This window comes from Amblyomma americanum, chromosome 1, assembly GCF_052857255.1.
Source record: "Amblyomma americanum isolate KBUSLIRL-KWMA chromosome 1, ASM5285725v1, whole genome shotgun sequence".
Classification (NCBI taxonomy): domain Eukaryota; kingdom Metazoa; phylum Arthropoda; class Arachnida; order Ixodida; family Ixodidae; genus Amblyomma; species Amblyomma americanum.
The window spans coordinates 161,981,073-162,125,251 of record NC_135497.1 but is presented as its reverse complement, the minus strand read 5'-3'; the positions used below and the strand labels follow the sequence as shown (position 1 = coordinate 162,125,251).

General features: G+C 47.0%; 3 protein-coding genes across 3 annotated transcripts in view; 1 reads left to right on the top strand and 2 right to left on the bottom strand.

Annotated features, from left to right (window-relative positions):
* The window catches only part of LOC144114572 (glutamate carboxypeptidase 2-like), a 51,096-nt gene extending 18,008 nt beyond the window's left edge, over window positions 1-33,088 (bottom strand). Inside the window, exons 1-11 of the mRNA XM_077648409.1 lie at window positions 33,007-33,088; window positions 26,883-27,213; window positions 16,669-16,807; window positions 11,626-11,748; window positions 9,549-9,671; window positions 8,074-8,260; window positions 7,773-7,863; window positions 7,615-7,698; window positions 6,152-6,234; window positions 4,043-4,312; window positions 1-51 (exon numbers count right to left, since the gene is read on the bottom strand). The exon at window positions 1-51 is cut by the window's left edge and continues 14 nt beyond it. Coding sequence (XP_077504535.1) covers window positions 1-51; window positions 4,043-4,312; window positions 6,152-6,234; window positions 7,615-7,698; window positions 7,773-7,863; window positions 8,074-8,260; window positions 9,549-9,671; window positions 11,626-11,748; window positions 16,669-16,807; window positions 26,883-27,213; window positions 33,007-33,088 — 1,564 coding nt within the window. The remainder of the gene's footprint in view (window positions 52-4,042; window positions 4,313-6,151; window positions 6,235-7,614; window positions 7,699-7,772; window positions 7,864-8,073; window positions 8,261-9,548; window positions 9,672-11,625; window positions 11,749-16,668; window positions 16,808-26,882; window positions 27,214-33,006) is intronic.
* Window positions 33,089-44,874: 11,786 nt separating this feature from the next.
* Window positions 44,875-124,600, top strand: LOC144114074 (MAM and LDL-receptor class A domain-containing protein 2-like). Its single transcript, XM_077647532.1, has 42 exons — window positions 44,875-45,023; window positions 54,405-54,542; window positions 55,233-55,510; window positions 58,207-58,288; window positions 59,736-59,891; window positions 61,850-62,047; window positions 63,534-63,631; window positions 64,658-64,751; window positions 65,355-65,510; window positions 67,218-67,356; window positions 68,665-68,776; window positions 73,142-73,229; window positions 76,051-76,203; window positions 78,060-78,205; window positions 80,083-80,208; window positions 80,860-80,980; window positions 81,850-81,996; window positions 91,155-91,444; window positions 93,958-94,060; window positions 94,164-94,283; window positions 97,089-97,348; window positions 99,517-99,745; window positions 100,605-100,751; window positions 101,619-101,863; window positions 103,180-103,339; window positions 104,228-104,366; window positions 105,658-105,778; window positions 106,365-106,446; window positions 106,929-107,054; window positions 107,853-108,003; window positions 109,438-109,546; window positions 110,531-110,627; window positions 110,764-110,817; window positions 111,276-111,356; window positions 114,985-115,196; window positions 117,315-117,405; window positions 118,231-118,791; window positions 118,952-119,077; window positions 121,378-121,518; window positions 122,284-122,395; window positions 122,867-122,924; window positions 124,027-124,600. Exons 1-42 carry the CDS (start codon window positions 44,960-44,962, stop codon window positions 124,123-124,125), a joined length of 6,210 nt encoding a protein of 2,069 aa, XP_077503658.1. The 5' UTR covers window positions 44,875-44,959; the 3' UTR covers window positions 124,126-124,600.
* Window positions 124,601-129,558: 4,958 nt separating this feature from the next.
* Window positions 129,559-138,558, bottom strand: LOC144114073 (uncharacterized). Its single transcript, XM_077647531.1, has 2 exons — window positions 138,299-138,558; window positions 129,559-130,481 (listed from the first exon to the last, which is right to left on the bottom strand). The coding sequence occupies exons 1-2, from the start codon at window positions 138,420-138,422 to the stop codon at window positions 130,141-130,143; spliced, it is 465 nt and encodes a 154-aa protein (XP_077503657.1). The 5' UTR covers window positions 138,423-138,558; the 3' UTR covers window positions 129,559-130,140.
* Between the last annotated feature and the right edge of the window lie 5,621 nt (window positions 138,559-144,179).

Sequence of the window (144,179 nt, the reverse complement as noted above, 5' to 3'; positions counted from 1 at the left end):
CTCTTAGTGACGGAGCCAGGCTTGGCGAAGCGTGTGGCTCGAACAGTGCCCCTGGCAACACAGACAGCAGTGCGCTTCATTTAGAATAAGTGGTGGAGTGCAGCCATTCGCTACTCGCAACCGCATGCAGCGGCGTGTGTTTCGGCGTCGCACACTACATAGGAATCCCCTGACGGTATTGTGACGAAGGAGCGTCGCGCTGTTTCTCGTACCTGCAAAAAGGCGCTTTCTCCATTTTCTCAGTTGGCTCGTCTTAAGGGGACTTGTAGTAAGATAAGTCATGTCCATGAAAACGAAGGAGGCCACCCTTGCCCTTCATGATACTAGCTAATGCGAGCCCCAGGTGAGTCAAAGCGGGAGGCGGAGGGTATATCGCTAGTGTCGTGCATCGCTACCCGTTCCATTTCCGGAGAATATAATACTGTGCTCTGCGCACTCGCGACTAACACAGTTTTACTTTGGGATCCCGTGAGAGCGTTGCGCTTACGATAATGACGGCTCGAAAGTTAGAGGCGGTCAGTTGGATTCATGCATGTGGAGGAAGTCCAATAGAATTTTACTTTCATTCGCCATTCTATTCCAATTCTTTTTCTTTTCTGATTCTCTTCCGATTTCATTTATATTTGTAAGCGCCAAATTAATTTTTTTAGTCGTTCTTAGTCCGGTGTATCCCTCGTCTCCCTTACAAGTGCCGCTGGCGGATGTGTGTTCGCGCATGCAATATGCGAGAAACGATGTTCCTTGGTGTTTAGGAACTAGCCGAACGTACTTTGACAAAGGAAGTGCACACGCGGGTGTTGAGTCGTGAGACTTTAAGTGTAGCTTGTGTTCGGGCTAGCTGGTTGTATATGCCAATGGAAGCGTTTGTGGGCGCTGCACGGTTACGACAGGCACAGGTTAAGAAAGGAGAAAAGGAGGAGGAAAAAAAACTTTATCAGGAGAAGGTATTTTGTGCACATGTTGGCGCTGAACGAATACAGTGAAAAGTACGGACGTCGTTGCCAACGGCGCTAGAGATGCGTCACCAGCAGATGGCATTAAAAAAGCCCCTCCTTATTTGTGACCGTGTAGTGGACACACAACAGCACGCGTCGCCGCGCAGCTATGAGACAGTCGTTGAACGAACTTTAACATGCACAGGCCTAATGCCTGTGTTTTCTCGGACATCACATGGTGAGCTGCGTAGTCGGCGGGCTCAGCGGAAGCCAACCTTGTCACTGCGACTGAATGAAGATTTGTGATTCACATTTGTGAACATTTGTCATTCGCCTTTGATGCCATGTATCCTGAGGCCAGGCTGTTGAAATGTAACTTAAAGCGCTGTTCCAGTAGCACGAGAGCACTATTAGTGTAGTGAATGTGGTGTGCTCCTGCAGCCCCCGTTTTCTTGTGAGAGACCTCGCTATGACCTGCGATTCAGGTTGTCTGATACGTTCGCACACGAGGGTTCCCTAATTGACGGGCACTGTCGCGAGCGCCTTAAGTTTTGCCTGTAAAGCAAGCGTCACCACGTTTTATCTTGTCCTGCGGCGAAGCTATTGCGGCGTATCACTTCTTGACTTTCAGTAAGTTTGTGAACACGAAAACTTTGAAACTTATCTTTCTGATTGTGAAGCTTAACAAGGAAGGCATTCTTTTATCACTTCGGAGTAAATATGATGTCTACTCTTCCAAAGAAGGCTGTATCTGTAACGACTGCATCATGCCCGACAGAAATGGTCGCAGTATGACTCAGAGTATGACTGGTTGCGTTTCGAGCCTCCGACTTATGCAGATTCCACGGATTGAATCCGATATAGCGGCCTTCATAGCAACAACATTGCATTAGAGCGTTAAGCTCTACTTACCGCGTTTCGGGTCTCAGCGTTATGCATTATAACGTAAATCGTAACCCAGTGGTTGTCATGATAACCGGGGTGGCAACATAATGGAATAAAGTAATAACAAACGAAGCGTGATGTCCGAGCACCACTATGTCGATCCGGTATATATATATATATATATATATATATATATATATATATATATATATATATATATATATATATATATATATATATATATATATATATATATATATATATATATATATATCCCCTGTCTGGCAGGCGTCAAAGTCGGGCCACTTAGTCCCGACATTCGTGTAAAATTTGTGGGCCAATCGTTTGCCGCAGAATGTTCCGGATGGTATCATACGATTCAGCGTATCGTGCAGCATAAATATACTAATTTAGTTAGAACCTAGCTTGCGCCAGCTATTCGAACCGGCGACCTATGTTCGGTGTGTCAACGCTCGATATTCAATCGCTGCCTTAGCGTCGGCTCATTTTTTTTCCCATAATTTCTCTCACGCTATAAAATAGCTTGAAGAAAATTGCGTTAAGAAAACTTTATGACAAAACTAATCACTCACCATATATTATGCACCCTAATGATTGCTTGCATCCGTGATAGTTTGGTTTTTAACTAGAGGTTAGTAGTTTTGCTGCCGTCTTGATTCACTGAGAAAATTTTTGGGCAGATTTTAGCATCCCATCTCAACTTTTCTCCTTTTGTTCCCAAACGAGATAAGTAGACGCGCTTTGGGTGTACTCTTTCCTCCCGGAACCTTTTATGGCCGCATAGCTCTGACGATTTTATCGTAGTACTATGAAGAAGACATTGCCGCCCTGTTGTCTTGATTGGTTCTGAATTGCTCGTGTCTGTTCTTCTTAACCCAGCTCTGAATTTTTCGTCGTCGATGTCGCGATTAGTTCTGAATATATTAATTTCTCGAAGCTTTCACAAGGCAATTCATAGTTTGCCCCTGCAGACACACCCGGGGTAAACGCTCCTTCCATGCTTGCTTTTCTGCTTGTAACATAGCCCTATACACAGCTTCCAGCTTAAAGGGACACTGGGGATTGACGTTGGCCTGTACCGATAGCCTACCGCATTCTAACGACAAAGGCGCTACTTACGCTGATAACGGAGCTTTTCAAAGCAAGAAAAGGTCACAAAATTACGATCAGTGTCGCCATCACCGGCCGATTTCGATAGTGAACTGGGGTGCGTCGGCACATTTTTCTGGGCGCTTATCCCAGAGGCTATAGGCTACACATCAACAACGGTGATCACGGAGCCCTTTTTCGATGTAGACGTCACGAGTTTGAATCGAATGGCGGGGAAAAAATTTTTAATGCTATTGTTTCAGCAATAAATGCGTGTTTTGTTGCCGGATAGACACCACACACCCAGAAAGAGCCACAGGAACGAGTTTTTACTCAGAACAAAAATGGGATGGAGTCGTCTTCACTGTCTCTCTAGGAAACTGTATCAGTAACAAAAAAAAAATTGGATGCGGTTCAACCCGGCTGAATTATAGTGAGACGAGCGAAATCTCTGTTGATCATGGTTACCTAAGCTGGCGCCTTTCCATGTCGTATATGTCATCAGATTCCGCTTGACGGTGACGACACATCGAAACACTAGTTCCGCCACGTTGCTTATCCATCGCTTTGTGTGAATGTAGACACACGCCACACGCTTTTTTATGGCGAACGGCGCGTCACGCGACTTCCGGCAGTTGCGAGAGTGCCGTCGGCTCCGCATAGACAGCTGTGGCGAGGAGCAGCGAGTCACGTGACTCGATAGTTGCGAGGCAAGCGAGCGCCGTCGGCTCAACGCACACAGCTGTGGCTAGGCGTGGCGAGTCACATGGTATGACGTCAGAGCCAAGCCTCCGCTCCTCCTGGTTTGAATGTCGAATTTCATGTCCACATGACCTTCAGCTTTGTACGGGAGGAGTAGAGCTTTCGCTATAGAAACAACGGCTGCGTACGCAGAAGACATGTAGCGTGTGTCACGTGACACGATAGTTGCGAGGCGCCGTCGACAGTCACACGACGTTGACGAATGGTGCTTGCGACGGTAAGGTGGGGGCTTCTGATGGTTCGGGGCGCGCGCGATGGATTTATTCAAGCACCGGCCGAATGAATAGCCCAAGAGCGGCGCCGAGTCAGTGCAGACCTGCTGCGTGCGCGCCGCACACGCGGTTGCTTGCCTGTGACCGGGTTGTTGTCCACGTAGAGCACGGCCTGCTGCCGCAGCTGACCGGCGTGCTCATCGACCCACTCGGTGGATCCCAGCGCGCTGCTCTGGTCCGTCTGCCAGAGCGCGAACGCGAGGCTGCGCCGCGGACGCCAGCCGATGCGGCGCAGGTGCCGGAAGGCGAGGCTCTGCAGCAGCAGCTGGGTAACGGCCAGCCAGCGGTGCTCGCGGATGGTGGCGGTCGCCGAACCAGTGGTCCGGCTGCCCACCACCACCAGCCGGTCTGCACGAATAAGCGCCACCGTTATTTAATGACCGCCTGGCAGCATCGCTCGTCAAAAGAGGGCCCAAAATTTACGAAGCGTATCTATAAATTGAGTTTAGATTGTAGCCGCGGAGTGGCTAAGTGGTTATGGCGCTCGGCTGCTGGCCCGAAAGACGTGGGTTCGATCCCGGCCGCGGAGGTCGAATTTCGATGGAGGCGAAATTCTAGAGGCCCGTGTACTGTGCGATGTCAGTGCACGTTAAAGAACCCCAGGTGGTCGAAATTTCCGAAGCCCTTCACTACAGCGTCCCTCATAGCATGAGTCGCTTTGGGACATTAAACCCCCATGAACCGTAAACCGAGTTTAGATTGTAAATGGCTTTGTTTGCGGTGTTTGGTACCAACGTGCTGTTGCACACGGTCACTCCATGAGGCTTCATCAAGTCACTGGGCTAGAGCGACAAATTGAGCACCTCCATTCATTTCCAGGCCCTTTGCGCAAGGTGACTGTTGTCTGCTCCTCTCTGTGAACAACAAAAACAAAAAATTCTGGAAAGGCATGATTTCCCCGCACAGCGGGAACTTTACGTGTGCAATGACGCATGCATAGAAAACACCGTCTAACAAGCGAAGCTGCAAAAGCTAGTATTCCGCTGGGACCCCTGCCTAAATTGTAATTCATAGTGACTAAAACTAGCCAGTAAACGAAGTTGGCAGCGAGATACTAACAGTAAATGAAATTTAAATATTTTTTGCTGCCTTATAGGCATGTCTTGTATCATTACCATCGCAGCTGTCTTGAATGCTTCTCACAAGCGCTCTGCCTATGCCCCACTACAGCAGCCAATAGGTCCAATCTATACCTCGGTCTGAGGCGGGCAGCCTCCGTTTTGCTCCCTTGAAAGCGGCCTTCGGAACTAAACACAGCATCGACAGGTCATCGACGGCATCTGTGGTCATGCTAGACTTTCCTACATCTTGACGCTTTCCACGCTGCGCTAGAAGTTATAGCTGAATGGACTAATGCGATCACGTAACTGTTTACACAAAAACAGGATAATGATGTTTTATTTTAGCTACTGATCATTTTTTGTTCACGCATTCGCTGCCCTTTATGACGTCACATTCGTTGATAGGGTCCGGGCTTCTTTTTTCTGCGCTTGAATTTGGTTACGCTTTCAACTAGGGAGATTCTATTTTCTACCATATGGCCGCAGATTACGTCTTGTAGCGGAATACACTGCTGCGTGGGGGCCAGTGTTGGCCCTCAGCACCAGTGTTAGCCAAGGCAGCAGTTTTTTTGGGGGGAACCAAAGATTTCAAAAGCGCTGGTACACGATCAAGAACTTAGGCTTAAGCAGCAGCGCTGGCTGACACCTGAAGCAAGGCGGATTATTTTCTTAACTCATGACGACCTGTTTACTTATTTGAAATAACTAGTGAACTGATATGCCGTTGGATGTGTCGAACAAGTCTCTAATAAAAGTTTGCAAAGCGTGAGCTGAAAATACATATAGAGTCAGTTTCGTAACGGCAACTTAATATGGGTGCAGTTTCCGCGCTGAGAACAAAACGCTCGAAATTTGAAATGTTTGAATGCAGAGCGTTTGCTCAGAAGATTTCGCGTTTGGCGCCACCCCGCCGTTAATTGTTTACGCCTTCAACGCGCAGCTATCTTTGTTGTTAACCCTTGGCACACCTCACGCGAGGCACTGTGTAAGCACCATGTAAAATGCTTATGTGCACAATTTTGTAAGCTGCGCTGTTGTGCTGCCAATGAGGATTGAAAATGCAGTTCCTATAGCGAAAGCGGGTGGCGACAAACTTTCCTAGCAGCGATGGTTCTGCGGTGCTTACCTGGCTCTATACTTCCTTTCCACACGCCGATGACGTCCTGGATAACAGAGATTTTCATCTGGTTGTACGTCGTCAGCTGCAACCTGCCAACCGGGAGGCAAGACATATGCATCGTCTCGGCAGATTGAAAGCGGCGAGCATGTGCTCTGTCGATGAGGCGAAAGAACGTGTGTGGGTAGGTTTTACGGTTTTCTCTTTACAGAATCCTTGCAAGGAACCTCACAAACAACACGCGGCATCAAAAGGAACAAACTCAAATTTCAGGTATACCAACATTGAAACGTGCGCCTTTTCAGGGTGCGCTTCCATGGTTTTCCTTATTTATGCATTAAATGCAGCGATTTTTGGCGCAGGTATGTAACTTTTCACAATCAGTTCAGAATTGCAATAATTTTAACGTAGCTGTTATATTTACTGAGTTCAGACAGTTAACACCTTCATAAAGTCATCACCAGGCTATTAAATAGTTAAGAAAACTGCACGTCTTATTTTATGTCAGCACGTTCACAGCACCTCGTTCTGTGCAGAAAAAGCTATTAGTTCTTTGTTTAAATGGCGAATATCTATGAAAACAAAAGTTAAACTACAGCAGGAAAATTTATTTGAAAACGTTTCTCACAAAAATAAATTTCAAACTTTTGCACGAATACATAGAAAACTAAAGAACTTTTTTTTTGCACTCCACCGCGTCTCAGGACCCATGCTCAAAACAGAATCATTCTGCAGTCATTCGTTACGAATTGAGAAATGGATAAGTGAAAGCGATCGCTAAAAAAGTGAAAGCTAAGAATATCCACCTTAATGATTATTCCCTTTTTTTTGCTTCGTTTATCGCCTCGTTTGCTTTTGCATTCGGCCAGATAAGTGCAGCATTGAAACCAGCGGAACTCTTGATCTCTCCTCTTCACGGTCATATATATAGGGATTGCAACATGGCAGTGTTCCGACGTCGGTAAGCCGCGGAAACCGCAATGCTCCGGGACCATCACAAAAGCGATTCGCTCACAATTTTATACGACCAAAAAAGAAAAAGAAAATGGTGATTTTTTTCCAGTTTATACTGCATATTTCGCTGTAATTCTTGCTATGAGACCGATGAAGACTCGAGGGTCACGAAAAGATTTAATTGAAAAATGGAAAATTATGACCAAATTGGACATCTCATTTTATGTATCGCCATTTAATGTTGTGATTCTCGTTATGTACTGCCAACAAATGTGGGACATCAACAGAAAAAGTTAAACATTTCTGGCTCTAGCCTGGCTTATATGAACCTGAGCCTTCGATGTTTACACGCATGACCATGGAAACAATGACCAATGAATCAAACCTCCGTTGACGATTTGCGTCAGACGACTTTCTTGGTTGACAGATCTAAAAAGCTGAAATTAACCGATATGGTGACGTTGCTATTTCTGGGAGCAGACTATATGGCGGAAGGCTTAAGGTAGTCCAGCGCTTACTTCACATTTGGCTCGGAAACAATGCCGCATGGCACGTTCAAGTGCGGGTCCCACTCCGGAGGGCACGCTACTTCAGTGATGTGCCTGCACGAAAGATGGCGCCTCAGTTTTTGGGGACGGTAGCGGAATCTTCAGCCTCATAAGGAGGGCGGCCTTACTGGAATATGGCTTGGGCGTCCTCCTCGTTGATCGGTTGTGCCGGGACGAAAGGCAAGCCGGCGTCTTGCACGGTCAGCCGATGAAGAGTACCTGCCAGAAGGTTGTGCTCAGTCGGCTACCACGGCTACGTAACTTTCTATCATGTCAACCGAGATCCAAGGTAAGACCACAGCGGTGAAGTCCCTAAACTCAACGATGCGCCATGAGTGATAGCCGTTAGCCCAGTGGGTTAGCGCAGGAGTGCGCGCTCAGCTGAATAAAGAGTTTCCAAAGAGCCTGCATGGACTGCCCTGCTCTCACCTTCGGATGGATAGCCCGGCGTCAGCGGGTCGCCGAGAGCACTGGCCACGGTCCCATGCTGCAAGGCGTTGTCGCCGACCCAAACGTTTTCTGGAAAAGTGACGTTTCGGTCCCTGGCGACTCTGACGTCTTCCATACTCAAGAAGAAAACTACTCCAAGGGCGTGTCGTGCTTGGGCGTTCATTACCTGCGTAACACGGTTGGCGCCAGGCGCAGAAATCGAACATCGCCATTTATTCGCCAGCGCCTCTTTTTTTCTTCCTGGCAGCCAAAACTGAGAGTACGAATTTATTTTCTTTTGTTACGGTCCGCAGGAAAGCAGAAGTTCAGTGACCGCGGCGCCATAATCAGTCAAAGGAAGGTGCCGATTTCACAGCTGGATTAGGCGCGCACGCACGCACGCACGCCACACACAAACACATACACACGCACACCCACACGCACACATGCGCGCGCGCGCACGCAAACAAGCAAACAAACCAGGTGTGATGCAGAATGGCAGGGAATATAAGGTCTTGCGTCATGGACTTTTTTGTTCTCGCAAAACTGCAAAACCGTGTGCTCCGGCAACCTAGGTGGGCCACCTGTAGGTCATGTCACCTTGTGGCTTCATCACAACCTGACCACCGTATTGTGAGCAAACTTAACACCGTGGCAGGTGGCAGTTCAATTAATGATTGGTCACGAGAGGTTGCTAGTGAAGAGCAACCTGGGTGTCAGAAGCTCTACCGGTGGCAGCACCAGCCATCGCAGGGCAGTGGCGCATCGCTTAACCTCTGCACCACTGCGCCAGGAGTGATGTGAGGATTTCCAGCGAGAATGACCGATTCGGCATATATGGTCACTAACCCATTAACGCTCTCGCGTCATACCTGTTAAGGCCGAGCTTAATTGTCCCCCCCCCCCCCCCAGTTTATTTTTTTGTAGCGATAGCTACATTACGGTAGAATTTCGAGCCTTCAGCGTGGCTACGCCGCCACCCTGTGGCTGCGCCATCATGCCGTTGCTGTGCCGCCACGTTGTCACGTGGTTGACCACGTGGTGTGGAGCAGCTGCCGGCGGTGTGGCGCAGTGGCTGATCACGTGCTTCGTCGCGTGGTTGGTCACGTGACCAGTCACGTGTAGCGGAGTAGCTGCTGTTGCCGGAGGCGTGGCGCGCCGGCGAAACCGAACTGCCACAGCTGTGTCGCATGCGCCGTGTCAAGTGGGACGAAGATGAAGAAGGAACGCCCAGCGAAACGGAGCGGCGAAACACTGACTTTGCAATTCAACTGAGCAAGTTACACTCGGCCAGGTGAAGCTATCGCGTCACTCCAGGTTTATCCAGAGCTAAACCACCACCAATTTTTTTTTGTAAACAAGTTAAATAATTATCCTGGTATTTTTTTCCCGAGACAGCCTAATTGGAAACTATGTTTTCGACAACTGAAACATTTTTTTGCTCTGAAAATGGAAGGAAAGAAAACATGACTTACCTGCTGACTCTTGGTGATCTTCCCAACTCGCACTAAGCAGATGCGCCCAGCAACGTCAATGTTGTTTTTCTTCAAAAATTCAAAGTCAGACTCTTCAGCGTAGTTGACGTACACGAAGGTGCCCTATTTGTAGCAAAAAAAAAGAAACCGTAAAGATGGTTGGTATTTTGCGTTACGCTTTCTGCATTAAGCGACTGTTGTTACGATGGAAGGATGGAGGCGCTGGTGTATACATTTATCGCATTGACATGCACAGAGTTGAAGCCTTTTAGCTTTTCACTCTCGTTCCGTAACGCTTAAATTACTTCGTCACGCCTCCGCCTACGTGTTTCAGCATGTTGTAAACTAGGAAGCGCAAAATACCGGACGACGGACAGAGTTTTTTGTGTCCCTTACTCTGTTACCTGTTTTTTGTGTCCCTTACTCTGTCCGTCGTCCGGTATTTTGCGCTTCCTAGTTTACAACATGCATCACCAACTAGCCCGGCAGCTTGCTCTCCTGAACTGTGTTTCAGCAGTCTCTATCACTGAAACATTGGGGCACTTTCCGGATCGGATGCGACCCGCAAGTATGACTGGTTGCTAACGAGAACGCTTAAAAGGGAACACACGTTACAAATTTTGAAATAATACTTTGCTTACGAAGCGGGGGAAGGGGGGAGGGGGTGAACACTACGCTATCAGCATTACCTATAAGAGGTCACAAAAATTTTGTCCCCTCTTGCAGCTGTCGCCACTGCGAAAACCACGGAGCACAGACGAGGAGCAGATTGTTAAAGTAAGGAGTTTCGACATGCCCAAGCCGTGAGGCACGTCGCAGCCGAGGACTCTGGATCAACCTTGAGTGCTTGGGGTTCTTTAGCGTGCACCTAAATCTCAATGCTTGGACGTATCTGCGCGTGTCTTCCATTGAAACGCAGACGCCGAAGCTGGATGTCAATCACGCGACCGCGTGCTCTGCTTCTGACTGCCATGCGTCTCCTCTCACCGACAAATCACTCTGCGGAACAGTTGCAGCGAATCTGCGCGCAATCGGAGAGCACTTCGTAGTTTTCATGCGGAATGTGCTGCCTGCTGCATGCTACGCGCAACCGAAAAGGTTAGCAGATTAAAACGTGCATATCTGCTGCAAATTCATGCCTGGAGTTGTGTGCTGAAAATTTTGTTACCTGCTGCGTTCCCTCTAGATCAGCATTTTTGATGTGACTTATAGTCATTGGGTGCAAAAAGCTTTTACGTATTGGTTGTGATTTTTCACAAAACATGCATAACTGGGGAAGTTCCTATATGGTGTTTTATATGTGAAGTTGAAGCCTGCGTGGAAAGTCAAACATCTGTCGATAAGGAGACTAATCATACTGAATATGAATTTTAAAAGTGCAGTTACCACAAGATTTTTCGAAGAATTCAGAGTAGCTTGCAGCTGTGATTGTTAGGAAAGCAGTGAACACTTGATGTGGCTCAATCGCTCATGTTTGAAGCGTGCACAGCGATACACTTGAACTCTGCGATAACAATATGTGATGAAAATAAATTCTAGGAAGAACGAAATGTTTCTGTGTCCTGTTCACAGTCCATGAGGTTCAGTGCGTTCAATATCCTTCAATAGCAAAATATCGTAATCGTGAAATTCCGCAATAACGAAGGTTTCTGACCTCAAGAACAACGAATTATATCGACGCTTGAGCCTAAGTCCTGAAACCTGATTAGTGTATTTCCTGCTTGGCTCACACGTAACATCCTCGCGAGTTCGCGCAGCCGCTATCTTCAGTTTTTATTGAAGACGTAAGGTGGGAGTGCCGGCAGTAACTTTCATGACTGTGCGCCATCTTGTGTTTAAAAAAAACACATACTCACCTGACAGGGCACACGAAAATGACGAAGTGTCTACATTGAAGTTTCCTTTATGCAAGGCTACATGTCGAGGACGCATCGTCTTATTTTTGCGATATTTTCGTGAAATTTTCCTGATAATTAAAAAAATTGTCCCCCATGACTTTCGTTGTTGTGGACTTCAAGTGTATACTTGGGCAGGCGGGAACAGCCGCGCGCTGGACCCACATTTTTGATTAACTCACATTTACGTCTCGAGGTGGGGAGTAGGCTAGGAAGGCGGGCCGGTAATTTTGTTTTGAGGTGTTCGATGGCGAGTCGGTGCTTTTTGCCTCTACCAGCAAAGAGTCGGACTTGTACATCTTCACCTGCGTAGAGGTCAGTTAATTTTTTTCGCGCGTTAGATGCACATTAGCGCAGGCGGTGGTGTTTTTCCATTACCACGCAAATAGAATGGCCCATGGAGGAATTTTTCGTTGCACGCCTGGAACACAGCAAGCAAGAACACGAAGTCGAGATATATTTCGTGCTCACTAAGTCCTTATGAGATTCTCATATTTCATAATATCGAAATGTTTCCCGGTGTGGGTACTGGAAACCACTGGTTGTGTTCGAAGCGGAAACGATACGCACAGGTGGCGGTAAATCGCAAGTGTTTTGAAATCACGCGTTCAGATGCACCGCAAAGGCACATAAATCAGACCCACAGCGTGTCCTGCCGTAAAATAGAAACCAGTGTCGAGTGCACGCACCATGCGAAAGATACCTACAAACACGGCATGCTTGTAATTGGGCACGTCATACCAGTGCTCACAAAAGCTATGGCGGCCAGGATTCCGTTCCCTGTCACGTGATCCCGCTGCCCCCTACCTTGCCCCCCGTACGTGCCCAACGAGCGCGCTTCGGGGGCTCCGCAGTGCTGGAGAGAATGGCAATGCCTTAAGTCAAAGGTCTGTGTTTTGTTCTGACAGCAAATGATGTAAGTGAACTTTGAGCGTGCTTCGTTCGGTCTCAGTTAAAAACTACTAAAATAAGTGTGACTTGGTAATAGGCGTCGTGTTTGCCAAAGCAGTGGCGCTGAGCTATAAGCTATGAGCTATAAGCATATAAGCTGAGGACGGAAAGTCGTGCGCATCGCAACAATACTATATGAGCCTCCTCACAAAGCTACACGAACTTTCCGATTAAAAGCATATATATGCACATGTAAGTGATCAAAACAAAGCTGACGTCATTGTTATACATGTCAGCCAAAAGGCCTCAAACAATGTGCGTTAGATAATGGGGACAAGTGCGTGCCTGTACTGCGGCGGCGTATTAATAGGACGCTTAAGTAGAAAGTGACAGAAGCAACGAAGGTGATAAAAATACATTAGTACTGACACAAGTGCGGAATATAATTAATCATTTCTCATAAATAAGGTGTGTTGTCCTAATTGCGCGTGCAGCGGTATGCCATTAATATATTTCATGCGCACTCCATAATTGGAGCTGAGATGGAGCCGCAAATTTTTCGCGTGATAGCAGAGTTTGTCGGAATTGAACAATGTAAACAAGACGCAGCTTTTAGTCTTCTTTCAGACACTGCCCTTGAAAGAGCGGTACAAGATGCATTCTTCCTTCACGTACGCATCGTTAACGGAGTATTGTGTTTGCGAGCATTAGCAGACGATCTTGTTTTGCATGCACAAAAATCAAGCTATTTAGTCGGGACATTGTTCAGGCTATCCTCCGGCGAAGAGAAAAAAGAACCCCAGTTATACTTATTACACTTATTTTTACGCAAAACTGTCGACTCCAAATCGAATAGAAATGTTCAGTATACACACGCGCTCGCAAATATGTAACAGTCATCCGTTGCATTCGGTTAACTGCAAATTCCGGGGGTGCACTTAGGTCTGCTTAGGTGCAGTAATGCGAAAGCATTTATCTTACTGCTGCCGCGTATGTTGCTGCGTGTTCGTTTCGTTATGCCTTTGCCGTTTCTAATTCGTATTTTCGCTCTAACTTCGGTTCTAGCGCATCTGAAGACGTGGGTCCCGTTGTTAGACCATCCAGTAAGCACATCATTAGAATTAATTGATTAATTCAAAAATCAAATACTTCCTCAATTCGATTAGGTTACCAGTGAATGTGTGAAATAATTCATTAATTGACCTAAATAATTCAATCAGAGAGTCAATCACCCAATTAATAATTCATTTGGTATTAAGGTAATGTAATTTAATTGAAATGTATTAATTAAATTCCGCAATTAACCAGTTAGGCGACTCGATTAAATTACCGATTAATTTGTGAAGTGATTGACTAACCCCACAATTTAATTACATGGTCAGAATATTTATTACCCATTTGATTAATCATTATGATTACTTAATTACTCATTCATGCTAAGTCCATGATTATTCAAACAGCCATTCTATTAATTACCCTATAATGAATTATTGACAGTTCGTGAGGACACGCTCTGCCGGCAGGTCCTGTAGACGCCACTCATGAGACAAGAAATGCTTTCGCTTTAATAAGTGATTCGTTGGTTTCTACTACTAGGCTTATATTTGGGGTGCCTGACTAGCACTTGAGCAACGTGATGTCCTTTCAACGAAGAAGCGACACATGTCACATAATCTGCTCTCCGAACAAGTACCCACACTGACTCGTAGGACCCACAGTGACATGTTTCGTTTCAACTCCGCCAGGGTACACGTGTATGTAGGACATTTTCGTTTGCTTTTTCTTTTCTCTGGCATGCACTGCAGCAGAGAAGATTTTTCTATTGGCATATGTACAAGGCGCATTTTTCATTTTTCTTCTGATGCTCGCGTCCTCTATACGGTAACGTTGTTGGAACTGAGTGAACAAAAATCACCACCTCGTCGGTGCACCTGCGTTCTCGACGTGAATTTTCTTGTACGCAGCGCATAACTTGCTGTGTGTCAGGTAGGCCTATTTGAGCAGCTGCAACGAACAGGATTATGGCGTGAGCACGGCCAACCGCATTAGCTCTTACCCTTGCTCGCCTTATCAAGCCAAGGACGATATCGGAACTATCACGCCTCCGGCGCCTCATCAGCGGAACGTGTTGCATGCTGCCAGGGGCAGTGAGTCTGATGTCGATGCGTTGTCATTTGATTTAGAACCCATACAGGACGTTTGCGAAGCCCTCCAATAATGGCGAATTTTTATCGGCGCGAAGTACTTTTAGTTTGTTTGCATCTCTAGCAATGCATTATTTTTTTCCTATTCATTCATAGCATCTCTACTTCTCGTAGCTACGAAACTGTGGCAACATTGATGGAAGATAAGTAATGTCGGTCACTGAATTCAGCATCGAGAACGGGGCACATCAATCGGGAAGAACAAAAGTAATTGCTTAAAAGGGAACAGCGCAAACACAGGACGAAGAGAGGAGCGTACAACACAGGCGCTGTGTTGTACGCTGTGTTCAGCGCCTGTGTTGTACGTTCCGCTCTTCATCCTGTGTTTGCGCTGTTCCCTTTTAAGCAATGTTGAACCAACTAGCCCGGAACAACACCCTCGAAAGCCAAAGTAATGAATTCAGAAAAAAAACTATTAAAACAACGGCCTTTGACTTGCTTACTCGTTACTGGAGCATGTTCAGATGTCGCATATACATATATATATGGCAACGTGATGCCTGGCACTTGAAGCACGCCTACATCATATGGACGACACTTGCTACTGCCTGCTAACGTAGAGCAGCGCTGCGCTCAACAAACGTATCCAGCATTCTTCTTTCACACGCACGAGTATATGTAACGAAGACGTGTGCTTCTACACAACGCAGTGGACGTTGGGGACCTCTTTATTAATCAAATAAAATGACAGCACTATTCGCATGGGCACAAATATGAGTACTTGCACATTTCAACCGTTCAACCGGTGACCCATAGATATTGCGCGCTACTTCAATGCTACCAATGAACGTCCGGTAACACTGGTCACCGGACGCCGCCGGCTTTCCACTTCATTGAGGCTCTTATGCTATGGCATAAAAAGGCCGCAAGTGCAATGGCGTGCCGTCCGATGGACTGCTCATTTCCAAGAACGTTGTCGAGTTCCTATGATCCTCTACTCGTGTAATGCCAGCTTGTTTTGTTAATATCCACAAGATATTTTAACGCTCTCTGTGCTTGCAACATTGAGGAAATTTTTCGCACAATAACACGTGAGCCTTGGTTAATGAAGGTTTTCTTTTGCAGTTGTAAATATTATTGGCGTGAAACTGCATGTTTTTATGCGTACACTCTAGTCAGTTGAATTCGAAACACTGTTTCACCAAAGTTTGTAGCAAATACAACTTCACATTACTGCCTAATATTTCTACTTCAAATGCATAGTTTCAAATAGTACGTTTACTCAGCTTCGTTTTGATGCACTGCATGTTGAAGTGCCCAGCACAATTTTTTCGTTAAAAAATAACAAACAAAGCCTACAAAAACAATCAGTTTCTCCCATGGTACGGAAAGAGTTATGGGAGCGGTTATTCTGTCGTACGACAGGCCATCAAAATACGTAAAGTTGGCAGTGACTTTACGTCTATTGAATTATACATTTAAGCTGCCATTCTTGAGCGTACGCAAAGGACCCCATCGCTGCCCGCAGAACCAAGCTTGGTTTCAATATAACGTGGGACTGGGATAGTTGGTTCTTATTGACTGAAAGTATATTTTGCAGCGCGAAACTCTCATTGAGGATTGTTTTACTGCCCTGCCTATCAAATACAAAAGACCAGAGTATGCACAAGTCAAATGTCGTTGCCGGACCCGGAGATATACTGGTGCTTCATTGGAAAAAAATGTTTCACTCAATTGCAAGGCATACATAATAGGAGAAAAAGTTTTTGTCTTTTAAAAATAGCTTTTTCAGCAAGAACCTCATTTCCCACGCTTCCTCTAACCACTGATAAAATGTGTGGTAAATTTATAGGGACTCTTTTATTGTTCTTAAAAGATACAGGTATGTCTTGGCAGTCTTTGCTAAAATCTTCAACGAATCCCTGCATTTACAAATTATGTTTTACGACCTATAATGTATTAATGTTCAAGGCGCTATTTGAAGGCCATGTAATTAGCATTGTATACCTGTATTAAATAAGATTTTCATCTAATTTCTCCAAAATAATCCTCTATATGTTTCGGCCTACCCAAGGACAAAAGTGGTGATAGTTGTGTCAACTGCAGGCTTGATTTGATTATCTTTTCACACTGTGAGGAATATAACATTTTAGCGAGTTGAACCTTTCCCCTTTAGCGTGGCATACATACCGTGTTATTTTTCACCTGGTGAGACCAGCTACGCAGAACTCGGTATTTTTTGACCTTGAGAATGTCCATGCCAATGTTGCTCCAGTAATTGTAGACAGTTTGAAGTGCGTCCACCGGGTTCTTGGCGACCTCAAAAGCCCTGTAAGTCAACGTGGAATAGAATGAGATACACAGAGAGAGAGAGAGAGAGAGAGAGAGAGAGAGAGAGAGAGAGAGAGAGAGAGAGAGATAGAGAGAGAGAGAGAAAAGAAGGAAACTTGCCAAACTTCCGAAATGCACTGCTCCCATGAGACAATTTAAAATGTACATGTCGTTCGTTTATACTATATACACGCCACTGGCCGACCTCTATGAGGCGCCATTTTGCCCGACATTCGTACCAGAATTGTGACGCAACCGTTGGTCGTACAGCGTTCCGGGTGGTGTCATACGATTTCTCGCTGCATATAGCTTACATGTGCTATACAAGTTGGAGGCTAGCTTGCGACGGCGATTTGAACTGACGACATATGCACTTTCAATTGAATGCCTTCCCAGACTTCAACTTGGTTTACATAAGGTACGGAAGACGTGAAGGCACAAGAAATCTCTTCATAAGGATGTAATTTTGTGTTGTGTTGGGTTTTATAGCACATAGGCAGCTAAGGCCATCATGCACCAAGCACAAGGTATAGGAAAGTTTTCTGCAGAATTTTCTGAAGAAGTGAAAAGTGATCGGTGGTGTAGAGGGCCTAAAACATTAGTTTTACTACCTAGTGGTGCCAATGGACATGCATTTTAAAAATGGCCACTAGTAAAAGCTTTAAAGAAAGTCGGATAGCCTTTGCAACCATCCTTGGCTGGGCAAGGATGTCGAGGCTCCCAACCAATCGAATAAAGGCCTAAGCCTTACTCTCAGGAATGAGAGGGTGGCTGAAGTGTGGTTAAAAATTCTACTTGTGGTAATAAACTGACTATATTTTATTAAGTCTACAATTTGTTTAAAACATCTGCTGTCTTTAAGAACTTAAAAACGTGTGAAATGTCAACAAGTGCATGTTCATCTAAGAGCAAAGTTGCATGGAATGGTATGTGTTCATTATAAAAACTGTAAAAATTCTTTTTCCTCGGTGTTGCGAGTTTTCTGCATGAAGATAAAACATGGTTTACTGTTAGCTCATCTTTGCATAATTCACATTAGGCTTGTCTTGTTTTGTCAGTAGGAAATTATGTGTGATGTATGTGTGTCTTATACGAACACGGCGGATGATCACTTCCTTCAAACGTTGCTGGTGGGTGCACGACTTCCATTCGCCTAAAACTGGTTTCACAACGTGTAGTTTATTTACTTCGTTGTTCCACGCAGACTGACATTTTTGTATTATGTTACGATGAACTAAAATATTGCAATCTTTAAACGGTATATTTAAATTTTTTGGTTTGCTTGTCGCGAGCTTGAGCAGCACGAAGTCTGATCTCTTGTTGCTTTTTCTGCCGACATGACTTGATAACCAGCAGAGTCATGTTTTTTTTTCATTGAGCTATAGCTGTTGTTATGTTGTGTGTGATGTCGCCAAACAGCGGAGCGATAGCATATCTAGAGTGAAGGGCGGTAAGCACAATTGGCGAGTCTGTAAATAATGCTGTTTGCGAGATTCTCACTATTTTTTCTACGGCTATACAGATGGTGTAGTATTCGGCAGTGAAGATGGATGCACACTGTGGAAGTCTAGCTATGTTATTTTAATTCCCTTGTACCCACTGCGCTTCCAATGTAAGAATCTGTTTTTGAACCATCCGTATAAAAAGCTGTGAGAGTACTGTAATTTTCCTCAAGTGTAAGAACTTCTTTGATCATAGTTTGTTGTTGAATTGTTTTTGCGTAACTGCGTAAGACTGAAATCACAGATTGCAGAGAAATTATACCATGGTGGCAGTGGATCTCGTCTTCGAGCAATTCTTGGCAATGTGTCTAGTACGACGAGATTTTGGTACATTTTTTTTTCAAGTCGCAAGAGCAGTGGCCGTGTAGATTGCGGTTTTTGTTAAAGAGTGTTCTAGATGCGCACTTTGTGGCAATGAGGTCACATAGATGCTTCTGCAGTGAACGTATTTTTAGAATGTATGAGCATGTGAGCATGGCTCTACTGTCTGTGATGGTTCATTGGTTTCTACATACAGACTGTTTATGGGTGACGTTCTGCGTGCACCAGTGGAAAGACGCACACCTATATTATGTACTGGATCCAGTTGTTTAAGGTACGATGGTGTCGCTGGTTATAAACTATACATCCATAATCTAAGGTAGAGCGTGCTACAGAGCGATAAATTTGTACAAGACATGTCCTATCGGACCCCCAGTGATTTCGTGAGAGTATCTTCAGTGTATTCAGGGATCGAGAAGCTTTCTTTTTGGGGGTGTTTATGTGTGGCATGAATGTTAGCTTTTTTGTCAAAAGTTATTCCTAAAAATCTGTGCTCATCTTTCACTGGTAGTGTGACTTCATTCAGATAAAGGGTGTGATTGGTGTGTAGTCTTCTTCTAAGAACAGAACAGCTACCGACTTTTGCGAGGAAAACTTGAAACAATTTTTATCTGCTAATGTCGTTAGTTTGTTTACTGTCCGTTGTATTTGTGCCTCGCATGTTGCTACGTTTTAGGATGTGCAGGCTATTTGAAGATCATCAACGTAGACTGAATAGAATTGATTTTATAATAAATAGGGAAGTGCTTAATATACACCTTTGAGATACTCCATTTTCCTGAATGAAGTTTCTTAAGAGGGTTCAGCCTTGGCGTACATGAAAAGAACGCTAGGAAAGGTAGTAATTCAGGCAGTTCAACATCCTAACGCTGATACCTAGGCCCCCTAGGTCGCGGAGGGTCCCAAACCTCCAGTTTGCATCATATGCTTTCTCCATATCGAAGAAGACGACAAGACAGTTATGTTTGTGTATAAAAGCCTCTCTGATTTTGTTTTCCAGGTGAACTGGATGGTCAGTTGTTGAGCATGCCTTTTTCAAACGGCATTGATGAATCTCAAGAAGTTCGCGGGATTGAAGGACAAATGTTAAGTCATACTCAGGACACTTTCAAAAGATTTGGCGAGACAGCTTGCAAGGGCTATTGGCCTATAGCTACTAGGGGAAGTTGGCGGTTTTTCTGCTTTCAGGAATGGCACTATGACGGCTCTTTTCCATTCCTTAGGTATTTTCCTTCTATGAATATTTTCTTAAAGAAATTCAACAGTGCCTCTACGGCAGGCTGGGAAAGATGGGCAAGTATTTCAAAGTGTATCTGGTCGGGTCCTGGAGCAGTTTTTTGCCGGCGGACAGTACTATATTGATTTTTCGAAGAGTAATTAAATTGTTGTATTGTTGGTTTGCACCTTTACTTGTTGGAAGTCTTTGTTCTTTGGCTATATTTTTTTATTTTAAAAATGACTGTGTATAATGAGGTGAACTGGAAACTACAGCGAAGTGTTCCCCCTAAATGTCTGCCTCTTCCTTTATAATTTTTTGCGTGCCTGGTGTTGTCAAAACAGGGATTTTGAACGGTGAGAAGCTGCTATTTAATTTTCGAACCTTCTACCACAATTTTTATGATATTTGAATGTTTTATAGATGGAACCTACCTCTGCAACGAGGCTTCCTCGGCCCTGTGACGGAGGTACCGAGCTTTTGCTCTCGCCTTTTTAAAATGTACAAGGTTCTCCGGTGCGAAATTGACTCTAAGCTTTATTTTGTTGCTTTTTTGCTTCCTTGCAATCTTTTGTCTACCGCACTTTGTAATTTTGTCGCACCACTCCTGAAGACTGAGGAATAGCTAAGTGTGCGGCTGTTATGATACAATTCGTGAACTTTTATTTATCTGATTAATGCTGAGATTTTCTAAAACTATTTTTTCTAAACTGGCTTCTGCTCTAAATATTTGTCAGTCTGCTAAATGAAGCTTCCAACGTCGCTGTTTTGTTGTAATGGCTTGTGGTGCAGATATACTGGTTAGTACAGTGGGGTCATCGCTGGTATATGGTTTGTCGATGACATCCTATTTAAAATCGCTAAATACGCACCTTGAACTAAACGATAAATCTAAACATCTCATTTTCCCTGAGGTTTGGGAAGAGTTTGTTGGTTTACCAGAGTTCAACAAACAAATATTACTGTTTAGAGTAAAATCTTCTATAATTTGACCTCTGGTGTCTGTTTTCTCGCTTCTCCAGAAGGAGGAATGTGCGTTAAAATTTCCAACAACCAGATAAAGCTCTGGTAGTCGCTAAAAGGTTCTCTAACTCATTCATATTTACTTTTCAGCGTGGCTCGGGGTACACGAAGGAGCACACTGTAAGAGTTTTACATGTGAGCAGCAGAGTGGCTGCTACAGCTTGTAATCTATAGCTCCAAGTTTCACTTCACGGGCTGCAATAAGACTTTGCACTCTGATGTTTACCCCTCCCGATAGCCTGTTTACATGCTTTCGGTCACTGCGGAATATCATATATCTAGTACATTTGTATGCTGGGGACCTAGGTTAGTTTCCGGTAGGCACAAAGCAACACGAGAAAAAGAGGTTAAGATGTCCTTTATATCACTGAAATTATTTAAGAGTCCATTGGAGTTCCAACGTATTATGCATGCCATCTTATTTTATGTACGTGGGGTAAGAAACTAGGTTTGGGTTGGCCCCGTGATTCGGGGCTTGTCTCTTTTGTGACGATTCAAAGAGTTCCGCCGTACCTGCGACGTCGACGGCACGGAACTACCCTGGCTCCAGTGGCGTAGCCAGAAATTTTGTTCGAGAGGGGGCTCATGTTGCAGCGCGGCCTCCTCCTTATAGAACTTGTAGAGGGATCAATTACATTAATCGTAACTGCATTGCCATTGCCAATGATATTGCGTATTAGATGCAGCAAAAAAAATCTTGAACGCTACGCACTGTCAAGACAAGTAAAATGTGTATTTTTCATAAAAGGATATCTTCGCATGTCTCAAAAACTGTGGCAGAAATAACTGATATCATTGCTTCCATCTTTTTTATCTATTTAGTAAGTAAAGAAAATATCTCAGGAATTTTTGTACTAAATCAGTTGGAAACCAGAAAAGTGGTGCATGTCCCTGATATGAATAATCAAGTTGAGGACAAATATTTTAACAAATCTTTGTCATTGAAGAAACTTGTTTACAATTTTGTACATATGCAATGGGCAGGAAAAAATCTCAGTGACGCGCGTCCTTCGTTCCAATTTATTGCGCGGCTGCAGCTGTCACCGGTCGAGTATTGTAAGTAAATGCACCGAAATTACAGACGCAACAGAGAGCACATATAAAAAGCAGGAGTTCTGCAAAATATAAATTAGAAATGCGAAGATACAGCTAGAGAAAGGGCAAAAAAGCGTCGCTGGAAATAAAGTTCACTGCGTGTATACAAAAAACATGGAAATAAGATATTTAAATATACATATATATTCCCTAATAAATCTAGATACATAAGTTGGAGAAGCCAAATAAACATGTTGCGCAATCACTGATAGTAACTTTTACGCATAGAAAGACGGACTATCCTGCAAAAATAAAACTATGATCGCAGAAATCCTGATATGTATTTGGGCCATGCTGTGGTCGCGACAGTACCATATGGATAGAATTATAGGAGAAGAATTCAGAAATCAATACGAAATATATATTTTCGCAGCCTGCAAAGTAGCAGCAATCATTCTGCACAGAAAATTAATGAAGGTTATTGGTCTGGTTAAAAAAAAAAGAAGTAAAAGCAGGTAGCTAAAAAAAGGAAGGAAAAAGGCAAACGAAAGCCACAGATGATGCGACAAGTAGACAAGTGTTTGTTGGAAAACGCCGTGTGGGTCGGGCTTTCAATGAGCAAGGTCAGTAAGATTGGTCAATGATGTCCTCGTAATCTTCGTATTCGCATGATAACTTTTACCATGATGCTAACTGTTACAATAAATGGCAAAATGTTCTGCGGTTTTAAAGCCTAATGACTAGTCATACGTCTTCCTAATTACGCGTTTATGAACCTGAAGGAATAGAGCGTTTTACTTGAATTGTTTTTGCTGCTTCGCTATGTAAAGGACAATGTTTATAAGAAATTTATATCCATAAAGTTCCTAAATTGAAATCCATGCACTCCGTAGATTCCGGGGCCGCTGCGAGATGCCGCGACGAGCCTGCTCGTCATCGAGACGCCCTTGAAACTTTGTGCTCAGATGGGGCTTCCTTGCATTATGTAACTCCAGGTGCATGGGCCTTAATTCCCACGCAATCCAGCCCGAGTTCACAATGTTCGCGCCGAAATGTATTTTTCGAGCGCGGTAAAGACATTGTAGACAAAACCCAGCATGATTTCCAACGCCGGTGGTTGTTTTGGTAGGCGGTGCATAACAGTATGAAAAAATTTCGAGGGGGGCTGAAGCCCCATAAGCCACCCCCCTGGCTACGTCCCTGCCTGGCTCGTGTCCATCACCTCTTCAGAGGCGCTGGATGAGTTTTTTGTCACACCTCGCCTCGTGGGCAGAGTGAGACCCGCCGACCCGAAGGTCAGCGTGACCTGCTTTGGAGATGGCGGAGTAGCTTCAGCTACTTCCACCAGCTGGGGCGAGGATCGCCCTGCCGCTGCCTCACTGCGTGTGGACTGGGCAAGTGACAGAGGCCGGGGCGATACATCGCCTCATCGCATCACATCGGCGAAGTTGGTTTGTAGACTAAGAGAAAAGTTTCCTGACATTCGGATACGTGTTCTTGCCTCTTTAACTGCTTTTTTTTTGTTTTCAACGTAATTATTTCTTTTTTGGTCTTCCGCGGTGGGCAAGACCTGGAGTAGGCTGGGTGCTCGCCTTCACAGATAGCGTAGCGGAATGCTGCTTGGCCGTTTTCTGAGGCGTGTTCTTTTGAAGCGCATTTCGCGCAGGCTTTGCGGCCTCAGCAACTTTGGGAACCATGGCCAAACCTTTGGCAATCGAAAGAGCGGCTGGGGTTTGGAATGTACGGTCTCACTGCAATCTTTGTGTACCCCACTTCAATGGAGTCAGGGAGTGTGCAGCAAACGAAAGTGCAAGGTGTTTCGTTAAAATTTCTTTGTCATCTTTTGTGTTTATTTATTCCTTCGACTTTTGTTACATGTTAATCGGTGAGGCCGTCGAGCATCTCCTGCTCGGTGAGATCCAGAAAATCAATTTCAAAGATCACGCCGCGGACTTTGTTTAGTGACTTGTGGGGCGTGGCGGAGACATGAATGCTCCCAAATGACAGATTATTTGAAAGCTTAGGTGCCTGAACTTTGTCGCGGATCTCTAGGAGCAAGTCATCGCTAGCTAGTTTGGTGACCTTGTTACCGAGGCCCAATGCTTAAGACATTCAGCAACTATAAAAGGGGATATTTTCCTTGCTGGTTTTTCAGGATCTTGACTGTAGACCACGTATTTCGGAAAGACTTCATTTGTTTTTCTGGAGGAATTGTTTGGTTACATCGGTCCGCCCTCTCTTGAGAGGGCGGTCACTTGACGAAAGAGGGGGAGGCATAGGATATGTATATTATTCGGCTACGGTGCCAGCCGCCCACCACGGAGTCCAACAAGGGGACGGGTCAGGCACTTACAAGCAAGCCCTGTCCACGCCAGCTGCACACCCTAACTATAACCCAGTATGACGAAACACAGGGTAGTTCGCCACGCAAGTTTAACCCTCGCAGCCAGGAAAAAAGGAAGAACCAGTGAGCAGAAGACGGGATAGTTGTGGGAAAGGGATAGGAAAGTGAAAGATAGAGGGGAGGATAGATAAAGGCGATTGCCGATTTGCCCCGGTCGGGCCAGGTCGGAGCTGCCGTCTACAGGAAGCTGGGGCCATAGTGGTGTGCTGCCTCCGTCGAAGGGCCTTAAAGGTACAAACGCTTGGCATCGGCTCAACCACCAGGATCCCCTTTTCCCTGGACACGGCTGAGCCACGCACTGCTAAGCGCGGGTTCTCGGGTCCATGGTAGCGCACGGCTCCATAAGGATGTAATGACACTTAAGTGCAGTACATTTCGCGTTCAGCTTTAATTGCAACCAAATGCTCATTTTTTTTTCTGGTTCAATTTCACTTCTTTCTTCATGTAAAGAGAGAACAGCTGTTTTTATAGTTAAATTTTTGCACACACAAAAAAAAAGAATCCAGAAGGCCATATTCGGGACTAGATGAACGGTAATAAGCTGCGGATTAATTTTGCTTTTCTTGAGCCGCCTAGCTTATATATAACGCAGTAACCGACGACTGGTCTAAACGCCGGCTGCGGTTTTCTCCGCGCATGAGTCGCGTTCTTCATGATGTCCTTTCCCCGCGTCGGTTACAAGATGGGACACTCCGTCGTGGCTCATTTGTTCTTCTATCAGACTACACCCGAAAGCAAATGTTGACACAGTGCAGCATATAGGCTGAACGGGCTATGCGGGCTGCCTGCGTCTCAGCCGGCTGCAGACTCACGGTCGTGGCTCTTCGCTGTTATACAAGATTAGAGCGCCTAGTGCAACGCGATTATGTTGTTCGCGCGCAGTGGGTGCCCGGTCACAGCGGCATCGCGGGCAACGGACGAGCCGACGAACTGGCCGCCGCCACGCATCAGCTGCCTCCCAGAAACCTCCCGCTGACGTTGCAAAAAATGTTCGCGGACATCACGATTACCTCCAACACCTGGACCCACGCGTCGACGCGCTCGTTCGTGCGCCGGCAACGCACAGTGATCCTCTAAGTATGCGTCGATTATTTGTGGTTCGGGAAAAGGCGGATGCGCCACAGACTTGCGGTGCGGATGGGACACTGGAACACTATAGTTTCTTCACTGCGCCATTTTAGACTAGCTGCGTCGCGAGAGGTTCGTGGCCCTGCAGGGCGCTAGGACTCATTCCGGGCGACCTGGCGGAAGTTCTGTGGCCGCACGGACAGAACAAAGGTGAGCCTCTGTGCGTACGGCCGCGCAGTGACACGGCGCGCTACCTATGTACGCAAAGAAGCCGGTCGCCCCACCCTAGGTGTTAGTGTGCAGTGTGCCGCCCTCCTGACATACAGTAACAAGACAAGACACGTGCGCGGCTTATGTGTACATATCCGCGCCGGCGGTGCGAATCTGTCCCATCGTCACAGGCGCGTGAGCTGTGTTACTTTTTCTTAACTATAGTGTGCACGAGTGTGTGTGAATCTGATCGCACTCAGTAACGTTTGTTGCTGGGCTAGTTGGATATACATGTTACACTTCAAGAAAAAAGGCGCTACAAACCACACGAGACAAGACAGGACGCCTGTGTCGTCGTCCTGTCTTGTCTCGTGTGGTTTGTAGCGCCTTGTTTCTGTGCAACTGATCTCACTTGCACTGAGCTCAGGTGCTTAATATAGTAAATATGTTGCCATGGGCCAGCATTCATCTTGTCCTTCGGTTTTTCTTTATTATTACTAATACTACTTCTACTACTACTACTACTACTACTACTACTACCACCACTACTACTACTATTACTACTACTGCTACTACTACTACTACTACAACTACTACTACTACTACTACCACTACTACTACTCTTACTACTACTGCTACTTCTGCTACTACTACTACTACTACTACAACTACTACTACTACTACTACTACTACTACTACCGCTACTACCTCTACTAAAATAATCGTAGAACTACTACCACCTGCCGGCGCGTGCTCGTTGTCGGGCTCAGAGACAGTGCGCATGTACGCGAGCACACTGTACACATGCACATGTCAGTACACGTGCTTTTGCAACCGGGATCAGGCAGCATGCAGAGTCTGCGACGGTAAATACACAGAGTAAATAGCGTACGGTAAATACACGGTGAGTATGGTAGATACACAAAGTACGAATGCCAATCCTTAAAAAGGCCGCGAAGGGTCACTCCATTCTATTCACTCAAATTCAGTCGCAGAGAGGGCGCTATATAACGCTCTGGATCATGGCTCCCGCGGTAGGCATTCCACGAACAGCGTCTACCGGATACCCAGTTGCCCGGATTGCGTATGCTGTGGATCGTAAGACACAACGAGGCCAACCTAACAGACGTTCAAGACATGAGAAAATCTTCAGCCTGCGAGTCAGTAGCTCTCGCTTACGTTTGCGCATGGGCTACCTTTGCTATACGCGCGCATCGAAGTGTTGAGATGGGGGCACACAGCGGTGAGAGCGTACTGGCACACACCCGCCATGCCTTTTTCGGCGGCCGCTCACCGCAGCATGTGGACGACGTCAGGGTCGGTGATCTTGGCCAGGAGGGCGTCGTTGAAGCCGTCTTCGGCGCTGTACGTGTCCGCCGTGATTTTGCCATACAGCTCCGCCAGCTCGCGGCTCCTGGGTCCTAGCAGCGGGCTCTGGTAGACGTTCATGAGCACGAACAGCATGCTCACGGTGGTGACCCCGGCGAACGCGATCAGGCACAGCACCCAGTTGAGCAGCATGCGCTCGGCCGGTGTCCGCGAGTAGCGCGGGTGGAAGGGCGCCATCCGAGGCTTCGACTGGCATTCGGACGAGCTAAAGCTGTCGCTGTCCCTCTTCGCGGTCTCTGCATGTGTCGCGTATTTTTTCTCGGCGGCCGTAGCCTGTCGGATGTTGAGCGGCTCGTTTCTACGCTAACAAGAGGCACAACAAGCTTCTTGGAAAAACCGGAATCGCTCGCCTATCTCGTTGTCCCTTTTGTAACAACTTCAGAATGCAACGTGTCGTGCCGTACTTCTTGTGTCCTCGCCCTTTACGCTACTTTTATCACGAATGGAATCAAACAAGGCCTGATTTCAACCTTACTGTCATACAACAATGATCGAGAGAAATCTTTTTGGGTTATGTTCAAGCAGAATGCGTCGTTGAGAATCTGGAGGACAAACATTTCGCGATGTATCGCTTCAATCGTGCTGAAAGATTATATGTGATTGTTTTAGCCTAAACAATTCCCTTTTTTTAGAAGTTGTACAGAAAAAGAGTTGACAAAGTAAGGTTTTCTTATTGCTTCTGGGGTACTAAAGCTGGCGCTGCTATTGTAAAATTCGACGATCTAACATTATCTTTTCGTTTCGGAGCTGGTTACTCGCAAACAGTTCCAATTTTAGTGCGAACACACTTCTTGCCGCACGGCGTGTGTCTGCATATGTGTGTGAAGCCTATGAGTAGCAAGTTTAACTGGCTCACTGCGTCAGTGGACACCTCAATCGCGCTTTGAGTAGGTGGTGGCATCCACATACAAATTGAGGCAGTTATGCGCCTTTCTTTTTCTCAAAGCCAGCGGAAGGTTTACTCTCCGCTGATTCTAAGGAAAGGAAAGGCGCATAACTGGCTCTCTGGGTCAGTGAACACCTGAATCGTGCTTCGAGGTATGTGGCGGTGGTGTCCACCTGCAAAAAACGAACACTGTTTGGTTTCGAACCCGGGAACTCCGGCTACTGATCCGGAGTTCCCGGGTTCGAACCCGACCGTGGCGGCTGCGTTTTTATGGAGGCAAAACGCTAAGGCGCCCGTCTGTTCTCCGTCAGGTAGTTACACGCAGTGACCGAACGCTCCGCGAGTTCTACCTTGACCGATTAATAACTGGACGCCCCACTCCAGTTGTAACCAACACAGTGCTGTGCGCGTGTGTGATTTAATTCCTCTACAATGAACTAATCACGCGCACAACCTGGACACATTTCTTATTGTGTAAATAGTTTGTACATATTACTTCTCCCCCTGTCCTCTATTCCTGTCCCCTCACCTCTTTCATTTCATTTCTCCATTCTGCCTGCTGTCCTTTATTTCCGCTGCCCCAGCTCAGGTGCTTCAGTATCGATGGCAGATGCCGGGGCTAGCAAAAATCTTTTCCTTCCTTTTTACTATTATTTTTAATAAAACCACTACCACCACCACCACCGTGTGCTCTGCTATGTCAGCGCACGTTAAAGATCCGCAGGTGGTCGAAATTATTCCGGAGCTCTCCACTACGGCACCTCTTTCTTCCTTTCTTCTTTCACTCCCTCCTGTATCCCTTCCCTTAGGGCGCGGTTCAGGTGTCCAACGATATATGAGACAGATACTGCGCCATTTCCTTTCCCCCAAACCAGTTATTATTATTATTATTACTATTATTATTATTATTATTATTATTATTATTATTATTATTATTATTATTATTATTATTATTATTATTATTATTATTATTATTATTATTATTATTATTATTATTATTGGTTTAGATGACTCGGCGCCACCCATACCAGGCTGCGCGCTCCTCTCCCGCGTTCGCTGCTCTTGTCGAGAACGCGTTGAAACGTGCTAGTCTCGTTGTTTCGAGGGGGAACGCTCAAGACACAAAGGCCCGCACATTCAGAGTAGCGCGTGCACGGCAAAAAACAACACTTGCGCACAATATTTCGGGCTTAGCAAAGGTCCAGCCGTTTGTTTTGCGCCTTTGTTAGCGTTGTTTTCACGATGCAGACAGTGTTTCATCTATGTTAAATGATTGTGCATAGCTTTTTTTTACGTGCTCATGTGAGCTAGCTTGAAAAATATGACACTTTCATGTTTATTTGTGCGTCAGTTTTCTGGCGGCTTAGTCGGTAGTTGGCAAGAGTGGTTTTCTGACAAGGTATACACACTGCTTGTAACTGGAATTACGCAATTAAACTACGTATTGTCTTTACAATGCCGTTAAATGCGCTCTAGCTTAACCGGCTGTTTGCTATGACGTTTATTTAAAGTAGCAGAAAGACGATGCTCTCGCGAAAAAACGTTTGTAGAGCTAAGCTTAGCACACTAAAGAGCGAAAGCTATTATAGCTTCGGTTTGGCCATTTAGCGCTGCATTTGGCTGTGGAACCTACGTCATCAGCACAAAGAGAAAGTCTCGTGCTTATGCGCATCAACTAAATACGATATGTCCACCCGCGTCCTTCCATTCGTCGCTTCTCTCTCTCTCATTTCCCTCCTGTCCCCTAAACGTGGAGAAGGGATTCCCCACTCTCCACTTTACCATCCTCCATGGTTTGCAGGTGCAATCTAACTGAATTTAATTGAATTAAAATAAATTTACTCATTAAATAATTTCGCTAACTTAAATTAAGTTGATTCATGAAGTAATCAAGGTCTTGCGACTGACGCTCTAGATTCTTCGGTAGAATGCAGGGCGATATCGCTAAACCAAACCGACATCGCTATAACAAATCCCGCTGTAAAAAATTCATGTATCTTATCTTGCTTCGCCAGTGAACTATGGCGGACATTTCAAGCAAAGAAGCAATTTTTAGTCAGTTGGTGTCACAACCATGCAGAGGCTTGGCGTGACGCTGTGGGAAATATGTGAGGACGTTTTTTTAACGCGCCGCCTCTGGCATACTATAAAAATGAAAGGAAAAAAGTCATATAAACCTAAAAATGAACCACAACGAACTAAACAAGAAGTAGAACAACTATCAGGGCATCTCTCTTCACATGGATATCAGTTCCAGTGCTGCTGTTTTGTTTGTAACGCCGGAAAAACATGAAAAAAATAAGGGGTGGCAACTACACTGATCGTCAGTGTAAGTAGAAGTTGAGATCTGTTGGACTCAATAACTACTCCAATGGTAGCCCTGAAAAATTTTTGCAACCTTTGAAAGACATTCGAGACGTTAAACTGATTCAAAAGTTTTCGCCTTCGTTTTTACTTTCTTAACACCAGGCAGCGGATGGTGTGTCCTATACATGTATAGGCCATAACGGCTCAAGGGTTGGTGTTGAGTGGCAGGTCTTGCACCCGGGCAGGCGATGGTTTATTTTGGCGCCATATTTTTAGGTTTTTTTTAGATGTAAAAATTTCTCATGGACTCCTTTGCTCAACTACACGAATGGCAAGATTTCGATACAATGTTTGCTGTACTCGAAAACTGGGACACATCAAACGTGGACGGAGACAATGAAGACGTGGTGTATGAAGCTCGTGCTCTGATCGAGGTTGGAAACCGCGGGTGGAGCGACTCGTGAGATGAAGACTAGCTAGATGAAGACAGGGCCCGAGAGAATGTGTCTTGGTGCAGAAGCACTGGTTTAGAGTTCAGAACCAGCCGCCCAATTCCAGCCTGTTGCTGATGAGAATGAGATTATCCTTGAAGCGCTCCTCACGCCGTATGAATATTTTATGAAGTATATGTTTTCCAGAGCGTATTTACTTTGTTAGCCGACAGGACAAAGATATTTTCGGCTCAAGGTGGGAAATAACTACAGACGAATGGAGAAGGATTAAGCAAGCTTATACTGTACGCCGCTTGCCGACGGGAGCTGGTTCTGCACATGTACTGGAAGCCCCCTCCGAAGAAAGGCAAAATTTTTTCAAATGTGAACATGTCTTGTGAACATGCCTTCAGTGATAAATAGCAGCAGCAATCAAAGTTCGAAGGATTAAAATGTGAATCTAAGCTAAAATTCCAAAAATGCAATGTGCACCTTTGCTCATCCTCAGTGGAGAATTGTTTTTGAATCTTTTCTACGCAATAGCCTCAGACTTGAATGCGATTGAGCGCAAGACGAGCATTGCGTACTAGAAAACAAACTGCGGGTTGCAACATTTTTGTGTGTGTGCTTGCTGGCAGTCTCCAAGCCTTGCTGTCCTATATATAGGACACGATGTAACTTCAAGTGCTGATGGTACTACAAAGTGATGTTTGGCTGTAATGGGTTTCTTTGGCAGTAACTATAAGGCATACAGGGTGGGGAAAAATGCAAGGCGGAAATGGCTAAGCATGAAATGGCGTTTACTCCTCATTCTCGACAAATGAAGGCGAACGTCGTCCGGAAACTGCGGTAAACCTGAAGCCGAACGCGAAGGCGAACATGAAGCGGAACTTATCCAAGATACTCCGAAACTTTCAATCCGAATGGTATTCAGCAGCAAAAACTATACTACACCATAGTCCCGAGCGCGAATCGAACCAGCGACGGCGCAGACAAAGCAGCCTCGTTTCCCGATGCTTCAGATCACTCGGCCATCGCCGCATCCACTCGAGTTTCGCGCTTGAAATCGTCGTTTTCGTCACCATTAAAATATTTGTTCTGCGCCACAAACGTTTGCTAAGGCTGCTGAATAACGGCGAAGCACTAAGGCGCGTAAAACAGCGAAACCAGCGAGAGACGCTGAGCACGCTTGCGCAGCACTTGAGAAAAAGAAAATGCTGTTTAGCGAGGCGGCACGTAAAACTCCAAAAGCGGCGAATGGAGACGACGGCGCTCTCGGGCTAAGAAAAGCGGCTGACGGGAAACTAGGGCCCACGTGCAGCAACCAAATGACCAAAACTAAAAGCAACCAAAAGTGCGGTTACCGCCATCTATGAGACGTCCTAGAATGCGCCCACGCGTTTCATATACAATGCATTTCATTCTTACACTTACTCTCGATAAGCATTTGGACTGCAAGTTTTTCAGTGGGCCAGCCGGCATATTACCCAAGCTAATGTTGCTCACCCAAACAAAACTGACGTGCCCAGGACATGAAAGTCCCGAAAGCTGTTATCGATAAAATTTAAAAGTGAGGATCCCTTGAAAAGGAAATGAGCCCGTTGAGGAAATCTCATCTCGCAAAAATGGATGCACGAAAGAAGTGTTCGGCATTACACTATAACGTGACTTTAAGCGCCATCCGTATGGAGGAACTTCGCAGCACTCGCTTTTGCCGCTTTCCACGCTCGCGCTGTCTTATACCGGGCACCTCGCATTCTCCCTGTATGTACTTTTGATTTGGCTCCCATTCTTGCTGCCTTCATATTAACGGAGCGAGAAAGCTGAAATCAAATCATAATAATAATGAGAGGCCACCAGTGTGCGCTTTGCAAGCGCTCTTTTCTTTCTTTTTTTTTCCTCCTGGACATTGTAGAACGTTTGTTACTGAAATCCTTTATATTTTTTGTCGCAATCAACACTGCGTCAATTTTCTTCGCTGACCGGAGTTCCTTGTTTTCGGTGCCCCTTCTCGCTAAGAAATGCCCGACAGCCCTTATTCCTGAACCGCTGTGCGCAGTACTTCAGTGCAGTAAGTAAATCAAAGTATGCTAGCTGTTACTGCGAAAGAGGGATCGCGAATACTTCACAGCCTCAGTAAATAAACTTCAACCAGAAGACGATTGAAAGCGCGCTTCTTGATTGTTTCGCTAAACCGGTCCTCTTAATAACCGTAACCTTTTACCATGCGTACATAGCGGCAGGTGTCTTATCTTTTAGCGAGACCGAGCGGAGCAATTGCCGGCAGCCTTAGAAAGGCGTATAGCAATATCGCCGATTTTCAGTGCCCGCGGTACAGTTTGCGAATCAGGATGCATGAGGGGCTAGGACCGCTCAAGCAAGGACAGCTTTTTGCACGCACTTACTTGAAAATTTGACCGTCTGTTGTTCATTTGAACCTTTGCAGTGGCCTACGCTTCTACACTCCTTTGACGCATGGACCGCCATTTCTTCTTCATTCTCGTCGCTTCGTCGGAGAGCGGCGTATAGGCGCGCTGTAAACAGCAAACAGAGGTTTCTCTGCCCACCGCTGCGCCTCTCGATGGGGTGAGCTATGCTCATCGGTGATAATTTATCCACTGTGACTTGAAACACTTCATTAGGAGAACGCGAAACACCGCCTCATTGCCAGCTCTTTTCTCTTCAAGGCAGACATGTGTGGCTCCAATGGCTGCGTCGGCGCATTTTTTGCCCGCACATTTCGAGAAATGTATTTTTGTCCGCGCGGTTAGTTTGTACATATTGCTTCTCCCCCTATCCTCTCTTCCTGTCCCCTCACCTCTTTCATTTCATTTCTCCATTCTGCCTGCTATCCTTTATTTACGCTGCCCCAGCTCAGGTGCTTCAGTATCGATGGCAGATGCCGGGGCTAGCAAAAATCTTTTCCTTCCTTTTTACTAGAGAGAGAGAGAGAGAAAACACTTTATTTGCAGCTTTTATGCTCTTGGAAAGATTGCATTTTGTGATCGTCCTTCGAATAACTCCGGTCAGATAACAGAAGACCTGACAACTGACAACAAAGCCCTTCATACTCGCGACGCCGCGACGCCACCAGAGGCGGCGGCAGTAGCGGCGTCTCCATTTTGTTGCGGGAAAAGGGGGGTCCTTCCACCTTGCCTACAAGCAAAATCAGTGCAGCTCTCACGGTAACACGGAACTGCGACAGTCAGACGGCGCCGGAGAAAAACAAAGCCCTTCATCTTCCCTGTACTGGCCACTGCGGCGTTTAGAGGGAGGAAGCGATCCCTTCCCACGGCGATGCTGCAGATAGAAGACGACCTCCTCGGGGGCAGATGGCCTTCCAAGAAATGACGCTGCAAGTTAACCCTGGTCATTGCCCGGTTCCAGAGGGGCTGCTTGAAATGGTAGAGAACACCGTCACCGCCAGAAGTGCTAGGCGGAACTGCTGCGAGAGTTCACCGGTTACCGCCTCCTGCTGCGGGCGGCCCCTCATGCAGTCACCATGTGCGTCCAGCCGATAGGGTTCTTGTGAAGGAACTGCAGTCGCTTTCTGTGGGCCTAGGGATGAGAGAATTTTTAAAAAGCGCAGTGATGTGTGTGCTAAGTGGTCCCTCTCGTGGCTCTCTCGCCTCCCTCATTTCCCTCCTCTTTTTCCGACTTCAAAGTGTCTATCTTATAAATATTTTAAATAGTTTTTCCATCTCCGACCGTATCGTTCCTTCTCCGTCCCTACCATGCTAGCTGAGATCCGAGCATCGCACGAGAGCCAGCTGGTATTGCATCTGGTCCGAGGTGAGATAAGCACTCCGTGAACTATGGTGCGGCTAGGGGAAATGCGCAGATTGGTTGGCTGATGCGCATTCAAAGAGACGGTGGGAGATGTTGGCGTAGTGTTCTGGGCAGTTCGGACATGAAGATGTGGCCTTATAACAATACAGATATACCCTATCCGGTGTATAAAGGCTGTTAAAGGGGTTGAGACACCAAATTTTGAAGCTACAATAATCTTGTCCCTAAATGCTCTTTCTCACGATATAGACCCATCGCTAGCGTTAATAGTTGGCGACGTAGAACTGTCGAGCAATATCAGTGAATAATAGTGACATCACAGCACGGTAACGTGACGTACTATGAACGGCGACGCGCGGCATTGGCGAGGCACTGCATCGGCGACTCGGCGGTCGGTGTGCTGATCGGCATATACGTCTGCCGTTGCTGACGCACCAGCCGGCACCATATATCGGCGGCTTAGCGAAACCTTCCCTTCGATGAGACGATGACTAGAGTTGATCTTGTGTATACCTTCTACGTACAACGAATAAGCGAAACGAGCGACTACATTTCATATGTTCACCCTTCGGCTCGGCTGCAGTACGAATAGGCTTAGCGAGTCCGCCGGGTTCATACGTGCAATGTCGGCGATTGTGGAAAGCGAATACAAATGGTCATCTAGCGTAGTTTTGACAACAGTGACCTGAAATCGATTATTGCTTACATCTTAGGGCGCAAATACCTCGAGCGGTAAGCGCCGCTGCTTGGCGGTGTGACCCATTCTGTCGACCAATGCTGCAGGCACCAGCGGCGGCAGCTAGCAGTCATCGACGTCGCTTGAGGGCAACAAATTATGCCATTTTATTTATCGCGAATGGGCGCCGAACATACCTGTAGATAAATAGATTTAAATTCAAATACCGCACTCATCGGAAAAAGCAAAAAAGCATGTTACAGCGAGTCAGAAGCGCCGGTCCTACGCGGTGTCAACAACCTGGCACCTGGCTATGAAGCGTTCCCCAGGCTTGGGCTGGCATTCTTCGGTGATTCTTGCAAAGATCGCACTGCGCAAACAAATAAACGTACAAGCGGAGCAAAAGAGAAGAGCTTGGTTAACCTAAGTGGAACGCAGCTTACTCTTCATGCCGAAATAACGCGCAATTACATGTATACAGAAGCAGATACGTAAACATAAGTAGCGCCGAGATGCAGTCGTCGTCATGGGCGCATTCTTGGGGGAGTTACGTACCGGTGCGGTAAATGCTAAATCCTCCACAATTGTCTCGGAGCATTCATTTAGCGAATACATGGACTGTTTGCTCAACAAGCAGCAGATATCGTAATCGGCAGCCACGGGACCCTGAGCAGCCTCGCGCAGCGCGGCTTCTCGGGCGGAGCAAAGTGAAGACAGAGACGGATGCTGGTCGGTAGGAAAAGGGAGGCATCGTGTCGCTGTAATGCGATCAGGGTCAGCTACGGGTCACCGACACAGACGTCGGCCGAGCATCGGCGTCGGCGTGGCAAAGCGAAATACAACGCAGAAACCGTGCTGGCATACGCGGCATACCGACTGAGATCGGCCGAAGCGAACCGCTTCGTTTCAGGACTCGGTGTTGTCCCTCGCTCGCGTGGATTGCCGCAGCATATCGCAGTAACGGCCAAGTTTGCTGCTATGCACAGCACGTGTATACGAAAGCAGACGACGCAGCAATACGCGCGTCACAATTTTTGGGGCCCATGTTAGGGTTCTCTAGGGACCCTACCCATGTGACCAGGGTTGCTGCTCTTCCATGATAGTGACTTCACAACACACCTGGCGCCCAGAAATCGAAACCGATATCGCTCAGTATAAATAATGCAATAATAAGTTATTTACCGCACATATATGGATTAATTGCACAGCGTGCATCCCGCGTACTGGGGCAATACGCAGCGTTTGAAACAAAGAACATGCCAACCAAAAATTTGGTGTCTCCACCCCTTTAAGCTGAATTCGACATAGTAGACGAATGGATGAAGAGGAGAGTGCGGGGTGGGGTGATGGAACGGTCTGTTTATTTTTCCGAAGGTTGTCGTAGTGGCACGTTGATTTGCTTCCGATATTGAAGGACCTCCAGTACGGACCACTAGTATAGCCAGGGGATCACAGGTGCCCGGTGTCAAGTTTCGCAGGCAAGCTGATCTGTCAGCTCGTTACCTTTAATCCTGGCATGTCCAGAAGCCCATGAAAATGAAAATTGGTTTTTGACGAAAGGAAGTAGCGCAGTAACTGTCCCACGTAGCCCGGTGGACACCCAAACCACGCCGTAAACAAGGGATAAAGGAGGGAGTGAAAGAAGAAAGGAAGAAAGAGGTGCCGTAGTGGAGGGCTTCGGAATAATTTAGACCACGTGGGGATCTTTAATGTGCTCTGGCATCGCACAGCACACGGCCGCCTTTTGCGCTTCGCGTCCATCGAAACGCGGCCGCCGCGGTCGGGTTCGAACCCAGGTACTCCGGCTCACTAGTAGAGCGCCCTAACCACTGAGGCGGGTCTAATCCAAATTGGGGTGAGGGAGAGTTCAGTAAGTGCGTCCATCAGCTCTTCGCGAAGGTGAGATGGAAGGTCGCCTGTTTGAATGGCTCTGATAGCTGCTTGTAGTTTGAAGAGTGTACGTGGTGATGAGGAGGCCTATAGCCGAGTTTTTGCTGAATCTGCCTCTCTAGGTTGACCATGGAACCCACTCAACTTGAACTGGCTGTGAGATCTGAGCTGTGAGGCGGTGCATGTTCTGACAGCACAAAACTGCGAGTGACATGTCGAAGTAGGCTTAGGCTCTTAGGAGAATGGCGGCTACAGAGGAAATCGTCTCCTGTATCGCGACCAGTTCAACCCAGAATTCGAGATAAGGTTCTGTAACCTTAGAGCTAGATGTCTGATCAGGGCAGGTTGTCCTGGACAGTATATGACTGTTGTTACTTCCCGAGCCGGGACAAGAGTGGGTATCTCGTTCGACAATGCGCTGACGTAGAGGGGAAGCAGTGTGAGTTTACCGTGGACGGAAAAATTCAGTATGTTTGTTGTCGCCCCGCTGCACAAGATTTTGTGCGGGAAGAGCCACCTGCGTTAAAGATAGTAAGTCGTCGTGTGGCGAAGTACAAGCCACGAGCACACGTATCGCGTGATAAGCTTCGCACCGTTGGTGAAGAAGTTCGTGTAACGTGTTCAGCTCGTGGAAATTCGAAGCACTGCCCGTGCAATTTGTGGTAAACCAGGGGGTAACCCATAAAATCTCCAGACTGACAGATTCAAGGATATCCTATACTGTGTCTTGCCAAGCGCCTGATATACGCAGTTGCAAAACCGCCCTCGCCAATTAAAGGCCGCGCGGCATGTGAGCGGGCTCCGCCTTTTGAAGCAACATGTAGCATATAACCCAGCGTTTAAGAGGCCTGTTGTCTGCCTTGGGTGATCCATGTAATCCGGAATAGCAATAAAGCCTGCGAAACTCTTTCATTAGCCTAAATGAAAATATATTTATTTTAATGCATCGAATGCATTAAACGACCACATTTTAACTCACTTGTCCCCGCTTCCTGCGCGTCCTCACATTTTTGTTCTCCCGTCCTCGGGCGGACATGGCACCTGGATAGCAACAAAGCTCACTTGACAATGGGAATCGAACCCAGGTCCAAGTTCACCTAAATAAGAATAAAGCGCACCCACGTCGTTGTAATTAAGTGTGCATGGCCTTGCAAGGCGCACACTGCATACGTGGTCACGTAGGTGCGGAGAATAGGTTAGCCAATCCATGGTGTCCAGCGCTTGGAAGAAAATGAAGAAGAGGACGAAGAAGAAGAAGAAGAAGAAGAAGAGGAAGAAGAAGAAGAAGAAGAGGAAGAAGAAGAAGAGGAACAAGAAGAAGAAGAAGAAAAATAGCCTCGCTAGAATGCACGCACTTCTATGAGAGCTCTCGCAAGGACAAACGCAACGGAAAGGCTCGGTGATAGCCACGCGTAGCCCCCCCCCCCCCCCCCCCCCCTCCTGTCCTCAATCTGTGCCTGTTGGTGACGCTTGGTGTGCAGACGCGGTAACATTGCGCAGCACAGGGGCCGACCCCCTTCCACCAAGTGATAAATTTTAAATAAGAAAAGCATGCTGAACCTAATGTTTACGACAAAAAGGCCGAAGAAATAGACGGTTCAAAGGGATCCCCCCTTTCTCTCCTACCCCCCCCCCCCCCAAAAAAAAAGAGGGATTCATAGATCCGCCCCAGGCACAGCACGCATGCATTTCATACTGTAGGTTGTACAGCCATCCGATGGCCCTTGCCGGCAAGTTTTTTGCACACTATGCAGTGGAAAAGCACAACAATGGGTGGGGCCGGAGTCGTAGGGGTGAGATTTTAGCATATAGATCTGTACACGTGTATGTGCAGTCGTCAGAGGGCGATTCAGTTCATTCTATCACTTCTATTGCATTCACGCAATCTCTTCATGTTCGATTAATGACGATACCTGGACTGAAAATATATTACCTTAAATATTTCGCTCCATTACGTCAAGCTCTGAGCAATCGAGCCCGCATCTGACTTTTATGAAACACATTAGTTTTGGCGCGTTATCTGTCTGGCATGCGGTAGCGTGCTGTGCTGTTTATGCTCTCTTCTTTTTTCTTACTTTTAAATTAAGATAGCCTGATACCAGAGCTGTGTTCTCCTCATAGTTGTTGTTCATTGATAGAAAGAAACCACGAACACGTGTTATACGAAAGCGGAACTAAGTATGTCCAGCCGTTTTGCAAACGTTGAAGCGGGCACATGATGAACGTTCCATCGGCAACTTCGTGTGCTTCCTCGTAGGGCAGTGGCGTAGCGAGAAATATTTTTCAGGGGGTGTTATACACCATCGGTAAAAAATAAAAAGAAAGAGAGCCTGAGCCCAAGCAATATCGCAGTCATTTTTCTGCTTTAATAAAGCCGGGTGGTTAGTTGTTTCGTTCACTTGTACCTATATGAAAATACGAGTGCACGCAGGACTCTGAGGACTTCATTCGTAAAGAACATTTATTTTCTCCCCCCCCCCAAAAAAAAAAAAACAACAACACTGGTATAAAAAATCGCGGCTATTCACAGTATTTTCACATAATATTAATACAACACAGACGCTTCTGCTCTACAACAAAGTCAGCAACTGCGAACGAATGGCATTTGTTAAAATTTCTACCCCATGCATGTGAACCTGCGCCCAGCCGCAAACAAAAAAAAAACACTTTTATTTTCGCGATAGTTTATGATCATTTGCGGCCAGTGCAAAGGGTGAACAAGTAGGCAGTCGGGAAAAGGTATGATTAATTGGGTGAACTCTGCCTACAATTAAAAGGAGTGCAACATGTCGTGCGATGGCGAAGAAGAGTGAGTCTTTTCTGCAATAACTTGCGCTTCCTATTACAGAGCCGCGATAACGCACATCAATCTTTTCGAGAATAAATTCGACCCTCTTCTTATTTTCGTTTCTACATTTTAATATATCTATGTGGTGTGTAAACAGCATGGGCGAAAAAATCGAGAGAGGGGATGGGAGATGCAGCGCTCACCGACACCTAACCCCCTCCCCTGGCTACTCCCCTGCCGCGGGGTGTGTTTAGAGCACCAAAATGGCCTTAGGAAATATATATACTTTCTTTAATCGCCCTTTCACGTAGGGCAGTCGACTGTCCTGAGCGAGTTCTTTGCAGTGTGAAATTTTTATCGAACGAAGACCAGAATGCAAGAAGAATAAACCCCAAGGATTCGCCGTATCAATGATTACACATAGCCAGAAGATAATTCAAGTAATTAGTTTCCTGTATGTTACATATTATGACACGTTGATATGCTTGGTAGTGAAAGCCATCGTCGTCATATAAATAAAAGAATACATAATTGTATCCGTACAGGCTTGCTTGGCTTGCTTGGTGTATACATCTCGAACTTTTCATACTTCGATTGGAGCTCTATCCGGAGGAAAATGCTGCTGCTAGTAGTTTATTTCTAATCGTCAGGAATCCAATGTCAGGGAATGTAATTTCGCGCGATTTCCTCCTACGTTCAACATCCTGCTACTACACACCTCCCTTGTCGCAGTCCCGCTTTCATCACCTCTTTATACTCGATTGAAACAGATAGTGTGGGCGGCAAGTGTGCACTTCGCGCTTCCCATCAAACATTCGCACTGCTCATTTGAATCGAAATCTGCCTTTGGGGACAGGCTACGTACACAGACAGCGTACTCGGTTCCTACTGTAACGCTTCGTTTCAGTGACCTTTCACGTGGTGAAGCTAATCTGTGGCATCGCTTTACACACAAGACATCGATCATTTTTTTTGTTTCTGCAGAAATGGGTGCTATATTAAGGAACGTAGATGCCCTGGGCGTGAGGGAGGTTAGTGGCGCGTCCTGTAAATATGTAATAATAATAGTAGTCTTTACTGCCAGTTTCCGCATTACCTTATCATTTGCAGGCATGCATACCCAGCCATTCTGGACGAAAGCATTTTTGAGCAGGAAGCCGCTTATGAACGCAATCTTTCATAAAATGTAAGATTTCACTATAGAAATGAATATACCCTCAGCTCACCCAACGGCAGTCCTGTATTTTTTTTTCTGCACACGTTTTTGCTATCGTCAAAAGCGTTCCCCATTGGTTTTCTATGGCAGTCTTAACTGTTCGATGCGTTCGCTGGAAACACTGTAAAGGAAAGATTTTGCTCCATATCACAGTAATGAACCACTACCTTCAGTATTTACATAACAGTTTCTTACAATTTTCTAATTTTATTAAATTTTGCCCGAGAAAGCTGGACGTGAAAAGCCAAAAATGGCTTGAGGGTCTTGGCCTGGCAAAACTGGCGGAACGACATAGAGAAAACCAGAAGTAAAAACACAATTCAAAAATTGCTTTTTAAGAAATCACAGAGAGAAGAATATGAGTAAAAAGTGTTATACGTCAGTTTGGTCACAAGAAATGAATAACAAATGCAGCAAAATGAAAATAGGAATATGCGATGAAAACGTTTTACAGGCCGGACAATGCCTTATTGGGCTTGTATGGCCGAGCTTGGCAGGCCGCGGGAAGTAGAGTATGTTGCATTGTCAAGGTACTGCTAACAAACAATAAAAATAGCAATCATAATAATAATACACACAAAACAAAATATTAAAACTCTATTATAAAGAGATAAGGCCCAGGAAGTACACTACACTGGAGCAAGAATACGCAAGAACTACACAGCGAGTAACGGGACTGTTCATAGGACATCGACATCACGATAGGAGTAATAAACTTAACACAATGTGCGAAACAAGGAACAAGTGGGAGCAATGCCATTGAGAATACTAGAAAAAAATATTCTTTGGAACAACTGTTTCAAACAGCAGAGAATTGAAATTCGGTAACTTTAGAGGTTCAAATCCATCACCATCGGTTGCATGTTCTAGATCATAAGCTATGTTTTTTACAGTCAAGCTTAAGATGGCGTCAAGTCTATTCTGCCAACGCAGTAAACAGTGTTCGTAAACAGTTATTCTATACCTTAAAACACCTTAGTCCAAGGCGTGTAAAATTGTTTTCCTGGAAGAAAGCGGCATACAGTATCTGATATCAAAGAGCAGACAAGAAGTATCTCGTAATTTCTTACAGACATAATTTAGGTGCCAATTTCCAGCCAGACCTCTATCAATGAACAATCCTAGATATTTCAGACGGGGGGCATTGCCTGGTGGTGTGTGCAAGAACAGGGATCACAGTCCTATGTACGCGATATTAAAGAACTCTCGATTGCAAGTTTCTTTAAAGCACTAGAGAAACGTATCAGTTGTGCTTTACATACATTAATATTCAGATTTTGGTCAAACCGATCCACATAGCTTTTCTGAAGAAGCATTCTGAAGATCACTGATGGCATCAGGAAGTGCTTTGCAATAAAAAGGATAACCGCATCATCTGAATATTGAAAAAGGCGAGCCGGTACAGGGTAGGCTGGACCGTTAACAAAAACTTTAAATAGCAAGGGGCTCAAAATGTAACCCTGTTGTACGATAGCTTTGATATCAGCAAGACATTGTAAAATTTCGATGAGAGACTAAATGCGGTCTATTCTATATAAAAAAAAAGTTGTTAGTTACAACAATAAGACCCCTTTAAATCCGGCCAATGAAAGTTTAGTTATAAGAACACTATCGCATATACTATCAACCGCTTTGCTTACACCCAGTAACAGTGCACACGCGAACTGATTAACTTCAAAAGCAGAATTCAAAATATCGGCAAAATCCAGGAGAATAAGTTGGGCACCCCTGCCTCGAACAAATTCATATTGAAAGGCAGGAATGACTGCAGGTCATATACGGCTCTGCTCACAATCTCTCTAAGAATTCAAGTCGTGAAGAGGTTTAATGCTGTGACTTAGCAGTGAAGAGCCGACTCTGTTCCTGGGATGCATGCGTCGGCATGTGAAATGGACGCATCAGCCGCGGAACTGAACTTTGCAGAGCGTCGAGGAATCGCAGGAGCTCTTGTAACTGAGCTGCAAACAGTCAGAAAAGACAGTGCAAATTAGGAAATGAACGAGACAAGTGAGTGTCGGAAGCTTAAGCAGTTACGAAGTTGCGAAAGGTGCGCTTATGTAATCTTATTGCATAGAGCATTCCTGTGTGGAGCTCGATTACCATCCAAACAGTCAAGAGCGCAGGACAAATGGTGCAAAGAGCAGCAGCATTAGCAACCACAGAGTAGGAAGTGCGTTGCATCATTCTTGAGCCAGCTGCATTCAATTGAAAAAAAAAAAAAAATCTGGCATGGCGATGAGCGGACGTTCGAGACTCTTGGGAGCCCCCTGTTTACAGAGCGAATGGTAACGCACGCGTATGTTATCACGTCGCGCCCACACAGTACAAAGCTGCATTCTTTTTTTCTCATCTAGTAGCCGTTTCTACGCGGCCAATAGATACAAGGTGTGTCGCCTAAATTGAGCTTGGGCTTTTGAAATTGTGTTGCGCTTTCTTTAAAAACATACTGTGCTACTGGTGGCAGATACCTACAACGATTAAGGTTATTTTCATTTGTGAATTCATTAATAACTAATTTATCACAAATTTTAACCACTTCAGGTACCTGAAAAGTCTCAATTAAGACGTTGCAGAGCGTCACACGCACGCACGCACGCACACACGCACACGCACACACACACACACACACACTCACACACGCGCACACACACACACACACACACACACACACACACACACACACACACACACACACACACACACACACACACACACACACACACACACACACACACACACACACACACACACACACACACACACACACACACACACACACACACACACACACACACACACACACACACACACACACACACACACACACACACACACACACACACACACACACACACACACACACACACACACACACACACACGGGCGCGCACGCAAGCACGCAAAAATAAAAGAGGCGGATGGTGTAATTTTTGTAACCTCACCTTTATTCTGAAACTATTCTGACGACTTCATGGAACTGATCGAAGATCAAAATGTGTGGGACACGAACACTTGCTTCAAAAACCTCCGATTGTAGCTTATGGCACAATGGCCGTTCCCATGGAGCGCCCCGGGGGCGTAGCCGCAGCCGCTGACCTCCCTCCCCCCCGCGTGCGAGATGCCGCACTCATGAGCACCTTGGATTTCGGGCGTGCCATTCGGAGCGCGCGAAAAAGCAAACGCGGCAAGTGCTGCTAGGTCACTGGAAATGGCGGTTTTGATGCATCTTTCGGCGGTCTCAAGGTTCATAATTGAAATTTTCAGTTTAGTTCAGTAATTAGTAAATAAACGAATGACTTTTTCCGCGTGCACTGGAAGCTACCAGTAATACTGCTTTATTTTATTCCCCCATTATGCACCATTATTTCCAAACCCTTGACGACTCGTATTACGAGAAACATCGTGCGTGTTCATGCAATGGTGCATACACCACTTGGGACTATACCGTCGCTGTCTGGCATTTGTTGAAGCCACTCACATTTTGTGCGTCAGTGCTTCCAGGTCAGCTCAGTGCTTCTCGTGCTGCTCGCGGGATGTGAGGAGGAGAAGTCATTTACTCTTTACGCGAACCACAAACTCCAGTTTGGGAAACCGAATGAAAAGAAAAAAACAAAGATAACCGCCGTCAACAAATACAGGTTATTGATCCGGCCAGACATTGCCTAAACACGAGTGGGCGCAGCAACAGCGGCATAGTCATGGTTTCCTTTCTTTCAGCGGTGGGCCCTCTTATCAGGGGCCAAATTACAATACGAACTGCTAATTAATTTCTCCTTTGTCGGTTTCAGATACGCGATTACAAAAGCGCCTGTTGTGGCTCTGCCCAATATGGCTAGGTGCACTAGATAAGACGCGCAATAATGACTCGACTCATTTCCTGCACACAGCGTGGTTTAAGCGTAAATTGATGAGCGCCCCCCGGAGCAGCACATTCTGACCTCCACGCACCTCTATCACACCCTCGGCTATCGTGCTCAGTGCAACGCGCAGCTGCCCGGGATGGGGCGGCGTTGTCTACTCTGGCGGACCTTCGGGCTGCTCTGTTGGCTGCAGGCCTTTGCTGGTAACGTACACACTTCGCATCGCCGTTCGTATTATCCCAAGTGGCAGTCTAGTACTTAGCGTGGCCCATTATGTGGTCTTGTGTGCTGTTGTTTGCAGGCGCGAAAAGGGTTCGCCGTTCTTTCCGCTGTCGACATTAACAAGGTGTAGCTACTAAATTCGTATATTTCATAAAATCGAAAACAAACGAAGCCAGACGAACTTAACCGCGAAGCTGGCCACGCACGGCAGAGCGCAAAAAGCCGCAAGATGTCGAGGCACGCAAGATATTGCTTTTGTCCGTGTTATCACTTATGCACAAACTTACCTCTGCTCATTGTGGGCACTCTGCACACAGCGTGCATACTGCTCAAATGAACTCTGGAAAGCTTGTGGACGAGAAGAAAAGAAATGCTGTTTCCACGGAGTAGGGATGCCGCTGAATGATGATGTCATTTTGTATAATAACCGAAATTTTCTATTACCAAGTTATAATTCAAGAGGCGAGGCCCACTGTTCCTGAATACAGTGTTAAAGGACCCATGCTATCAAAGTCACCACAAAATTCTAAGCGCTCCTTTTTTTTTTGGCCCTAAGTATACAAACGCGGGCATGTTCCACACTGTATTTTTATTGCGAATCGATATTACAGGTTAATTGTGATCGCCCACTTCAGTCCTGCCTGGCATGGTATGTTTAAAGCTAGGCAAATATTAGTGCCGCAGTTACTAGCGAATAGGTCCGCTTTTTTTTCTCAAGATCACGCTCTCAAAATTCGGAGATCGACGAAAAGCGAATCAAGGCCAGGGCGAGGAGCGAACTTGGCTACGAACACAGAAACTGAATGAAGCGCACGAGGCCAAAGACGTCACTGCGCAAAGACCTGCGTTCTGGCCGTTTTCGAGTCTTCACTAATTAGTGCAGTTGGTGCTACCACTATTGGGTTTCACGCGCCTTTCGTCTTTAAAAGGGCCGCGCAAATGACCCTCGGATATGAATGGTACTGAACTAAACATGTATCTCCCCCGTGCCATTACCGCACCGATGGCGCGTTTTAGAAGCCACGCCGTAAAAAAAAAGAAAAAAAAAACCACGCGTAGGTTACAGCTTACTCTGTAACGCGTTAAAGCGAGCGAAAGCGGATCAGATATTGTTAAGATGACGCTGCTGAGCGGCGGCAGACACTCAGGGATTGGTGAATTTGAGTAACATGTCCCTGCCCTGAATTTGGGCAGGGACATGTGCGGCGCCTTGCCGTTGTGCACAGGGTTATTGCCTCTGCTGCTTTTCTCTTTCTTTTTGCAAATACAGACATGCAAGCACTGCAAAAATTGAGCAAACAAATTTTGCCTAATTTAACGCTTTACGCAGCGATTTCGGAGCCTTCCATTTCGGCGCCTCTATCTCCTCTTTCACTCCCCGCCTTCCTCACTTCCCTCACGGCGTGTTTGAAATGTTCGTCGAGAAGTCAGGCAGACACTGCGCCTTTCCTTTCATCTAAATCCCTCGCATCCTGCTTTTGACTGTCTAAACGAGCGGAGGCGTCAGAAAATTCTGCGGCACCACGCGAGTTCGATGTCGCCGATAAGTTAGCGAGGCGAAAGCTTTGAAAGCGTCTTTTCGCTCAGTGAAATAACAGCGCCAAGCTTTCCGTGCGTCCATGGAGGATTACTAAAGTACGACATCAGTGGCTCTGCGACCGCCCTGTATGCTGAATTTTAATAGAACGAAATGAGGTTGTTTACGCCTGGCGTAGTCTCTCACTCGTTCCTCGGAACAACGCGTTTTCGCGCTTGGCGCTGTGCCCGTCTCCGATGCTTTCTCACGGCGCAACTGCAGCTCCGATATGTGGGGTGCTGCGCCGGCGACTTTAATTGCGTGCTGGCAGCTTGGAGCTTGCGTTGGTCGACCTATAGTACACTGAAAATTTCTTTTTGCTTCTTCCTGTTGCAGAAGGTAGGAGGTCAGCCCACACGACGTATCGGGCAATGTGCGGATAAATACCGTATTATTATGTCAGAATTTAAGGCTAGGATGTAATGCTCGGTGATGTCCGGTTTGTCCCAAATGTTACTCCAACCAGCGGTCCTTTGCACGGCCATTAAGGAAAAGAAAAAAAATGCTCCGTGCCCCGTAGTCACAAAGACACGTGCTTAAAAAGAAAGAAAACTCCCTGATTTTTGGCTCTCCTCTGGGGAGGGGAGAAGGCAACAAAGTTAACCGCGCCCACCGTGACCACACCCCCCACCCCTCCATGCCGCTACTTGTCGCGCCAGCACCACAGGATCAAATATGGTAGCACATAATTTTTAGGCATCAGCCTGACGCGGAAATTGTCATTTACGTAGTACTACGGCACCCAGAAGTGATGTGAAAATTAAAAGAAATTTCCTGCAAGAAAATAAACTACGAATGATTGCTGAATGCCAAGTGCAATGAGGTATGCATATTTCCTCCGTGTGTAGTCGTGCTTAAGAGCTTGAAATATGTGTCGACTGCCGCGTGAAAATGAATTGAGGCTTGCTACCGTGCGATTACTCTCTCGCTTTTCGCCTTTTACATGGAGTGGTACGTGATCGCGTGCCCGGAGCATTTGTTTCATTGATTGTTTATTACCGTTCGTGTGTGAATCTACAAGCTTGAATCACTCCTCGAGGTTTTGGAGAGATCTTGCCTCGGCGAACCTTTCGCGCATTTGGTTCGAAATATGGAGTGATGGCAATAATAACCTTGTAGTGGACGTAGAAGTGTTCAAAGAAGCGCTGGAATTGTACGTACAATGAATGAGATACTGAAACATTAACTGATGTCTAATGATACTAAGTAGTTAGGGTCACTTTGCCAGGATAAGGATAATTTTGTTCAGGTTTCGCTAGCGGCATTTCCCCCTGAACCGGGGAAATATAAAAAAAGAGGAGGAAGCAGCACTTACATTCTTTGACGCAATGTCACTAATTTTTTTTTCCGCCTCGTTCGAATATGGAAGGAAACCTTCCTATCAGATAAGAAAATAAAGCAACATGAGTCCAACAAGCGGTTGAATTAATCTTGATAACACATATCTGTTCCTTGTTAAAAGGAAGCTGTTTATCTTTCTCTGTTCTCCTTCACAACGCGATGCCTCACATCGATGCGGCGCACGTTGTCGAGTGAACAATATAGCTGATAGCGAGCAGGCCTTGCCTAACGTCCTGGGTACTGCGAGCTGAATCCGCCACAAGGGCACATTGGGGCCATTGATGGGATACAAAACACTACTATGGAGAGAACAACAAAGCGCTAGACGCCGAGGCTCTACATTCTAATTCGTTGGCTTAGTGGTTACGGTGCTCAGCTGCTGACCCGAAAGACGCGGGTTCGATTCCGGCCGCGGCGGTCGCATTTCGGTGAAAGCGAATTGCTAGAGGTTCGTGTACTGTGCAATGTCAGTGCACGTTAAAGAACCCCTAGTGGTAGAAATTATCCTGAGCCCTCCACTACGGCGTCCCTCATAGCCTGAGACGCTTTAGGGACGTTAAACCTACTAAACCGTAACATACGTCAGTGCTTTTAAACCGGGATCTGCAGGTTACAGAGCTTTTCTGTTATGTACTAATATTGATTGACAGATTGTGACTGTGTTTCCCGTTCCTTCTCTCTTCCATCTTTAATCCCCACATTCCCTTCCCCAGTGCAGGGTAGCCTACCGGAAGCCTTTCTGGTTAACACCCCTGCCTTTCCCCCTCTTTTCATCTATCTATCTACTAATATTATGTTAATGCATTTTTCTCCTACCTTGCTTAGTGCTTGTTTTGTCTTCCTAGTTGCTGCTGGCAAGTAATCGTTGTCTAGTGTCCTTTTCACAGGGCTCGATTCGTGTAAACGTGGGTAACGGACCAAACTCTGCACAGTATTCGCGAGCCCATGGCATGCCGTATAGCCCAGCTGGTCGGCTGGGTCCATGGGTGCTGAGTGGGGCTGGAATTTTTTCAGAGTTGAGTCTCCGTCTTTTCCTGACAGGCAGCTTACTCTTTGTGGTCTCCCCATTTTTTTAAGCGTCGGGTTGGTAGCGTTATTCCGCACGTGGCGCGGTCATGAATGAGGACTGTCACCTCAATACCTAGCATTAATGAAGGCATTTGAGCGTAAGATTAAAACTGAGCTCTTGTATACCGCTACCAGCTGGTCATGTCATCTTAACAGTCTTGCAGTTGAGGTGGGTGAGCTGAGCTTATAAAAAACATGCTTGATCCGAGGTAATGAAAGAGACAGTTACGAAGTGCGACTTTTTGTAGAAAGTAATTTTTGTCAAAGACGTTGCCAGCGCTCAAGGATAATTTAGATCCTGGGTTCTTTAATGAGCACCGAGTTGTGAGGGAACATAAAATGCTATACTAAAATACTGCCTTAGAGCAAAAATGTCACGCATTGAAGTCCATCTCAGTCTATATTGCGTCCCGCTTGTTACTGGTCATGCGCAGCAACCGCAGAGACAATTAGACGATCTGACTCCTGACATGCATGGTCGTGCATATTCACTCTCAATATTACCGTCAGCGATGCGCCGTAATGCATAGCACAAAAAAAAAAAAAAACGGGGAGAGGGGGCAGGCTTCACTGCGGGCACACAGCCCTATTCTTCTAACTTTTTCAGAAGCACCGGCTCGCTCTGCGCTTCGCGAGGGGAAGTGTATCCTGATTGAACGTGCAGCCGTGCTTCGTACGGGCGTCAGATATCAGGTCGACAGATTACAATACGAAGGCTCGTCTTTTTTCTAGGATCATTTGCAAGAGCCTTTCACAAGTGCCGGTATCTGACATCAGACCCGGGACAATGTTGTTCCATTTGGAAAGTGATAACTGCCCTTGCAGGCTTAGCTGGGAAGGTAAGGTGACAAACTGGCCTCCATTTCAGCCTGGTGATTCTGTCGCGCCAGCGACAGCATAAAACATCAAACTTGTCGGTGTTTGACAAGTGCAGTCGGTGAGTGTTGGGTGCGATTGCACACAGATGAGCACCGCCGACAGGGAACAGGAGACAGTGTTCAAGATGCTGATGATAAATGGTCTACCAGGCTCCCTGCCGCAGCTCGATGAAAATATTGCTACAATACTCACTTTATTTGCCTCTTATCTCTCTCTCCAGGGCGAGGTAAGAGACCAGGTGTTATGTTCCGCTTAGCGTCCATGCATTTTATTTGTTATTGTCGCTTTTAGTCACTCGGATAGAATGCCGGCTAAATGGGTAGGAATACGACGGGTCGCTGTGTCGCTGATCAATGCGTTATTGTTCAGACCATCTAGCAGAGTTTACGCATATTTCCTGTGAACTGATGTACACAATGTACCATTGTTCAGCCCATTAGCAATATTCTGGCATATTGCTTGCTTCTGCGTTGATTTCATAGGATGGACTGTTTATCGAAGCTTTCATCAGCACTGTTGCGGCGTTGTGCAGCGCTCAGGCAGTTTCTAGTCATATTGTATTTTTATCAACAACCATTCACTGTTTCCAATATATGGCCATCGCCCAAACTGATAAGGAAGGGCATTTGTCATCGGGCTTCAAGGACTGTTGCGAGAAAAAGCTCCTCAGATTGAGTTCTTCGTGAGGAAGGCAGGAATCAGATGCGACAGAGACCGGGATCTGACCTTTCATTATACGAGAAAAGACTCAGCACAGCTACAAAAAATAAATTAAGGGGGGACTACTTTTTTTTACTGTGAAGTCCCATAAGCCTGAGTGCCCTTTAATGGTAGCGGTTCATAAAAAAGGAACGTCTCAAAGCACTCTGAGCACGCAGCTTACAGCGCATCTAGAAACAATAACCCTCGAAGGCGTTTTCTTTGTAAGAAACTCCGACAAAGGCGTAAAGAAACCGCAGGCCAGTTTGGAAAAGGAATCATCTGCTTTAACAACTGGAGCAGTAACTCAGGAGCTCGATGTGAAGGCCTTCATAGCATAGTCCGAGAGTGAACCGCTTACTGCGTAGACGCAGGCATCCAGAGCGCGTCAGCCGTCATCATTAACATCTTCCGAGCGCTCCCTGTTGCTTTTAAGCGACGCTAAAGGAAAACGCAAAGTCAGGCTATAGACTGACAGGTTAGGGTCACCTGATAGCTAATATGCCATTTTTAGCGAAAAAAAAATGCTTTTATAAGCCAGAAACTTGCGCTAAAGTGAGGTATACCTGCTGTCAGCTTTCGTGAGCTTTCTGGAGGAATGCTGTTTCGCCGTCTCGATGGGCAATTACTGTCGAAATACGAGGAAAGCAGCGCAGCGAGGGGCACAGCCGACAACGCGAAGAGTCTCGTAATTAAAATAGAGGACGGATGTTAGCCACAAACACGAACGCTGTATCTTTCGCCTCGCATTCTGTGAACTCGGGCTGCGTGTAGCCGTTGCACGCAGCAAGTTCAGAACCGGAAGCTCTCGGCCGCATTCACGCTGTGTGTGATAGCTACGCGGCCGGTCAAGCGGTTTAGTTCTCACTTGAGCCGTCGAATCGGCTACTTTGTGCAGGCTGCGGGCGTTACGAAATTGCAATGTGATTGTTTATTTATTTTTAGTGCATGCTCATGCAGGCACGCGCATATGCATGTCGTCAGCGGGCGAAGCGCTATGGGAGCGCGCGGTCTTCCATGTTTTCTGCGCAGTGAAAAGGCGAATATGCTTTCACATGTGCGGAAAATTTTCTGAGAAGAAGTAAGAAGGCAGGGTTTCCCTTGAGAAAAAAGTTTAGCCAGCTGATGCGTGTTCCTCAAGCTTATGCGTGCATCTGCTGTGGGCAGTTATAGCTGGCAGGCGGCAGACTACATCTGGGCGGAACGTACCCTGATTCGTTTAAGTCTGCAACCCATGAGCGCAAAAATCCCAACGATCGCAGCACAGTCAAGCACAAGGGTTGTCTGCGATCATATTTACTGCGTAGTTAACAAACACGCGATAATCGACAGCACACTGTGCCGTTTGATGAGAAATGAGCGTGCAATTCTTCTCTTAGATGTGGCATTGAATGAAATGCGTTAGAGCGCGACTGCTGCTCGCATGCTTTTGAGGATGTACACTTCACGACAGATCGCAATGCACCGAAGGCCACACGCTCACGTTATTGTCGCCGATGTATACATGCGTGAGTACGATAAGCATCTCGTTCTGCAGTCTGCGGCTGCCCTCGATAACTCCACGTTGTTTTGTTTAGACCCACGGATCCTATTTCTATCGTACGCGCGCGTCGCAACGAGACGCAGACGCAAGCGATGCAGCTGAGCAAGCAGAGAGCCCCCATCGAAATAGGGGAGGTCGGAGGCGGCCTGGCAATTGCACCTTGTCGCCATGATCACTGTCCTGTTTGCTTTCAGTTTTCGGTTTCCGGCTGAGTTTCTGATGTTTGGAAGTGAGTGGCGCCTGTGAGTGGTCGGATTCCAAAGATGTCATGGAAACGACGTCGCGGCAGTTCATTTTTCGCAGGCGCTTTGGAGGTAGAAGGGTTTCGAGGTTTCGATACTTTCGTTTACGGTTTTCTCAGCAACGCAGCCACCTTTCCGCACAGAAAAAATGCCAGTAGTGTTCCTCAGGAATAATCTCTCGGCGTTGCTTAGTTTGATGTTTCCGTTTAGCGTCATTTTAGCACTTTCCAGCTGTATATGGACAGCCATGCGCTTACACTGCTAATTTTCATTCGTAGCCGATAGTCAGCGTCCCCGAAGCACAGCAACTTGATAACATTCTCTTGTCGCCCAGAAATCTCAGCGATGTTCGTGATACCAAGACAATGCTACTGTTTATTTCAGTGCGTTGCAGCTCTTCCATTCGAAGGATTCGTTGAGAACGACCTTTTTTGCTCACATTCGAGAAAAATTTTCGAAAGCAAATGAGTGTATGGTGCCCCAAACTAAGAGCGAAATAGCTATTATAGTGCAATTAGCCCTCAACTGCACTTCAATATTACAGCGGTTAGTGCTCATTTTACTCCTATAGGCAGTTATAGGTGGGGTCGCCTCATGTTTACCGGTTGCAGCTCAGTAGAGCATGAGCCAGCCATCTCTGCTACTTTTTTTGCCCATTTCTGGCAGCAAGAATCTGGAGGTTTTCTAATAATGGTTGAAGAGTGAAAACAGTTTTTGAGCTCTGAACGAAGTTCTCTAGGAACTCCAGCCTTTCGTAAACGAGGCTACCAGAGAGGTGCGAGACACTGCTATTTAAAAACATCAAATACGCTAATTTTCGTACAAATTACCCATGACTGGAGTTTTATAACTCCTCTTCTTATCTCGAAATACCAGATTAGAGTAGCCACACATTTTCTCAATGCAGTAGCGCCGTTAGGTCGCTTTGCGCCCCATTGAATCGAGAGACGATACAAGTAATTTTCCTGATATTGGCTGAATAATTACGCGATTAGTAGCTTTACTGGGCAACAGTATGCCCCACAAATAATCGCTCTATGGTGCGTATCTTGTGTCCTGAGGGGAACACGAGCCCTGCGACGGCAAAGGTAAGCTACCATCCATTACCCAAAGTGGCATGGGAGTGAAACATCCGTGATGCTTATGTTTACTCAACGTCCCCTCCCCCCCCCCCCACCCCCGCCCTCTTCCTTCCATTTTTTCACGATTCCACACCATTTTCCACTCGTACTATGGTAATAGGTTACTTGGTAGGTAATATCAATAGCTCTAAGAATCATAATATCGAGATGAAAAAAATAAAACGCCCTGCGAACTGGGTTTTCCTCATTTTTTTTTCACTTAAAAATGCCTGAAAAAAACTTTCAGTTCCCCAAAGTAAACACTCTTCAGAACACTGCGTGAGCTTTAAGCATAATTAAATATTTTTTTCACTTTGAAGTCAATGTTGCTACCGGTGGAAAAAAAAAAACTGATGAAATACCTGGCACATCATTGGAAGAAAGAAAGAGGTGTGCGTGTGATTCATGGACAGAGCTTTTCTCGCGTATAATATGCACGCTAGGAGGGCTGTCCGCGGGTCGTATATAGAGTGCCTGAAGGAGTGCTGAGCGCCGCATACTCTTCTGAAATTGAACGGCTTTAAAACTGTTTGCAATTATAGCATTCATGTTCTCACGATTATGCGGTACCTCGAGTATGCGAATTTAATCCGTTCAAACTCTCCTTTCGCTCTTTTATTCCTTTCTTTATTTTAATGCTGCGCGTATTGTTGCTCAAGAAATGGAGTTTAGACGGAGTGAAATGAAGGCTTGCGAAGCTGCTTTTCCAGTTGTGTTCCGCAATTCCAACACACGTCTCAAACGTTGAAATCGTGTGTTGAAGTGCTTGGCAGGCAGAGCACAGCGCGATAGCACATTGTTTTTAGTATAGGTGGTATTAACCAGTGTTCGAAGATTTTCATTTTAAACAGGATGTTATCCCCCCCCCCCCCCCCCCCCCCGTTCTAATGCAGGTGCTTCCGATGTAGAGTGCGACTTTGAAACCGGCGTGTGTGAATTCTCGTCAAGTTGCAAGGGTGGCGACTGCTTCGTGCCCGTCCGAGCAAAGTTGGTCGACGAGGGACCCACCATCGATCACACTATCGGCACAGGTCAGTGCTTAACACAGCTAGCCGCAGTCTTTCTTCCGTACTTTTCGTTTCTGATTGACGAGGCTTACTTGTACCAAAGGAGGTTTAAGCATTCTAGGAATAGCAGTATCGGGTATTTTCGCTTATTTGTGCCTCGGAAATTTTTGTTCAGACTGTTTGCATCATTTAATGGGCGTCCCCGTAACTGAACCCATTTTTTTTTTCGCGCGAAGTATCGCGAACAGGTTTGACAGCGTGCTGCGGAGCAAAGATAGTGGAATATTTGCTCAGCTCCTCTGTTACTGCCGCAGTGCTTGTGCCAGTGGAGTTTTTACGTTTTGAGCACGTTCGCTGGAGCTCAAACATTGTGTTAAACGCATTACTTGCTTTATGTTTCGCTTCCTTTGCGCCCCAGAGCAACGCTTGAGCACTCCACACGAGCCTGCTCATGGCTGTGCGTGTACGGGTATCTTCCATCTTGTCTGGGAAGCTGCACTTTTCGCTCTGTTCAACATTAGCAGCCTTCATAACTGTCATATCAGGAGTATTTCGTCAGTATTCACCTCCTGACACATTCGCGAGCACACGCAGTACGCTTCAAAGCGCGAGAGAAATTGAGGCTCGCTGCAATGTGAGCCGAAGCTTCTATACCACGCTACCACCGGCCAATATTAGTCTAGTCATCGCGAGTGTGTCCTCGTGGCGGCGCAGGTGATGGTTGGTACAGCCGAGTGCAGTTCTCGAAGAGCGCCTGGCACGAGTCGGTGGCCAGGCTCGAGCTGTCGACCACGGGGCCCTTCTGCTTTCTGGCATGGGTGCACGCATCGGGCCTCAAGCTGCCCCGCGTCGAGATGGCGTCGCGCCATGAGAATGCCGACTGGCACGTGGACGAGGCCGACAAGGAGCGAGTCTTCTTCAGGGCACAGTCGTCGCACTCAGAGCTCTGGCAGAAGGTGCAATACAACGAGGAGCGCCAAGGTGCCATGAAGGTAGGGATAAGCGCTTTCCTTCATGGGCAGCTGTTAACCCATCGCTTTAATAGAGCCCAGATCAAGACCCCGAGTTTTTGCCCGCTAAGGAAGCGCTATAGTTACTTTTTTCACCCTAGATGTTAAACTAATTGATGTCTACACTAAAGCAGTGATGCTTCACCGCAGGCATCGCTGGTTCAGCAGGCCGCACACTGTTCCACGAGATTGATGGCTTCATATATAGAGTTAGCAGAGTGATGCCCAAGCCCCTCTATACCAATATAATAGTGCTGTGCCTATTTCGTTGCGATGAGGTGTAGCTGTGGTACGCCTTGCACGGACCCTGTCGAGGTCACTGGTTACGGCTACGCCTTCCCACGAATGAAGTAGTAATATACAATACCACGCACGCCTTTTTTTTTATTGCTGCAAGTTCACTGAGCATTCTAAAGCCATTTCCTGAGCAGAAAATCCCTAGTTACCTCCGGGGCAAAAATACCACGCCACTTTTGGCGACCCCTGCCCCTTCTGTTCCGCTCCTGACTACGAGGCGGGCACTAGACGCCTGCTCTGGACCTACTACACTCTTTGCACGCCATGCGGCAGATGCACCTGCTCCGATGAGTGCTGCCCCCAGGTCGACCGCCGGATGTAGACGACTGAATCTCTGGTCCGCATCACTTGCTGGACCTCCTTGGGGAATCCGGCGTGCACCTGTATGTGAAGGCACGCTTTAGCAATAAAAAGAAAACCCCCCAGTTACCTTGCGGCCATGAGGGTTTATAAAATGCATCATGCGACCTACATTCACGCCAGCTAATAGCTAAATTAACTTTTCTGAAGGCTATTTATATCTTTGTGTACGCTGTCACTGCGAGGTTGTGGGGTGTTTTTAATACCAAAACAAAGAGAAAACGCCCTCCTCTGAATAATTCCCACTGTTTCCTTGCTGCTACTGTCATTTTGCAGCAATATAGCCTATCAATCTATATCCTCGAGATTTGTTCTTTGTACTGTTTTGTCACTATACGAATGCCAATCGACACAGGGCGTGTGAAGCTATCGAATGATATTCGCTGACATTTTGCAAAATGGTTTTCCGCTGCTTAATTTCTATCTCACCTCTCAATAAATGGCGACGCGGCTTTAATATCTACAAAAATGGCCAAAAAATTTCGTTTTTTTTAAAATCATTCTATCTACTTTTATGCCTCGTTTTTTACACTGTCCCGAAGTTTCATTGCTGAAGCCGACCGGAAAGTACTTTGAAAAAAAAAAAAAAACGTTTTGCAATGGCCCTGCATTGCAGGCAAACAATCGAACAATGGGAGTTTTTCTCCGTTACGGTTTCCTTCCTAGATATCCACTTTGCGGAGTAGATTTCTTCATGACTGTTTTAACTGTTTTGGCTCGATTCGTTTCATTCCACTTCTAGAACCACAATGGAGGTCAAGACATACTCTGTTTTTCAAATTTGCGAATTTTAATTTTCTTATATGAAGTTTTCTTCTCACTCTAGATGTGTCAACAGACTCTGCATCGCAAAAATTCAGAACCAAAACATGTGCTTTGCGAAAAAAAATCATAGCGATGTCTTGATCTGTATAACGCCAGTAGGAAAGCAATTAATGTTGAAAAGGCATTCTATCGCATTTTCTTAACTCTGCAGCCTTATCACAAGATCCATAAAAAAATTGTATATAATAGAAAACAATTTTTTGGACATATAAAATTGAAATTTTGTGAAAGTAGTCGCAAAATTATTTCTGATATGCTAAAAATTACGTATAAATCCATCAATAAATAAAAACATTTTTGCTCAAAGCCGTGTCCCCCCCGTAAGAGCACAGGGTGATCCAGTTTTAGGGTGAACACGGGAGCGCGTGGCCGCGCTCTTCGGAGGCCAGTGCACCAGTCACAACCGCGCATCAAAGCGAAGTGGCAGACGACGTGAAGAACCACCTCCAGGTCCTTCTGCGCGTACGCCACTTCGCTTAGATGAGCGGTCGGGACTGGCGCTCCGAAGAGCGGGGCCACACGCTCCCGTGTTCACTGGAGCGTTATTACGGCGGCAAGTCGGCGATTTTCTCCCAACGGCGCGCACTCGACGCCAGGCGTCGCGAAATACGCCCGCCGCCGCCGATCTGCACCCGCCAGATATTTTTAGAGCGTATCACCCTGCACATATATCCGGGACTTTTGGCGCTGCGAGATAAAGCTATGAAGTGGCCAACTTAAATGGCGGCTATTAAGGCGCAGTGAAAGTAATGAAAGGTAACACATCCAAAATTTTCTAGGAAACAAACTTTTATGGCTACACTTTTGTTTCCGCTTTTTTTTCACCTCCAGATCTTTTTTTTTTATCCTGCTCATCACGGAATCCGATTGAGCATATGTCTGCGTCCACGACGCCTTCTTATCTGCACTTCTTTTAATGCGAGAGCGTTAAAAGGCTCATCGGGAAAAAAAATGTGTCCTCGGTCATAAAATGCGCTTATTGGCTGGAGGAGAGTCATGTCACCAGACAGGATAATTCTTATTGGCTGGATGGAAGTGACATCAATTCCGGTAAAAGCATCAACAGCAGCTAATGCTGTCGCATTTTCAAGTAACGTAATGCGGTGTCCCTGTGAAATTTTTTTCCCTACCCATGCGCCCGCGTCTGCTTTATGCCAAACTGCAGCATTTGTTTTTTTCCTCCTCTCCATGTCCAGCTCGAGATTCGCGCTTGGCACTTTACCAATGGTTCTGTAGGTGTGGATGATCTGAGCTTGGCTTCCGGCCCATGCCCTGAAGGTAAGTGCAAATTTTGTACCACAAAAAACCTCTTAACAGTTTTCTTCAGTTCGTTTTGTTGGAGTGTGCGGCAGGAAAAACTCGGCAGACTGTGAACTGTGGTGCCGTCATTTTGTTTCCCATCTACTATCAATGTGACTGCAAAAATTCTGACCCATACAGAAGAATTCGATTTTAAAAATTTGCTCCTGGGAACTTGCTTTTTCAAGGTAATTTGTTTGAACGTAATTTTTGCGTCTAAATAAAAGAAACGATAACTGGGGAGGAAAAATTCTAACCATCATACTGACATCCTGACTGGTTTTTAGCAGTAGCATGAAGCAAGCAGCATTTAATTAATTAGACAAACGTGAATAATTTTATTTTGTCGTGGTTGAAATAAGCAAAATTCAATTAGAATGTTGAAGCCTGTCAGGAGAAGGCACGAATGGCGTAATTTTTGTTGCGGTAGCTTTGTTACACAAGTGGTTTTCGCACTCTGAAGAAAACACCAGAAATTCGTGATGGTCGCGGCAAGAGAGCCCGTTTTGAATGCCGATCACTACCTTCGTAAGGCGCTATATTTTGACAAGCACAACATGGACAGAGAGAAACGATGAGCTCACAGGACCTATCAACTGCGTTTGTACGTTTGTGTAGAAAGCAGTCAGGAAGACCCTTCCGTAACTTGTTTTGGATATCACCACGTACATAGGCAGTTCCGTTCCTGGCACTGGCCGTTCATTTGGCTCCCTGAAGTGTCTTCCGCCACAGTCGAGCTCTCATTCAGAGCGCGGAAGGCGTTTTCCCAATAAAGCTAGCGCAACAAAAATAACGCCTCAACTTAAGGCGATCCTCCAGCATTTAAAATGTTGATCAATTCGTTTTATGGAGCTTTTTAGCATGAAGTGCTAATACACACCCGTGCTTGTTCTCTAGTACCTTCGACTATTGTGGTAAAGTTTCAGAAAAGCAAAATGTACCAGCAATTTTAGACCATTGATTCATGTTACGTGGGGCCACATGTTGTGCACTTGTATCTTCGCTGCATCCGGCCCTTCATCGGTGGGCACTGCAAAAGGCAGCACATGTCAAGTTAAAGAAAAGAAAGTGCGTATCCTTGCGTATTGAGCGGACAAGGGAAGGGATATAATAGCTGGTTATGACATACATATGAATGAAGCCAACAGCCACCGAAACCAAGCAGCATAGGGGACTGTTTCCATCTTTTTTTTATTTATGAAATTTAAAAAAGGAATACATTCCCCTGTGCTCCTTGGTTTCGGTGGCTGTTGGCTTCATTCGTATTGTAGCCTATTGTTCGTCTTCACTTTCAGAAGGGTAGATGCTTGGGCTTTTTTGTTCATGATTCAGGGAAAAAGTTAACGCTATATGTCCGTCTTTATCAGTCATTGTCTTTTTTTACGCTACATTTTTCCCTTTTTTCGATTTGTTTATTTGTTCGCAGACCCTGCAGATGGCTCATGTTCTTTCGATCGATCTGTGTGCGGGTACGAGAACGCAGTCAGCGGCAGTGGCAATAAGTGGAAGCTGGTGCCTCCGGGTCGCTCCGCGAGCCGGAACAGGGCTGTGGCGCTGGACCACACAACGGACACCATGCGGGGTATGCTTGGCAGAGCGAACTCTCTCCGTCTTGCCACAGCAGCGACACACATCGAAAATTTCCGCTCGTATACGCGAATGCTTCGAGCAAGAAAAGCGTATTTTCTCCACACTTTCGTGAAACACACTTAACGAGATTGCACTGGAGTGCAGACAGCCTTGAGCTAACCTTTTACACCCCATCTTCCCTTTCCATGGCGTTTGGTAGAGAATCGGAACACCCTATTGGTCAACTTCCCCGCCTTTCCTTTCCCTCTTTCTCTCTTAGTAACTGTAAAAACCATCCGACGTTATGCCATGGCTTAGGAGAAGGTTGTATATGTTACGAGGGGGGAAAAAAGGTGCCGTAAAAGTTGCAATCTGTGTGGACACCACAGAGGGATGGCTTTAAGAAGGAACAGAAAGAAAATGAATGCAGGTAAAGACCACGCTTGGTGTAAAGCGTGGGTCCGTGGATCCTGCCTACATGTACACAACATGCCTACGTGCAGAAGACGCGCGCATGCAGGCGCTCTACTTCTCAAAAATAAAAAAATAAAACAATGCAGGACCCGTGGTTCTCAAATGAGGCACATTGAACATACATTTTTTAAAATCAATTTCTCATTCAGTGGTCCAGTTTTCACATCATGTGCCCGATAATAATTACATGAGGAGTTTCTTTTCGAAATGAGCCAAATCCAGAAACCGAAGCTAAATAAGTCTAATTATTCTATTGTGGACAGATAATCTACACATCTTTGTTTTTCAAAAACTATGAGAACAAAAGATGCATTATAACGCTTAAAAAACCTGCTCGCAAATCCTATTTCAAATAACAAATGAACCAAATCCTTCTGATGTGCGGATTAAACTGAGCCAAATCTACCCGTGAGAGCCTGATTTGTCAGCTTGAGCCTCGTAGCTTGGACTTTTTCGAGCGTGGTTTCACTTATTTCTTCCCCAGCTCAACTTCCGCATCGGCTGAGAATAATATGAAGAGATCGGCGGAAGGCATGAACCCAGAATACGACGACTGCCGTGGGGTCGTTAGCTCCGTCGCCGAGGGAGCAAAGATGCGCCTCTGTTGCATTAAACGTTTAAGCGTTCAGTTCAGCCAGTTGGTACTTGCTTCCTGAACTCATGATTTCTAGCGAAATAGCAGACGGAGAGAGGAAATGACAGGGCGAGCAGTTTTCCTATCAGTTTGCGTCCTGCCTGCGTCTACCATTTCACTACTAATAATGTATTTAGGATGCTAAAGTGACGAAGGATATATTCTAGATCCCATACATTCTAGCTAGTGTACTTTTTCATCTTGCGAAACAGCGCAGAGGACGGGACACAAGAAATACGACAGGACGAGCGCTGACGATCAACTGACGTTTTTATTTCAGAGGGCCGGAATATATAGGCTTTGGACGCTGACAACAAAGATACAAAAAGGCAATCATGATTGGCACAACTCATCATACGAAGGCGCGAGGGAAGGCATGTGCTCCACTCGGCTGCTAACGAGATCCGTGGTGGGTTGACGGAACAACAACAAAAGCATAAAACCGAGAAAAGCCAACAAAATCAGGAAGGGCCAACAAAAAAGTTTGTAAACATCGAAAACAAGAACCGTGCGGCTTATCGCGTGTCAATGAAATGGTTGTTAAGTGATGTGATTTCCTTAGTGAACAGGGTGAGGGATGGTGTGCTGACACAGGCTTGATTTTTTACTTGGATGATGAAGCCTTCCCAAATTTCGCGTGCGCGCTGGCCGTGATATTTTTTTAAGATGCATGTTTGGTTAAGCAATGGATAGCAGTCTTTGCAATTGGAGCAGTGAATAGCAAGATTACAACTTGTTGTCGATCCCAGTGAACGGCGGTGCTCGCGCAACCTGTCATTGATGCATCGTCGGGTGTTGTGCGTATGCCTACGTCATTCGCGACCTTTTTTCGGGTGATTCTTGAACTATGATGCTTTTCCTAGGTGGCTACGTGCACCTGTTTGTTCCGGCCAATACAACTTCCTCCAGAAGCCTCACTTCCCCACTGCTGAGCGAACCGAAAGGCCAACACAGTCGCTGCGTTAGATTCTTCTACTATGCTCCTCCCCCGAAAACACCCACTGGACTTGAACTTTACCTTGACAGCAATCCAGGAACTTCTCTGCCAAGCGATGGGTTTGGTGAGTTATGGGAGCCTTTAGCGCGGCATGTGCGCCTCCGGGTGCTTGCGCTTTCTTCGTGGCCCTTCGCGAGCCTTGACCTGTATTCGTGTCAGGAAAGCAGCGTTGCAAGAGCGTGGCCTCCAGATCCGCCTTTACTGTTGGGGGCAAGACAACCAGACAAACGAATCCTAAGGGAATAAGAGAAAATCGTATGGCTATCGTGCAGTAAACTGTACTTCGCCTAACAACACTTGGTACATGAGACGACAAAATCTGCCGCGTTTATTCTTCATTTCTGTGCAATGCATAATTAATTGACGTTTCCTCAGCAAAGTAACCTCAAACGAGGGGATGGCTAATTGTATGTGGTTAGAAGAGCTTACTGCTGAAAAATAAAAAAATTAAAGGTGATAATAGCGTCCCCTTTTTTTAGCCCTGAGCTATTGCTCGTGACACTGACGAGGCACAGTTAACGGTTTTTGTCTTTTTAGGGGCGCATTGCGATGAAGCGCAGCGGATTTCTCACTCAGTGTTCGCTTAAGCTTTTTTTTTCTACATGCATAGCAAAACACGAGCTTCTAATGCTGACTTTTCACATAAAATCTGAATCGTTAAACTTGCTACTTGAGCTGCCTGGCGGTAGGCGCATAAACTACGGGCGCATCTGGAATCGCTTCGAATGAAAGGTGGCAGTGAGTGGTTGTCGATTATTGACAATGCAGCTTCTTTGCGGAAAAGGAGTTTATTAGTGCGAAAGCGCACATACGCTCGCCAACACCGACCAAAAATCTCTTCACCGTACGTACGTATGTTCTTTCGAATTTGTGCCGTTGCCTAGCAACCCGAGTTACCACCCGAGCTTACCCGAGTTACTCGGGTAAGCTCGGGTAGTGGTATGAGGACTCGCCGCCATTTATGAATGTTCAGTAGAGAATGAAAAATTCTCCATATATGCATATACTAAAGATATCGCGTCATACCCTCAAGGCGGAGCTTAGATGTCCCCTCCAAATGAAGAATGAACGCCTGCTTTCGCACGTCGACTCGGTTTTTTCTACGTTAAACCCCTACCAATGTTTAAGGAAGATTCATAGTTTTATGTGCGGGAATGTAATTGCGAGAAAGATACCAAACGTCGTTTTTTTTTAAGCACGAAGGTGAAATGTTTGACTTCAAAACTACTGCAATTAAGTAATTTTTGCTTCGTTGAGCGTCCAAGCTATTTAGCATAATGTGATTTTTTTGTGGATGGTTTTCCTAAGGATGAATTTCCATACACCTTTGATCAGTGCAATATATTCTGTATTTGACAGCGCAACTTCTTCGACGTTTAAGCGTTATTCTGCGGAACAGGAAACCGTTTCATTGCACTGAGATCGCCTCGCAAATTAATATAATAGTGAAAATTCTAGCCCTTGAGTATAGCTGTCATTGATTTTGATGCGCTCCAGAAATTGTTTGCACCGCTCTAATTGTCATGTGTCCTTGCTCTTTTGGAAAGCAGCTGGCATGGAACGGCTCTGGAGCGTCGACTCCAGCTCTCTGACAAGCGGCCTATGGATGCCAGTTGAAGTCGGCTTCACCGTTCATACAAAACATGAGGTCAGCATTGAACGTGGTCTGGTTTCGCGTTACGATAACTTAAACTGATTTATTTTATTACCTTACAACAACACTAACAAGCTTGCAAGGCGTTAACTTATAACCATGATTCTTTTTTTTAGTGTTTCACACGTTTCCTTTCTGATGCATAGAAGACATCACAAAAGAAATGTATCAAACATTAATCCTAACAGTAATGCACCCTTTTGGGCTGTAGCATTTGCAGAAGTTCATTTAGATGTACTCCACATCTATATGCACTGGAGCTGCATGTGCGACGCCATTGACTTCTGAACTTCATCTTGTTGTGTGCCGAGCACACACAACATGACTGCACTAGAGCAGCATCATGAGATGGGGACTGTACTGCATGCGACTTAACAACGCATGTTAGTGACTTACTACTTTTCTCGTAGCCCTAAAATTCAGTCAAAAGCTTTTAGTCCGAAAGCACTCATACGCTCACCGAGACCGACCATGAATCTTGTCACCGTACGTACATACTCTCGATCTTGTGCCGTCGCCTAGCAACCCAAGTTACTACCCGTGTTTACCCGAGTTACTCGGGTAAGCTCGGGTAGTAACTCAGGTAAGCTCGTGTAAGTTCGGAGGAGCGTCGCGCCAGGTGCGTGAGAGGTTGCTCGAAGAGTGCAACATGGCTCGCACAGTCCCTACACCGGTGGCTGTGACGTATAAACAGCCACGTGCTGCCAGTGCAGTGGCGCATCGCTTAACAGCTGCGCCACTGCGCTGGTTGGGGTATATGAGGAATCGCCGCCATCTATGAAGGTTCAGTAGAGAATGAGAAATTTCGATTATATGGGCATTAACCCACCAAAAATATCGCGTCATACCCTTAAGGCGGAGCTTAATTGCCCCTCCCCCCCCCCCCCAATTGAATAATGAACACCTGCTTTCGCACATCGACTCGGTTTAACTACGTTAACTACGTTAAACCCCTACCAATTTTTAATTAGTTCTCTTTATGAGAGCAAGCTAACAAATGTTGTGCATGTACCATTTCAGGTGACGTTTCGCGCCTACGTTGACGTTCCCCAGAACAGCTCATGGTACTGTGCCTTGGACGACATCGAAGTCTACGCGTGCGCCGACCAGAAAGGTTGGGCAAGCAGAGGTTGCGTGGGCAGCGTTTAAATTACGTTAATATAATTGCTTAATTTGTGCTGGTTAATTCTATCGTGTTCGTCTAAAAGATGAAATGGCACAAAATTCTGTGCCATCAATTTCTATAAGCGCATGCGAGATTCCACAAGCGGCGGAAAAATACAACAAAGGTGCTCTCAAAAGATCCATCTTATCCGAGGCGCTTCCCGAAAAATGTCGCAGGCCTAATAAATGAATACTTTTAACTTAATTACTTCGATTGGCTTTAGAGATTGTCTAGTTCGATAACAAAGCGCTTCTTGAACAGAAAATATTCCTGAAAGCTGCAAAGTCCTCCAATCGCTCTGCTTCCGCTGCTGCTTGTAATGGTAACGCAATCACCGACAGACACTCGCCCTTACTGCTTACATGCCTTCACTACTTGCTTCCCGAGGAAAAGAATGCTGTTATCATTGGCCACTACGAGATAGTTTCATGAAAAGAACCGAGCTTGTGATAAAAACAGAACAGCATGTCCAGAATGAACACCTTGCTGAAAAAGAAAAAAAAACGGCAGATTTTGTGCTCCCAGCTTACAGGTGAAAACATTTTGCCGCAGGGGAACAAATCAAGTGCAACTTCGACAATGGCCACATGTGCAACTGGACGGCGCTGCTGCAGCCGTCAGGTCCGGCTGGCGTCTGGAAGCTGAGCGACCTACGCTGGGGGGACCCTCATTTTCCCGACAGAGACCACACCCAAGGAACAGCTGATGGTGCGAGACCTTCTCAAAGCCTCATGCAGTGAACACAGAAGTCAGAAAATTTCGCTGATTGCATCGAATTTTGTTACTGGAGCCATATTTTTTCTCCTTTCTCTTTTTGTGAAGGCACTCACGGTTAACTATCGCTCAAACGGCTGACCGCTTAGTAATAGACGCTAGTTGCGGGACTTGGACGCACTAAATGGCAGCACCTGAGAGAAAGTGCGCGTAGTTGGCTCGGGTTCCAGTACAGCTGAAGCTTAAACTTACCACAGCGTGTTTCCAGCCTACACACATCTCCTTGAGGTCCCCGAAGCACCTTTCGGCCGATGGCAGCCCACACATATGACTGCAGCTATGAGCCTCGCAATTGGGGATGGCTTTTGCTACCTGGGATTACAGCCCACAAACCGCCCAGAGGGCTAACTTGACATTTCCCATTGTCAGTGAGTTCGCTTTAGAACAATACGAGGCAATTTCTTACGGCGCAATACTGCCCCTCTTCTCTTCCGGTGATTATGTCATCACGTGCGAACAAGCTCAGCCGACAAGAGCGAAATACGAGCGCTGGCCATGATGTGACTACGGAATGGGGATGACGTAGATAACGAAGTTAACACAGACGCAGGAACAGGAGAAAGCTGAAACGAACACAACCATAAGGGCGGGAATAGAAGGCGTATCGCTCCCGAGTTTGGCTCACAGGGGGATGGGAGAGGTCGAGTCAAGCAAGGAGGACAACGGGGTCGAGGTTGGTATAATTTCTGCATCGAATGATTTTTCAGGGAAGTAATTTTCTTTCGACCTGCCTCTGGTTTCTGAAAGGCAACCTGAGGTCACAGAGACCCCTTAACGTCCATTATCAGTGACTTTTCCGCTGCTGTCAGCGTAGTATGTTAGACCTGCGAGACACAATTTCCATTGCGTGTACGGTGCACATGCAACCGTGCATCTGCTCCTCTCTTTCACCGCGCTTTTGCGAGCCCATGCAAAGCAGTCGCTGATACTGTCAGCGCACTTCAAACCGGGATTTCTGCTGATGCAGTTTATTTCACCCCATTATTAGTGCGGTCCAGGTGAGACAACGGTGGCCAGTTAATAGTTTTTTTGTACTTGCTCAAAAACTTGCCTCAGAATAACGTAGACAACATAAATGAAGAGGTAGGATTATGACTGGTCTGTGGTGCAGCGAATATTGCTTTATGGGTCCAACGCCAAGAGTAGCGGTGCGATTCCCTAATGTTTAGCGAGTGGAAGTTGCGCCTCTACCTTTGCGAGGTCTAAATAATCGTCATGCCTGCCTTCTTTAATTGCGACGTCTGTTGTTCAGTTGTGAAGGTCACGACTTGAACCTGAGCCAATCTTGTATGGGCTTTCCTTCCTCTCGAGATCAATTGATGCTGCTTGGTGGTCTTTAATGAACTAGAAAGACGATTTTTATACCAAGGTCAATACTGATAGGAGTTATAGACTTGCTACCCAAGATTTTTAGCAACATTTGCGGAAAGTGTCGCCAATGTGCTCTTACCAGGGACATGTAGCCAGCCACCGTGGTGATTTGGCAAACTAAAGCTGAGGCACTGCAGAAGGTGCTTACCACTGACAAACCTTTCTACTAGTGTGATACGATGCTCTCATTTCACTTGCATTGACATCACCTGCGCACGCCCATAAAGGTCAAGGTCAGGCCAGCTGTAACTGTCCGCTGCCTTCATGCAGGTGGCTTCGTGTACGCCGAGAACAGGGACGGCGGGTCCGTGCTGAAGGCTGTGCTGACTAGCCCCACCTTGGACGCCGGCTGGGTGGGAGCCGCCTGCCTTACCTTTTGGCATTTTGCGGTCTTCGACGAGCCAGCAAGGTGCGTTTTTGCGCGTGCGTGCATGAGTGGGCATGTGTCCGTTGTGTGTGCAAGGTCAAGCACAATACATCCTCTCTTCGATACTTTGTGACATTGTTGTATTTCTTCTCTTTTTTCATAAAATACGAAAAAGAGGCAGTGGAGCGTCACTTAAGCGTCCGCCGCGGTGGTGTTAGCCTAAAAGCCCACTAAGCGTGTTGCTTGTCAAGTGTGAAAATAAAGGGAACATTGTTGTATTTTCATGATCATGACGTCTTAAATATTAGTGAAGATGTTTTTATATATAGCAAGCACAAAACTTTTTTTTTCTGACAAATTGGCTTTTAAGCTCGCAGGATCGTGTGCACAGCAAAAAGCTTTCGCACTTTCCCACTACGTTTCACCGCTACCACTGACATCCTTCCGTAGCCGATGCAGTGTTTTGAATATACAGAACATGTCATTCTCAAAAATGTTACAGTCCGGTATGCAATCGCGAGACAGCTAAAGCTGCAGTGGTATCAATTCGAATGCGGAAAACAGTGGCTTCTGTGGCTTTTGCCACTGCCATCGGTCAGTTTATTCTATGAAACATATTTTTTACCGGACGTTTATCATTGTGGTCATGCGTGTTTCAGCGACAGCTGGGCTAGTGCGAAATGCTGATGCCGCTCGGAGTGTGCGGTAACTCCGTTTAGGGACGCGGGATATCTGTTGCGCTTGTGCCGCTGCACTTACATTAGCGCCACGGGTAAGCCCTAGGGAACGCTGAGAGTGTTAGAGCAGCCACTGGTGTGTGGAATTAGGCGTGTGGTGTGGGGTTAGGAGAAGTAGGGTAGGCGTGCGCCGTCGCACGCGGTTGCTCATCGGTGCATACAAGGCGGGCGGAGCCACAAAGGCGTCTCCAAGTTCAAACAATTTACGTACAGTGTGTTTTGGTGCGCTTCTAACGCGAAAGGTAAAACGATTTTTCGGATCTAAATGTTCGACTGCATCGTTAACGTGCCCGCTCTGATTTCTGCGACAGGGAGCGATTAGTTGCGCGCAGTGCCATTTACTGCCGTAAATGAGCTTTTCTTACAGGAGATCGCGCACTTGCATTGACTGACCCCGTTATGTGCCAAAATCGGAAATTGCCTCTGACATGGACTTAGCGGAACTGTTAGTGGCTTTCTTTAGCATAAATGAGCTACAATGAGCAAAAAAATTTGGCTCAGTCACACAAAAACAAAACTAGACTACATTTTTTTTTATAAGCTGGCCGGGGTAACTGGTGGGCAAAGCGTTCCCCCCTTCAACTCCTTCTGCCACCTCCCTCCCTCCTTGCAGCTGCAACCTGACCGTGTCACCCCTATCGGGAGATCCGTGGTGGTCGAGTACGCACAAGTTGGAACGTGCCTGGAAACAAGAGACCGTCCGAGCGTGGCTACGGGCTGACCAGGTTATTAATTTTTTTTGTCCTTTCGTATACTGCCAGGTTCGAGTGGTTTACGGAAAGGGGTTAAAAACTAAGATTTAATTGGCGTGCATTGATACTACAGTGGAATCAGTCGGAAAAAGAGATAAAGAAATGCTCTTCGTGATAACACGTCATACCATGGTCCGGCAGACAGTGCATTGGATCTGACCGAGTAGGCGGCGAAACGAAGTGTACAAAATAACAGCCTACCATTTCTATCTATCACGAAACATTAAATACTGTGCCTTACTGCTTACTTCATGCAATCAGGAAAAAAATGGCCATGTGTAAGCGGCCCGTCTGTTACGCTTTCGATGCAAGAAAAGGGATTCTTAGAAAAATACAAAGAAAGAAAATAGACCAGGGTCGAGACAGTAATGCATGAAACGGAATTTGCTTGTCGATATGATGACACAGATGCCGGCTTAACTGTATTTTGGAATTTTGTTTTCACTTGAAATGCATATATATGTATGTACTCCGGAATAGAATTTCAGTTGACAGCTTGCCCATCCGTGTTATGCGCAGTTTCCCTCTTGTGTTAAGTGTTCGCAAAAGCACAATAATAATCAAACGACCATGATTAATTGAACTGCCACCTATCCCGATGGGCAGTTTGCTCAGAATTCGGTGGTAGGTTGTGATGACGTCACGACGTTGCGTGATCTAGGTGGTCCACCTGCAACCAAGGTTTCTTTTTGGGGATTTTTCGCTCACGCCGACGTCTACGACGACGAATTTTCCGCTTAACGGAGAGCCCTTAACGCTGTCGTGTTAAAGGGACTATGCAAAGAATTCAAAGTCGCTTGTAAATGTTTTCTATGTTTAGAAATCATGCTAATGAGCATTCACACTAAGCATAAGTCTTCGGAACTGAGCCGGCAATTTATTATAAATTTAAAAAAACTTGTTTTTTAAAATTCGCGGGCCGGTTGGTGTGCTCGTAGTGACTGATTTTGGAACTAAAATCGTGGAAGAAAGACGTCACTGTACCATGACGTCGCCAGACCACCACACGCTGTCATTCGCTGGAGCCACGGCAGCCACGACGTCACGGGCACACTTCCGGTAGCCGTGAAAATCGTCTGCTCGTGCCGCCGCGCGACCCTCTCGGGCAAGCGCGTGTCAGGCCATTGCCTTCGCGCATATGGTTTCAATTTTCCTCTGCCGCCTCCTTCTGTCGGGAGTTCCGGAGCCACTCGAACGGCTCGTTGTGGGCACGCATAGGGCTCGATGCCCATCACGGCCGTAAGAGCGAGCAGTCGCACCTCGATGTCCGGGTTTATTACTGCTAACTACAACAGACGACAAGCAAAGAAACCCGACGCGCGCCGCAATCACGCCGCCGACGCCGCTTCTGGGATGCTAGGAGCGACAACCGGAAGTTGCAAAGCGAACGTCATCTGATGACGTATTCAAAGGCGGGGCCCAGTCCCATATCTGTTTTCTTTATTTTTGTCTGGTGCCCCGCGTGTACGAGTTGAGGGGGGAGAGGAGGAGTGTAATTTTTAATCGTCTATATCTTCGTAATTATTGATGCTAGCTTAAAAATTCTTGCGTTGGGGTGACGAGTGATGAAATGCCTATCTCTCGTCTGCTTTACGTAATCTCAGTTAATTTACTGCATACTCCCTTTATTACATGTATAAATAGTATAGTAGCAAAAAATTATCAGTCAGAACAACAGCGAAAGAAATAAAGCCGAGCTTGTAAAAAGAACACGTTGGACGTCATCATGCACAGAGAATCATGTAACATTAAGGGGCATTTGGAGAAAAGCAGTGGAAAACAAGGCAAATCAAAGCAGGCGCAATCCATGCAGGCTAGTTACAGGGATCCACAAACTAAACTTAAAAGTCGGCAGAAACACTTAAGGGTACTGCTTACGTGTGAGAAGGAGTGAGCCCGCTCACTTTGTGAACGCAGTCGCCGCGCGCTGCAGCGTGATGTAACCCGATGCCACGCAGCTGGCAGTTCTACCTCTGCACGGCTCGCAGCGACGCCGCCGCACCCCTTCTGATTTGCGCGCTAACCTCGTGAAGGCAGTCGCCGCCGCACCGCGGCCCACGCTGACTCAACCGCACCTTAAGGGAAGAGGTAAAGTCTGGGAAGACATACAGTTGAAGGCGCTTATGTCGTTGGTTACAATCCCTGTCGCAAGCTGCCCTTGAACTTGATTAGCACGTGTAAGCTATATATACACAGAGAAATCGAATGACACCACCCGCAACGCTGTGCGACAAACGGTTGCTCACAATTTTGGTACCAATGTCGTCGGGAATTCACAAGGGTAGAAACTTGGGCGAGTCGGTAACGGTGATCCATAGTATGTGAGGGTAGCGCAATACGGGACAAGGGACAAAGAAAGACGCACACAACACAGGCGCCAGTCGGTAATGATGTTCCACACAACACAGGCACCTGTGTTGTGTGCGTCTTTCTTTGTCCCTTGTCCCGTTTTGCGCTACCCTCACATGCTGTAGTCGGGAAGACTGGCGCCAGATTGGGATCAGCCAGTTGGGGGTATATATGTCGTTGAGAGAGAACTGACGCCAACCAATATTTTTAACTTAATTTGCCCAACGTTTCGGGACCAACTCGGTCCCTTCTTCAGGGGTGACTATAAGTGTGCCAGCAGCTGCAGCGGGTTGCTGCCTCGAACGGAATGACTATGACTGTTTAAAATTGCGCCGCTCGGCTTGCTGTGTGCGTCCTACGGCCGTTTGATGACGTCACCCTTTTTTTCTTGCCATCGCCGGGGTTTTCCGTACCATCTACGCGTACAAACACTAACATACACACGCCGCCGGCTTTTCTCACAATCGGGCCAGCAAGGCTTTCGCCTTAATAAACTCATTGTTGGTAAAGGGAATTGACTCAGAAAAGAAAGACGGGTGGTCAGCGTTCCGGTCACGGTGTTCATTAAAAAGGCGAATGTGGTGGCGTTCTCGTTCCCTCTGTGAAACAGCCAATTGGTTGCCGCTCACGCAGTTTCAGGGCATTTAGAGTCAATTTTTCGGTTCACGTCGCATTAAAAATGCTCCATAAAATTTTCCTACTCCCTGTAAGCACGGCATAAACGCCTTCCACCGCTGTCACCACCGACCGCTGCTCTGACACTAAAATAATTCGCAAGGTAGTAATTTGTGCAAGTGAATGCCGAAAAATTCGGGCGGCGGGTGTTAGTAAAGTGGTACAACCAACACGGTGGCCGCGAGTGAAAGTGCCTCATTTCGAATGTCGCGTGTTGAATTTATTTGTTCTTCGCCATCGATTCACAACAAGCACACCAAGAAGGACGGAGCACGCGTACCTCGCCGAATCTGAACGCTTGTTCACGTGAATGAAATTGCAGATTTGACAGTGTGCTCAAATCTGTCCGGTGCAAACTTTTCTCCTTCTAGGTTTGGGAAACGTGAGAAACAAGAGCACTGTATTAACGACGACGCCAAGAGAGGCGGCAGAGTGCGTCAGCAACGGCGGAATTGCGAATGCTGGCTCCTGCAACCCATGAATGCCGCGCACGAACAGCGTGCACGTTGCAATGTTGTGTCGCCAAGACGCGCAAAGTATATAAAATCGCGCAAAAATGATGACGTTCTGTCAAGAGTGCGGCACGATTTTCTTGCGCTTCTAGTTGCATCATACAACGTTCGCAACACCTCTTTTGGCCTATATTTATCACATACTGCACTAAGTCATTCATTTCGTCATATGTCAAGGCTGCGATCACAACGACCAGAAGCTTAAAAATTGTGTTGTAACTATATTTAAAAAATGAGCGAAGGTGACGCACAAAGCGATGGCTGGAAAACGCGAATAAAGGGACTGCGCCGTCTTCATTCATTTATATGTGTTTTAAGGTGGCTGCCTGATTTTTTCCTGATTTTTTTTTTGCTGTAGATGTAGTTTTCTCATACATTTGATCTAATGAGCTTTTGCAGTCGCAGTTCTCGATTTAGGCGTTCTCGCGAGCATTTAGAGAAAAGATTGCGGAACGAATCTCTTGAGCATGCAGCATGTAAGAGCGTTTTGATTCAGTTAATAAAAATAAATTAGTTTAGATTAGTTTTAAATTTATTGACTGTTATAGGTTATAATCAACTGATATTCACTAATCTCCTCGAACGGTGTTGCCTGCCCAGCAAGCCGAGCTTCAGAAGCGGCCCTATTCAGCTGCTACAACATTTTTGTAAATAATTTGTATCTGAGAAGGGGAAACACCTTGTACGTAGTAGTATATGTAAAAAAAACGCATATCAGAGATGCATTTGCAAGTCGATGATGCAAGATCTTCATGCTTTACGGTTGAATAATACAACTACTGTTTGTTTGCTTCTTCCCCAGCGCCAGTTCACACTGGAGGCTTCCTTGACAGATGCCTTGATTGCCGTCGACGACGTAGAGCTGACTTTTGGTGCATGTTCCTCAGAACGTGAGTGCAGCAAGAATCTTACCAAGACACACTAGACCGGGCTTCATGGAACATTGCACAACCTTTTTATTTTGCTCTCGTTCCTAAATATTCGTCCCCCCACGCAGCTATAGCAGTTGTCTGCCCTCCCACACAACCACGCTCTAAAACCTCTTGTTTTGCAGTTGGTTATTCTTGGCTTCGCTGTCTTCTTACATTTTCGCGTCCGAACCTTATTGCCGAAATATTCTCAACTTTAGTGAAATTTTTCTTCTTTCAATATAAAGCTGTTAGATTGGCTGCTGCTACGCACATGCTCACGCATATGCAATGAAAAAAAAAAAACTCCCTTTTTGCTCTGCCACTGCTATTATTCCCCCATATTATTTCTCATAAGAAATCATATTACCCTATGACCTGGTGCCGCCGCAGTGGCTCAGTGGTTATGGCGCTCGGCTGCTGACCCGAAAGGCGCGGGTCCGATCCCGGCCGTGGCATTTGAATTTGATGAAGGCGAAATTCTAGAGGCCCGTGTACTGTGCGATGTCAGTGCACGTTAAAGAACCCCAGGTAGTCGGAATTACTCCGGAGCCCTCCACTACGGCGTCTCTCATAGCCTGAGTCGCTTTGGGACGTTAAACCCCCATAAACCAAACCAAACCTATTGCCTGGTGTCTCACGGAGAGCAACTCTCCCGCGCTTCTCGTAGCTCTTCGCCTCTTGTTAAATCTTCTTAAATCTTCTTGTTAAATCAAAGCAGGCTTCGTTTTCATAAAATTCACGATTTTTCCACTCATAGCTGCCATGTAGTAAAACGTCAAGGCCGACCAGACCACTTAAGTTAACATTTAAGCCCTAACGTGGCCAACAGTTTTAATGCAGCAAACGGTCCCGAAAATGCGGAAGTTTGTTTCTTTGTTTCTGTCATGAGGGCTCCCATCCATTGTCATCGCCGATTAGTCCTCAGTCATAAGAAACGGTGTGAATTACATAAAGCGCTCTGTGCCGTCGTGCTTCCTATACTTACGTTCAAAATTTGAACTTCGCGCTCTCATTAGCCGGGGCTTCCGTTTCATGGTCTGCCACTCCTGTCCTTGCCAGCACTCTGCAGAGGTATTGAAGTTTTGCGTGTGCACATTCTCTGCCTGGCTAAATGTAATGTGCAAAAGACCGTGTCAGTTTGCTGCTTGTTCGTCTGCAGCGCAATAGCCCTGCTTGTCCTGCATTTGCTCTCCAATTCCCAGATTTTTCATTTCTCTTTAATCTATACCAAAAATGTGGCTTGTCAGACTTGTTCATTAGTAAAGCAATGTCATATCTTCAAAACTACAGCTATTTTTATAGCAATATAATCATACTGGCTCTTGTTTATGGCCACTGTTTTACCATAATAGATGTTCTTACTCTTTTGGGTGCTTGTGTGATTGGCTAGATAACAGAACTGTGCCGTAAAGTCTTGTCATTTAGTTATTATTTAATGCGTAATTACAGTGAAGCAATTTCCGGCAGGATTAAAGGAACGCTGAGGTCAACTCTATCGATTTATTTTTCTTATTAAAAATTGATTCTCTCGCTCTTTCAGGCTATGTTAACGTGTGTCTATAAGCAAAAGACGCATTTATTGCCCCCTAAAATTGTCAGTACATCAAACTGAGCTTGTTGCTTTAGAGTCTTTTTGCAGGATCTTTTGTAGCGCAACGGGACGCCACACATAGAGGAGATGCTGTCCTGGGTATTCTCACTCTGTGTCGTCCCGCTAGAAAATTGGATTTAAATTTTTTTTCCGTCATTCAGTTCAAACTCGTGACGTTCTTACCGAAAAGGACAGGCTGCCACCGATTTGAAGGGAATGGCAGAGTAGCTATTTTTAGCTCTCTGGGATCCGCACCAAAAAATCGCTGTCGACGCATGCATTTTACTTACAGAATCGGACAGTGATGGCGACACCTGTATTTTATTTTTGGTTTGGTTTTTGGCTTTATGGGGGTTTAACGTCCCAAAGCGACTCAGGCTATGAGGGACGCCGTAGTGAAGGGCTCCGGAAATTTCAACCACCTGGGGTTCTTTAACGTGCACTGACATCGCACAGTACACGGGCCTCTAGCATTTCGCCTCCATCGAAATTCGACCGCCGCCGCCGGGATCGAACCCGCGTCTTTAGGGCCAGCAGCCGAGCGCTGTAACCACTCAGCCACCGCGGCGGCTTTATTTTATTTTTGGTCTTTTCTAGGTTATAAAAGCTTCGCTTTCGGTGAGAGTGATCTCTTCGTGACTAGAGCGTCTTATCCTTTTCACTCTAGAAAATAAAAAAGACTGAAGTAGAAGCTGCTACCGGCAGGTAGAAACGCCCTCAACCACCTGGAGCAAAGATAACAGAGAGGAAATGTAGAAAAGGTAGATGCCCGTAGCCAAACCACGTGAAATTTAAGTGCACTCCACTGCATACATAAAAGCGCTGTTAGAGTCTTGAAGTAAGATACAAATCATAACTAAGCAATGCAGCTAAATCATAACTGCTAAAGAAGAAATATAACCCTCAAATCAACACTGCAAAACAATGGGGTAGTGAGACATTGCTGGGTCAGTTTTGTTATTGCAAAGAAGATTTAAACTTAGACCACCTGAAGATTTGTCGTACCAAACCGAGAGCCATGGAAGCTTATTGGAGAGCACCCGAAGGCCGTACTTGACGTGACCTGAAATACTTGAAGTGAATCATCTTTTGTTCTTCTTTATTCTTTGTGTGTGTGTTACAGAAGCGAGTAGCAGGAAGGATTTCTAGCACTTTTGTATTGCCATAATGGAAGGGAATTGATACACCCACTTGTATCCGGTTACCCAGAGAGAGGACTGAGCTGCGACTTCGAACGAGGTCCCTGCACGTGGATAAATCCAATGGCGAAAAGAAGAACTTGGGAGTGGCTCCTGCGTGGTGGACCTCTCAAGACTGACCTCCCACAGCCGCCCAACGACCACACTCTCTCGTCTGCGGACGGTATTTCTACTTTCTTTTTAACCTTTTGTGCATGTGCGCGCACGCTGGCAGCTTCTTATTGTTCACTTTTTTATGAAGTTGACTTGTACCCTGTGGCTGTGACGCTCGGCTGCTGCACCCTTGGTCGTGGAATAGGTCCCGGCCACGGCGACAGCATTTTTATGGAGGCGAAATGCGAAGGTGCCCATGCATCTTGATTTTTGTGCTTGTTAAAAAACCCCACGTGGTTTAAATTAATATGAAGCCGTCCATAACGGCGAGCCTCATAGACCAAAGTGTGGCTTTGGCACGTAAAAATCCATCAGTCGATGGCCCATCGACGACCCCGTCTGAATGCATACTGTTTCCTATAATAACGATGCTCCAGTTCTGCCAGCATGAACCCCGTGGTTGGTGTCCTTATTTCAGGATTCCATTTGCCGGAGTTGCTACGGCGGCCCGTTTAAGATCTATTTCTGGCCATCATGGCCTCCACTGAGTAGGGCGGACTTCCAATGCGTAGGGGTTTGGGAAGGGATGGCGGGGCATTACCTTGTTTTTATCGCAGGCTCATAGCATGTGATAGAGATTCTGGCCTGTACTGGTCTGGGTACCAAGTATGTAGTGATTCGGGAGAGTGAAAAGTGTTGGTTTGTATCCTTCTTAATGTTATTTCTTCGTCCTTGCTTAATTTTCTCGAAGCTTTCGGAAAATCTGATCGTTCTAGACTAGTTCTGTAGGATTTCAGCAAAAGTGTAGAGTGATATATCATAAGTTAAGATCATTCTGCTACGCTTCCCGCGTTAGTAATTCACGTGCAATGTAGTGGAAAGGTTCGTTGCCCCGTACCCCTTAGCGTCCAGGGGACCATATTATGAGGGATGTTTCAAGATTTGTAAATTTGAGGGCCCGAGCGGCCTGCTCAACGACGACCCGTCCCTTTGTGTAGTTTATGTATGTGGCTTGATAGTTTTAAATCACGACTGCATGAGGATGCGCCTGGAAACGCTATGGTCTCCCCTTTATGCATAATCCGTGCATCATCTACATCCTCTTCGTTTTCCAGATGCCTATTCGAGTGTCCTCTTTTCACCCCTTTCACACCCCTCCACCCTTCCCTCATCCTTCCACATATCACGTGTTTGGTCCCGTCTTCGTCCTCTTCTACATGCTGCCGTAAACAACCTTCAGCTCTTGCTGTATGGGAGGTCGCTACCATGAGCAGATTATCTGTGCCTTTGCTAAGCGCTTTTAACTTTCCGTCGACATTATCATCATCATCATCATGGCCCAGACGTGCATCGTGCGTTCTGCTCACGCTGTGAATTCATCCGAGCACCTAGCGAAGAGATAACAGATATCATTGAAAGGGCAGAATGCTTCGAAACTCCGAGTCAGAATCCTGAGTCGGTAGAGCCTATTTTTCACGGCGGCTGGTAAGCGTTCTTTCTTTCAAGGAACATTTAAGAAATATTTACCGCCCACACCTTACCCGGCTCGGTGTTCAGCTCTTCAACTATGCATGTTCATAGAGATGCATCGTATACACTGTCAGATAAATGTGCACACTGAAATAGACGTATTCATTCGCCCTACACATTCGCCATGCACACCTGAGCAGTGTATGGTGAATCCGAATGGCGGCGTGGAAATGTGATTCTCAATCGCGGTGTGTCTGCGCACGCCTTATGAAAACGCCTCAAATGTACGTGAAGCGTCCTAAAAGTTACGGTTTGTTGACGACGTGCTGACGTGGATGGATAATTCGTCGGCGTGCGCACCATCGGCCGGATACAATTCACTCGGAACAAAGGCTTATCCTACTGGCCTTTGACACATAACTTTTGACATTGTTTTCTGTGACACGCATGCACCAGGCTCCTTCATGCTCGTCAGCGGCCGTGAGATGCTGCTTCGAGGCAGCGCTGAACTGCAGAGCGAAGTGGTGAACCTGAAGGCAGCGGGAGTGCAGTGCATGGAGTTCTGGTACACAGCGCATGGCTCCCGGGACGCCGAGCTCACGGTAGGAGAGAACTGCTAATACCGAAGAAACACCGTAGCTAATTTATCAGCCGCGTAGCTTACACATAAAACTGGACAATATAATGAGAGGGAGACGTCCGGCATATTTTTCGTCCCTCCGTGCGATCCGGCTCGATGAAGAGCCAACAGCGGCGTGTTCATGCCGCGCGCACCGTAACACGCTCTGAACGATTTGCGCACCCGCCGCGATGACTCAGTGGTTATGGAATTCGGATTCGGGTACTGAGCCTGACGACGTGGCATCGAATCCCGGTTGCGGCGGCCCCATTCCAACGGGGGCGAAATGCGAAAGACGCCCGTCTGCTGTGCGATTTAAAGGATCCCGGGGGTTCGTATTAATCCAGAGCCCTCCAATACGGCGGCTGTTTATCCCTTCTCTCCTTTCACTTCTCTCCTTTCACTTCCTCCTTGATCCCTTCTCTCACGGCTCGGTTGGGGTGCGTATCGAGAGTGAGAGAGTAACTGCGCCTTACCTTTCCTCATAACCAACTTTTACTATTACTATTTTTTTAGCTTCAAGAAGGGAATGCTGTCAAGATCAGGCGGTTTTATTCGCTGGAGGAAAAGCGCCAAAAATGATCTCTCATGCACTTCTTCTAGTTCAAATTTCTATTTCCGTTATGACTGCTTTCATAGTTGCAAATAAAGCACTGTCAACTATTAAATTAATCACAGCTTTGTCGTCTGCGCTTATAGTCATTGTTACCATACAATAGCTGTAAAAATTCTACCTAACGGCATTCTCTGAGGCACTACTGCCGTGGTTAAACACGTGGTTAGATCAGTCTATTTGCATTAATGCGATGGCGCCTCAGACTGATCGCACATAGAGCGCTTGATTTATCGGTGCTGTACGTGTGCAAGTGCCCCGGTGCTCCGGTGTACGCGCGTAATACGCTTGACATTCAAGTCCCGCGTTTAAATTCAGTTTTTTCAAGGCTGCCGCAGTCTAAACACTTCTGAAGAAATCGCCGTAAAAAAAAAAAAAACGAGCGTGTTGTGAAAAAAAGTCTGGACGAAATAACTAGGAAATTGTTTGATGAAATGCAAAACCGTCTTGGGAATCAGTCGTCAAAGTGGCTCAAGATTGGGAAGAGACACATACTATTTCCGGAATGTAGTCCGCGTCAAAGGTCAGGTAAGAAATCTCAGATAGCTTTTATCCTGAAAATATGCTATTTGATTTCATGGAAGATTTCCCAGCAATGTTTACTTCATCTTTTTTCTTTGATTTTTTTAAAAAATACTTCTCTAAAACAGTGTTTTATTCTTACAAGTACTTTCCGGAAACCAAAGTCTGCAGGACGCGTCATCGGGAACCGAAGCTGATAGCTCTGTGATTAGCCGCTGGCTGGAGACCGCACTTGTCCAGGTGAAAGCCGGACTCGCGTGCTGTGATGTGTGCTAGTGACAGCGAGTGATCGCTAAAAAACACGGCAACTATTAGCCAAAATCACTTGTCGCGCATCCTAAAGAATTTTGTTCCCCATAGTACGTATTATTTCTGAGTTTATTCTACAGACTTAAGCACAAAGAACCAAAACGAATTGTGGTGGTTCGAAGTAAACGTAAAATGCTCTTTCATTTTGCAAAAATAACGTTTTTTTTTAGTGCCTTGATCGTTTATAAAATATCATTTCGTGCATACAACAAAACTTTCTACCTATTCCGTAGTACTGGTAAAGTTGAGCAAGAAAGCTCACACATAGCTATTCGTTAACATTTTACTTGAAATTGTCGAAAGACTCAAAAACCAAATTAAACAAGTCTTGTTAATTACAGCCCATGACGTTATATTTTCCAATGTAACTGCTATTTAACGCCTATATATTCCCTGCGTGCACTTCTTTTCCGCAGTTCAAGGTCATAGTACAACAAACCACACCGGGCGCAGCTAAGAAAAGCGAAGAAATATGGTCCCATAAAGGGGGAAATGTTACTGCCTGGCAACTCGGCCGAGTGAAGATCCCACGACGACACAGGGTTTGTGCATTTCAGACCTTTCGTTAAGAATGAAGAACTTATCGCAACTTCAGGCGTCCTAGACAAGGATTCAAACGAATGAGAGAGATTTCGAAGTGCCTTGTAAAACGCGAAGAAGCTGGCAGTGCTTTACTACAAACATCAAAGACTCTGGAGAGCCGTGCATTCGAGAGGGTCTTCTCAAGCCAGTTTTATTATCTTCTGAGGGCGCTACACGTATTAAGTGCAATGGCTGCTCAAAATATTTCGTTCTATTCAATGGAAGCTGAGTTTCATGTTTTCAGCGCTAGAATTAAGGGACATTATTGCTGCGGTGCAGGCTGCCAAAAATAATTTTAAAAAGCCACTGCGATGTTAATCACTGCGCTACTAGTTACAATGAAGAAACAGTTTACACAAAGTAGAAATAAAAAAACAGCCACAAGTACGCAATAGACATCTCTTCTTCTTTTCCTCTTGTACGGCATCTCGGTTATTTTATTTGCGCCGTTATATATCGAGGACAAGAACAATAACTATGCATGCCTATGCGGAAGCTACAAAAGCATCATGAGAAAGCGCGACAAACGCACGCGCATGCGACGTGGCGCTGACCTGCACTTCGTTGTGAATGTGGTATGCACTGACCGTTTCACTCTCCTGCGCCTCTAGGTGGTCTTCGAAGCCGCTGTGCTACAAAGCCGTGACGGCTACATAGCCTTGGATGACATAAGTATCTACATAAACGATCACTGCTCGACTATCCCAGCAGAAGCCACAAGCGGAAAAGCAGGTGAGGGCGGTGTTGGAATGAATTTTTCTCACGCTTACGCTGTTTGCGTACTGCAGGAACAAAATAATATTAGAAGAGTTTCACTAGAAATGTACGTGCTTCAGTTCGGACAGTCTGGCTGTCAAAGACTGGTACACTGAGCACGAGGAATTTACATGCCCCATATTCTAGCGGACAGCGCTGCGATAAACTGTCACCCATATGACCGCTTTGCGCATTTGCTTCCGACACTGTTCACACTTCGCATAAATGTTCTAGTGGACTAAAGCTCTTAATTTTCGTAATTTGTGTTCGCTGACAAAAATTTATCGTTATAAGCCTAAAACATAACCTCATGCAGTGCTCCCGGGGTCCAGAATTATGATGCAGGCATTTTAATTTCTTGTTGCTATAGTCATATCTCGGCCATTTATTTTATAACGAGATTTATTGTCTCAAGGCACGAATGGACGAAGGTGTGATGAAATATGTTGTAATGCTTGCTTTATTTTTCTTTTTGCTCCCCTCTCTTTTTTCTGGGCGCGGTGGTGTACTCATAGATAGCCGCTTTCATACAACCCCTTCCGGTCATTCCCTCCCGATTGACCGTCTACAGGAAAGCTACACTGGGTTAATTGCATTCAGTTGACCGTATATGACAGAACTTAATGCACGCGATGTCAGCCCGGAGTTGAGCGCGAATGTTCACAGAGCGCTAATGCGCTGCCAAACCTTTGGAGTTCCCGCCCGGTTTGTTGTCATCCATTTTCACGCATGACGTAACTACGGCACGCCGGTATTTAGTTGCTTTAGAACCCACGAATTTGTAGAGTGGGTGAAACGAGCTACAAAACGGCTTCCGCATGCGGCCTGCTTTCTTGGACGTGCAGCCTACGTTTTGCTGGAGTGTTCGTGGAATACGCCCAAGAGTTGCTTGTGGAGTCGTCCTGAAGAAATCGCCGGAACCTGGAAACTTGGAAGCCGTTTTGCACCCAAATCTGCACTAGCGCCAGCGGCCTCGCCAGACGGGAAGCCTAGTAAGTGTTCGCGTCCACCATGCAATCAACTTAATTGGTGCTGAAACTTGAAGCCGGGTAAAAGTGGCGCCGGGAATTTCTGACCTGTACTAATGTCGCCGCCATTTCCAAGCATCGGAGCTGATTAATCACTGTGATGACCCCCATAATGCGCAGGTCCACACGGGACGGAGAGGCAAAGAGACACCGTATGGCTCAGTTTAAACAAACAGGTATATTCAATAATTACACATGATTAAGGTTATACATCAGAGGCTGGGGCGTCCGAGCTTACGTGCCGACGACTTCATGGGGGCGATGGAGTGGCTCCGGAGTTGGGCTCGAGCGGTTGCTGGCAGAAGCTGCACGCCGTCGGGCTTCGGCGCTGAAGGCCCTCTTGGCGAACGATGTCGTCCTGAGCGTGTATGCAGTAGAATTTCAGTAGTCGTCCGTTTCTTCGAGGATGGTTCACAAACCCTTCCTCTAGTGTCGTTCGGCTTGGAAGATGAACAGGAGGCGAGCTTGTAGATGATGACAGCAGAGCATAATTTTACAACATACATATACAGAGAGTTAAACTGGAAAAAGCAGAACTGAATTTACAAAAGAACAAACTTTGCACTACTTTACTCATCGACCGGGCAGGTTAGTGCCTAAGTAGCATCACATTACATGCTAAGCATGGAGCCCCAGCTCAGACTGGACTGCATCCGTTTACATGTGCTTTTAAGCACTTGATTAACAAAGGACTAAGGGCGGTCATTTCCAGTGGCCCGCCCAAAGCATCAATTCTCCAATCCAAAATAACATGCGAGATGGGGACCACCCCTTGGGTTGGGCTTAGCCTCGACCCCAGAGTCTGTTAACAATACAAACTAAATAAACAACAAAAACGCCACCACTCTTTCTCAAGTGAGAGTATACACAGGCTCTCTCTTCGGAGCTAATTCACTAGCGCCTGTCTTTCCACATTCTTGGCGAGTACTGCCTGTCCGCCATGACAGGTGTCCGTCGCGGCCCTTCTGGGAAGCTGTGGGTGCCTTCCCGGCGATAGCCCACGACAAAGGGGGGGGAGGGAAAGAATGTCGTCTTCGCGGTAGCGCATAGCGTCGGCTGTGGTACGGCGCGCTCTGGCCCGCTGACAGCTCCCTTGTCCTGGAATGGGCCCGGAAATTGGGGAGGATAAACCCTGTTTCACCGCGGCGGCGGCGGCGGGTCCGGTTGTTCTGGTCGTCACTCAAAGAGCATGGATGGGTAATTGATGATGCCGCTGTCACGGGTCTCCGTCTACGCCGCGCCGTCGAACGTGGATCCTCGTAGCACACACGGAATGTCACACTCGCTCACCCTCCAGAAGAATGTTCTCCGAACGTTTGAGTCCACGCAGCTCCCCTTGTCTTTCTGAATCGCCTCGCACAGTGCGTCCGAGAAAACACTTTTCGCTGCACTCAACACCACTGCACAACACCATATGCCTCCGCTGTCAATACTGGCGTCTCCAGGGGCAGCACTGATCTTCTTTTACAGATAAACATGAAACTCAGCACCCAAGCCTCTCCTTTCTAGTCCAAACTGGACGAAATAAATTTACCACAGTTACAAAGGAGCTCCCACTTCTAGCACGATCACGGCACAGACAAAAATATAGATAACGAAAGGAAGTAGGGCAGGTTCTGCATGCGCTCCGCATGCTCTCCTGTGAAGGTGTTACTTAATGACAGAAAGGTTTAACTATTAACTCCGATAACTTAACACATACGCATATAGCAATGTTATGAGCTGCGGCATTACACAATTCTAACCAGTTCACAACTCCGCTCTGTTTACGCCATTAGTCCGACTTAGCTTTCCGATTTCGCAGCGGATATCGGCCTTCATGAGTCATACTAAGTAAGTCTGTGCCCCTTTGTCTGCTTTGGGACTCGCGAGGGCTCGTGGCAGGAGCCTCTCCTGGCGTTATCTGCGCGGCGTCCTCGCGCGCTTCTTCTTCTAGCAATGCATGAAGTAAATCCGGTGGCATTCCGGCCGTCACCTCGGGCGCCTGCCGAACAAATGCAGGAGAGGGCGTTTCTTGCGAACTATCTGCGCGCTCCGCTTCACTTCTGTCCCCATCAAAATCCGCGCTTTCCCTTTCCTCATTTCGTGAATACTGAACCGGTGCCGACTTGAGGCGATTTGCGTGTATCCTTATCAAACGCCGGTTCACGTCTCGGACTCTGAAGTTTACCGGAGAAAGCTTCTCGACAACCTCGCACGGTCCTCTCCACTTCGTCTGGAACTTACGAGCTAGCCCAATCTGCCTTTGGCAGTTTTCAATGTACACGCTGTCCCCCACATCAAACGGCGCGTCTCTAGCACTGCGATCGTGCACCTCCTTCCTGCGCTTCGCCGCTTTCTTTAAGGACTCCTTTGCGATGTCCCTCGCCACTTGCAAGCGCGATTCTAGCTCAACCTTATAGTCGTCCAGTGAAGCGTATGGGACACGACGGGGGCCCTCTGGCACTTCACTAGGCTGGTCCGGGTCTCGGCCGTAGAGAAGAAAGAATGGCGATTCGCCCGTGCTCTCGTGTGCTGCGGAATTGTAGGCAAACATTGCATACGGGAGCCACAAGTCCCAGTCCCGCTGGTCGCGCGAAACAAAATGCGACAGGAACCCGGCCACGGTTTGGTTCAGTCGCTCCACCGCGCCGTTGCAAGCCGGATGGTACGGTGTTGTCTGCTTCTTAGCGATCTTAAGCAGCTCGCAAACTCTCCTCATTAGCTGCGACACGAAGTTCGTTCCCCGATCTGTCAAGAGTTGCCTCGGGGGTCCATGTCGGAGCACGATCTGTTCGACAAATGCTCTTGCAACCGTGTCTGCCTTCTGATCTGGGAGTGCTACCGCTTCCGCGTATTTTGAAAGCTGATCGCCAAATACTAAAATGTACTTGTTTCCGGAAGTGGTCGTGGGCAAGGGGCCCATTATGTCCATACCTGTCCGCTCGAAGGGAGCCGAAACCTCAGGGAACGGCTGAATTGGAGCTGGTCTTCGTCCCTTGGGTGTTTTTCTTTCGAGACAGGAATGACACTTCGCACAGTAGTCTCTAACATCCTGTCGCATGCCACTCCAAAAGTACAAACGCTCCACACGCCTGCGTGTCTTCGCTACGCCAAAATGACCGGCGCATGGCGCATCGTGAAACGCGCGAAGAACCCTTTCTGTCCACGACCGAGGTATGACGACTCTCTCCCAAGCGGTTTTCTCTGGTCTCCCTTTCCTGGTTGGCCTCGTGCGCCGACACAGGGTGCCGTCTTTGCCAATGAAATAACCTAGCTGTTCGGGGTGAGACGGTGCGCCCTCTAAGCTTTCGATTATTCGCTTCAGGTCAGGATCTTTGCACTGCTCTGTGGGTAATTCGGCGGGGTCGACTACGGGGACAAACTCATCTATAGCTGCCACGGCAGCTGTGCGGCTGAGTGCATCAGCATTCAGATGTGTCTTTCCTGACTTGTGCTCAACTTCAAAGCAGTATTCCTGCAGGTGTAGATTCCATCTAGCGAGTCGCGAGCTAGGGTCCCTGACACTCATCACCCATTTCAGAGGATGGCAGTCTGTGACTAGCTTGAATTTGCGGCCGTAAAGGTAGCATCTGAAGTGCTTTACTGCCCAGACAACGGCGAGGCACTCCCTTTCCGTAGCTCCGTACTTTTGCTCTGTGGGGCTCAGCTGTCGGCTAGCAAAAGCAACGGGATGTTCTTTGCCCTCGATAACCTGAGATAGCACGGCACCAACTGCGAACTTTGACGCATCTGTGGCCATAACGAAGGGCAAACTAAAATCCGGGTGGCGCAACAGCGGTGCACTCATTAGCTTCCTTTTCAGGGCCCCAAAAGCATTCTCCGCGTTTTCGTCCCAGCGAAAGGCGACATTTTTGGCTGTTAAGGCGGTGAGCGGCTTAGCGAGCTTGGCGAACTCCTCTATGTGCCTTCGGTAGTAACCGATCAGGCCGAGAAACTGCCGGACCTGGCGGACGCTAGTCGGGGATGGAAAATCCGAGACACACCTTAGTTTCTCAGGGTCCGGTCGCACGCCGTCAGCTGAAACAACGTGCCCGAGGTATTTCACCTCGTTTTTGAGGAATTGGCACTTAGAGGGCTTCAGCTTGAGACCCGCTGCTCTTAGTCGCACCAAAACCTGCTCAATATCGCGCAAATGGTTATCAAAACTGTCACTGTATATGATAATGTCATCCATATACACGAAGCACAGCCTCCCCAGAAGACCTGCCAGGATAACATCAGCGGTTCTCTGCCAGACAGCAGGGCTGTTGGCCAGACCCATCGGCATTCTTTTCCATTCATAGTGCCCTGAGGGCGTGTTGAATGCCGTTTTCTCGGCATCTGCCGGATCCATTGCTATCTGCCAGAATCCCGCCGCCATGTCCACTACCGTGAAGTACCTGGCAGAGCCCAGCTGAGAAAGCGTCTCCTGTATATTGGGGATGGGGTATGGATCGATGCGAGTTACGGCATTTAGTTTGCGGTAGTCCACTACCAATCGATACGAGCCATCTGGCTTTTCCACCAATAGTGCTGGTGCTCCCCAGGGTGACTTTGAGTGTTCGACAATGCCGCGATCAATCAGGTCCTGCACCTGCCGCTCCATCTCCTCACGTTGGGAGTAAGGAATCCTGTACGCACGCTGGTAAACGGGCGATGAAGTGCCGGTTTCTATCCTGTGCTTTATAACGCCACAGCAGCCCAAATCCAGGTTGGACGCGGCGAATACCTCCGAGTAGTCGTTCAGCAAACCAGCCAGAGCCTCCCTCTCCCTGGATTTTACGTGAGAAAGATCGAACGACACCTTTGGAGCAGCCGAAGGACTAGCATGCTCTACAGTTGCGAGTACCGTATCGGTGGGCTCACGTTGCTCTATCGCAGAGGTGAAGAAAGCCAATGTTTTGTTCTTGGGAAGGCTCAGTGGCTGCTGGCTACAGTTAACCACCCGTAGGGGCACTCTGTGGGCGTCATTAACTGTCACGAGGCACGCGGCTGCCTTCAGGCCATTGCTGAGAGAGTCGACCGGCTCAAGCACTCCCACGGCGCCGCTCTCTACATCTGAAGGCACAAACGCGTACAAAATGTGCTCCGACCAAGGAAGGACGACCGCCTCCTCGACCAGCCGGACGGCAACCCGCGAATATACCTTCTCCAATGATCCCACTGTTTGACGGGTGTCAATATCGGTAATGCGAATCTCAGCCCCTCTCCTGTTCAAAAACGGAACCTTTGAGCCGCCCGCATTAACCTCTTCCTCAGAGAATGAGACTACTACCTTCCCTTTTCTCAAAAAATCCTGCCCTAATATACCTGACACTCCGTTTGGCAGAGACACCGTGTCCGGGCATACGTAGCAGGGGTGCTCCAATGCAATTCCGCCGAGAGAGAAGTGTAACCGGTAGAGTCCACTTATGCCAAGAGGATCCCCCGTTATGCCTACAAATTTGGTTGCCATACCACCACACGCTTCCAACACCTCGCGGTCCCCCTTCCTTCGAAGCGTGTTAAAACTGCTCTCCTTAAGCAATGTCACCTTTGACCCCGTATCTATCAACAATTCCATACAACAACCATTTAACTTGCAACGCACAACAGGGCATGCCTCGTCGGCCACACAAACTACCACCACCTCATCATCTACTGCTCCCTCCCCACGCTCCTCAGGCTGGGGAGGACTAACTAGTTTTTTGTCTCGGTATCTGGAGCCCCGCTGTCGGCTTGCTTAGGGCGTGTCTCGCCTGCTTCTCTTTGTGGCTCCCCACGGCGCACGTTTTGGTAGAACCTGGCGATGTGTCCGCGACCCTGGCAAGCGAAGCATACGATTTCTTCAAAATCTCGCCTACCGCGCCTGTAGCTTTGTGGCGGTCTCCGGTTTCCAGCGAATGGGCGCTGTTGAGCGCGCGCTTCAACCTGGCGTTCTACCTGCTGAGTTAGCAGCTGTTCCAAGCGATCTAATCGCTCTGTCAAGAGAGCAACCTCAGGGTTGAGCACCGCTCTCTCTATGACGCGCACTCTCGCTGCGGCTGTCGTTAACGCCTCATTTCGTTCCTCATCCAATGCGGCCTCCACGGCTTGGTCGAAATTGCTCGGCTTGCGCGAGAGCACGAACCGGCGCACGGGGTCTTGCAGACCAGCCACGAACAAAGCGGTCATTTCCTCTTTAAGTATATCCTCCGCGTATTTCTTCTTTAGCTGGTCTCCTTCCTCCTCCCTGCTTAACGTATCGCGCGCTAAGCGCTGAAGCCGCGACGCAAACGTTCGCACGTCCACCCCTACCATCTGTACGGCGTCACGGAACCTCTGTACCCGCACGTGACGTGGTTCAGTGTCGAAATGCTCAAACGCGAGCTTCTTAAATTCCGCAAATGATTTTGTGGATTTTACTTTTTCGTCTCGCCATGCAAAATCATGAGCAGCTCCTGCCATCTTACACCTCGCCCCTCGCCATTCCCAGCATTTGAGCATCGGACCATCCCCCCATTTTCCCAATCTCTTCTAGCATGGAAAAGAAATCGCAGATTGGAACCCCTGTCTTATCTCTCGTAAACGTCGGAATGACGCTTCCTAATGCCAGCATGCTTGCTCCGAGCGACGGCTGTGGAGTGGGAGCTCCCTCAGATAAAGACATTTTTTTTTCAAGCCCTCCGGTGCCTCAAGCCTCTCAAATGGGGGTAAAAGTCCCACAATCAGTCCCGTGATTCCCTTTTGATTACAATTTTGAAGTCATAATGTCACAGCATTCAGAGGACATTTGCTTTTGAGAACCCCACTTCTGACACCAGTGTGATGACCCCCATAATGCGCAGGTCCACACGGGACGGAGAGGCAAAGAGACATCGTATGGCTCAGTTTAAACAAACAGGTATATTCAATAATTACACATGATTAAGGTTATACATCAGAGGCTGGGGCGTCCGAGCTTACGTGCCGACGACTTCATGGGGGCGATGGAGTGGCTCCGGAGTTGGGCTCGAGCGGTTGCTGGCAGAAGCTGCACGCCGTCGGGCTTCGGCGCTGAAGGCCCTCTTGGCGAACGATGTCGTCCTGAGCGTGTATGCAGTAGAATTTCAGTAGTCGTCCGTTTCTTCGAGGATGGTTCACAAACCCTTCCTCTAGTGTCGTTCGGCTTGGAAGATGAACAGGAGGCGAGCTTGTAGATGATGACAGCAGAGCATAATTTTACAACATACATATACAGAGAGTTAAACTGGAAAAAGCAGAACTGAATCTACAAAAGAACAAACTTTGCACTACTTTACTCATCGACCGGGCAGGTTAGTGCCTAAGTAGCATCACATTACATGCTAAGCATGGAGCCCCAGCTCAGACTGGACTGCATCCGTTTACATGTGCTTTTAAGCACTTGATTAACAAAGGACTAAGGGCGGTCATTTCCAGTGGCCCGCCCAAAGCATCAATTCTCCAATCCAAAATAACATGCGAGATGGGGACCACCCCTTGGGTTGGGCTTAGCCTCGACCCCAGAGTCTGTTAACAATACAAACTAAATAAACAACAAAAACGCCACCACTCTTTCTCAAGTGAGAGTATACACAGGCTCTCTCTTCGGAGCTAATTCACTAGCGCCTGTCTTTCCACATTCTTGGCGAGTACTGCCTGTCCGCCATGACAGGTGTCCGTCGCGGCCCTTCTGGGAAGCTGTGGGTGCCTTCCCGGCGATAGCCCACGACAAAGGGGGGGGGAGGGAAAGAATGTCGTCTTCGCGGTAGCGCATAGCGTCGGCTGTGGTACGGCGCGCTCTGGCCCGCTGACAGCTCCCTTGTCCTGGAATGGGCCCGGAAATTGGGGAGGATAAACCCTGTTTCACCGCGGCGGCGGCGGCGGGTCCGGTTGTTCTGGTCGTCACTCAAAGAGCATGGATGGGTAATTGATGATGCCGCTGTCACGGGTCTCCGTCTACGCCGCGCCGTCGAACGTGGATCCTCGTAGCACACACGGAATGTCACATCACTTACAACATGCAGGATGGGCTAACCTAACCTAACCTTAAAGGTTGCAGTTGGAAAATGGCAGAATGGCTTATTCGGAAACAACCAAAGGTGGAATTCTGCTGTGTAAGCACTAATGCCGGAGCGTTTTCGGCGCTCGGCAGAAAGCGCAATCAGTCCGTCCGAAGTTTTCGTGGATATGAGCGCGTGCTTGAACGTCCTCCGTACTGGCTGTTCATGTAAGGCACAAGTTTGCGCAGCCGCAGTCGCGATCACCGCGAAAGCGTTCTCAATGTTCTGCTCCTCCTCAACGGTTTCGCGTGCTTTTTTTAGCGCAGGAAAAATAAACGTTCAGAACAATGCGAACTTCTCAGAATGCGTCATTCGTGCTATGTTGCGACGCTGGACAACATTTTGAAAGCAACTTTTTGTTTATTTCTGATTTTTGTAATTTTCAAACTTTTGACTGAGTCAGATTGCTATGAAGTAGAGCGCTTTTTTCTTTAAAGTGGTGTTTATTAATAGCCCCAAGGCATAAAAGCGATGACTATATAAAGAGGAAGAAATCAATGCTCATCTAAACTCCAGAAGATACAAATGATGGGGTCCCTGCTTGAGAGGAGCACAGGACGCTGCATTGCTGCATTGTACACTTAGAAACCGGTTGCTGCCAGGTGTCCGATACCCTTTGATCTCGGTGCTGGAAAAGCAGCATAGGTCTTGCTCTACGTCACAGTCAACAGTACTGCACAAGTGGGAAAGCTCTCACAACGTGTGCGAGCTTCTTGTAAACCCTCTATATACGTGACGCGGGGGACCCTGTATATGTTCGCATCACTGGCTCAGAAAGCTCTGGTATGAACAGTATCCCACGTTTACCGAGCTAATAGACGAGCGCAAGAGATAAGGAGAGGGTATTGATTTTTTTTACCGGGTTCTCGAGAGGCATTTATTTATCTTGTTAATGGAGTTAGCAGTGACCATATACATAACTACGCCGTTCCGCCGAGTTGCACATTTTTATTTTTAAGGCAAAACAGTCTTTCAAAGAGCAAACAACCAACAAGAGGGAACAAATTACTGGACACACAACGAAGCCTCGTCCGTCCAAAGTAGAGCTTCTTCCCCTCAGAAATAATGGAACGGTAGGACCTCACAGTCTTCACAACGTGCTTCCCTTTTCCGACGCAGACAACTTCATCTACCTGAGCTGCGAGAAGCTGCACCAGGGAAGCAGCGTGGTGTCGGCTTCTCTCAACTCGCCCATCGTGGAACAGCAGCATACGGCCGTTTGCGTGCGCTTTGCCTTCCACATGTTCGGTCCCGCTAGGCGACAGCTAGTCTTTGCACTGGGCACTCGTCAAGACTTCGCGTCGGTGAAGACCAAGACGACCGCGCTCTACCAGGCGCACGGAGGCACCGTGGCCGACCGATGGCACCACTTGGCCCGCACCGTCCGCTTCGCGTCGGCGGCGACCACGGTGAGCAATCCGTTTCGGACTGTCGGCTCCAACGGTTTCTCTACCTTTTCCTTCGTTTGTTCCTTTAGTCGCAACGCTAAAATATAGGCAGAAAATCTCAGGGCACTTCCCAGAAGCTTTCCGTGACACAGGGTGAAGAATACATGCTGGGAGGCTTATCGACAAATACAAAGCTCGGATTAGTTCGGAGGAGCGTCGCGCCGGCTGTGACCAATAAGAGGCAGGGGGCAGGTGGCAGTTAAATTAATGATTAATCGCGAGAGGTTGCTCGGAGAGAGCAACATGTGTCGCACAGTCCCTACCGGTGGCTGTGACAGAAACAGCCACCTTCCAGTGCAGTGCCGCACCACTTAACCGCTGCGCCACTGCGCTGGTAGTGGTATATATGAGGACTCGCCGCCATCTACGAATGTTCAGCAGAAAATGACCAATTCTGCATATATAGGTATTAACCCATTAACGCTGTCGCGTCATACCCTTAAGGCGGACCTTAAGTGTTCCCTCCAATTGAAGAATAAACACCTGCTTTCGCACGTCTACTAAGTTTAACTACGTTAAACTCCTACTACTTTTTTATGTTCTCGGTTCTTAAAAGAACATTCATTCATTTTCCTGTCGCTCTCAATGAAGCTGTCTCAGTCGCAAAATGCAGTAATAGCGCAAAACCTCGCCGTTTCTGCAAGTGGTCGTTGTTGTGATCACGCGCCCCATGACGCCACATCTGATGGATAAGCAAATGTAAATTCAATAATAGCCGGTAACGAGTAGCACAATAAGCGCAACATTAGGAACTTTGACACTGGCTCCCCGCCGTTCAGACTTCGCGGAACTCCTTTCTATTCATAACAGAATGAGAGAGTGAACCAACTCTGCACCGACAGCTGACGGCCATTTTTAACGCAATGTCCATTTTACGGCCCGTAACGCACCGATTTGTGTTCGCAAGATACCGCCATGCTACCAAACAATGGCCGCATCAACCGCGCCATGACAAATTAGCGTATATAAACATGTAGCAAAAGGTCTCATCAATGCTTTCTAATTGCATGGATTTTGTGGGTACACGCTAAACATTTCGGAACTTGAGGGCCGCCCCGTTTTCCGTACGCTTGATCGGGTGTGTGGCTCCCAGTCCGGTCTGAGCTGTACACAACAGCAATGAGAGATATATTCTTAAGGGCGCGAAAGATGTCGCCACCATAGCTGTTTAACCCGGTGGCATAGGAAAAACGTTGCGACGCAGAGCGCCCGAGTACACTCACGACAGAGATGACACCAAGTGGTGCAGCGTCACTGACCATTCAAGCCGTACTTGCATTGTCTTTGACCATCAGTATGTCAACTTTTTTTTTTGCTGAGAGCTTTATTAAAAGCAAATCAAGTTGTTTCCATTGTACAATGACGACCATTATTCCAACGAAACTCGGCTGCATCTTTGTGCTCTTTGTAGCACAGCGGAGAGGTTTTCTGTACGCAAGTTATCCAATTACTATCGCTCGACAAGTAATGCGTTATTATGCTTTCCTTGAGAGCGTATAGGGGACAGTTTGTTACCGTTAAAGAAGTCATTATCTCGGGCTTTAACCTGCACTGGAGGACGCATAAAAAGCGGAAAATAAGATTTATGCGCTCTATCCACGAAACCTGTCTCATTAGCAGCGGCCTCGATTGCTGCTAATTTGACAAGGTTTGAAAACAAAGAGACTTTCTACTCCTCTAAGATTTTTCGGCAGCAAAGAACTGATGTTTTAGCTAGTTGTGCACACAGTGTTGTTTTACGGCACACTAGAAACACATTGCGACAATATCACCTAGAAACCTGTGGTTTACCAGTGCGTCGAAACATTTTGTTGCAAATGTTGCAGAGGTGACGTTTACAGGCCCTCACATAAATTGCCGTAGAAATGTTGGTGCTCTTTTTCGCCGAAGGATTGCAGCTATGAAACTGTGTACATGACGCACAGTGGGCGCAATACCGAAATGAAGCCCAGATCCAAAACTTCAAGCACAATCGGCTGCGGAAATTGTTGGGCGTATGTGGACAACCAAGTTTTAAATGCGAAATACCTGATTACTTCTAGTAGCTCAAAAACAAAGCCAGGCTCTTAACTTCTTTTATATAGAAATATTAAAATATATCGAAAGGTAGGCTGCTGAAAATGAGCATATTCATGCGGGTACCGAAGAAATTACGATAAAATGTGAAAGACGCTTCCACTTATTTTTGCTGTCGTATGGCTGCAACTTAAAAAGGTTTGAGCTGTCAACAAACTTTCTTTCACTTTATGCTCATTAATTTTGCGATTTATGAATGTATAGGCTCACACATACTTAATCAGGGTTGTAAGCGCTCGACTTACCTCTGGCCGTTGCTATGAAGTAATTTCATTGAGCTTTTTTACAAGCCTTGCAAGGAGGGCATAGCTCGTTCTGCACACGTGCCCGTCCTTGCACGGGGCATTCGCAGTTACTCGCCTTAAATGCCGGCTTCGTCTCTCTCACACTTCGTGCAGATTGAGTTTTTCGCGTCCAGCGACAAGTGCGAACGAGGTGACATCGCTCTGAGCGACATCCACGTGACACCTGGCCCGTGCACTGCAGACGCCGCCGTTCAAGGTTCGTGGAAGCATCCTGTGCAATACAGGGCTCTTTCTTTGGAGGTACCAGCGGAGTGAGCCTGTCGCACATGTGCGGTTTACCACTCTTGCACCGCGAGCAGGTTTGAGCGACTTCGAGCATGATATGGGCTTCTGGCATAACAATGGCTGGGAGCATGTTTTGACCGGAATGAGCGGCGACATGGCAAGCGCTACCCTTCGCTCTGGACCGGCGGACTCAGGTAAGCGAGTTATTTGGGTTGTTTTATGTATTGGGTTTGAGATAGGTTGGTTTAGGCTGGGTTTTATGGCAAATAAGCAGACAAGGCTATCATGCGCCGAGCGAGAGGTACGAGTTGTTTGAAAATGTTTCTCTCTGAAGCGGCCGTCCTGAAAGGCAAAACTGACGACGTGTCTGCGTTGTAGTGACCCATTTTAACGCGACAGTGTAATAGCAGACGTCCGGAGGAAAAGCGTTGCGCGTTGTCACACTAATTCAGGATTGATCGAGAGGGTTGACGTCACAGGTTGAGCTGTAGAATGAAATTGGTCAAAACTAGAGTTCAATTGTGACTGTGAGGTGGTGTCATGACTGAAATGTCGTTACGAAATGTGAGGATGCAAAGCAAAATATTTACTTCGGAAAGAAAAGTGGGGTAATTTTTGTTGCTATATACATGTGTGTAGCCGCTTCGCTTCGAAAGCTCGTATCCCGCCTCTTCGCGCGAGCGGCTGGTCGCAGCTTCCCACCGGGGCTGATAAGCAGGAGAGCATTTATTTAGCACTTAACCTTTTCTCTTTCATAACTAATTTTTTTCGTTAAGTATACATCTTCTCGCGTAGTCTTGATTTAGTTTTACGCAGTATTATGAATCTGCATTCTGGTGTTATTATTGATTTTCCTTTTGTTTAACTCGGGGGTGAATTGTTGCGGCGAAAGCATATGGCTTATCGTCTCCGTCCCTCCGCCCTTGATCGATTATCACACAATACTGAACAAGGAAAACAATTATATACAATTTTGATAACACGGTAAAAAAAATTACAACCCACACATGCGCATCATTAACTTCACGAAAATTTTAGTGTTTTTCGTATGTTTATCATTTACTAATGTCTGCAAAATTTCCATTCTGTGCCCTCGATTATCTACACGGAAATACCCAGTCCTTAATACGGCATGTTTTACAGCGTAATGCGTGGTTATTGGTTTTATTTCTTGTGATTATTGTTGGTTCGGCACAGCGTGACCCTCGGCCGCTTTTCATGATTAATTGATTGATTGATTAATTGATTGATTTATTGATTTTAAAATATTTAGTGTAGAACTGTACATTGTAGAGCGTAGGGGCAAGACAAAGACCAAAGGGTCAAAATGAAGTAAAATGCAAAATGTACAACACAAAACGTACAAATTTCTTGGAAGCAAGTTGAAAAGGAGATAGAAATGCACAAAAGTTAGGGTGGACAGGAACTAATAGAACACAGAATAATATCCAAGTCAGTCTTGAATATTATACTGTTTATAGTTCAATACTATGGTGAACTATGCTGTGTCACATAATATAATACTCTACTATACTATGCTTTTTCCATGGTTTTGGTGACTTTTGGTTCTCCTTAATTTGTATACAGTGCACTATGCTATGTATACTATTTCACATTGTTGTATAAGAACATGCAAAATATGTGTCGTATTATGTTCTCAGCTGTAAGTGCGCACCTTGTACAGAATCTAGTGGTCCGTACATTAATTTGATCCTTGCCTTTTTGAATTTTCCCATGTGATCAGCCAGATGTATGCCTTAGTGCATGTATTGAATAGCTCTTCTTTAGCAAAAAATTTTGGCCGGATTGCTCAAATTTTAATTTTGTAGCCTTGCTTATTTCCATGTTTTGTTTTATAACGTCCATATTTCCTCGAGTTCTTGCTATTTTTTCAACTTTCAGGGCAGTTATCGATGTCCAACCCAAACTTAAAGGATGAGTTCTACATCTCATTTTCATAAATGAGAGCAATGTACCGTATTTTTCGGATTAAAGCCCGTGGGCAATACAAGTTCAAAAGGTGAAATTTCGCGTGATGCGGAATAACTATGGGTGCGGACAATTCATGATTTAATTTTTCAAGATATGTCAGAGCCGAAGAAGCCTAGCATGGCTGTCAAAGTAAAAAAAAAATCGGCGTTCTACTGCACCTCCGGCATTTTGTCGTGCTAAATCACAAAGCGAAATCAGTTCCGATATGCGATCAGCTTCGAAATGCAAGCAAGCGCTGCTGGCGGTTATTAAAGCGACTGTTTTTCAGTGCTTGAATTCACTTTGTGAGCACATGCTCAAAGCCTCAATGGATAACGACATGGACGTCGTAAACCTTGAACGGTTGCATTGGCTCCGAAAACACGAAGGGCCTTCCCGGCAACACTTAAGCTCAGTTTAGTAGCCAAGCGGGCTCAAGCAGTCAAGTCGAACATAGCAGCGGCGAAAGAACATTCGACGTCGATAAAAAAGTGAGCGTATGCGGGCTGCTTCCCTGAAACATCTGAAGGAAATCTGGCCTGAATTCCTGAAAAATCTGCGAACAATAAAAAAAAACTAATTTTCAGCCGGATTCGTCCTTGCGGACTCGACACTGAATGCGGACGATCTAAGCGAAACCTTTTTTATTTTAAACCGAAGTTTACCCCTGCGGACTATACAACGGATGCGAACTATAGTCCGGAAAATGCGGTACTTCCGAAGCAACTTTTCAACCTGACTTTTTTCATTTATTTGTTTCACGTTGTTAGATTCCTTGCTTATCTGTCATTCATAGACAGTTGTGACATTGTTACTTGTGAAAGTGATTTGAAACTATCCCATGACCATCACGTTGGGACCATCACTGGGACCATCAAAAAACACGCACTCAGAGTCACTCACTTGCGCTGTGATTACTATATGCGCCTTTGTCAGCCGCCTTGAAATTAATTTTTCAGATAACTATTTCAAAGATGGCGATTTTGTTGATAGTTCTGCTCACGAGTAGTGGTCGGCCCCGCGTGCAGCCGGTTTCCTGCAGTTGACGTCCACGGGCTCACCAAAGACGGCCTCCCTGAGAAGCTTTGAGTGGCATGCTTCTGACCAGCCTCGTACCATTGAGCTATGGTACTACGGAAATGTCACGGGAAATTGGAGCCTCGGCGTACACCTTGCCGACAAGAAAGGCTCACCCCTCGTTCGTGTCTGGACCCTGCCGAGTGCCCCAGAGATGAAGACGTGGTCGTTGGCTCGAGCGGAGATTCCCGTTCAGAGCGAGGACTTCACGGTAAGGGTGCTTTGGCAGGCCGAGGATGCAGAGTGGCACTCAGTAACCGGGGAAGAGAGGCCTTCTATTTCCGGAAACTTTCGCGTCCAGAAAGAAGGGAGCAGGGATCACTCTTCACACCTAACCCATAGCATCTTTGATGCATGCCCTCATAACGGCTTCAGGCACAGAAAATTGTTTCCTCGGCAGCGATATGTCACCACTTTCACAGGCTTTCCCAAACCAGTATACCAAGGAACTTACTTTGGCTAGTTGGTTGCTAATTTCAGGCATCTTAACTAGCGCAAAAATTCAAGTACAAGAGAGTAAGGACAGGGCGCGAGAGTATGCTGTCCATACCATAGTTTGTCCTTGTCTTTTGGGGGTAGTTAAGATGCCTGTATACCAGCCATACCTGTGAAGCTCTAAACTAACTATAGTGAGAATAGACACTCGTTTTTTCCCCCCAAATGGGTTCAACGCAATGCGCTTTCACGCTCTCGTGTTTTCTACACTACCACCTGTTGGCACGACATCTATGTGTCTGCGCAAGCTGGCCTCCGCCCAGTTCCCGGTTGGCGTGCTCTTACTGGAGGCGGTCTTGAAAGGCGGAGAGGAAAGCTGAATTCACAAAAATTATAAAAAGCACAACCCAGCTAGCGACTACTGAGCTGCCAGCGGAAGAGGGTTCGTCGCGTACGCCCCATGCGTTGCACATCGTCTAAAAGCGGCTTCCCGCATCGACACCGCTACACAGGGCACGGCATGCTGCCTCAGATACCGGTCTCTTCGTTCAAATTTTGTGGAGGTACTCTTTTTTTTTCTGCGCCCTTCCTGGCCTTTTGTTTCCCTTTTATCCTTTGCATTCTTCTGTTACTTCGTCAGAGCATGCAACGGAGTATTACTGACCCCGTCTCTGACGCGTGTCATATACACACTTGGTCAGCGCCTGAAGCATTTACGAGCCCCAGACAAGCACAATGAGCGCGCCGTGAAGTTAGTAGGTGCATTGGCCTAGCGGTTGGAGTTACTATGCGATAGCATAAGAGTCGCATTGGGATGAAAAGCTGGCGGTGTGACACACTTGCCACATGGCCAAGCCACCTTCCAAGATTAGTACACCGAAAAGCCAGCTGCGTCCTGCCACTTACCATGGCTGACATATAGGAACAGCGGAGAAAGAAATCCCCCTCTGCACTTGCATGGCATGTGTGGTTGTGCATGGTAGCTTAAAACGAGGTTCTTATGCGATCGTATTGTCACAGCTAATGGTAATTAGGCGTCCTCCAAGTGTTTTTCCTTTATCCGGCTGCCGCTTTGCAGCATCGAAGCCGTTTACAGGCCTCGCATTCCGGCCCGGGCTGCTGTCTCGGTATGGTACCAAAGTTTCCAAGCGCTGGCGGCTGCACGAGCCAAGCCTTGCGTGTTCATGCTCTGTCCGGCCGCGGTAGTAAGAGCTACGTTTTGTAGATGCACAGGCGGCGCATGCAAGTCGGTGCATTGAGAAGAAGTTTAATGCGGCGGCACAAAGCTTCGAAACACGAACTGTCGAGAATTTTTCGCCTGCATAGCAACGGCGTCGATACTACTGGCAGCCAACTCCATGACATCAAAACCCTTGCTATAGGCACCATCCGTTCACACTTGATGATACCTTGTACATCGGTTCATCACGAGACCTTGCAAGGTGTCGTCATAAGACCTCATATTGGTCTTGGGACTTGGTGATGTACATCACAGTGCATATATATTTATTTGGCTCAGATTTCCGTGATACGAGACAAAAGGAGGTCTTTACTTTCGCTGCGCAATCAAATTGAGCGGCAAGGAATGGCAACATGGGGAAAATCACGTATGCGAAAGGAAAAAAGTACTGAATTAATAAAAATAATTCGGGCACGTTTAATTACCGCAATTCGCATTTCCATTCATTCACAAATTCTGCAAGAATTAATAAGAGAGTACAAAGGCATAAAAGACACAAATGTCGATACAGTTACAACATGACACGGCAGATTGGCGTAAAGCTGCAAAATCGGAGGGGTGACACCTTTTGAACCTCTTCTGCACAACTATAATGTGTGCGACACGGGCACATCGTACTTCGTTATATTGACACAAGAGGAAATATAGAGAAATTTTGTTCGGATATTTGCTTGCAACGGCTTCATAATGTCATCTCTTTACAGGTGGTGATAGAGGGAACGGTTTGGCCGCGTCCTGGCACAAACGCATTGGTGGCTGTTGACAACGTGATACTTGGCCTCACCCCTCCCCTCCACGTGGCAAACTGCGACTTCCAGCTTGATCTCTGCGGGTACATCGGCAGCTTCGACTCTGATTTCCGGTGGCTCGTAGGCAGCGGTCGTGTGTTCAGAAGCCAGCCAGGTGCACCCACCTACGAGGCGATCTCTTCAGGTGAGCAAGACACCAACTGATATAATGTTGCTATCTTTTTTCTTTACTTGAGAACAAGTCCGGTGTTTTCGTGAGTTTATCAAAGTATCAGCACCTGAAAATGATACTTATTCAAACTTGCAAAAGATTATTGGTCAAAACAAAAGAATATTTTAATGGCAAATCGGTTCGCAGAAATTCCCACCTGCGTGAAGAGGAAAGAATGCTTGTTAAAGTGCATATGGTGACCCAGCTAACACGCCCTAAGAATTGAAAATGAACAAACGAAAACAAATGAATCTAGAAAAAATTAAACCATATTATTGCTGTAAGGTGTCACGTTAAGCAGCTAAAACAGTTTTAAGAATTCTGCCTACTGAATTAATTAGGTGACATATTGATTACGCTACTTTTTTCATCTGGCCCTAGCGGCTCACATGCTCATTAGAAAGGTAATGAGCGTCGTAAACGTGTCATTCATGTTTATCACCGGCACACATACCATAGATTCTTTGGTTGTTTTGCAAAAAATATCCGAGATTTAAACAGTTTCTCTAGAGAGCATACCGCGGTTGCGGAGCGCTTGACAATGAGCTGTTGAAACGAGGGCTGCTCTGCGTCCTTCGCAGTGCTTGCGATAGAGGTTCGTGCAGGTTTCGGCTGCAACGCAAGTGCCAACACCGTGGTGCACCCCTCCCATAGACGTAAACCATTCGCCAAAATAGGGAACAAGATTTCTTTGTCATGGACTTAATGTACCATTCAAAATTTTCAGCACCAACTGCAACTTGCCACGCTTCTGCTGGTGATCTGGTTAACTTCCTGTCTCACATTTGAAAGTTCTCATCTATTTAAATTCGCTGCAATTTCGCTCTTTCAGGGGCAGGTCATGCCGGGAGTTTCGCCTACGTCGACCCGACGGTACCTATGACCCCTTCATCTAAACTGACCGCCACGATCCGCAGCGCCTTCTTCAACAGCAGCGGCAACGAGAATATGACCGTGCATTACTTCAGAAATGGTACAGGTGAGCACGATGCGTGCAAATACGTCTTCAGTCTGCATTTCAGCTGCCGGCACTCGAACATAGTTCTGTTAGACTTCTGTTTTCTACTGCCACACGTGAGAAAAATTTCGTTACCGCATATGTTTTCCCAGTTCACCTTCACAGCATTTGTGCGAAAACCACACGCTCCAAGGGCATACGCGCATTGTCCGTTGCACCTAAGGAATGTATATGGAACCTCCTTGGTTGCTCCCTGTAGATGCGAGGAAATCCAGGCGTCAATAGCACTGTCGTGTACTAACCCTTGCCTTGGGCAGTCGTGGACGAAAGTTTACGGGGTACGGATTAGGGGTAAAAAAAAAGTTATTTCTGCGTTGCAACCGCGTGGCAGTCAGCAGCTATTCATTCCAGCGGATCGAACACGCATGCTCTGTCGTGCCTCTGTGCGTTTTATCGATCTGCTTTGCTTGACCGCGGAGAAATAAATATTTTTGCCATGAACCCGCATCTCGCAAATTTAGTTTTTTGTCACTTGCCTGCACTTATGTGTTATTTAATATATACCAAGCCCCCGCTATAATTCCAAACTGGCGCCTTGGGTAGATAATAGAATCAAATAAGAAATACGCGAAATCTGCCTGGCCGGACTGTTCTCACCGCGTGACGAACAACCTCCATTTCACGTGAATACTTAGCAAAACAGATCCAGAAAACGGCTATTCTGCAACGCATACTCAATTTCTGGGAGCTATACCGATATCAGGATGAAACACCGTTGGCTTATATTTCGACGAACCTTCCGTATTTTTTCCTCAATGCGGTACACTAATCCACCAGTGCTGAAGAGCCGTTCTATACTTTCAAATGCGTCCGCGGTCTCTCTCGCAGCCTTCACGTCCTTCCAAGTCCACCAGCTGGTCGGGCCCGGTGGCGGCCAAAAGACCTCTCGGATTCTGCTGGCCGATCTGGCGTCGGGCGACCAGTGGCAAGACGTCGTGCTACCGCTTCGCCCGGCCGGCGAATGCCAGCTCGAGTTCACGCTCACGGGAACCCCCAAAGAGAAGAAAGGGCTCGCAGCCATCGCTAGCATCAGCGTGATATCTGCTGGGAAAGGTCAGTTGTACACCAACGCTATGCCCGCACTTGCGCGTGAATATGATTGCACGCAGGGTGCCCCATGAATTCGCACGGTGCACCATGCAGCTTCGAACAAACTATAAATTAAAAAAACCACTACAATGTATTGTTAACATGAGAGGTTTGTGCGGATTTCTAAGGGAAAATGTTCGAGGTGTTTTTTCATGGCGGGGGGGGGGGGGGGGGGAGGAGAAGAGTGATGCGCACTTCAGTTCGTTCCGCCTCAAAGCCAGCAGAAGTCGGGACCGCATTACTGTATACGCCAATCGAGTCACCTGAGTGCATGGAATGGTACATGGATGTAATAAATAAATCAATTTTACCGTTTTTGTTGTACCGCCGCGATGCGATGTCTGTGAAATTAATGAATAAAAAAATATTTTCTGCGAAGGATTTCTTTTTAACTGACGCGTTGTCTAGCTGAAATAAAACACGTTCACGAAAAGCTTACATGATGGCCTCGTTCCGCCTTCCAGATGACCAGGGAGTAACAGAAGAACCAGTTTTGGGTAAGTCAGATCCATTACAACGAATTAATTGCTTTGCTCCGTCTTGAACAGTCGAGCACGTCCTCAGAGTTCGTTACGATCGACGCCATCTTAATTGAAAATTCTTCAGCGCGCGTTGAGAAAATACCTGCCCTTTCCTAGTCATGAAATAAGGTTCTTACTATTGAAAAGAGAAGACATGATCATGAGAACATAACATGGTCGTGGCGTATTCATGCTTGTTGGGTTGGACAGTATCTGGAAAACGAGAGCGTCGATTTTTCTTGTCCCCGAGAATTTCATTGCTAGTATCAATTGTACCTCCGAAATATACCTGAACCTCCCAAGTGATGGCCTCTTCTCGACAGGCTCTGCAGTATGAAAACATAAATTTAATGTAAGCATGCGTGCCAACAAACGGGCAATGTGCATTTTTAGCCTTTTCATGCACGTTTTACCAGCTTGTACAAGATAAAAGGCCACAAAAAAAACCTGCTTAGCCCAGTTGGTAGACCGTGGTCTGGTAAAGGTCACAGATTAGATCCCTATATCAATACGAATTTTTAGCTGAGACGATTAGAGAAAGCTCTTTAGCTATTTTTTGTTGGCACGTGAAGCTGCACCCACGTGTATGACAACTGTTATTAGTTTCTAGTTTGAATCCATTTAACTACACGGAACCCCTCTAAACATACTGACTAAATATGTTTTTTAGTGGCCTCGAAAGCAGGCTCTCTACCTCTCTCTTGGTAATGACTTAGCTTTCCTTTTAAGTTGTTTTTATTTTTGCGACCACGACAAGACACTCACTTTTCCTGGTCCACCTTCGTTTTGCAGACCTCAGCTGTGACTTTGACCAAGGCAGCTACTGTCTCTGGAAGTCGGAAGCAGCCGCGGATGGACAGCCGCTGTGGGCGTTGAACGATCCAGCCACAGGACGGCCCCCCTTCCCGTTGTATGACCGCTCGACGTGGAACCAGAGCGGTAATAATTTAACGCTGGGTCAAATGCTCTGCCAAGCGCGACTAAACGCATATAGAGAAAAATTGCCCTAATAAAGAATTACTCTGGTTTGAGCTCGCGTACGTGAGTGGGAAAACACTAAAGGCGCAAAGTGCTTGTGCTGGTTACAGCCGGGTTACCATGCTAACCGGTTGGGATCACTGGTCTTAGGAGAAGTTGGAAGAACTGGTACCGCTGAGCGCAGGCTGCCAGAGTATACGTGCCACCGGGAAGCGGTTCTCGTAAGATATATAAAATGCAAGGAAGGCGGTGCTAAAAAAAAAGAGGGAAGAAAAAGCAACCACCAAATAACAAGGTCTCTAGATCCATCAAGATCAGCATGCGTGCTACTTAAGAAAACACCTCCGAGTATAATCTACAGCATTCTACACTGGGGCTTTTTGTCTGAGCAAAGAGAGTGTGCAATATTTATCATTTCTGTGTCCTCTCACTACCTGCAAGGTGACCATCCTGTGCTCTCGAAACGACCGCCTTAGCAATTGGATCACAGCAGCCGTTAAAAGCAACAGCGGTTCAGTTTCTAACGTTTTGGAAGGTTTGTAATGCTTTACAAAATATGTTAAATGTACTCACTGAAAGCCTCGATGGTAAAATGGTGTTTTTTTTTATAGAAAGCACACCTGCAGGGCAGTGCAAAGCATGTTTCCATTGACAAAAATTTGGTTTAAACGCCAATTTCTCCCATACTTGTGACGGCTAAAACCATTTCTGAGTACAATAGCCAGATAAAGCAGTTCTCCATCTCCACTACAAACAAGTTGCCCCTGAAACAGTTGAAGAGTGTACGCCGTAATTACCCGATTAGTAGACTAACTCAATGTACATTAAGTTTTCTCTTTCTTCGTTCAGGTCATTTCATCTTTTCCCGGAACAATGGTTCCGTGGCCTCTTTGTCCCGCATCAAAAGCATCCCGCTGTCACGTGGATGGACTCCGAGCAGCCATTGCTTCTCTTTCTGGTATTTCATGTCCACCGATCGCAACAGCAGGTGCGTTTCTCTTTTTCGTACAAGCAGCTCTGTCGGCTCTACGGGAACCCTTGACAACTTTACGTAAAAAAAAAATGCAAGCGGTACTTGTTTTGATGAAGTATTACTGTTGGTACGAGAACTATGCTGCTACTGTTGTGTTGATATTCAATTTTCATACTGTCGACGTTCCGCTAGTGCCGAGGCTGGCGGAATTATAATACTAGACTATGCTTCCCACTTCTGCACTCAAACGATATGGCCTCGAAATCGCTGCGTCATGGTGCATTCATTTGTACCGCTGCTGGGATGGTACTTCACTGTCCGGTTGTGGATATAATCCGATTCTCCCAACCTGAACGCATGGAGATATTCACTCGGGGGAGAAACTCGTCTTTCGGCTCCGAGCAAAGGTGGCGTTGCTCCGCGGAGGGCGCGTGACGTGAAAAAACGTCACGTCTTCCTAATGTGGGGCGGTGATGTGAAGGTAGTGTGTCGGGAGAAGCATTGCGCGCAAACAACACGAGCGGGTAAGAAGCAGCAAATCATGCCGGCTGCTGGGGCATGACTCGAAATTGGCGAGATGTGCTGTGCCATTTTAGGGTCCGTGGAGAGGTATAAAGTGCTTCGCCTGTCTATGCGGTTCTTACTACTACACCACGAAAAATGCCCTCCGAGGGATTCGTCGTAGGAATGCCGATTTAGGAAGTACGAACACACGGCTCTGATCTCAGTGCCTCTCCTAATTGGATGAAGAATTACACAAGGCGTTTGGGGCAAAATAACACTTACCTCTCGGTTACTGGATTTTCGCGTATCTAATGAGCGGGGCATGTGACCTGGGCAGGCACAGCAGCCTGCCTGTCATTTACTTTGTGCAGTCGTTTCTTTTAAATCGATACATTTTCTCCCGTTGAAGCAAAGTGGAAAGTTTAAAGGTTGTATTAAAGGAACAATGTGCACTTTAACTTGCTTACCAGAACTGAAGGGACCTTGTTATGGGAGACTCTACTGTTTATAACCCTACCACGGAGACAATCTCACTGCCTAGCTTTCGTCTTGTGATATTGTCGGCGGTTAGCATACGAGACACAAACTTTCAAAAAATCTTGGCTCGCTGTAGAAGCTTGCGTCCTCTTGAGGTATGGTAAGCGACTCGACTGAAATTAAAACAAAATTGTTCGTTAGCTTCAAAAACAGAGCCATCAGATCTTTTTTTCATTTTGTACGCTTTTCGTGTTAACTGGATGGGCTAGTCAGCCTGTGTCTCTTCGATAACGCCGGTACGTTCTGTATGGAAATCTTCTTTCAGCCTGAGCGTGACTCTGACGCCCTCGAAATCCCACTCTTGGTCCGAGCCCGGAGCACGAATGGCCGCATGGGCGCCGGCTGTGGTCCGCTTCAACGAAACGAAAGTTGCGAAGAAAGCTCAGGTCAGTGAGCGAACGAGGGAAAAGAAAGAGCACCGTCGCATGCGCATCACGGGCGGCTGTGTGTCTAATGCTTTGGATTCAACCACGCACGTCAAAATAGGTGGCGACGGCGTATAGCATTGTGATGGTGTAATCTTTATGATGATTGGGCAGCCCAATATAAAACGCAGAGTAACGCTGTGCCTTTCAATAGAATGATCTCGGAGTATGGCGGTACAGTTGTTTGGAAGCTGAATCGGTTGAATTTGTTATGTTTATATTTTCTCAGTCTTTAACGCTCGTTGACAGTTATTGTTTCATCAGCTTAGAATAAATACCTGTTTGTTTTTTCGGTCTGTCACAGTTTTTATTACTATACTGCATCTGCATCATGCTCAGAATTCTATCTCGCTTTTACGTGCTCTCAGTGCGTCAGCTAGTGCCTGGCGAGAAGTCCAGGTGCAACCAAAAAAGCGGAAAATTCTCTTCTAAATTTATTGCGTAAATTTATTCTTTATTTCATTGATTCAGGAGGAGCTTACGATGATGTTCAAGAAAGTGACGTAAATCCTTTCTGTGCCTTTCCTCTGTGTGCTCTGGCCAACAGATTGTGCTCGAAGCAAGCATTGACAGTGGGTTAGTCGCGGTGGACGACTTTGCAGTGACACTGGGCGGCTGCCCAAGAGCACGTAAGTCTTTTACCTTTGCTGAATTCTGTTTGCACGAAAGTACGATAAAGATCTGTAAATTAAAAACACATTTGGCACTGGCTTAAATTACGTTGCGTGCTGTTTACTGCGACGGCTCTAGATGAGTGTGCGCCTGTTCAAATCTATCTGTGGTACTCACGCATGCATGCACTGGACACGAAGTGTTAGAGCAGATGAAATAAATCGTTGCCTCAGCAAGCGTCATGAACAGCTGCCGGTTATCGCTCATATCTGCGGCAATAATTACGCGGTATGTTAGAGGAAATTATGTTTCTGTGTGGAATCAGAAATAGCGCGCACTGGAGCGCAAGGTATAATTACTATATATCTTCAAAGTGCAGATCTGCAATGCGTGCCCACATCTTGCGAATGTGCAGTTCCAGGCTGCTGAACGGTGTCACGCTGAAATCTTTTTCTGAGCCATGACCTTTTCGCATTCGGCCTGTGGCCGTCTTTCACAGCACTCTGCACTTTCGAAGGCGGCGTCGAATGCGACCACACTGCAGATATGAACAACGTACGGGACTGGACTGTGCAGCAGGGGTCCCAACTGGGCGTGCCGGATCATACCTTGCGCAACATGCTTGGTAAGGAGAGATGTGAATGGGGGGATGATGTATCGAGCTTACTGCTCTGTATAGTTAACCATTATTTTTATTTTCGTGCATGGGTCAGCACTTGGAAAAGGTTGGTTTTGTTTTTATAATGGACTGCGCAATATGACAGACATCATATTCGACCCACTTGAACAATACTACACAAGTATAATACACGGTCAGGGCTATTCTAACGAGCAGCAAGGAAGAGAAGCTATGCCTTTATCTGTTTTTTTTTCGGTGTGTTGGCACGCAGCGCCCACTTTGATCAGTGTGGATCTTCGAATCGCAGGAATCCTTACGGTGGCATTTTCCCCCTTCTACTTGGCAAAACTAAGTCAGTGTCTTATGGTTCTTCCCACGAAAAAATGCAATTTTTTTGCATTTTAGTCTACTAGTAATGGCGCCAAAACACAAAGTGGTTGGTGAAGCTGTTGTATCGCTATTGCGATCATGTGGGTTTATACGTACAGCGTGCTGCAGACGAATTTTTCAGTGATTTTTTTTATCCTGTATTTCTTTTAAAAATAAAAAGGGTTCGCAGAAAGCCCTTTGGTATAAGCTGTTGCATTATGAGAGTATAATCTTTTTTGCCAGTTATATAATAAATGACTTTACAATCTAGAACGCACAGACTTTCGGTTGCCCGTAATGATTTGTTTTTGTTTCATACTGTAGCCCTATGTTCTCTTAGCACAACTTTAAAGTTCGAATCGTTACCGGTTGGAGAAGAACGAAAAGAAATGTCTTGAACTCATCGCATTCTTTCGCTTTTTTTCCCCCTCCTAGGCCATTACCTCTACTTAAACACGTCATCCGTGAGGCAGAGTCGCAACTCTATAGCGAGGATCTACCTGTCTAGTCGCGACGCCACGGCGGGTGCCTGTCTTACCTTCTGGTGGCGGTCCCACGGGGATCAGAGTGAGCTAAGTGTGTACAGGTGAGCTGCAGTCGGCATTTATTTTGATTAGGACGGTTTATTTGTAAAAAAATGCTTGTAATGCTTACTCATCTAAAGCTACAAAGGAATAACCACGACGCTGATTCGCACCTGCACATAGCGGCACAGACTCTCAGCTCAAATAATGTTTAGCACATGCGGGAGATATGCAATAAAAATGGAGATCTGGGGCCGCGGATTCATTAACCATTTTCAATTTCATATCTATTGGCTCCTCTGGAATTGTTCACTGTTGTTGGACGACGTAGTCACGTAGTCACGACTTTCAAGCGCTCGTTGGAAGCGACTTGCCCATTCGCTGCATTGGCTGCATTCGCTGCACATCGCAACCAATGGTGAGCCGGATCTTGCGGCGAGTGGCGAACGCTGTCGTCGACGTGGCGACCCACCATGTTATGATTGCTGTGATTGGCCGCTTGCTGCTTTCTTCCGATGCTGCCGTAACGCTCACGTCACGCCAAATGCTATGAAAGATGGATGATTGATCCTTATAGATTACGGCCCTTCGCTATTACATTACAAGCGCAACCAGTGACGGAAAACAGCTTCCTGACGTGCGTGGAATCAAGGCTTTCTCTAACATCCAGCTCACTTTATTCATTCCGGCTTCTCTACACGAGTGCCTGATACAGCCTGGGCGAGCAGGTGAAATGTTTAGGAGTCGGAATAGCATTCCACAAAGAAGTGTTTTTCTTCCTTAGAAAGCGCGATCAGACGCTTCTCCTTCACAGCCGAAAGCAGCAGCGTACTATTTTCCTTCTTCTTTAGTTTTATGTCTCTTTTAAGCATTGCTTGTTTCACCACCCTTCTCACTGCCGTGTCAAAGATGCAATAGGCGTCGCCGCTCTTTCTCTCACAGCCATCACACTGGCGTTCGTTGCTGTGATTGCTGCCGTCTGTCACATGAGGGGTGGCATAGAAACCGGTCGACCTGTGTGGCGTGTGCGTGCGCCGATGCGCGCACATAACATGGGTGCGTTTCAAGCAGCATAACAAGCATCTAACGCGTCAGAGATATCAGAAGGTTCAGTGTGGATTAAGGCTTGACATGCACTGAAGAATGCACAAATTAGCCTGAAACTCGGCACACACACGCCAAGAAACCTTACGAAAGTTTCAAAAAAGGCAGACATAGAAGTCCGGTAAATCACAGGAGCACTTATAATGAAAAGTCGGTCACAATAATGATGGCGCCAACCGTATAAAACACTTTTTCGTAGTCCTCATACGTGCCACGAATACAGTGAGGCCACAGCTCTATCTTTCACGCGCTTGTTATGAAGTGCATTGTGTGATAAGATTGCAGCCGTATTGTGCAGCCGCTGAGCCGTGAAGATAGCAGCTGAACGTTGCTGCTGACACAAAATATATTCGATAAACGATCTTTCCACTGCGCCCCCCTACCGCACGCAGGTTCGCTCAAGCGGAGGGCCTCGGCGATGCCTTGGTGTCGTTGAACACTGAAGAGAACCTCATGTGGAACGGCCTCTCTGTCAACATCACCTCCGACCGGCCCTGGCAGGCACGTGTCTCCTACTGCCGCAGATGCATGCTCGAGTTGACTGTTTGCTGTGGGGTGCACCCATTCGCAGTACCTTTGCAGCGATGATTGCAGCAAAAAGAAAACCTGCATGGAGAGAGAAGGAATAATCTGCGTCCGCTTTAACGTAGCAGTGTAGCAACTAAGAATAAAACGCAAAACTTACCGGATGGTTGCCTGCGACACCTGTGTGAAACTGGCCTCAGTCTAAGTGGCAAGACAATAGGAAGCTTTTGAACGTATGATGTTGGGAGGACCTCACTCGAGATATGAAAAGACGCCAGAGAGCTCGAGACCTATGACTATGAACACTAGAATCACCGCAGGGGGTAGCAAGTTGACAGATTGTTCTGCTGAAAAATCGCAAAAATGCAAGACTTTTCTATTAAAACAATTTTTTTCGAAAGCTATACCAGCTTTATTTTCCATTTATGCAAGACGGCGCTCACATGGACGCAGATTGTTTCACATGGCCTTACCTTACTGTTACGGCTCTCTTTATCAGCTACAGATGATTGCAGATCAGTGTTGTCGCCCTTCCCTAGCCAGAAAGTTGTGGCACCCTTACTGACATTAAATAAAGAATTCTAAAAAAATATCACTATTGTTTAGCACTTCACTGCGCAAGCCAGTTTCATGACATTTACAATATGTGAAGCTACGTTCAAAATCAATATTTCTTAAGTACTTGTTATACGCCGCCGAATGCGTACTGGGGCACTGTCTTCCGTGATACATTGACAACACTGACAGATTCTTTATCAGCGGAAAGTAATCTTTGCACGAAAAAAACGTTTTTACTTTGGCTGCTGTGCACGTAACAATGCGAGATTTAGAAAAATGTTAAGGAAACAGCCTGAGACGGAATACAGGAACACACTGTCCCTTGTCAGTCTCTTCCTACGTCCTGTATCGCACCAACCAGCTAAACTCCGTAAATTTGTACCGAATTCCCCTTCCTCGCAGGCTGTGTTCGAAGCGTTGTTTCCCAACTATGCCACGACAGAGTCTGGTGTCCTGCTGGACGACATCGAGCTGGCGGACGGAGCATGTCCAGATCAAAGTACGAGGTATTTTCTTAGCCGCGGAGAAAAGGAATCTTGCGGAAAAAAAAGCTAGTTTCTAGAGATGCAAAAGCGCGTAAATGCACACCTATTTGCCTGCGTATACCTGTTTGATAAAGAATTTTCTTGTTGCAGATTCTTGCACTTTCGAAGGCCCGACATGTGTCGCCTGGCAGGATGCGAATGATCGTAAGTGATTCAAGTGATTGTGGACACATAGAACGTCTTCTATTATCACCGGCTGCTTTTCTGCAATCAGTAGCCCGGGTGTCATCCTTATCTATATTTTGTTCTATCTACAAGCGCATGAACAGATTTCTCTTCGTTGCAGCTGCCAAGCATTTTTTCTAGGCCGGGCAATTGTCAGAATTTTCACTGGCTTATTAAGTAAGTTCAGTAGCCTGCTGCGAAGCACTTTAAGCAAACCTCAGCGATCAAAATTCGTTAGTGAAAAGCCTCAATGATAAAAGTATTTTATTTTTCAGAAATTTTTAAACGTATAAGATATACAGCGCCACCTAAAATTTCTTTCTATCTAAACGCTCTCTCTTGGTTTGCAGCTGAGAGTTCGCTGTAGTTAAAAAGGTCTCGCGGCATGAAAGGAATTAAGTGATCTCCGGGGTGGCGTATCTTCTGACCGTGCGCAGCTTACGCTACCGGCCAATGGGAGCTTCAGCGGGCGGATCTGTCCGTGTTTCCTTCAGACCACACAATGAAAACATCACAAGGTGAGTGCAAGTGCTCATTACTCGGCATTTTTAAATGTAGCTCTTTATTCCCTAGAGTTCGTAGATTCTACTTCGAAGTAACTCCCAGAGATCCGCTCTTAAGACGATGCTAGTGGGGAAGTAAAGATTATTTGACGTATACTAATCGCGAAACTTTAGTGAGGCGGAAAGGAGAACGTTCAGACAAAAATAAAATGCGACTCATTTTCGTAATGCATGAATTAATCCTTGAATGCTAGCTGTGCAGCTCAATCAAGGATTAGCTTGTGCTACGTATGCCCACGAGCACAGATAAAATGGCGTCTTTGAAAGAGTGCGCAAAGCTTTGCAGTGTGTATATGAAAACTGAGGCCTCAGCGGGTGAGTCAGCATTCGACTTTGCGAGACGCATTCGCTTTTTAACTTGCGCCTGTTTATATACTGTTCTCAGCTAATTGCGTCATCCAAAATAATTCGCTGCATTTTTTTCCTCCACTGTCTATTTGAAGGACCACTTCTCCAATTAATAGTGCTAGAAACAATACCAGTCGTGCCTTGCTCAAGTATATTGAAAGAGGTAAACCCAAAGGAAAGCAAAAAAAAAAGCAGAATTAATGCAATGTGCTAAGATGGGGTTTTTGTCATTGTTTTTTTTTTCACGGGTCTTATCGATTAGGGATTCTGAGACTGAAATTTTTCTGTAACTTTAGTTTAGAGTAATGAGCGCAGAAGTGAAGTGCACAACTCGGATCGCGCTGTTTACGCTGCGATTCTCAAAAGCAAACACTGCAGCCAACCAATTACAGAAAGAATTAATAAAACTTCAGCCGCTTACCCTCGGGGTACGACGAATGGTCAGCGTAAGCTGGTTCGCGAAATGATTAACACAATGATCACACCACGCATGAGTGCCCCTGTCGCTGGATGCCTTCGCCACTGCCACTGAACTACCACTGAGCAAACACAAATAGGTGTGCCTGTGAATGACTGGGTGGGTTCGTGGCTGAGGGGACTGAGGAAGGGGTACTGTGCATCACGGCCTGGGTTAGGGCCTCTGGTTCGAATTCGGGTATTAGTGTATGAGGGTTTAACGTCCCAAAGTGACTCAGGCTATGAGGGACGCCGTAGTGGAGGGTTTCGGAATCATTTAGACCGCCTGGGGTTCCTTTACGTGCACTGAAATCGCCAACACACAAGCGCCTTGCGTTTCCGCCGCGGTCGGAATCGAATCCGCGTCCTTGGGTTCGGCAGTGGAGCGACCTAACAACTGAGACAGCGCGACAGGGTTGTTCGAATTCGATTGGCAATTCGCCGGAGGGGGAAGTCCAAGGTAGAGTGACCGTGCCGCTGAGCCAGCAGCTTTGTATGTAGTCTACCTTGTCTATCTTCTTTGTGATGCGGCATTAATGGGCAAACGGACGGAATGACTATGATGAGGGCACTGATAACGAATCGAAACCGGGGGAACTATGCTAATGCATCTAGCGCTGTACAAGTAAAGTCATGAATAATGTTATGAAGTTCTGAAGTATGGGAGATTTTCTGGCTCCCTATGATTTTCACGGAATCAACGCCATGCCGCGGTCGCCCTGTGAACTAGTTTAGGAAGGTTACCATGAGCTGAACCACGTCGTTTTCTGCGCTACCTGAGTGCTTGGCCAGAATTCGGAAGCCGCTGCCAGAGTTTTTGTGTAAAAAAATATATTATGAGTGCTACTACACGAATGTTTGCACGCTGATGAGATAGATGAGCTGCTAACTGTCTCTGCGTGAGTTTTCTGGCGCCAGCAATACATAGAGAGCGTGGGAATAGAGAGCTGCCAGGCTGCATTGGAACACTTGCATGACAGCGCAATTCTTATCAGGCACATTGCCTACATTTTTAAAAAGATGATTTATCTGTATTACAAGGTACTACGTCAATACAAGGCGCTGTTTGTTAAGACACTTCGTTGAGCTCGCATACTAACGAGCGCATTTCAACCGCGAAAGTATTGCGTATGACAGTTGCCGTATTCGCAGGCATTGTTACGGCGGGCGTGTAGGGTGGTACGATGCTTTGTTATCCACGTAAATTGGGATGATATAATGTCATTCGAATGCCACTTAATTTGGATTCTTTTTACACGTTTATTGCCCCGTGCCCTCGCTGTAGCTGTAATTATACAGACAGACGGATGGCAGTACTAGAGCAGAATCAGCAGAAGAGATATGTATTATATCGGCCTTGCAGTCGTTACATTCCTTCTATTCATTGCTCACATACAAACTCGGAGGACAATGCGCGGTTAATTGCCTCGAGAAAACAGCTAGCGATAAAAGGCGACCTCATTGCTCCGGCTTTATATATGCCCACGCGATAAGAAATCTATATTCATATCTAATGTACCACGTGGTTGATAAAATTTAGGAGCACTTAATGACGCAAAAGGGTGCATCTTTATCGCTCAAAACTCAAGCGACAGTGATTGGCAAACATTCCTACCTTGTTTTCTGCGAAGCAGCATCACAGAATGCTAATCGATTGACCTTGCTTACTGGTAGAGTTAAATAAAAAAAAATTGACTTGAGTCTCCATCGTCGATGTCGTTGATTCTAAATTCTTTCCAGGGCCCGCGCCGACCGTTTATCGTTCCGCTTTCACGCCAGCCGTTGTCTAACGACAGACAGCGATTTCCTTTCTTGTCCCTCGTATATTCCTCTGCACCCTCGAGAAAAAAAGACTGCTCGGCTAACACGAGGTTGTCATTATAAGCAAACTAGCGCGAGGTTATCACAGAATTTTGAAACAATTAGCAATTCTGGGCTCACCACGGAAGCAGTCGGCCGTAATGCCGCCGTATTGGAGTATCCCCGCTCTCGATTTCAGGTTGATCTCACAAAAACGATACGTTTACTTTCTTGTCTTGCGGGAAAATGATTTTCTTGCTTTTCCACTGGAAGAAAGAAATGGAGTCCTTAGGGTCTATTTCTAAAGGCAACCATGGGCAGACAAAGGCCTTTTTCTTTCTCTGTTCTGCCTTCAATTGGTTTCTTCATAACAGACCAAAACTTAATTCCTTCCGGAAAGGCATATTTAAACATTTACAGATGACCAAGCACAGGAGTAACAAGTGGCTTATACCAGACCGAAAATCGAGCTCATATTCCCCACAAGGACTGGATTCCAGCCTCGACTGAGCCAGCACACAATACAGCTACACGGCTCGCGAATGCGCATTCCCGCGTTTCTCCTTCTGGGCGCATTACTGGGCCGGAGTTCCCGCTCTGCCAAAACTCATTATCTGTGGCGGTGACCACATCTGCTATAGGTCGACCAAGTGAAACCGAGTCCCGGCGCTACGGTGGTAGAATGCATGGAATGGCGGCGGCCATGTGCTATCTCTTTTCGCCGTAAATGAGGCCATTAACTTTGCTCCACGTCTGGAGCCCCCTGCATATGTGCCTGTTGTCGCTACGGCAGGCAAATTATTTGACGATTTTCAGAGCAGGGTTAAGACCCTTCAGAAATTGCGCGGTGCAAAGCAGCTGCGACGGAAAGCTCTAAAGCTCTCTCCAAAAACAGCGGCTCCATTGGCGCTTCTCGTGTGTCGTGTCCGGAGATTCTCTGTCTCACGGAGGTGGTCACCTCATGCCTTTGCGAACGCAGGACACTACCTGCGCTTCTCGGCTGAGGTGCCGGGCAAGTTGGCGGCGCTAACGGCAGGCGGCGCCAGCGGCGATGGCCCCCGGTGCGCCACCTTCTGGTACCTGCTGTCGGACGAACTGCAAGGCTTGACTTTGTTGGCGGGACCTGCCTACTTCAACGAATCTACTCACAGCCAATGGCAACTGGCACAGTTCAGCCTCACCCGCTACCACGTGAGTGTTCTCCGCCCCGCCACGCTGCACCATAATTTATAGTGCATATACTCTACGGGTTAACAGGTGCCGTTGGTGGTGGTAAGAACGTTGATTCAAAGTAAAGCAGTTTACTACGTCTTGCCGGGTGGTGCCCTCAGTACAGGGCCCCATAGGCGGCCGCCGCTGCCTCCGCACACTGGACTATCGCTGCCCCGTGGCGGTGGCGTCGATCAGTCGCTCTTGCCAGGTGACTTTGGTCAGGTTAGGGATGGGTTGGATGTTAGGACTGGAGTGGCGCTCATATACCTTGAGAGTGTGAGTAGGTCTTCGCAGTGCGGGCACTGCGGGGGTGTAAGTAACGGGTAATAGAAGAGTAGAGTGTGGTATGAATTTATTTGCAAGTTAACCACTATCCTAACGGGGTTCTAGTCACCTATTTGTTATTATGCTGTAAAACACTGACGCCTACACGTCCCGCAGCGCATACGCGTAGCCTATATATAGTTCATGTGCGCTCTATTGGATGCTCGTGTGATGTACTGCCAGATATGGGCGTTTTATAGATTACATATCTGCCTGGGACATTTGATCTTCCAGTAAGATCTACAGGCGTGAGCACGCTTGCCTATAGAGCTGTCGACTGGTGTGCTTCGGAGCAAATGAATTGAAACCTTAACGCAGTTGCTTTGTGGGGGGGGGGGGGGGGGTGAAAATTCTTTTGCGCGTACGGACTGTATGACCATTCGGCCACGCTTGAGCGAAAGTATTATCTTTGAAACTCAGTATTCCCGTTAAAATTTCGCTTCCTTTCCTCTGCGTGCATCCGCTTGAGCGCTGTAGATAAGTGTGCTCACAGCAGTACAGCGGTACGGGCATACGCTGCGAGTCGTAGGTGCCGGCGTAGTGCTGCATAGTAATACACTGGCACATATATCCCGCTTCGCATATGCGTGTTACTTCGTCGCACACGCAGGTGGTTATCTGCAAAGAGCAGGAAAGGTATCGTTGGCGGTGCCCACACACGTTACTGTTACCTCGCCGGACTACTGTACGCCTGGTGCGAGCATAGGCGTGTGAAATGGACACTGTACATTCAGATTCAGAATAACTTTTAATGTTTGAACCGGCCCCCCTACCTACCCTCTCCGGCACGGCACGCAGGCCTCCGGGAGAGGAGTAGGGGGTTTATTCACTACAAGACTAGCACTTAAATTTAAGTGATGCTGCAGCTGCCAGTTGGGCGCAGTTCTATTTGCACCCTAGAGTCTGGGCTTCGTAATTCTTCAGTCCAAATATCATCGCCCTCATATTTGCTTTTTCCTGGAGCTTCTTAGCATTTTCATCAGAAAATGCGAAGCTGCTCCAGGACACTGTACATTACACTGTTCTAAAGATTCCGGCCTTCAGTAGTGTTTCTTTGCACTTCATTAGCCCGGAAATAGTGAACAGCTCGAAAATATGGATCCCTTCTTTTTTTTCTGAATAATGCAGGGCGTGGTCGGATATGTATAATGACGGAGCGAAAAGTTATTGTTTAATACAAGGTCATAATTAAGGCCGCCGAAGAGCAAGGCTCCGAGATACCATCAGCAACAAATGAAACGCGAACAAGACAGTTGAGACACGAACAGCGAAATGAGGAGATCTTAGCCGGCGGAAGCTCAATACTAGCGCGAGTTATTTTACTTAGAAGGCGCGAAGACTGTGCTTTACAAGTGTTTTTCAATCTCGCTTGTATTTCCTCTTCAGGAGCTAATACGTTTGTGATTTTGTGTTGGCATTTCAGTTCTCTTCGTGTTGCAATTGTTGCTGATAGTATGTCTTATAAAGTGTCGAGCGGGCTGCTTTTTTAATGTTTGTTTGATTTTAATGTTGGGACGTTTCAAAAACGGAACGTTAGGAAGGATCCTACTGATAAATCAACATGAAGACGAAACGAAGGGAGATGCTGATACAGCATGAACGCTTGTCTTCTCAGTTAATGCCAGACTCTTCCTGTGTCGTGTATCCGTGCTGTTTTGTAAGTAGTGTCCTGCACCAACTAGCTCAACTCCAAACTGTCGTTAGAAAAAGCATAACACTCTCCGAATAAACCATGGCTCAACTAACAGTGCACAACCTCTCTTAAACTTCCAGAGGTCGATAATAGCTGTATCGGGCACCAACCCCAAGGCATTCGCCCTGATTGATGACCTGCTGGTTTACGACGACGACTGCGCTTGGCAAGGTGAGCGCAATTGAAGCGGTCCCGCTCATACATGGCATTTCACATTCTCTTTTACTTTGTTCATAACAGGAAAATGTCATCATTAGTTAAGCCTGGGTTGCTGGAACAAGACCGTGAAGGTTTAGTTCTTTGTTAGCTATTAGTTTCGAGCAAACATCAAGGAGAAAAGCAGCGTACATTTCTTGATACATGAACATTACTTGCAACGCACGAGCCACGATGAGATCATTCTTCGCGAGGCAGTGCCTACAAACGTATAATAAATAAAGCTTGAGGCTGGAGGTAGATGGCTTTGTTGAGAATCCTTGCTGTTTTGTTAGTGACTGCCACGGGGAACCTCGAAGCGCGGCCCGCCACGGTGGATCAGTGGCTACGTCGTACTGCTAAGCTTACGCGCACGCGAACTGAGATTGCGGCGCACACTAGAGAACACCGCCTCGTGTGGCCGAAATCAATCCTGGGCCGTTCGTTTTGGCTATCTGACAGACCACAGTACACTTTTACTATGAAAAATTATAATAAAAATAAAAAAGAAGAAACTCGAAGGCGCTCACCAGCTACCAGCGCTTTGTGAGTCATGTTGAGCACGTCCGTATACAATAAGAAGATATATATGAACAGGAATACGACAGCCGACGTCTGCGACTGTCTCCGCTGTCTTCCAATAATCACGGGCAAAAATCGATTGGGCTGCTAGGACGGTCGGTATGTTCCCCCGCTGTTTAGCATCGGAACATCGCGATGGCAGCACAGAGCAACAGCGGCTCGCGTGTCACCTGTCGAACTTTATGCACTGGTCACCAACAGTCCCCATTCTCTTTGCAGGAGACTATTCCACAGCTGCGACAGCAGGCACGGAAGTCACAACTCTTAAAGTAACAACAGACTCTGGAACAACTACAACTCCTTCCACATCACGAGCGACAGCAGCACCAGGCATAGAATCGACTACAGTGGTCCTCACGTCACCAGTGACATCAACTGCAGAACACGAAGCAACTACAACAGAGGCAGTTATAACAGACAGCGTAGCAACTACAGTTCCTTCCACGTTATCTGGGACGGGAACAACGCAGTCCGAAACAACGGCAGCTGTTTCAAAACCGTCAGTAACAGATACAGCCTCCGAAGCAACTGCTGTTGCTTCCATGACAGCTGTGACAGTGACGACGGCAATAGCAAGCGTTACTGATGAGAAAGCGTCACCAACGGAACCAGCGACATCTTCAGCGACTCCCGAGACGTCTGCTTCCTCTACGACAGCAAGCAGCAGCCGCGGATGCGGTATAGGCATGTTCAGCTGCCGGGATGGCGTCCACTGCGTTCCTGCACTGCTCCTGTGCGACGGCGTACGAGACTGCCCCAATGGGGCGGACGAAATCTGCGGTAAGGGATCATAGTCACTTGCTCAACACATGTACACTTTTAAGATGTCTTAATTTCTATGTTCAATGCGTTACTGAAGGCTGCTGGGCACGACAGAGCAACCGCCAAGTGTTTATGCGATGTTACTACAATCGCGTGCGCATCCGCATCCAATGTGCAGGAGACCATCAGTTCTGTCCCGATGGCCATTACTACTGCCAAACGCCTCCATCGTGTCTCGGGAGGTCCAAGCTCTGCGATGGTTTCCATGACTGCGAGGACGGATCTGACGAACTTCTTTGTTTTGGTCAGTATAGTGCTGTATTGGTGTTTGTTTCGCAAGCTATACCGTACATTTCTCGCGTCACTGCTAACTCTTCAAGGCGGGGATAGGATCTTCGGTCATACATTTGTAAGAATAATTCCAACACGCAGGTGCTTGCGTATTCTCATTCGGCGACATCTTTATTTTTAACCAGTGCTATCTAACAGCCATTCCACTGTTTAAATCGAAGACTGTGTCACGATTAGGCAAGGACCGCAGAAATCCGACAACTAAATAGGGGCGCAGTCGTGAGTTTCGTATACCCAATCGCCGTCTTCTTGGCTGTTCTTTTTGACTGCCTTTGCTTGCTAATTCCTTACCATTCCTTGACTATATACGGACATTTTTATCGATTTTAGGTCAGCAGCTGGATTCCTACATCCACCAGTGTACCGCAGAGCAGGGCGGGCATGCCGCATCGTATGCTCGCGCACTGTATAGCCTGCTGTTCGTTCAAATTTCACGTATTGGGCGCCCAATTCCAAAATTCCATTCAATTCACCGAGAAAAGAAATTTTTAATCTGTTTTTGGTTTATATACAACGATGAAGGACTCCAAAATTCTAAGAATTCCTTATCACTAGTCCCATTTTGTTGCCTATCTTTTTAAATCGCGGCACACTTGCTAAGGATTGCAGTCTTGTCGCTTTTAGCTGGAATTTGTTGCCGGCCATAGTGGATCAGTGGCTTTGGCGTTCGGCTGCTGAGTGCGATTTTCGGGTGTTCGAACGTCCGTGATTTACAATTGCACGTTAGAGAACTTCAGGTGACCCAGAATAAATCCGGAGATCTCTACTATCACGTGCCCGATGGATGGTATGTACTACCGGCAGGAAAAGTAGATAGACCACGGAAGCAAATCAAAAGTTTTATTTCTCGAAAGCTGGCGGAGCTGTAAAGGTATTTTCAGTTGATAGATGCTATGCGTCATAGACCGCGCTTGTCATGTTCAGCCTTTCTAGACTGTCCAGTGGCTTTCATAGTCCATTTACTTTTCTGGCCGATAGACCATGTTACCAATTTATTTACTTTTTTATTTATTCATTTAGATACCCTAAGGGCTCAATGAGCATTACATAGGAGGGATAAGGGTGCAAAAAAGTACAATGCATGACATTTACACACATTACTTAGCAGGTGCACTGGAAAACTATACATGCAAAGAGTGAGTACGCAGCACTGCATTCGCCAAAGGACATAAAGGCTGAGTACATAGCACTGCATTCGCAAAAAAAAAAGAACGGAATTGTGAAAACAATATTTTAGGCAATCAAGGTGTGTTCAAAGTTTCTTTTTTTTTTTTGAAAATCAGATAAGTCAGTTTTGCAACTGTCACTCTTCAGCCAGTTAGTCTTTCACAGGTAACATTAAGGGCGAGATTTGATGTCCTAACGTTCGCGCAAAGCTGGGTTGCACTTTGTGGGAATGATCAGTCCGGATTTAGATATAGCTGAAAATGGGGAATCATCATAGTATAGCGAGAGAACTTACGTCGAGTGATAACGCTGGGAAAATTGAGAGTTTGCTTTAGTAACGGCACACTTTGAAGCGATGAGCATGACGACGAACCTGAGAGCTTTCTTTTGGAAAGACAGCGTCTGTCGTGGAGTCTCCATCGTGATCAGTTACAAACCATTTTGAGTTTGCTGATCATAACCTAACGCCCTGGTTTCAATCCGAACAGGCTTTTTCTTTTTCATTTTCCTTGCAACGTTCGTCAGCCACCATGTTGCTCCATTGTTTGCATCAACATACAGAACGAGTTGGCCGGTTCCGTAGCCATGCATTACCTCTAGGCGGGTTTTAAATACAATGGACAAGATGAAGGAGAGGTATTACTGCTAAGCACATACATTCTTATGCTTACCGCGCGCGTGGGTGTGCATCGGGCTCTTCCGCTTACTTTGCGCAGATCCTTTGGACGGTTGTGGTGGCTTGTAGGGCTGCAACGCGTAGGGTGGTTAGTATAGCATAATGTCGACAGCGCTGACGCAATACAAACATGAGTAATGCTCAGCTGGCATGGATGAGTTGTCATGGCTGGCTTGTAGCTGGGTTGCCTTGTTTTTGCGATCTACGGTCACATATGGCCCATGTTCTACGGCATAAAACGAAATGAAAATAAGTGCTGCACTGTCTCGCCTCTAGCTCTGTTAACAAGACAAGCCAAGTTACATCGGCTAATTTTTTTCATGTCATGATGTGTTTGATCTGATTAGAGCTCCCGGCAAGACTTGTTATATCGTACGTTTTACAATTTGCGTCTCGTGGTCTTGACCCAGTCTGCCCAGGCTTCTTCTGCCGCAACGAAGGAAACTGCGGCTTTCACCCAGCATCAGGCGCACCAAACTGTTCCTGCAAGCCCGGCTTCGACGGCAATAGATGCCAGAGGCCGCCTGTGTTGCAGCCTACAAGCGCAAGAGGTACCTTGTAGTGATGACTCACCCTCCTTTCCGCGTTGCAGTCTGTATTTGTGAAGTAGAGGCGCAACATCCGTTGTGGCGTAACGATACCTTGAAGGAAGTCTGAGATTATTGTACATTCTTGATAAAGTGCCCACTTGTTGTCTAGCAGCTGTGATGAAAATAGCATGAATAAGACGGTAAACGCGGTACTTATCGGCTGACTGCTCTGAGGCGTGTCATCACATAAGCCTGCGTGTATGTGATGGCACTGCAAATAATTCTCGAGCTTGCGAGTCGGACCTACAACCAGCACTGCTCTTCACTGCGCGGTGGCGCATAGAGCCAACGTCCTCCGTTTTCGCAGCGCGTGCATACATGTCCCGCTGAAAGGGAACAAACACAAGCTCGCATTGCGAATTAACCTTTCTCGCGGACCCCACTTTTGCGTACGATGCAATACTTGCCTCGATGTTTTGATCGAACGTTCGTGCTCCTGCATTTCAAAATTTGTGCACCCCCCCGCAGACGCAGCCTTTTACCGCCCCCACCCCTGGAAAGCGGTGGCATTTCAGAAAAACCTTCGTCACTCAGTGGTTCGCTGTTAAATGTCGTGACCTTCTCCTTACCTTCTCGAAGTATCAGAGATGTCTTTTAGCTCCACTCCCCTGAACTGGATAAACTGGGGTAGTTTGTCTCGGACGTAGATGCGTCGAAATTCCACTTGCTCCCGCCAGCTTCTGCCACTCACTGCCGCCCGCACGGGTGGCGCGCGCGCGCTTTCAGTTGCAGGCGCAACCGGTACCTGGGCTTACGTCGCTCCCGTGTTGGTGCTGGTCATCCTCGCCTCCACCGTAGGCATAGCTGTCTACCTCAGAAAGAAGAGGAGGAACGAGATGTGAGTCCTTTGCACCCCTCCCCTTTTCCTAGCAAGGCCGGCCGGCTTGCAAACGACAGCGGTTCCTTTAACTTGCTGCAGATATCTTTGCAATGCAGGAATGCATTACAATCTACATTTTTCACTTATCCGTGTCTGGAGATTTTTGTCTGTTCATCTGAGGATGGACACCATATCTGGGTAGCACTAAAGCTCACTTGGATTTCACCGCGACATTACTGCTATTTCTTTATAAAGTTTGTGCTGTATTATTATACATGGATCTTTCACAGGAAAGCTGGTGTGAAGTGCACGTAAGCGCTTTCACATCGTAGCTCTCGTTCTATCCTGCATGTGTCAGACATCTTAGGCATACCTTGTGCGAGTTTCGTTAAGTCTTCATTTGATGTTTTCCAACGCTGTCACACTAAGCGCTGATATGCACAGCTTCGTCTTCTATTGCTATTTTATGCGATTGATCTTTTTTTTCAGCGACGAAACACGTCAAGTTGTCGTGGAAAACCCAATTTATGGGCTTGATTTGAGCCAGGTGAGATTGGATTTGTTTTACATTTGCGCGCTTTGCCTACATCCTTTGCTGAAAGAGATATCTGCGAGCCATGCGATCTGAATGCGAAATACTCTCATGAAGATACACTTGGACCGACAACAGTAGCCAGCGCAGCCTGCCAGCTTTTTAGCTGGTTTTTAACCTGGCTTCAAGCCGTTTTCTTCTGTTGCTGCAGTGTCCGCAAATAAATGCTAATCCAAACTCCTTATGCCTCGCTTGACGAGCTTTAATAAATACGTGAGGTTAAAAATCCACACTTCTGTTCCAACGTCCCCCCCCCCCCCCTCCCCTTCCCGCTACCTTTACCATGAGAAAAATAATAGCCTCTGAAAGTGAACGTTTTAGCTTATCATCACTAATTTAAACTCGGCTTGCATTTATACACTACCGAACGATACTGCGTGACTTCGCTCATTATGCTTTTTTTCCGTTAGCAGCATTCCAAAGAAATCTTTTATTTATTTTATTACGCCCATAACAATTCGAAGTAAATTGGTCTACTTTCATGGGAGCGTCAAACTATAGTCGAATAAGGCGCGAATAAAGCGGAAAAGAACGCGAGACGCGTACGAGGAACAATCACTCGCACGAAGTGCTACAGCAAACTTGGGACCCCAGGAGAACACGTCGGCTGCATCTAAGTGTCGAGATTTTCTCGGGGGGCTTGAACGCTGCATTCCGGCTTTGAATGGGCCCCTGGCGTGGCAGTCTGAAGTTGACACAACCGATTCCTCTGAAAGCGTTCTAACCAGGCTATACGGAGGGGGCGTATCTGTCTTTAAAGTCATGCACTCTAAACATGTAACGAGGTTTGAGCGCATGATTTGAGTACTACAGTTGTCACTTCTGAACCGAAACAGTCCACTACGCATGTCTGTTTCGGCAAGCTACGTGCTGGACGTAACATTTACGTAGTTGTTAACGCTGCCTCCTTTATCTGTGATTGTAACGCTTAACCAACGAGATATACTTACGTCAGCGAAGGCCACTTCCTTTAGGAAAACTGGTGTGTCCTCTTATTTACAAGAAATTGTTTCTGGTGCATTTTCCGATTTTCTTCCCACGCTTTACTTTCTTTCAGATTAACACCCCAAGGCAATCGAGACGGTCAGCGCCGTCGTGGTTTTCAAGAACATTTAGGTTTTCAAACGCTACAGGCATTTCTGCAACGGAATGTTGACTTAATTAAGCGTCCTTCTTTACATTTCACCCTCGCTATATGTTGATTTTCTATGATACTCTGTAATTTTAGTTCATATTTCATCACTTTATTTACTTCACGTTTGAAAGGACTCATTCTTCACCAATTCATAAAATGCAATTGCGACCGTGTGTTACCAACCATACACGAACATAGTCACAACGGCATGCGAAGATTCAAAGCTTGCGATTAATATCCACGCTGTACACAAAGGTTTGCGCCATGAGCGAAAGAACGCCTTCACCATATTTGTCCCCATTGCAATTTTATTTCGTTTGTTTTTAAATTTAGCATCACACAAGCATGGTCTGCGTCAATTACAAAATTTCTGCTACTCAATTGTTCTTTTCTGTTCGCAACTCATCACAAAGATACGAATCTCTCCTCATCATGTCTCACTTGCGTATTGCAAAAATAAAACACCATATTTCGTTTTGGTCTGCCTGCAATCAAATTTGACGCCAAACTGCTGTCTGTCGTTCGACACGCGCTCCTTGGAGACGCTGTCCTCACATAGCTTGGCTATAGCGTGCTGACAAGGCAGTTTCCTTTTTCTTTTCTTTTCAACCTGCTTTTTGCTTACAGACCACAATCCCGAGCAGTTAAGATCAAAGGTTAAATAAAATTGGGAAGTGCCTTATCGCGGACTAATAAAGCCTCGCATTCGAATCGCTTAGAGCTGACAGTGACGACACCAAAAAACCGAAAGGTAAAATGTAGGCTGCGTCGGCATCTGCCTAATTACGAACCTCTTATATAAGCTGACTGAAGCGGAGTGCGAAAAAAAAATTCTACATGTTTCAAATCTTAATTATGAATATGACGATAGAAAAGCGACGTGAAAATCGATCGTTATTCGACTGTAAAAATGGGACTAAAAACGACAGGAAAAAGATGCCGGACATCGGATCCCTCATGACACCAACTTTTGCACCAAGTTTTCTTATTCCTCATTTCAAGTGCATTATCCTGGCGCAAGATGTACTGAAGATCAGGACCAGCTGGAACGTCTGATGAAGAAAAATAAATTGCAAATATTTTGTGTCATCAAACTGGATCACTGTGGCCAGTTAAACGGCGCAAGCGCTTCCCGTATTTCTTAGTGCTCCACTGAACTCTGTCTGACAAAGCCGCAGTTGATCAGCCTGACATATTGACGATGCGCCTAGTACAGCCTTATGGATTTCATAATTTTCTTTACATAAAACAAACCTCTCCAAGACAACCAACACGCGATAATTAAGCTGAAATAATCTGTCATGAACTCTGTGTCACATACCACATATTACTTTAGTAATCCAGCTAACAATAAATACAGCAAAAAATACCTTCATTGAAACTTAATGTACCGCGAAGAAGCACGAACGGCTCGCCTTTATTTTTATTCAGTAGGGTGGAGAGCGGGGCCAGTCGGTACACAATTCTAAGGGGGAAAACAAGAGAACGGAAGGACGCAGACACAAAGAGTGACACAGGACGACGCTCTATATTTTTCTTGTGTCCTGCTTGATTTTTATTCTGCTTGATATTCGTTTGTAAGCTCACACGTTTCGCAAAACATTCAATCGTGTTCATGAGGACACTAATTTGCTGTTCTGAGTGCGTCAGGACAGGAACAAAGAGTGTATTGGTCAGCTATCCTTCCAATTTCAGTGGGCGTCGATGTCGAGTTTATGCGACACTGTTGGCTCTCCGAGGGGGGGGGGGGGGGGGGCAGTTTTCCCACTTATTTGAGATTCGGGGCGCCTCCAGTGACATAGAAGTGTCTAAGCTCTGTCCGCAAACTGCTCGGGCCAGTCTTGTAGTGACCGGTTCATTTTTAACGCACTAAGCTTGCGAACACCACAATGACTTATATAGACAAACAGCTCTGTTCCTGTGCAATCAAGTTGCCATAAATGGCTCCCACACAAGTTATTTTTGCACGCAACAAATTCGCTACAAAATTTCTCTTCACGGGCAAGTAAACGCCACCTTACTACACGACCGCGAAAAAGATAGATGCGGAAGAAGCGTGCTATGTAAAGAAGATAGCGGAGCGCTTTTTTTTTTGTCGTTCTCACCGCTTGTATGCACCACTTTTCTCTCCCTCAGCCACAACCAGCGACCACCAGACCCACCTTTCCTTAGCATGGACATTGTTGCATGGCCTATGCGACATTCTTTCCGACTAGTTTCACGAGGAGGCACCATGCTGCTGCACACGCTGTTTTGCTTGCGCCGCAAGCCATCAGAATCAGGAACGAACACAAAAACTAATTCCTTGGCCTGATTTGCGTTATAGGTTTTGCAGCCGGACTCCTCGACCAGGCTGAGCGGTTTGCTCCGCAGCAACTGATGCTACCGCGACGATGATCCTAGTACCAATGCGTAGCTCTATCGAAGCCTGTATGAAACCCGCTTTCTCGTGGTCATTCTGCATAACGTTCACGGCCACGCAAAAATGCTGAGGGGTTAACTTGAGGTAAGCTTTGAAACAACGAGCGCTTTGTGCGAGTATGAAAACACTGCATGCGGCAGCCGCCTGGCGCATGTAGGTCACCTATCCTAAACTACCATACCTAAGCCGAAAATTAACTATATAAGCAATTACGGCACGCGTGCGTTAGATTTAGCCGCCACATATCCGCTTTTAATTAAAACCCCGTTGGCCACCGCAAGGCACTTAAGGCCTGATATGAACAGTGAGAGCTTTGTTACTATTTTTTTTTTCTGGCGCTTCGAACAAACTTCGCGAAATTCAAAATGCCCGTCACCTGAGCACCGGCCTGTAGTGAACAACCCAAGTTTAGAAACGATCGCTTGCTGACCGTTGCCAAGACGTCCTCATCCTCAGCAAACGTTCTCATGGCAATATTTCGAACATTTGTAGTGGTTCAAAATTCGTTTCTCACTACAAGAAAGAGTGTAATTCTAGATAAGCCAATAACAGCCTGCAATACTTTTTCAGCACGACTCTCAATTGTCGTGCCAATTTTACTTTTTTCTGCCTTGGCTCACGTTACGTGGGTGAGAGTGAATAACACTTTTCTCTGAACTGAGATATGACTGAGATAGGCAGTAATTCATCAGTCTAGTGCAGTTGTTTTAATACAGAAGCTTGTCTTCTACAACTATGCAATGGTCATCGTTGATTGTTTCCACGATTCATAGCGGTTTGGCTCCTCAGGGGTGTAGAGAGCGTGGGAGAGATGTAAGTTGCGCCATCTGGTATTGAAGGGGTACTGAGAAAGGGTGAGCTGGTGTGTGCGCGTTTCGGTCACCGAGGGATTAAAGTGTTCATAAAGCCCTTGGTGTAACCTGCCGTCAAAGCTTTTTTGCGTATTAGAATAACTCGTGTCTGGCAGGAACTTATGACACGTATATGCCGGCTTTTGAAGGTTGCCCAGGAACGGACGCAAGCTAGTTACTGACCATTGTTGAGTGCGCGAGGTTTTGATTATTTGGTTCCTGATCGGCTGGCACCAACTTCCATTTTAGTTGAAGTTAATCATGAGATTATTTATCTCTCTACAACAGCATATCTCTCTTACAACAGCATAATCTTACCGGTACTCACCTACGGGGCAGAAACGTGGAGGCTAACGAAAAGAGTTCAGCTTAAGTTAAGGACAACGCAGCGAGCCATAGAAAGAAAAATGATAGGTGTAACGTTAAGAGATCGGAAGCGGGCAGAGTGGGTGAGGGAACAAACACGGGTTAATGACATCCTAGTCGAAATCAAGAGAAAGAAATGGGCTTGGGCAGGGCATGTAATGCGAAGGCAAGATAACCGCTGGAGTGGATTCCAAGAGAAAGTAAGCGTAGCAGGGCGCGGCAGAAGGTTACGTGGACGGATGAGATCAAGAAGTTTGCAGGCAAAGGGTGGATGCAGCTGGCAAAGGATAGGGTTAATTGGAGAGACATGGGAGAGGTCTTTGCCCTGCAGTGGGTGTAGTAAGGCTGATGATGATGATGATGATTATGATGATGATGAATCATGAGATAATGCCGCTTTTCTTGCACCTGAGGAGAGAAATAGACGGCGAACCTGGGAACAAGGAAATTACACTTGGCAGATTTAAAGAGTTGGACCGGCTGTTGTTTTTTTTTTTACTTTTTCGTAATATAGGGCGTTCGGCACATTAATGCACCAGCTTGCAAACAGTGCCACGCGTCAGAATACATCATCTTTATTTCAATAAAAAGTCCACAAGCTGTATCGGCTTGCGTAAATCGTATAAAAAAAGAAGGGCTTAGGTAAGCTTATACATTTCTTTGTGTTTTATTTGCGACCATGGAATGTGTAGATACAGTAGATTTCGAATATATCGAACCAGGATATTTCGGATTGGTTATATCTAACAAATTGGTCATCCTCTTGAAAAGCCTGCCTAAAAGTATAGGAAAGTCGCACAATATACCGAACTGCGTGCCGGCACCTGCAAGTTGCGCTTCTCCTAACGACGCTGTTCGATGACTCTTCGCGAGTAATGGGGGAGGGGGGGGTGAGTCGACTGCGAGGCGTTAGCTGCCTGATGGCAGCGCTAGCGCTGTCAAACGGTGGGACGAGGGGAATGTGGCCTGTGCTCCAGAGTGGCCTTCGATATCTTGTACTGATTTTTCACGCTACATCGGCCTCATGCAGTGAAGCCAAGCTAACGAACTGAAGGCTAAAGGCGGCTCTTGCCTGCAAGGCGTCATGCGCGCTCGCTTCGCAGAGGCGTTGCGCAAATCAACTGTGCCTTAATTTCAATGAGCGATTATGTAATTAATAGTGCACTCGTCACAGAATTAGACATCTTATGTTAGGCAGTGGGTAGCTCCAAAGCAGAGTCCACTCCAGCTTCGATGCGAAGCTAGTTAGGCTTCCCAACGCCTGGCCGCGGCACGCCGGCCGGGCGGCACGTCGCGGGAAGAAGCACGTCACTAGTGTGGGTGCAATATGTACTTGCTTCTAGGTTACAGATAAGCATATCAACTGTCGTGTTCAATCCATCGAATTATCGATATTTGTAACTATTTCGACTAACCAGGTTACACTGTAGTTAATAAAGATGAAGATCAAGATAACACCACCTCTGGGCGTGCACATACAAATTCGCAGACTGCGCACTCGTGCAGGGCGCACGTGCAAATTATGCGGCATTTTTGCACACAAAGTTAGCGCGCAGAAATAAAGCGCTTTTAAAGCACCCGAGCTGCTTGCTTGCGTTTCCAGGTGCAATTGTGCGCCGATGTGGATGGTTCAAAGCAGCCCTGACAGACGTGGCCTCGTGCCACTTGTGCCACCAACGTATACGATCCTAGTGACTCGACTAATAGACGACACGTGTGACAAGTTGCGTTTATGACTTGCAATAACCAAGATGTTTTTGGAGCTCACTTAAGTGAGCAGTGCGAGCCCGCTGGTGCTAAAGCCTAGCGCGTTTAGCTGCCTCTCGAAAAAATAGCGTCCACTGCAGTGTCTCCGCATATTTAGTGCTCTGTATCAGGACGCATTCAGTTCACATAAGTAGCGCATTGTAATGCGATTGCAGTCTACACGTTGCTGGGCGTACTGTGTGCGGTCGCGCACACCCTGCTTCTGTTCAAGCACCGTGCCTCTCTACCGCCAGGCAGCCCGCAGAGCTATGCAGCCAAAGGTTCTCTTCTCCCATTTATTTGTTGTCACTGGTGCACATTCCCAGGCTACCTCGGTGCGCCGCCGGGTACGGAGACTGCATGTAATCCTATAGATGTCCAGCAAGCAGTTCTTAAAACGATGTCTGTTCAGGGTTTAAACGGGGACGATGGGAAAGGTAGGTTAGCAGTCACAGTACTGTCTACACACACGCACGCACAGTAGGACGGGATCAGCATCTGAAAGAAGAACAAAAACTTTTCGGGCCTCTCAAAAATCTGGAAGTGTGTTATACAAAAGCACCCAGAAGAAACTAACTAGCATCTCCACAGAACACTCTCAAATGAAAAGGCCAGAGCGGGCGACCCTCCGCTGTGACAGTGCGCACAGCATCAACAGTCTGGCTCTCGAGGGTTCGGTTCCGCGGTGGGAGGTGTCTTCTGCCCTCCACTGTGGTCGCTGTTCACGTGTGGCACCGCCGCTGAAGAGACGGCAGCGAGGTGGCTCTGCAGATCGCTCGGCTGCTCCTCCTCCTGCCTGTTCCGCAGCTGGTCGTACATCTGGCGAGTGGCTTCCTCCACGGCGCTCCCGATGCTGAACGGAGCCTCGTCCGCGGGTTCAGGCATTGCAGGCTCCCCCTCTGCCGCCTGCTGGTTTAGCACCGAATTCAGATCCATTACGAGCTCCTGCAGTATCAGGAACCGCAAGACGTCCAGCAGCATGGGGTCGGTACCTGCATTGCAAGATAGAAGTGCACCCACTCATAATATTGTAACGTGAAGATGTGCACACCAAAAGGGAAAAATATATTTACAGGGAAACAGCTTACAGCCACGCTGCCGAACAACCGGGCACGCGAAGCCCAGCAGCAGAAACGCACTTCGTCCTCTTCGCGTTCCAAGCGCGAGCGCACCAAGCACGAGCGTTCCAAGCACAAGCACAACCGTAGCATAACTCCCGGCGGCAAAAGCACCGTCCCGGTGCTAAGTGGATGATGTAGCAGGCGTGTGGTACGGTTTGAGACGGACTACATTAACGACGTCAGTCAAAGGGCTAGTGGACGACGTCGGAGCATGAAGAGGTGTAATCTCGTAGGTCACGTCGGTCACCTGACGGAGAACTCGATAAGGGCCACTGTACTGACGTAGAAGTTTCTCAGAGAGACCGACATGGCGAGAAGGAGACCAAAGGAGGACGAGTGAGCCCGGCGGATAGTGTACTGGGCGATGCCGGCGGTCGTAAACTGACTTCTGGTAGGTCTGAGATGCGGTGAGCCGGTCTCGGGCGATTTCACGGGCCATAGTTGCTCGGGAGATGGCGTCACGTGCATACTCTGTGGTCGAGGCAGTAGAACTCGGTAGTAATGTATCCAAAGGCAGCGCAGGATGCCGACCAAACAGAAGGTAGAAAGGAGAATAGCCGGTGGTATCATGCCGCGACGAATTATAAGCAAATGTTACATAAGGCAAGGCAACGTCCCAATCGCGGTGGTCGGGCGAGACATACATGGATAGCATATCGGTCAGAGTCCTGTTGAGGCGCTCGGTAAGCCCGTTCGTCTGGGGATGGTAAGCTGTAGTGAGCTTATGCTGCGTGCCACAGGACCGGAGGATATCGTCAACTACTCGGGACAAAAAGTAGCGGCCGCGGTCCGTCAGCAATTGGTGTGGAGCGCCGTGGTGGAGGATTACGTTCTGCAAGAGGAAGTCGGCGACATCGGTTGCGCAACTTGTTGGTAACGCACGCGTGATAGCGTACCGGGTCGCATAGTCGGTCGCGACAGCAATCCAACGGTTGCCGGAGCAGGACGTCGGGAAAGGTCCGAGAAGGTCGAGTCCAACACGGTAGAATGGTTCGAGAGGTACGTCAATAGGCTGTAGAAGGCCAGCAGGCAACGTTGATGGTCTCTTCCTGCGTTGACAGAGGTCGCAGGAGGCAACGTAACGCCGAACAGAGCGGTACAGACCAGGCCAAAAGAAGCGGCGTCGGACCCGATCGTATGTGCGGGAGACGCCGAGGTGGCCTGCGGTCGGTAGGTCGTGTAGTTCCGCTAGGACAGATGAACGGAGACGCTGGGGAACGACTAGCAGGAGCGAAGGTCCGTCAGGACGAAGGTTGCGGCGGTATAGGACGCCATCCTGAATGACGAACAGTTGCAATGAAGGATCTCGGCTGGCACAGTTGAGGCGATCAATGAGAATACGCAAGGAAGAGTCTTGTCGCTGCTCGTCCGCGATGTTAACCAGATCGGAAATAGCGAAGAGGCACGGGCCGAGGTCGTTGTCTCCAGGATCAGGCGGCTCTACAGGGTGCCGAGACAGGCAGTCGGCGTCTTGATGGAGACGCCCTGACTTGTAATGAACAGTGTAAGAATACTCTTGGAGGCGCAACGTCCAACGTCCGAGCCGGCCTGTGGGGTCTTTCAGTGAAGACAGCCAACAAAGGGCGTGGTGATCGGTCACTACGGAGAATGGACGGCCAAACAGGTACGGTCGGAACTTAGCTACGGCCCAAACAAGAGCTAGACACTCGCGCTCTGTAATTGAGTAATTTCGCTCAGTTGTAGAAAGGAGGCGGCTGGCATATGCAATAACGCGTTCTTGCCCTTGGTGACGTTGGGCTAGCACGGCGCCAATCCCATAACCGCAGGCGTCTGTGCGAACTTCAGTCGGAGCCGACGGATCAAAATGGGCCAGAATAGGTGGGGAGGTGAGTAAGTCGACTAGCGAAGAAAAGGCCTCCTCTTGGGCAGGGCCCCAGGTAAAAGGGGTGTCTTTCTTTAGAAGGTCGGTCAGGGGGCGAGCGGTGCCGGCAAAATTTTTGATGAAACGGCGGAAGTACGAGCAGAGGCCGACGAAGCTGCGCACATCCGTAGACGACTGGAAAATAGGGAAGTCCTTGACGGCTTTAACTTTAACAGGATCCGGGCGGACACCAGAAGCGTCGACTAGATGTCCGAGAATGGTGAGTTGGCGGCGACCGAATTGACATTTCGACGAATTGAGCTGTAGCCCGGCTCGACGGAAGACAGAAAGAATGCTCGCCAGTCTTTCGAGGTGCGTGGTAAACGTGGGCGAAAAAACCACAACATCGTCGAGGTAACATAGACATGTGGACCATTTAAAGCCGCGAAGCAAGGAGTCCATCATTCTTTCGAAGGTAGCTGGCGCATTACAGAGACCGAATGGCATAACTTTAAACTGATATAAGCCGTCCGGTGTGACGAATGCCGTCTTTTCGCGGTCATTGTCATCAACAGAGATTTGCCAATACCCGGACCGAAGGTCAATTGAAGAGAAAAATTTGGCTCCGTGAAGGCAGTCCAAAGCATCGTCTATTCTTGGGAGTGGATAGACGTCTTTTTTGTTATGTTGTTGAGGTGCCGGTAATCAACGCAAAAGCGCCAGCTGCCGTCCTTCTTTTTAACCAGCCCAACTGGTGAGGCCCAAGGGCTCGACGAGGGCTCTATGATGTCTTTACTGAGCATCTTGTCCACCTCTTGCTGTATGATGGTGCGTTCTGTACTGGACACTCTGTAGGGTCGTCTGTGAATAGGAGCTGCGTCACCGGTGTTGATGCGATGCGTGACCACAGATGTTCGAGCCAAAGGGCGGTCATCGAAGTCAAAGATGTCGCGAAAAGACGACAGAAGATACCGAAGGTCGTGAGCTTGCCCTGATAAGAGGTCAGCAGCAATCATTTTTGCATATTCATCAGGTGGAGGGACATCAGAGTCGCGGCAGTTCGACGAGGGTGGGACGCTGCTCACCGCCGATACGACGCATTCGGCAGCAGGGCACAGCGTGGCGAGCGACATACCTTGTGGGAGCGGCTGAACGTAAGAGGCAAAGTTGAGAACCGGAAGGGACGCTTGATTTGCCGACATGGTGACAACTGTATGCGCAAGGGCAACACTGCGTGTAAAGGGCACATCAGGAACCGGAGTAATGATGTAGTCACCATCGGGAACTGGCGGGACCGAGGAGAAACGGACATAAGTGGCGGCATCGGGGTCCAGGCGGACAAAGTCGGCGGTGCACAGTCGGTGAACAATTGGATCCGGTGGCTCTGAAGGAACAGGTAGAGCGAGTTGAACGATGCTTGTGGCGCAATCTATAAGGGCGGAATGGTCGGTGAGAAAGTCAAGGCCGAGAATGATGTCATGAGGGCAGTGTTCGAGGACAGTGAAGAGCACAGAAGTATGGCGGCCGGCTATTGAAACACGAGCAGTACACATTCCGACGACAATAGACATACCGCCATCTGCAACACGGACCACAGTTGAGGGGGCAGGAGTGAGCACTTTCCTTAGGCGACGGCGAAGACGAGCATTCATGACTGAGACGTGCGCTCCAGTGTCGATCAGAGCGGTAACAGGCACCCCGTCCACGTCGACGTTAAGGATGTTCCGATGAGCATGAAGAGTTAAAGGAGGGTTTTCTGGTCGGGTCGTCAGAGCAGCATCACCCCCAGACGCTGCAGCCATCAGTTTTCCGACCGGGAGCGGGCATATGGGGCCGGCGACGAAGGGCGGCGAGGTCGGGGCGATGGAGATCGACGGCGCTGAGGTGACGACGAACGGTTGGTAAGCGGGGTCTGAGCGTTGTGGCCAGAAGAGGTCGTTTCCGAGGGCGAGGGAGAGCGTCGGGAATATGCAGAACCCGGCGGGTAGCGGCTGTAGGTCGAGGACGGACGGCTTCGGCAGTGTCGAGATATGTGGCCAACTCGGGAGCAGTTAAAGCAGATGGGCCTGTCATCAGGTGTTCTCCATTCATCTGGATTGCGGCTGCGTCGCGGGTAGTATGCACGTTCAGAACCGAGCTCCGGGGACATGCGGCGAGCATATGGGGCACTAACTGAGCAAACAGGTTGAATCCCAAGATTGGCGAATTCTTTGCGAACGACAGCCTGTATAAGGGATACTGCTGGAGTACTGTCTGTTGCGGGTGGATGAAACGCAACGGGGGACATTGCCTCTACTTCTTGGCGCACAAGTCGTGTCAGGCTCTCAGATGTCGACAGACGGCTCGGTGGAGTCGAGTCTACACAGGACGACGTCGCAGTCGTATTCGGCAACCGCGTGAACCCCGCACCTCCACCAATAATGTAACGTGAAGATGTGCACACCAAAAGGGAAAAATATATTTACAGGGAAACAGCTTACAGCCACGCAGCCGAACAACCGGGCACGCGAAGCCCAGCAGCAGAAACGCACTTCGTCCTCTTAGCGTTCCAAGCGCGAGCGCACCAAGCACGAGCGTTCCAAGCACAAGCACAACCGTAGCAATATGAAGCGTCGCTCAAGCCGCGATTATGAAACGCTTCAGCCTTTCATGGTCGTACTTGTGCCTCTTGCGCAACCTTTTGAGCAAAAAGCGAACGCGATCAGCACGAGGGTAACATACGGTTACATTGCACAAAGCAGCAAGAAACTCTTCTTGTCTGAGGTGTCAGTTATTAGTGCTCATGGCTTTCGAGGAGAGCAGTTCAATGCAGCCATCCCACAGGCCACAGGGTTCCCACCCTTACGTCAACTTTTTTTGATATCATCATCATCATAATAATCAACATCGTTTCTCTCTCTAAGTTTAAGCCGAATTATGACATCCCTCATCGCAGAGGACAGCTCTGAAGACGCTTTTAAAATTCTTGAAAGACTCAGAATTGAGTTCTACGCTGTCAACTTCCAGAGTGCTCAGTGCACCCTGTTAGTTGCGGACTACAGACATGCGAAAAGTCATCTGCCTTCCTCTCTCCCCTTTCAATCTCTCCCTCCGTTCCCTTTCCCACGAGTGGGGTAGCATACTTGACGTCGTCTAGCTAACCTCCATGCCTTGCCGTTCATCATTCTCTCTCTCTCTCTCTCCATGACATCCTTCCTGAACGCTATTTTTCACCCTAGTTTGTGTTTAATAAAATTTTATTTCGTAAATTAGAATCCCTTTATGTGCGAATAACTGTGGATGTGACATGGAATTTGAATGCGCGTCTCATCTCTTTGTCATTGTTGTATTGAACTGCAATCATTCCCAGGAATATTCCGTTTACGATTTTTGCTGCTCTTATGGTTCGTTAGTAGCAATAGAATGTTGTAGGGCACTACGTACCCATGGTATTGTTACAGTAGCATCCCGCAATGTCGGTGCCCGATATTGCGATTTTTGGTCGAAATTGTCGAGAACGTATGGGCCACTGAAGAACCACTGTGTGCACCGTGTGAACTTCTTATGATCCAAATGTACTTTTAAACTGCGTCGGGAAACTCATTGGGAAAGCAGCCATTGACATTTATACTAGGACTTTTACCCTCCACCGACGTCAGGTATCCGGAAAGGTCAGAGCAGCATCTAATTTGTCACTGCTTTTGGAAACAGTGTCAAGCGCAGCAGAGCAGTGCGGTTCTTAACCATTACAAAACATCTGAAAACATCGCTGATACGAAGTCATTCGTTAGCGTTGAAATCGATCGGCATTACTGGCTGCGTGTGCCGCCATGTGCAACTGGCTATGCGACTCCTTTTATGGCAGGTAGGCCTACGTGTACACAAATGACGACGGCACAACACCGCACTTCATATCTCGTGGGATTCCTCACAGTGAAGAATCCCAACCCTTTCATTACTGCCACAACAGTTTGGACGAACGCATAACATTCTTATAGAGGAAATTCTTGGTGTTGACAAGTTTTTTTCTGCTCCATTTTAGGTTGTATTCGTTTGTTTTTCGTTTTTTGTGGCATCCGTAGGGTTGTATGACGTTTTATCTGATTTTAGATTTCTGACTCTGGTTTTGCTTCGCTTGATTGGGCCCTTTTAGCCTCGCTCGTTGTTGCTGTTAAAGTGTTCTTGACACCGCCCTTTGCCACGATGTTCTTTGGCACGTGTGTTTTCTTTGGTTTTTTGCTGGTTAAAGGGTTTTTGATATGTTCACTTTGTAAATTTTCACACCCTTTTTCATTTTTTGTGGTTTTTTCCTTCTGGATCATACATGTGTTGGCCGCCCCTTGATTACTGCGGATTGGGTTGTAATCTTTGGCCCCCTGACTGTCACGTAATTTTTGGCATATATTGTGCTGGGTTTTCCTCAAAAATAAAGAGTTGTTAGTCAGCGTCCGTCCTGTCGTCAGTGTTTTTTCTTCTCGTGTCCCCGTCTGTTTCCGCGCTGCTCATTTCGAATCATGTGCCACCAACTCGCCCAATCGGCAATTTTGAATGCAGGGTTCCTTGCAAATATCAAGATCGTAAAGTCATCAGCATTGCATTCGTATTTTGTATTGTTGGAAATATTGGTTTTGATTCTTGATAAAGCCTTCAGAACTTGCTTCGGCTTCCGAAAGAATACTTCTACCATGCCTGCTCTCATAGACAGCAGACACCTCTCGCTGCCAGCGTTACACACACTGGAGATGCTTGGAGCTCGAGCGTGGTACGTGGGCCGGAACTAAGCCTGGACATCCGCTAGCAGCCAGCCGCGAATCTGAAGCGTGAAGTCGGCCCCTAGCGCACTGCCGCCGTACTATCACTCCTTCATTGCCACCCTTAAAATTTTCTAGCGTGCCTTTCGAAATGTCGCGAATGGTCCCTGCCCTGTCAGTTTTCGAAGACAGAAGAGGGCTGACATGTCAGTGAGGAGCGAATTGACCTCGCGGACGTCACTGTACACTTGCCATGAGCCGAATGTCTGTAGAAAAGCGCACAAGTGAAAATGAACTGTCAGGAGCGAAAGTGGCGTATACCACGAGCCGTTGCGTGGCCCCCTGCTTTCGCGTCGCCCTTCGGCCTTCTTCCCAAGAAGAAGCGAATAGAATCGGAACAAACGACATGCCTCGAGGTAATAACTATCACCTCCTCAGCTACCTCAACGGCATGTGCTGCTGGACAGTGGCGCGGCAGTGAAGAATAACCGAAGGTCGAGTAGTGTGCATCGCTTTTTTTCCCCAACAGTACCTCGTAGGATGTGACACTGAGGCTTATTTTCAGCGAAGAGGCTGTCAGCCTGTGCTAATGAGAGGCGACTGTGCACAGTATACTGAAAGGTATAGTGATTCCGGTTACCTCATCACATTCGCTGCAGCATGGTTACACGCTCCTATGCACATATACTAAGCACCAAAATAGTGAAAACGTACGTGTTCAAATTCCCTGGCAGGCTATACATATAATCTAGGCAAGGATATCCAGCTTTGTCAAAAGTTTATAGCCGAGGAGGTTTGCTTGTAAGCCATGTATAGGGGTTGTAACATCCGGGGAGGCATAAATTTTGGCTGGGTGGGGACGACAGTTCCCCCTCACGTTCAAAGAATTTGGAACGCTGGCGATGAACAGTGAGCGACAAAGCATGGCCCAGAAGGCTTCACATATTCTGAGAAAATCGTGCTCGTTTCCCCACTGTACATATAGCAGCGACTCGGCGTACAACATGAATCATTGCCGAGACGATTCCCTCGCTACCAAGCAGAGTGATATCAGTTACATGCGCCACAGTATATGCGGCCTCCCGGCGGTGGACAAACGTGTTGGGCGCCGTGCAGATCGCGCAGCGCTTGCGCACCTGGCAGCTGCTCCAGCGCGGTGAGGAGGCGAAGGGTGTCCTGGACGCGGGCTCGGAAGCCCTCGTTGTTCCAGTCCTGCTCGTTGCCCCCAACCTCGTCGCCGCTGTAGAAAGGCGTCGGCATGTCCCGCTACGTGGCGCCGCCCTGCGTATCACGTCTTATGTTAAAGGCCTCCCTTTAACGTATTACAAAGCGACTTCATTCCTCTACAAAAGCTGCGTCATTCTGCGGTGCCATTACTGCAGCGTTCTCGTTCTTTTACTTCTTTTCCTTCGTGTGCTGCTATATTTAGGCGTTATTGTTTTGTTACTATTGTACTCATTTACCTCTATTTTTTTCGGTTTGTTGGTTTTATTTTTCCCGATGTAATTATGTTCATCTTTTCTTGTTATTTTTTGATATATTCATGTACTAAAGCCCCTCGCCTCTATAATGCTTCCTGTAAGACCTGAGGGTATAAATTAATGAATGAATAAAATAACAAAATTCGCCTCAACAGCAGCCGAGATCTGCCCCTTACGCTGCTTCATTAGTCGCATTTTTCATGGTTCCCCCCAAGGACACGCTCCGTTCTTTTTTGAAAATGAAGAAGGAGGTATGCGCGTAAAAAGAATGTACCACGTGTGTAGACAAATTCCGTTTATATGTACTGCCCCGTGCGGAGGTAATTAAGCGATAGGAGAGGGAAATTCTTACCGGTATAGCAATTTTAAAGTAACAAGACAAGGGCATAATGACATGTGAGAAAGCCTTCTTGTAAAGGAAAATGTCTTCTTTCCCCCCTGCCACACTGTCTGGCTGGATTGGCTTGGAGCTGAGGAAGCACAAGCCTGCTCGTGCAGCAGGCCGTCGACGTCTTAGTTGCCCCTAAGCGCTGAAAGCGTAAAATGTTCCAGATTGCTTCCCTTCGTTTACATCTCTTTTTCTTTTTAGACAGCAGCCTTTACTGATAGTTGGCGGTACTGAGATTGAGCCGCAGTGCAAGTCAATATCAGGGTTTTTTATCTCGAAATGTATTCGATCTCTTGAGTTAGAACAAATATTTTCATTGCACACATAATTACCAAGTTGTGCGTCTGATATCTTGATGTCGACCGCAATCGTGCAACAGAATCAAAACAGAAGAGCAAATAAACAGTTTACATCCTTGTTTTCGACTGTTCCTTTATGCTCATTATACTGTTGCTGTTATTATTACTCTGCAGACACATATTGAAAGGAAGGTTGACAACTGATATGCTGTATACACCTTTTTAAAATGACCCAGTGATCTATCTTGCCTTAAAAAGATACCCGAATACAACTTAATCCAGATTGTGTGTTTAGTAAAACTTTATTGTTAGGCTTTTCATGGCTAGTTGACTTTCGTTCAGCCTCAAAAGAGGCATTTATTTCCTAGATAAAATTTGGTTTAGAAATGGGACATTTTTAGTAGTGTTAGTAGTGTTAGTAGTGTCAATACGAATAACCCCGTGATTGCCGTTTGAATGTGAATGGCGGTGTTGCCTGGTCTCAGAGATCCACGCGAAACAAAAGATTACCGATGCCATCCAAGCTTGCTTGCGGAATCTGCTGGTGGCGGTGATAACTGCGTTTCATTCTCTGGCCTTCCTAGCTTATGACAGTTCCGTTTGCGCAGAAAGTAGCCTTTTTTTTTCATCAGAGCACAGTAATCTATCGACACAGGACAACTTCATTTTGACCAACACGTTAACAAGTGTCAGGGTTGTAACTCGGTCAAAGCGATGATAGTGGGAAGCACGGGCAGTATTAGTGGACGAAGACGACGGTGTGCAATGCAGAGCGCGAGAGGGTGTTGCCGTTTAACACGAGGGGAGGCGTCGATTATCGAGGTGGAGTGCAGTGTATGAAGACATGATATTATGTGTCTGCTTTGTGAAATAGTATGTATGTACTTATTTTTTTTTATTCAAGTTACTGATAGCCTCATTTTACGGAAGAGCATTATGTGAGTGGGGCAGTATACACATGAATTCAGAAAGCATTAGAGCAAAACAACGATTGAAGAGAAATGTTATATAATAGATAGCAAGAGAGATTCAGCACAATACAAGTAAATTTTAAAAGTCGTTATACAGGTTTCAAAAATGCGGCAAGATGGAAATAGAACATGATTTTTCAGTTAACTTAGCAAGGGCACACATTCATTCATATTATACAGCAGTAAAATTCTTTTCTGATTACACCACATAAAACCAAGATATTAGGCGATTATGATGATTATATCTCGAAACGTGGCAGGATTTGTGGTGTTTGTAACTTCGTCAGGAAGGCTATACCAAAGGCTTATGGCACGTGGCAAGGAATACAAGTTAAACGCTTTAGTACGACAAAAAATACTCGTAAAGCTGTTTTGATTGTGCAGGCGATGTGATGTACGACATGGCTGTGACAAAGGCAGAGTGTGACTGTGAACACTGAAAAGCATTTAATGAAATAATTTCGACCACCTGGGGATCTTTAACGTGCACTGACATCGCAAAAAACATTAAGGCGCCCGCGTGCTGTGCGATGTCAGTGCACGTTAAAGATCCCCAGGTGGTCGAAATTATTCCCGAGCCCTCCAGCACGGCACCCCTTTCTTCCTTTCTTCTTTCACTCCCTCCTTTATCCCTTCTCTTACGGCGCGTTCAGGTGTCCAACGATATATGAGATAGATAGTGCGCCGTTTCTTCCCCCCCCCCCCTAAAAAAACAGTTTTATTAAATAAGCAAAGGAGTGAAACTGTACGACGTGATTCTATAGACTCAAGTAATAGCGATAACTTGATGTTAGTGACGCTGGAACGACGTAAAGCATTTGGTAGCTCAGAGGGTGATAAGTTAGAAGCCCATAGCGCCTGTGGGTCGTTTCACCCTTTTCCCGGGAGCGGTCGTCTCTGTGGGAAGTACAGGGGGTTTACTGACGCCCGCGCTAATCCTTTCGGCTCTGGCGCTGAAACGTCGAGGTGCACCGGCCGCCAACCACATGCAGATGGTTTACCACTGGCCCCGCTCGCTGCTGACGTCTCACCGTCTCGTCTCCTGCTGACCGGCCGTGCCCAAGCAAGTCGGAAATGGGGAGTAGGACCGGGAGCGACCTTGCCAGAGTCTTAAGGGGCCGATGACCTTTCCCCGCTGAGGAAATTCCTTTTTACTGTCAGCGGACACAGCAAAGCCGATGCCTCGATGGAATGCACATGCAGCAAGCTGCGTACGCGAAACCGCGCGCCCTGCATGTTCCAGGAGGGTCGGGGTCCACTGGGTCGGGACCCGGTGAGCCCTGGGCTCGGGCCACTTATATGTACAGTGCCATTGCACTGCTGTTGGTTCGAACTGAACGAGAGAACGGCCGAGAGGTTTAGTAAAGCTCCGCCCAATTATCGAAGGGTTTAAAACCCTCTGCAATCAAAGACTTTGGAGGAGCGCGCCGAGTCTCAGTCTCGGCCGCTTTTAAACAGCCTTTTTTTTAAACTGCCTTATTATCACCTGCCTTGTATTTCAATCCCGTCTTTAAACGGCTTTAAATGTTGAAGTCGCTGCCTCAACCGGCAACGTGTCGCCAGACGAGCGGACGAAGACCCGAAGCCTGTTCGTACTGCTAACCGCCGTCTAATCGATCAGCCGTGTAATAGGCCAGTGTAACATCGCCATTCATCGCTCGGGACGAGCAACCGACCGGCCCAATCCGGCCGTCAGAGTGGAAGGGCAGGGAAGTTTAACTGCGGGATTGATTCCCATGCAATAAAGAAAAAAAGCGGCCATATCGTACTGCTCTCACACAGCGGCCTGCGAAGCTGATCTCTTCGCAAGCTAACGTGGCGTCGCTGTTGCAGGTGAACGCCACAAGATCCATATATATTTTTGGTCAGTGTTGGCGAGCGTATGAGTGCTTTCGTGCATTGCACGAGCACAAGAACACAAGTGCTTAGAAGCAATCGGAATCGAGCAACGACTGCACTCAAAGGTTGTCTTTTGCATCTCGTGCTTGCACAGTTTATGCGAAGCTAAGCCCAACTTATAGCTGGTTAACAAAGCCGGAATTTCTACGCCATGGAATAGCACCTTACGAATAGCTGATTTATTAAGCGAACAGCTCCAGCAGGGGTTATCTGCAACAACGGTCCCCGCGGATGCTTCACGGCGGCCCCGTGGTCGGAATCTTCGTAGCAGCAGCATCGCATGTTAGCATAGTATTTCGACCTCACCTTTGTCACTCAAGTTCTTGACGATATTCCTCGCAAACCAGAGAAGCAGATAAGTTGGGGAAAAAAGTTGACTGATAGAAATAGGAAGCAATATTCCAGGGGCTCATTTATGGGCACCACTTCGAGGGGCTATAGTTAGGGGGTGATATGCTTGGGTATCGGGACCGAGGTCTTCACCGCATGACGATGAACTCTGCAGACGACGGAGGGAAGCCTTCAGGAGGGTTGGTAAACTTGATGGTTTATTTACACATTTACAACAGAAGCAGGGAGACCAAAAGTCAGAGATGAAGTGCTGTGAAACCAGCCAAATTGCGGCTTAAATACAGTGGATATTCCCTAGGCACCTAGCTAGGGAAACCGGTGGCTGATCAAGCGTCCAATGGGCAGACGCACTCTTCATAGTCTCCGCCCTAACCCTGTGACCGCTCCGCCCTTACAAACACGTGCACAGGCGATAAGGAATCCTGGCGCCTTGAGGTCCTGGAATGCGGTTTCGGACGGGTTGACCAGGTGCATAAGGTCGTTGGCTTTGCAGGCGGTGATCCCCTCCGTGGAAAGATGCGTCCTGACGGCCCCTTGAATTCCAGAGGGTAAGATGAATCAGCCATGTCCGCCCCCGCTTTGTCTGGCCGCGCAGGTGCAAGCGGGCGAGGAGGGTCCGGCGCCTTTGTTCGGGTCTTTCTGCCGGTCCACGTGAGGGCGCAGTTTGAGAGAAATGCCGCATTCCATACTCCGGAAGAAGGGATTAGAGGCCTTTCGTCACAGCTCGCTGTCGCCAGGAGCCGTTCCTAATCCTCTTCTCAGGACGACAGCACCTTTGGTCAAACATAGTTCGATGGCGCCTGCCGGGCTCGTCTTTTCCCGCTGTCGGAGCTTCCGATCACAACAGGGGGTAGTCCCCTTTGCCCTGTTCCCTTAAACCTGCCCAGGTTATAGTCCTCCCACGTATTGTTTCAACCTTGTCATTTAATTGCGGTCTCCCGTTTAAGGTTAGGAAAAGAAAGGCTATCATGCATGAACTGCAGTGGAGCTTTCACGTGCGCGTTCGTAACCTTCTTGAAAAAACTGCATTTACGCAAACATGCGGAAAAGCTGCTTGAAAGCTAGACCCACAGCCGGTAAGCGCTCTTAATTGAGGCAGCCACTGATCAACTTTGATCGATAGATGATTTTTACATTCCAAAGCAACACTGCGCGCTTCAAGTCATGCCTTACAGAAGGAATCCGGAAAAGACCACTAAGGTGGCGGGTAGCGTGCAGTTTAAGGAGCATGAGGCAAATCCGTGGATTCCAGCATGAAGCCAAACATCCGAATGCCTGCGAACATTTCCATCCAAATGGCATCCAGAGGAAGAAAATCTTCAGCCCCAAATGGTATTCTATCACCGGCGTGAACAGAGCAGCTTCGTTTGCCGATGCCTTAGACCACTAGAACATCGCCACAGGCTCTCTCGCTGCGTGATTGGCTACGTGATTAACAAGTGCGCTTTGCGCTGTATATCCTGTTAATTATCTTTCGCCCGCTCGTTCTGCGCTGCGAAAATCAGTTTTCAGAATATGAAAGGCACCGTGCTTAACGCTCACTTCTCGGTAGACGCCTCAACCGTGCCGTGAGGAAATTGAGGAAGTGGAGCTTGAAAGAATGAAGGGAGAAAAAGGCGCCGTAGTGG

Coding starts and splice junctions, on each gene's coding strand:
- LOC144114074 (XM_077647532.1), top strand. CDS start 44,960: ATGGGGCGGCGTTGTCTACTCTGGCGGACCTTCGGGCTGCTCTGTTGG. Junction 55,511..58,206: donor AGCGCCAAGGTGCCATGAAG/GTAGGGATAAGC, acceptor CTCCATGTCCAG/CTCGAGATTCGCGCTTGGCA. Junction 104,367..105,657: donor TCCACCGATCGCAACAGCAG/GTGCGTTTCTCT, acceptor ATCTTCTTTCAG/CCTGAGCGTGACTCTGACGC.
- LOC144114073 (XM_077647531.1), bottom strand. CDS start 138,422: ATGCCGACGCCTTTCTACAGCGGCGACGAGGTTGGGGGCAACGAGCAG. Junction 130,482..138,298: donor CGCGCTGGAGCAGCTGCCAG/GTGCGCAAGCGC, acceptor CTTGCAATGCAG/GTACCGACCCCATGCTGCTG.